General features: G+C 43.7%; 3 protein-coding genes across 8 annotated transcripts; 1 reads left to right on the top strand and 2 right to left on the bottom strand.

Annotated features, from left to right (window-relative positions):
• Positions 1-5,611: 5,611 nt before the first annotated feature.
• Positions 5,612-51,977, bottom strand: LOC115152836 (brefeldin A-inhibited guanine nucleotide-exchange protein 3-like). 6 transcript variants are annotated; one of them, XM_029697699.1, is made up of 34 exons: positions 51,621-51,977; positions 50,151-50,202; positions 40,986-41,067; positions 39,740-39,868; positions 35,196-35,264; positions 31,553-31,666; positions 31,197-31,242; positions 30,258-30,342; positions 29,898-30,002; positions 29,301-29,628; positions 28,841-28,953; positions 27,731-28,665; positions 27,211-27,377; positions 26,859-27,024; positions 25,548-25,655; positions 22,930-23,145; positions 22,407-22,517; positions 22,044-22,194; positions 21,271-21,558; positions 20,237-20,370; positions 19,903-20,048; positions 18,163-18,342; positions 17,937-18,072; positions 17,588-17,719; positions 17,325-17,425; positions 16,875-17,148; positions 16,535-16,711; positions 15,968-16,082; positions 15,789-15,891; positions 9,256-9,387; positions 8,501-8,631; positions 8,172-8,180; positions 6,627-7,863; positions 5,612-6,472 (listed from the first exon to the last, which is right to left on the bottom strand). In XM_029697699.1, the coding sequence occupies exons 1-34, from the start codon at positions 51,703-51,705 to the stop codon at positions 6,281-6,283; spliced, it is 6,549 nt and encodes a 2,182-aa protein (XP_029553559.1). In that variant the 5' UTR covers positions 51,706-51,977; the 3' UTR covers positions 5,612-6,280. The 6 variants fall into 6 exon arrangements, with proteins under 6 accessions (XP_029553559.1, XP_029553561.1, XP_029553560.1 ...); XM_029697701.1 differs by having other exon boundaries at positions 17,597-17,719; positions 39,740-39,871; XM_029697700.1 differs by having other exon boundaries at positions 17,325-17,428; positions 17,597-17,719; positions 39,740-39,871.
• Positions 51,978-68,099: 16,122 nt separating this feature from the next.
• Positions 68,100-80,211, top strand: LOC115152840 (p53 apoptosis effector related to PMP-22). Its single transcript, XM_029697707.1, has 3 exons — positions 68,100-68,450; positions 77,012-77,152; positions 78,297-80,211. The coding sequence occupies exons 1-3, from the start codon at positions 68,246-68,248 to the stop codon at positions 78,506-78,508; spliced, it is 558 nt and encodes a 185-aa protein (XP_029553567.1). The 5' UTR covers positions 68,100-68,245; the 3' UTR covers positions 78,509-80,211.
• Positions 80,212-107,784: 27,573 nt separating this feature from the next.
• On the bottom strand, positions 107,785-129,842 carry LOC115152841 (tumor necrosis factor alpha-induced protein 3). Its single transcript, XM_029697708.1, has 9 exons — positions 129,546-129,842; positions 128,219-128,560; positions 121,172-121,362; positions 113,221-113,362; positions 112,785-112,955; positions 112,407-112,587; positions 111,385-112,172; positions 110,885-111,084; positions 107,785-110,759 (listed from the first exon to the last, which is right to left on the bottom strand). The coding sequence occupies exons 2-9, from the start codon at positions 128,523-128,525 to the stop codon at positions 110,481-110,483; spliced, it is 2,259 nt and encodes a 752-aa protein (XP_029553568.1). The 5' UTR covers positions 128,526-128,560; positions 129,546-129,842; the 3' UTR covers positions 107,785-110,480.
• Positions 129,843-144,179: the final 14,337 nt, after the last annotated feature.

Raw genomic sequence — 144,179 nt, forward strand, 5'->3', positions numbered from 1 at the left:
TGGCTAGAGTCCAGTGTGTGTGTGTGAGTGGCTAGAGTCCAGTGTGTGTGTGTGAGTGGCTAGAGTCCAGTGTGTGTGTGTGAGTGGCTAGAGTCCAGTGTGTGTGTGTGAGTGGCTAGAGTCCAGTGTGAGTGGCAAGAGTCCAGTGTGTGTGAGTGGCTAGAGTCCAGTGTGTGTGAGTGGCTAGAGTCCAGTGTGTGTGAGTGGCTAGAGTCCAGTGTGTGTGAGTGGCTAGAGTCCAGTGTGTGTGAGTGGCTAGAGTCCAGTGTGTGTGAGTGGCTAGAGTCCAGTGTGTGTGAGTGGCTAGAGTCCAGTGTGTGTGAGTGGCTAGAGTCCAGTGTGTGTGAGTGGCTAGAGTCCAGTGTGTGGTGCAGTTGGTGCTAGAGTCCAGTGTGTGTGAGTGGCTAGAGTCCAGTGTGTGTGAGTGGCTAGAGTCCAGTGTGTGAGTGGCTAGAGTCCAGTGTGTGTGAGTGGCTAGAGTCCAGTGTGTGTGAGTGGCTAGAGTCCAGTGTGTGTGAGTGGCTAGAGTCCAGTGTGTGTGAGTGGCTAGAGTCCAGTGTGTGTGAGTGGCTAGTGTCCAGTTTGTGTGTGAGAGTGGGTAGAGTCCAGTGTGTGTGTGAGTGGCTAGAGTCTAGTGTGTGTGTGAGTGGCTAGAGTCTAGTGTGTGTGTGAGTGGCTAGAGTCTAGTGTGTGTGTGAGTGGCTAGAGTCTAGTGTGTGTGTGAGTGGCTAGAGTCCAGTGTGAGTGGCTAGAGTCCAGTGTGTGTGTGTGTGTGTGTGTGTGTGTGTGTGGCTAGAGTCCAGTGTTTGTGTGTGTGTGTGTGAGCGAGTGGGTAGTGTCCTGTGTGTGAGAGAGAGTGGGTAGAGTCCTGTGTGTGTGTGTGAGTGGCTAGAGTCCAGTGTGTGTGTGAGTGGCTAGAGTCCAGTGTGTGTGTGTGAGTGGCTAGAGTCCAGTGTGTGTGTGTGAGTGGCTAGAGTCCAGTGTGTGTGTGAGTGGCTAGAGTCCTGTGTGTGTGTGTGTGTGTGGCTAGAGTCCAGTGTGTGTGTGTGTGTGTGTGTGTGTGTGTGAGAGAGAGTGGGTAGAGTCCTGTGTGTGTGTGTGTGTGTGTGTGTGTGTGTGTGTGTGTGTATGTGTGTGTGGCTAGAGTCCAGTGTGTGTGTGTGTGTGTGTGTGTGTGAGTGGCTAGAGTCCAGTGTGTGTGTGAGAGTGGCTAGTGTCCAGTGTGTGTGTGTGCGTGTGTGTGTGTGTGTGTGTGAGAGTGGCTAGAGTCCAGTGTGTGTGTGAGAGTGGCTAGTGTCCAGTGTGTGTGTGTGAGTGGATAGAGTCCAGTGTGTGTGTGTGTGTGAGTGGATAGAGTCCAGTGTGTGTGTGAGAGTGGCTAGTGTCCAGTTTGTGTGTGAGAGTGGCTAGTGTCCAGTGTGTGTGTGTGAGTGGATAGAGTCCAGTGTGTGTGAGTGGATAGAGTCCAGTGTGTGTGTGTGAGTGGATAGAGTCCAGTGTGTGTGTGAGAGTGGCTAGTGTCCAGTTTGTGTGTGAGAGTGGGTAGAGTCCAGTGTGTGTGTGAGAGTGGCTAGAGTCCAGTGTATGTGTGAGTGGCTAGAGTCCAGTGTGTGTGTGTGTGTGAGAGAGAGTGGGTAGAGTCCTTTGTGTGAGAGAGAGTGGGTAGAGTCGTGTGTGTGTGTGTGTGTGTGTGTGTGTGTGTGTGTGTGTGTGAGAGAGAGAGAGAGAGGTTAGAGTCCAGTGTGAGAGTGGGTGGAGTCCAGTGTGTGAGAGTGGGTGGAGTCCAGTGTGTGTGTGAGAGTGGGTGGAGTCCAGTGTGTGAGAGTGGGTGGAATCCAGTGTGTGTGTGTGAGAGTGGGTGGAGTCCAGTGTGTGTGTGTGAGAGTGGGTGGAGTCCAGTGTGTGTGTGTGTGTGTGTGTGTGTGAGAGTGGTTTGAGTCCAGTGTGTGTGTGTGAAAACAAAACGGGTGAAAAACATGGCCCACCTTGCCTGGCGAGGGTTCAGTCTCCTCACCCCCCGGATGTACTCCAGATTGCAGTGGTCAGTCCAGATGAGAAAAGGGTGTTTAGCCCCCTCAAGCCAATGTCTCCACACCTTCAAAGCCTTGACGACAGCTAACAGCGGTGGCGTACCCAAGTGCTGAGAGAGCACGGCTCCTATCCCAGCCTCGGACGCGTCCACCTCCACTATGAACGCCAAAGAGGGATCCGGATGGGCCAGCACGGGAGCCGAAGTAAACAGAACCCTCAGGTGACCAATAGCCCTGTCCGCCTCAGCCGACCACTGCAAAAGTACCCGTCCCCCCTTCAGCAGTGAGGTAGTGGGAGCCGCTACCTGACCAAAGCCCCGGATAAACCTCCGGTAGTAGTTGGCAAACCCTAGGAACCGCTGCACTTCCTTTACCGTGGTGGGAGTCAGCCAATTACGCACGGCTGAAATGCGGTCACTCTCCATCTCCACCCTGGAGGTGGAAATGCAGTACCCTAGGAAGGAGACTGTTGGAAGAACAGGCATTTCTCAGCCTTGACGTACAGGTCATGCTCCAACAGACGACCAAGCACACATGCTCGGAGCGTGTAGCGGAGTATATCAGAATGTCATCAGGTCCCTGGAAATCTTGTCTACAAAGGCTTGGAAAACTGATGGAGCATTCATCAACCCGTACGGCATGACGAGGTACTCATAATGTCCTGAGGTCGTACTGAATGCTGTCTTCCACTCATCTCCCTCCCGGATACGCACCAGGTTGTAAGCACTCCTGAGATCTAGTTTGGTGAAGAAGCGCGCCCCGTGCATTGACTCAATCGCAGTGGCGATAAGAGGTAGCGGGTAACTGTACCTCACAGTGATCTGATTTAGGCCTCGATAGTCAATACACGGGCGCAGACCTCCCTTCTTCACAAAAAATAAACTTGAGGAGGCGGGTGAAGTGGAGGACCGAATGTACCCCTGACGCAGGGATTCAGAGACATATGTTTCCAAAGCCGCCTTCTCCGCCTGTGACAGGGGATACACGTGACTCCTGGGAAGTGCGGCGTGTACCAGGAGATTTATCGCTCAATCCCCCCGTCGATGGGGTGGTAATTGAGTCGCCTTCTTTTTGGAGAAGGCGAGAACCAAATCGGCATATTCAGGGGGAATGCGCATGGTGGAGACCTGGTCTGGACTTTCCACCGTAGTAGCACCAACGGAAACCCCTAAACACCTCCCTGAGCACTCTCGCGACCACCCCGTGAGAGCCCTCCGTTGCCATGAAACAGTGGGGTCATGACAAGCTAACCAGGGTAGGCCTAGCACCACTGGAAACGCAGGAGAGTCAATGAGGAAGAGACTGATTCTCTCCAGGTGACCCCCCTGCGTCACCATGCCCAGAGGAGCGGTGGCCTCCCTAATCAACCCTGACCCTAATGGTTGACTGTCTAAGGCGTGAACTGGGAAGGGCATAGCCACTGGAACGATGGGGATCCCTAAACGATGGGGGAATGATCTGTCTATAAAAATCCCAGCCGTGCCTGAATTGGCGAACGCCTTATGCTGGGAATGCGGGGAAAACCCAGGAAAAGTAACAAACAAAAACATGTGTGCAACAGAGGGCTCTGGGTGAGAATGGTGCCTTCTCACCTGGGGTGAAGCCAGAGTGCCCTGCCTGTGTCGTGATTGGGTAATCATCATGTTTGGGTGTCACATTATCTAAGGACGTCCGTTTCCAGACAGGCCAGGTCCGAGCAGAGTTCCAGCCCAAACTGTTGTTGAGGTTTGAGATTGTGAACGAAACCTCATCCTGCCAGTTTCCTTTACATTATGTGTTGGGTTGTTTATCAACAGCTCTCAATGAGGATCAGCATGTGTGGATTTACTTTCTGATCCCACTGGACAGTGATGAGTAAGACTCATTAACCTAGTTGATGAGAGCATCTCAGGCGTGCTTAGATACAGTATGATTTTTGGCTGTATTTCTAATGGATGGATTAAGGCAGTGGTATAGTGGAGGGTAAATGCAAGTAAACCACCTTTTGCAGAAAGATCCATTGAAAGCATAGGGAGTAACATTTGTAAAGCTAGCTGTAACCAATCATTTCATATGACACAGTTAATCCAGTCAAATAACAAACATCTAAAAATATATACTCTCAATGTAATTAGCATATTTTCAGTTGTAAAGCATTGATAATATGTAGTTAATAATTGGGGTATACAATAAACAGCTACAGTGCCTTCCAAACGTATTCAAACCCCTTGACTTTTTCCACGTTGTTTTACAGCCTTTCATTTACAATGGATTGAATTGAGATTGTTTCCCTGGCCTACATACAATACCCCATGTCAGTGGACTTATGTTCTTAGACATTTTCACAAAAAGCTGAAATGTCTTGAGTCAGTGAGTTTTCAACCCTTTTGTTATGGCACACTTATATAAGTTCAGGAGTACAAATGTGCTTAACAAGTCACATACTACGTTGAATGGACTCACTTTGTGCAATAACTGCTTAACATTATTTTTTATTGACTACCTCATCTCTGTACACCACATATACAGATTATTGTAAGGTCCCTCAGTCGAGCAATGAATTTCAAACACAGATTCAACCGCACCCATTGGTAGATGGGTAAAAATAAAAACAGACATTGAATATTCCTTTGAGCATGGGGAAGTTATTTTGGATGGTGTATCAAGACACACTGTCAGTACAAAGATACAGGCGTCCAGCATTGTAGTTACTCCACAATACTAACCTAAATGACAGTGAAAAGGAAGCGTGTACAGAAGGCAAATATTTAAAAACATGCATCCTCTTTGCAATAAGGCACTAAAGTAAAACTGCAAAAAATGTGGCAAAGAAACAATCTTTATGTCCTGAATAACAAGTGTTATTCTTGGGGCCAATCCAACACATCACTGAGTACCACTCTCCATATTTTCAAGCATGGTGGTGGCTGCATCCTGTTATGGGTATGCTTGTCATCGGCAAGGACCAGTGAGTTTTTTAGGATGAAAATAAACAGAATAGTGCTAAGCACAGGCAAAATCCTGGAGGAAAACCTGGTTCAGTCTGCTTTCCAACAAACACTGGGTGACAAATCCACCTTTCAGCAGGACATTAACCTAAAACACAAGACCAAATATACACTGGAGTTGCTTTCCAAGACGACATTGAATGTTCCTGACTGGCCTAGTTACAGTTGACTTAAATCACTTGAATCCACGGCAAGACTTAAAAATGGCTGTCTAGCAATGACCGCAATGAGCTTGAAGAATTAAAAAAAAAAATGTGCCAATATTGTACAATCCAGGTTTGGAAAGCTCTTAGAGACTTACCCAGAAATACTCACAGCTGTAATTGCTGCCAAAGGTGATTCTAACATGCATTGTGTGTGAATACTTATGTAAATGAGATTTCTGTACTTAATTTTCAATACATTTGCAAACATTTCTAATAACATGTTTTCACTTCGTCATTATGGGGTGTTGTGTGTTGATGGGTGAGAAAATATATTTAATCAATTTTGAATTCAGGCTGTAACACAACATGTGGACTAAGTCAAGAGGTATGATTACTTTCTGAAGACACTGTACTTCAGCAAATTTAAATACATGACAATTACATTTTGTCAGAAAGTAAAAGTCTAACTTTCATTTCATTCATGAGTGACAGCGTTAAAGTAAACCTAGCAAAGTGTGACACTGTATATTACAATCAAACTCAATGACTTCCCATATATTACAATCAAACTCAATGACTTCCCATATATTACAATCAAACTCAATGACTTCCCATACATTACAATCAAACTGAATGACTTCCCATACATTACAATCAAACTGAATGACTTCCCATACATTACAATCAAACTGAATGACTTCCCATACATTACAATCAAACTGAATGACTTCCCATACATTACAATCAAACTGAATGACTTCCCATACATTACAATCAAACTGAATGACTTCCCATACATTACAATCAAACTCAATGACTTCCCATACATTACAATCAAACTCAATGACTTCCCATACATTACAATCAAACTGAATGACTTCCCATATATTACAATCAAACTGAATGACTTCCCATATATTACAATCAAACTGAATGACTTCCCATACATTACAATCAAACTCAATGACTTGCCATATATTACAATCAAACTGAATGACTTCCCATATATTACAATCAAACTGAATGCGGCTGAAAGTGACAACGCAGATTCTCATTGGCTGAGCCTGAGTAACCCCTATAAAACACTGCCATCTCATCTAAGGCAGGCGGGTAACCCTCACATTGTGATGTCATACATTCTCCCTACACGACTCAGCCACTCTCGCACCGCCTGGCGCACTTGGAGGTCAGTCACGTGACAGGTCAGCTGACTAATGCAGGGGAACATGGCGGGCTGCAGGGCCACGAAGCTAGGGTCTGGGAGGAGCTGGATCTGAGTCAGGATAGTCAGAACCATGTTGGTCCACACCTAGAGAGAGATAATTACTCTTACATTTCAGTGCAACATGTGTTTATTCAATAATGAAAAGAAGAAAACTGGATTAATCAAAAACAAAAAGTATTTTCTGTTATCACCCCCATGACCATAGACTGAGTGATGCTTCTCCTGCATGTGGTCCTACCTGTATCTGAGCCTCTGAGTCTCTGAGGGAGACGTTATGGGAGCTGGCTGTAGAACTGGAACTGGAGCGGGATCTGATGATTTCCTGCCTCAGCACCTCTGGCCCGGCACTGAACGAGTGTCTCATGGGCCCCGGGTTCAACAGCTGCTGGGGCCTCTGTGGGACGGAGGACTCTGGGCCCCTCATGGTCCCTGCCTCGCCCCTCTTCTCTCCCCCCTTGGTCTCCTTCACGAAAGTAGTATGGTGCTGCTGCTGCTTCCTCTTCTTGTACTCCATCATCAGCTTTGTGATGGTCTTGTCGGTGGCGATGGTGTATAGCTTGTTCCCAGCACTCTCCCACCACTCCTTCTTGTGGCCCGCTGGGTCTGTCCTCTCCCCTCTGAGGTGTTGCAGGTTTTCCATGCAGTAGCCAGCAGTAGGGCTGTGGGTGTCCTCCAACGGCGTCTCCACCAGGTGGGAGCGCACGTCGTCGTCTGAGGGTGTTCCCCGGCTGGAAAGGCCTCCCATTGAGGGCGTGGGAGTCTCGGGGGTGGATGGGAAGAGGGGGTCTCCCCGGAGGACAGGCACTGCCTCATCCAACAGGTTCTCCTGGTCCAGGTGAATCTGGATGTAGTTGTTGCAGAGGTCCATGCAGAGCTTGTGCAGCCGCTTGACCAGCCAGGCCCAGTCTGCACTGGGGACCGGCTGGATGCTGAGTGAGGGGATGGTGGCCCTCCACTTACGCTTCTCCTTCCCCCGCGGGGGGCTCACCTGGGCCGTCTCCTCAAAGATGTCCTCGTCCTCAGAAGAGCACTGCTGGGAGGAGTCGGAGCTGCCCTCGTCCTCCTCGTACAGGATCTTCTTCACCAGCTCAGCAGTGATGCTCTCCTGGTTGGTGAGCGTGGCACACAGCAGGGCCTGGAAGTAGATGTTGAAGCTCATGGCAGACTGGCGGTACAGGTTGGCAGCGCCACACACCCCAGACACCTTCATCAGCAGGTACTTGAGGCCCGGGCGTGCGTCGAAGTCCCGGGCTGTGCGGTAGGAGTCCAGCAGCAGGTCGAAGATGATGGCCAGGTTCTGCATGGAGATGTAGCGTAAGAAACCAGCTTGTCTGGGGTCAGATACTGGGGTGGTCTTCTTCTGGGCCTCAGCATTACCAGGGTGCTTCACAAACTCCTCCAGCAGGATGTCATACAGGTTCTGGAGCAGCACTTGGTGGGAGAGTAAGCTAACCACTATAGTTCTGAAAGGAATCCTGTGGGCAGATGGAGAAAAGGGTTGTTAAAGCCATTGATGGAAACAGATGCCTATATTACCAATACCGTAGCTCTGGTTGTCAGAAATACGAACAATGTAATGGGAATTGAGCTTCAACAGTACATTTCTACAACGGAAGTCTTCATCTGTACAGTAGCTATGTCATCCGATAAAAGATGTTGACAGAATATAATTATTTTTACGGTCCATGACATTGAAACATCAGGTAATGAACTCAGAAAGGTGGGTGTAAATGCTGCTCCCAGTAAACCAGAATTATGGCATGGATCATCAAAGTGCTCTTACCCTATTTTTCTGCAGCAAGTCCAGCACAAGAGAGAGATCAGAGGCATGTAAGGAGGGAATGAGTCTGAATATGCTACACTTCAAAATCGACATTCTGAACAGTATGAGTAAAGGCTGTGAACCCAGACATGAAATGTAACAGAACAGTATGAATCGACTAGAATAGAGCAACAGTTTAAAGTTGACGATGTACTGTAAATAACAGGTTGAACACACAATATATCAACTTTACTACGTTTTTGCAGTGCTTGTACCTGGTGTAAATGTTTAGTAAATCTGTCCCACTGACTAAAGCCACCAGACTAGCTATGTGATTAAAAGTTGCCAACCTTTTCTGAGTGTGACCATTGGATTGCTGGTCTGATGGGAGCTCGATGATGAGCACACAGGACTGGGCATGCTCAAAGCCTTCCTTGTTGTTGGGGGTTTTAGGGGAGCACTGGGTGTCCAGCATAAACACCTAAAGACAGTAGGAAGTTAGGAGACAGCAGGAATTCACGTTCAACCGCTATATAGTCATACAGTACAGAAGATTTGAGATATAATACAAGATATTTGAAATGTCTAATAACAGCTATTATAACAGCTATATTGATGAATAGTATGTATTTGACCCAGGTTTGATTGTAGACTGCCACACATTTACATATGTCACATCAACATGCATGTCGCCGGCTGCGTTTAGACAGGCAGCCCAATTCTGATCTTTCTTTCACTAATTGGTATTTTGACCAATCAGATCAGCTCTGAAAAATATCTGATGTGATTGGTCAAAAGACCAATTAGTAGAAAAAATATGAGAATGGGGCTGCCTGTGTCAACGCAGCTGCCTAGGCCTGGATTAAATCTGGACCACGGAAGATCTGCGTAATAGCGTGATTGACATTTAAAAGGTCATTTCCGATTGAGCCGACATATGCAGTCTCTGCAAATAAGGAAACATTGCCTTTAAATAGTGCATAGCCAAAAAGGGGTGAATGAATCTCGCTCCAAGTGTGTAAGTTCCATCACATCTACATGTATATACAGGAGTGTTGCATGTACAGGAGTGTTGCATGTACAGGAGTGTATGGTGGAGGGTCACCTGCTGGGCCATGGCTCTAATTCTCCAGTACTCTGCCTCAGCAGAGGGGGAGTGGGACGGGGCGGCCACCTTAACCTCACAGGCGTCCCCAGAGGAGCTGGCTGAACCACTACGGAAACACACCAGCAGATTCTACACAGACACACAATACAACAAATGTATTCTAGTACTCTGACATGTACAGTCATGGCTAAAATTTTGAGAATGACACAAATATTAATTTTCACAAAGTCTGCTGCCTCAGTTTGTATGATGGCAATTTGCATATACTCCAGAATGTTATGAAGAGTGATCAGATGAATTGCAATTAATTGCAAAGTCCCTCTTTGCCATGCAAATGAACTGAATCCCCCAAAAAACATTTCCACTGCATTTCAGCCCTGCCACAAAAGGACCAGCTGACATCATGTCAGTGATTCTCTCGGTAACACAGGTGTGAGTGTTGACAAGGACAAGGCTGGAGATCACTCTGTCATGCTGATTGAGTTCAAATAACAGACTGGAAGCTTCAAAAGGAGGGTGGTGCTTGGAATCATTGTTCTTCTTCTGTCAATCATGGTTAACTGCAAGGAAACACATGCCGTCATCATTACTTTGCACAAAAAGGGCTTCACAGACAAGGATATTGCTGCCAGTAAGATTGCACCTAAATCAACCATTTATCAGATCATCAAGAACTTCAAGGAGAGCGGTTCAATTGTTGTGAAGAAGGCTTCAGGGTGCCCAAGAAAGTCCAGCAAGCGCCAGGACCATCTCCTAAAGTTGATTCAGCTGCGGGATCGGGGCACCACCAGTATAGAGCTTGCTCAGGAATGGCAGCAGGCAGGTGTGAGTGCATCTGCGCACACACAGTGAGGCGAAGACTTTTGGAGGATGGCCTGGTGTCAAGAAGGGCAGCAAAGAAGCCACTTCTCTCCAGGAAAAACATCAGGGACAGACTGATATTCTGCAAAAGGTACAGGGATTGGACTGCTGAGGACTGGGGTAAAGTCATTTTCTCTGATGAATCCCCTTTCTGATTGTTTGGGGAATCCGGGAAAAAGCTTGTCTGGAGAAGACAAGGTGAGCGCTACCATCAGTCCTGTGTCATGCCAACAGTAAAACATCCTGAGACCATTCATGTGCTTCTCAGTCAAGGGAGTGGGCTCACTCACAATTTTGCCTAAGAACACAGCCATGAATAAAGAATGGTACCAACACATCCTCCGAGAGCAACTTCTCCCAACCATCCAGTAACAGTTTGGTGATGAACAATGCCTTTTCCAGCATGATGGAGCACCTTGCCATAAGGCAAAAGTGATAACTACGTGGCTCGGGGAACAAAACATTGATATTTTGGGTCCATGGCCAGGAAACTCCCCAGACCTTAATCCCATTGAGAACTTGGTCAATCCTCAAGAGGCGGGTGGACAAACAAAAACCCACACATTCTGACAAACTCCAAGCATTGATTATGCAAGAATGGGCTGCAATCAGTCAGAAGTGGCCCAGAAGTTAATTGACAGCATGCCAGGGCAGATAGCAGAGGTCTTGAAAAAGAAGAGTCAACACTGCAAATATTGACTCTTTGCATCAACTTCATGTAATTGTCAATAAAAGCGTTTGACACTTATGAAATGCTTGTAATTATACTTCAGTATTCCATAGTAACATCTGACAAATATATCTAGACACTGAAGCAGCAAACATTGTGGAAATTAATATTTGTGTCATTCTCAAACCTTTTGGCCACGACAGTATGCTGAAGCTGTACAGTCTGGAGCACAAGGTTACATAAAATGTGATCAAGTCAACATGATCTAGAACACACAGCACACTGACGGAACCATGCCTATCAGACACATGGAACTTCATACAGTGGTCCCAGTCATCAACAGCTGAGAGAGTGAAAGTACACACACACACCTAGGATATTTTGTATCTAAAAAGAAAGTAATGAATGACAGTAATCCCAACATACAGTACTGTAACAAAATCTACAAATATAGTAATGCATGACAGTAATCCCAACATACAGTACTGTAAATAAGAATAAAAAATGATAGTAAGTGGACATTTACTTTTACTACACTCTTAAAAATAAATTGGAACCAAATAAGGTTATTGAGTGTGATGCCATAGGGGAACCATTTTAAGGTTTCTGAAGAACCATAAATGGGACGGTTCTTTGAAGAACCATAAAAAAATCTAAACCCAGAAATGTTTCGTCCCTCCAGGACCGGAATTTAAATTGCCCTGTTATACGGTTTTAAGCCTTATTTGCACATTTCACAGGGTGCCTTTCGAGTGAGCTTTAGAGTTACCACCCATGACTGTATTTGCCAGTGACGGAGACATGGTTGTTACATTCATTCATTGTCAGTCATGTGGCCTTCACTAAGTGAATATGTTGTCACTAAAATGTAACTATTTAAGACAATACATTCAGTGCATTTGGAAAGTATCCAGATCCCTTGACTTTCCCACATTTTGTTACGTTATAGCCTTATTCTAAAATGAATTAAATAGTTTGTTTTCCTCATTAATCTACACACAATACCCAATAATGACTAAGCAAAAACTGGTTTTAAGACATTTTTGCAAATGTATAAAAAAAAATCTAAAATAATATACATTTTCATAAGTATTCAGACCCTTTACTCAGTACCTTGTTGAAGCACCATTGGCAGCGATTACAGCCTTGAGTCTTCTTGGGTATGACGCTAGAAGCTTGGCACACCTGTTACTTCTCTGCAGATCCTCTTAAACTCTGTCAGGTTGGATGGGGATTGTCGCTGCACAGCTATTTTCAGGTCTCTCAGAGCTGTTCGATCGGGTTCAAGTCCGGGCTCTGGCTGGGCCTCTCAAGGACATTTAGAGACTTATCCCGAACCCATTCCTGCGCTGTCTTGGCTGTGTGCTTAGGGTTGTTGTCCTGTTGGAAGGGGAACCTTTGCCCTAGTCGGAGGTCCTGAGCGCTCTGGAGCAGGTTTTCATCAAGGATCTCTCTGTACTTTGCTCCGTTCATCTTTCCCTCGACCCTGACTAGTCTTCCAGTCCCTGCCGCCTAAAAACATCCCCACAGTATGATGCTGCCACCACCATGCTTCACCGTAGGGATGGTGCCAGGTTTCCTCCAGATGTGACACTTGGCATTCAGGCCAAAGAGTTCAATCTTGGTTTCATCAGACCAGATAAAGGATTCTCAATGAGAAACAAGATTAAGTGCCTTTTGGCCAACTCCAAGCGGGCTGTCATGTGCCTTTTACTGAGGAGTGGATTCTGTCTGGCCACTCTACCATAAAGGCCTGATGGTGGAGTGCTGCAGAGATGGTTGTCCTTCTGGAAGGTTCTCCCATCTCCACAGAGGAACTTTGGATCTCTGTAAGAGTGATCATCGGGGTCTTGTTCACCTCCCTGACCAAGGCCCTTCTCCCCCAATTGCTCAGTTTGGCTGGGTGGCCAGCTCTAGGAAGAGTCTTGGTGGTTTCAAACTTCTTCCATTTAAGAATGATGGAAGCCACTGTGTTCTTGTCGACCTTCAATGCTTCATAAATGTTTTGGTACCCTTCCCCAGATCTGTGCCTTGACACAATCCTGTCTCGGAGCTCTACGGACAATTCCTTCGACCTCATGGCTTGGTTTTTGCTTTGACAAACTGTCAACTGTGGGACCTTATATAGAAGTGTGTGCCTTTCCAAATCAAATCATGCGCCGAATACAACAGGTGTAGACCTTACTGTGAAATGCTTACTTACAAGCCGTTAACCAACAATGCAGTTCAAGAAATAGAGATTAGTATATTTAATAAATATTTTCTTAAGTAAAAAATAAATAACATAGATAATCAAAAAGTAACAAGAAAATTACATAAGGAGGTACCGGGTCAGTGTGAAGGGGTACAGGTTAGTTGTAAATAGTCTGGGTGGCCATTTGAGTAATTGTTCAGCAGTCTTATGGCTTGGGGGTAGAAGTTGTTAAGGAGCCTTTTGGTCCTAGACTTGGCGCTCCGGTACTGCTTGCCGTGCGGTAGCAGAGAGAACAGTCTATGACTTGGGTGACTGGAGCCTTGACAATGTTTTGGGCCTTCCTCTGACACCGCCTAGTATATAGGTCCTAGATGTCAGGAAGCTTGGCCCCAGTTGCCATACCAGGCGGTGATGCAACTGGTCAGGATGCTCTCGATGGTGCAGCTGTAGAACTTGTAGGATCTGGGGACCCATGCCAAATATTTTTGATCAGTCTCCTGATCTGGAGGTGTTGTCGTGCCCTCTTCACAACTGTCTTGGTGTGTTTGGACCATGATAGTTTGTTGGTGATTTGGACCCGTTTGGCCCTCCTTTTCCTATAGTCCATGATCAGCTCCTTTGTCTTGCTCACATTGAGGGAGATGTTGTTGTCCTGGCATCACACTGCCAGGTCTCTGACCTCCTCCCTATAGGCTGTCTCTCACCTAGGGGCGGCCCGTCAGGAAGTCCAGGATCTAGTTGCAGAGGGAGGTGTTTAGTCCCAGGGTCCTTAGCTTATTGATGAGCTTTGAGGGCACTATGGTGTTGAATGCTAAGCTGTAGTCAATTAATAGCATTCTCACAAAGGTGTTCCTTTTGTCCAGGTAAGAAAGGGCAGTGTGAAGTGCGATTGAGATTGCGTCATCTGTGGATCTGTTGGGGCGGTTTGCGAATTGGGGTTTCTGGCACGATGGTGTTGATGTGAGCAATGTCCAGGCTTTCAAAGCACTTCATGGCTACCGACGTGAGTGCTACGAGGCTGTAATAATTTAGGCAGGTTACCTTAGTGTTCTTGGGCACAGGCACCATTGTGGTCTGTTTGAAACATGTAGGTCTTAGGAGAGGAGAGGTTGAAAATGTCAGTGAAGACACTTGCCAGTTGGTCCGCGCATGCTTTGAGTACATGTCCTGGTATTCCGTCTGGCCCCGCGGCTTCGTGAATGTTTTTGCTCACATCGGCTACGGAACGTGATAACACAGTCGTCTGGAACAGCTGGTGCTCTCATGAATGCTTCAGTGTTGCGTGCCTCGAAGCAAGCATAAAAGGCATTTAGCTCGTCTGGTAGGCTCACGCCACTGGGCAGCTCGTGGCTGGGTTTCCCTTTGTAATCCGTAATAGTTTTCAAGCCCTGCCACATCCGACGAGCTTCAGAGCCGGTGTAGTAGGATTCAATCTTGGTCCTGTATTGACTCTTTGCCTGTTTGATGGTTCGTCTGAGGGATATGTGGTTGGGATATGTACGTACGGTCACTGTGGGGACGACGTCGTCGATGCACTTATTGATGAAGCCGGTGACTGAGGTGGTATACTCCTCAATGCCATTGGAGGAATCCCAGAACATATTCCCGTCTGTGCTAGCAAAATAGTCCTGTAGTGTAGCATCTGCATCATCTGAGTCTCTGTGTGTGGGGTAAAGGTGGTCTAGAGTTTTTTTCCGTCTGGTTGCTCATGTGACATATTGGTAGAAATTAGGTCAAATGGATTTAAGTTTGCCGTCATTAATGTCCCTGGCCACTAAAAGTGTCGCTTCTGGATGAGCATTTTCTTGTTTGCTTATGGCCTTATACAGCTCGTTGAGTGCGGTCTTAGTGCCAGCATCGGTTTGTGGTGGTAAATAGATGGCAATGAATAATATTTATGAGAACTCCTTTGGCAGATAGTGTGGTCTACAGCTTATAATGAGGTATTCTACCTCAAGCGAGCAATACCTCGAGACTTCTTTAATATTAGACTTCGCGCACCAGCAGTTATTGACAAAAAGACACACACCCCCACCCCTCGTCTTACCAGACGTAGCTGCTCTGTCCTGCCGATGCACGGAGAAACCAGCCAGCTCTATATTATCCGTGTCGTTGTTTAGCCATGTCTGGTGAAACATAAGATATTACAGTTTTTAATGTCCTGTTTGGTAGGATATTCTTAAATCGTAGAACGTCCAGTTTGTTTTCCAATGATTACACGTTGGCCAATAATACGGAAGGTAGTGTTCTCACAAGGCACCCGACCTCCTCCCCCCTTTTCTCCGTCTTTTCTTCACGCGGATGACGGGGATTTGGGCCTTGTCTCGACAAAGCAGTATATCCTTCGCGTCAGACTCATTAAGATTTTTTTCTTTATGTTCTGATGTCCAGAAGCTCTTTTCGGTCATAAGAGACGGTATCAGCAACATTACGTACAAAATGAGTTACAAACAATACTAAAAAACAAAACAAATAGCACAGTTGGTTAGGAGCCCGTAAAATGGCAGCCATCCCCTCTGGCGCCATTATCATTCAAAAAAATATTAAATATATTATTATGAGTCTCATAGAAAAGGGTCTAAATACTTATGTAAATAAAGTAATTCTGTTTTTAATACATTTGCAAAAATGTATTCGAAACCTGTTTTCACTTTGTCATTATGGGGGTATTGTGCGAAGCTTGATGAGGAAAACATTTCATTTAATCCATTTTAGAATAAGGCTGTAATGTAACAAAATGTGGAAAAAGGGAAGGGGTCTGAATACTTCCCGAATGCATTGTATATATAGATAACAATATAAGACCTTGACAGGCTCCAGGGTGGCAGAGAAGGCATCCTGCAGGGAACAGCAGGCCAGATGCCACATCTCCTCAGTGAAGACTGGGCCTACCGTCACCAACACATACCTGCCACAGGAAGAGACAAACACACCTGTCACCTACAGCTCAGTCATACACATTATGTGTGTGTCTGTGTGGTCACCTGATGCAGGAGCAGCCCACTCTAGAGATAGTCTCAGCAGGTTCAGCCACACAGGCCACCAGCAGCTTGAAGAGGTCCTTCAGCATCAGGTTGATCAGATTCTCATAGCCAATATCTATAGGATCACAGAGATATGAAGGATATGGACAGAGGCACAACCAGGATCTGGGGCCGTCCCACTGGAGAAAAACTGGTTGAATTGTTTTTCCATGTCATTTCAACAAAAAAATGTAATGTGATGTTGAATCAACGTGGTAACCTGATTGGATTTGCAAAAAGTCATCAACGTAAGGGAATTCCGTCTTTTTTTTCACCCAACTTTTAACCTAAATACAATGACATGGTGAATTTTTTTGTTGATTTCACATAGAATTCACGTTAGTTGACAACTCAACCAAATGTAAATAAAAACTAGATGTTGAACTGACGTCTGAACCCAGTGGGGGATGTATCAAGCATCTCAGAACATGAGTCAGGATCAGGTTTTCCCTGCCCACCTCTTGTCTGTACACCATGTTCGACCACCACTCAGAGGTCATTTCCTTTGTCATTCCATGGCCACTGTACCTGAGTGGATGAAGCTTTGAATGTGCTCCACCACCAGCTCACAGCACAGCCCAATGGCGTGCTTGAAGTTGGTTGCGGCTATGTCCCAGTACGCCTGGTCACCATGGCTACGCTGCAGCCAGAGTGACATCACAGGAAGAAGAAGCTGGATCACGGAGAATATGGCAAAGCCCGGTCCTATGGAGGTGAAGAAAAGAACTGCCGTTTGGTTTTCATGTAGGCTACGTTAATCTAGATTATGTGACTTTTAGAAGATAATCACCCAGACCATGTAAAACCAAACTCCAGCAGATAGTGTAGAATCGGACCTGTCCTGTGGTGTCAAGGTATCTCTTCTCACCTGGTAAGTTGGTGAGCTCTCTGAGAAGTTCAAACAGCAGTTCCAGGGTGGGGGGCTGGTGCTCCCAGGGGCAGTTAGATACCACTCCAGTCAGCTGCTCCAGCAGCAGGATCCACACCTGGATCAGGCCTGTGTCATCATCAAACTCAGCCAGGACACAGTCCATGCCATCCTCACTGCTGACAGACCTTTCCTGGGCCCTCATGGGCAGGCTGGCCAGCCGGGCTCCCAGGAACACTGGCTTAGAAGGCATCTTGTAGATTTTGGCAAGTAACTGCAACAGAAAACATCATTATAAGTAGATGGGAAAAGTCTTCCTGTAGCAGGGTTGTGACCCTTTATTTATCCATTTTAATAGACTTTCTGGAAGCCCGTCTGATAAGAGGACTCATTTTAGTGTGACACACATTGGAAATAGCTAAGGTGGCCCATGGGCCAGTGATTTTCTACCTGGGAGCACTTCCTCAGGTAGTCCAGAGCAGGGAGGCACAGGTCTGTAGAACTGTAGCCAGTGGCACTGACACAGTCCCCAATCTCCTTATAGTCCACTTCTCCTGGGAACAAGGCACCCGTGTTTGATGGCACCCAGAGTAATCATTTCCATTATATCTTACCAAATAACATGAACATTCAATGTCTCCGTCTAGAAATTTGATGATCATGACAATAGTATTACACACCCACAGAGAAAATCATGTAACCATCTCATTTACCTGACTTACCTAAACCTTTGACAAACTTGATAAGGCACATGATGTAGTCAGTTGCTGCGTTGGCGAACACCTGAATGTTGTCTGTGTTGATAAACGCTTCAAAGACATCAAACACAGGTGCCTGAGACTTCCCTGCATTAGAGACGATGCAGAAAACAACCTCAAAGAGACAGGAATCTCCTTAGAGAGAGGAGACAAGGCTCCAACCTAACTCCACAGACAACCCAGAGAAACAGTATGTGACAACAGAAATATGTTACCTGTGCAGTACATTGGGGAATACAATAATACACAGAAACATTGAGATGTAATAAACTCTAAGACTAGGCTGCCTGTCAGACATACATACCCATGGAGTATTCTCCTATCAGGTAGTCTTTCATGTCTGTCCCATGCACGGTCCTCAGGGCACTGAATAGAGGTCTCCAGCCAGACTGGATCTGAGGGGAACACATCTCTACCAGCTCCCCTATGGATGTGACTACCTGACGGACAAACAGTAGGACCTTAACTACCGGGTCAACTAATTATAAGAGGGTATTAAGGAGGCCTTGTGTGTGTAGGAGACAACTAACCTGGTCCTGCACGTCCTCGTCACACAGCTCCAGCTGCATGATGTGTTCGAAGGGTCTGAAGAGCGCCTCGTTAAAGTGGAAGTGAGGAAGCTCTGCCCAGCTGGTCAGCACCTCCATCAGAACATCATGGATGAAGGACACAGCCTTCTGGGATACATGGCGCTCTTTGTGGCAGGCAGCCTCAGAGGAGAGAGAGATAAACAGAACTGAGAACAATATATGCCTAATTTAACCTGCAGAAAGGGTGAACCTGTTAGGCCACGCCAGATCAGTGATCGCGGAGGAGAGGACATAAGCAAAGGAGGCCACACAGTTGAGACGTAGTCCCTGAGCTCCTACCTCCACCAGGTGTATTTCTCCTACCTGTGTGTTTCTCCTACCGAGGTGTGGTGCTCCTACCTCCAGCAGGTGTGCTGCTTCTACCTGTGTGCTGCTCCTACCCAGGTGTGGTGCTGCTACCTGTGTGTTGCTCCTACCCAGGTGTGTTGTTCCTATCTCCACCAGGTGTATTTCTCCTACCTGTGTGTTTCTTCTACCCAGGTGTGGTGCTCCTACCTCCAGCAGGTGTGCTGCTCCTACTTGTGTGTTTCTCCTACCCAGGTGTGGTGCTCCTACCTCCAGCAGGTGTGCTGCTCCTACCTGTGTGTTTCTCCTACCCAGGTGTGGTGCTCCTACCTCCACCAGGTGTGCTGCTTCTACCTGTGTGCTGCTCCTACCCAGGTGTGTTTCTCCTACCTGTATGTTGTTCCTACCTCCACCAGGTGTGTTTCTCCTACCCAGGTGTGTTTCTCCTACCCTGGTGTGTTGCTGCTACCCAGGTGTGTTGCTCCTACCTCCACCAGGTGTGTTGCTCCTACCTCCACCAGGTGTGTTGCTCCTACCTCCACCAGGTGTGTTGCTCCTACCTCCACCAGGTGTGTTGCTCCTACCTCCACCAGGTGTGTTGCTCCTACCCAGGTGTGTTGCTCCTACCTCCACCAGGTGTGTTTCTCCTACCCAGGTGTTGCTCCTACCTCCACCAGGTGTGTTGCTCCTACCCCCACCAGGTGTGTTGCTCCTACCCCCACCAGGTGTGTTGCTCCTACCCCCACCAGGTGTGTTGCTCCTACCCCCACCAGGTGTGTTGCTCCTACCCCCACCAGGTGTGTTGCTCCTACCTCCACCAGGTGTGTTGCTCCTACCTCCACCAGGTGTGTTGCTCCTACCTCCACCAGGTGTGTTGCTCCTACCTCCACCAGGTGTGTTGCTCCTACCTCCACCAGGTGTGTTGCTCCTACCTCCACCAGGTGTGTTGCTCCTACCTCCACCAGGTGTGTTGCTCCTACCCAGGTGTGTTGCTCCTACCCAGGTGTGTAGCTCCTACCCAGGTGTGTTGCTCCTACCTCCACCAGGTGTGTTGCTCCTACCTCCACCAGGTGTGTTGCTCCTACCTCCACCAGGTGTGTTGCTCCTACCTCCACCAGGTGTGTTGCTCCTACCTCCACCAGGTGTGTTGCTCCTACCTCCACCAGGTGTGTTGCTCCTACCTCCACCAGGTGTGTTGCTCCTACCCAGGTGTGTTGCTCCTACCCAGGTGTGTTGCTCCTACCCAGGTGTGTTGCTCCTACCCAGGTGTGTTGCTCCTACCCAGGTGTGTTGCTCCTACCCAGGTGTGTTGCTCCTACCCAGGTGTGTTGCTCCTACCCAGGTGTGTTGCTCCTACCCAGGTGTGTTGCTCCTACCCAGGTGTGTTGCTCCTACCTCCACCAGGTGGGGTGCCACTACGCTCCAGGCCCTCATCATGTGCAGCAGGGGTCTGGTCTTATTCCTCACGATCCGCAGCATGGCCTCCCCCAGGCGGAACAGGTGCAGGGCACTACGCCTGTCCATGGTGGACTTGGCCTCTCCTATAAAGACAAAGGCAACATGATGGTTCATTGCTCCTGTAAAAGGGTATTTTTCCATGAACATTGTGGATCAGACCTGTGTTTAACTTTTGATTACCACTTTTGGGACTGTTCCATTGTACTGGGCTAATTTGACCCAGGGTTTTGACCTGGGTCTGTTGGGAACGACAGTGTGTTGTGTTTGGTACCTGGCATGGCTAAGGAATAGTCTCCTGTCTCAGTGACTGATTCAAAGAGCTGGGACTGAGATGCCTTCCTCAGCTGGTGCAGGAAACCCACCAGGCCAACCAAGTTCAGCTTACAGACGGAGTCCTCAAATAACCTGCAAAAAGGACACACAGTGAAGAGCAAATGATTGTCAATGTATTCTTCAAACAGCAGAAAGGAATCCCCACCAGCCAAATGGAAATCTGTGGGACTATTAGGACAGTGGAACATCTGCTAGATAAAAGGGATTTTATTATTTTCACTAAAAGAAGCCCAGTGCTTATGTAAAGTACCAGTCAAAAGTTTGGACACACCTACTCATTCAAGGGTTTTTCTTTATTTTTTACTATTTACTATAGATGTCAAAACTATGAAATAACACATATGGAATCATGTAGTAACCAAATAATTGTTAAACAAATTAAACTATATTTTATATATTTCAAAGTAGCCACCCTTTGCCTTGATGACAGCTTTGCACACTCTTGGCATTCTCTCAACCATCAGGCTATAGCTCATCCATCATGGCCTATGTCCAGAAGAGAACATGCTGCATGACCATGTGATTCTTTGTACCGTACAATCAATAGCAGCAAATCATAAGCTGCGTTTACACAGGCAGACCAATTCTGATCTTTTGACCAATTAGATCAGCTCTAAAAAAAGATCTGAAGTGAAAAGATCTTATGTGATTGGTCAAGAGACCAATTAGTGGAAAAATATCAGAATTGGCCTGCATGTGTAAATGCAGCAGTACTGGCCTGGGTCAAACTTTCAAGTATTTGAGCTGCGCTTGATCCACACTGCCATCTGGTGGCTACTTTCTTTACAATGATTTGTTACTGACTTAAATTACAACATTTGTTTCAGCCTAGTAGCATTCCGTCAACAGCAACTACATTGTTTTATATTGCTATTCAGACATGAAAGTCAATGAAATTACAATATGAAACCGAGTATGTGATTCAGACACAGTGGACAAAACATTACAGTCCTGCAGCCTATAATGCAGTACCTGTCTGCCTGTGTAGATAGAGTGCAGACGGCCTTGGATGCACTGGTCCCTGTCATCAGGCTGCGGTCCAGGTCTTTCCCCCTGCTGCTCTCCCTCAGCAGCTCCTGGATGGACTGGGGCTGAATGACCAGCTGGCTGCTCAGGGCCAGCTCTCTGTCCGGACTGGCCTCGCCGCACAAATCCAGCCCCAGATCTACGGCCTGCTGGGCTTGGGTGATGGTCATGGTGGCCTGGGAGCTTCCGTCGCTGAAATGGCTGTGCTCCAGAGAGCTGACATATTCACTAACCCTGGGTAGACAGAGACAGGTACGCTACTGTATTGTTCAGTGTCGTTACAGAGATGAGTGTTATTAACCTGTGGCTGCAACTGTACCAAGAATCCACCGTCCTACGCTGTCATGAATGCATCCACCGTCCTACGCTGTCATGAATGCATCCACCGTCCTACGCTGTCATGAATGCATCCACCGTCCTACGCTGTCATGAATGCATCCACCGTCCTACGCTGTCATGAATGCATCCACCGTCCTACGCTGTCATGAATGCATCCACCGTCCTACGCTGTCATGAATGCATCCACCGTCCTACGCTGTCATGAATGCATCCACCGTCCTACGCTGTCATGAATGCATCCACCGTCCTACGCTGTCATGAATGCATCCACCGTCCTACGCTGTCATGAATGCCTGTCTCAGCCTTTTCTGAGTTGTTATGGAGAGGGTTTCTTCTTCTCTCTCTGCATCGCCAGCTCTGCCACAGCTTGGCTGTGTTACCTGAAGACGTGGGGCCAGCAGTCCTGGTTGTGGCTGCCCATTTCCAGGCCGACGTTGAAGATGGCCTCCATGCAGAGCACATGGGCCGTGTGCAGCCGCACCCCCTGAGGACGTCCCATCTGCTCCAGCTTCTGCTCCACACGCTGCTTGACTGGGAACACACACAGGATCAGAACAGATCCCAGCACCACTCCAAAAACAAAATGTGACAATGGGATCTTTTCTGAAATATCCTGTCTTGTGCAATAATGACAAATCCAAAGTAATTGTTTGCGTTTACAGTAGTTTTATAGTACAGTGGGTGTCTTAGTTTGAAACAGTCCATTGAACCGCTATGTACAGACAGCATGGTATGTTATGTACCTTGTGTGATGGCATCTCCAGACCCGCCCACCTGCCTCTCCTCCTTCTCCTCCTGCACACACGAGGCTGCCGCCATCTGGGCCAGAGCACATGCACAATTGGCAGCCACACCTAGAGAATGCATGAATATTCATTAGATATGACGGTAAATAAGACAAGCTGGGCTGGGAGGGACTATCCCACCTGTCACAGAGCGCCTGGCCAATAGCAGCATCTGCAGCCAAATGGAGAATCACAACACTTTATGGTCTTAATTCATACAGGATCATACAGTCTCTATTTTCAATAGCTACACAAATAGGCCTCCTAAGTATTCAGGAATATGATTATCTTAAAACATCTTTCTGGAAACATCTCTATACCAGACCTGTGATCAAATCGTTTTTGTTTTCTTTCAAATACTTTGATCCAGCCTGCCTTGGATGTAAACACACTAGCTAATGGGTTTACTACATCCTTCCTGTTTAGGGATTATCGTCAGTCAGGCATTATCTCCAGTCACCATGGTGTTGGGTCCTGTTACCTAGAGCACAGCTGAGCCTGGCTGCCTTGCGTAGTCCATCCAGGCTGAGACAGACGGTGTCTCTCTCCCTCTGGCTCTGCTCCTTCAGCCCCTCAGCGCCCAGCATGAAGGCCAGGCCCTTGGAGCTGCCCACCATGCGCCCCGTCAGGGGGGTGGACAGGGTGTCCATCAGGTTCTTCCAGCAGCCCGTCAGGATGTAGCGGGCAAACACTATGCCTAAAGGTTGAGTGAGTGAGTCAGAGCCTTATCTGTGCATTGAACCATGTATCAACCCATATGTATGAAACAGGATCAATGGAGGTTGAGTCAGAGCCTTGAAGCTAGAATCCGTAGTTGAAACAATAACAAAGTGGCATCCTGCCTCTGTTTTGGTAAAAAGCTGAGGGATGGTCTAGAGATACAAGGACTTATCATCCATGATATCAAAATTATAGTTTTAACCATGTTTTGAGGCTATACAGTGATTGTTTACATTTACGTAGTTTACAAACATTGGAGTTAAACAAGCTTCTATTTTGGGTGTTGATGGTGTACAACAGTTGAACTAAGCTCATGAGGCATTTATACGTTTTATTGGTCAAGAATACATCGGTATTTACTGAGCATACCAAACATTAGGAACACCTTCGTAATATTGAGTTGCACCACCCTCCCTTTGCCCTCAGAACAGCTTCAATTCGTTGGGCATGGACCCTACAAGCTGTAGAAAGCATTCCACAGGGATGCTGGCTCATGTTGACTTCACAGCAGTGTTGCAGTTCTTGACGTACTCAAACCGGTGCGCCTGGCACCTACTACCATACCCCATTCAAAGGCACTCGCCCATTCACCTTCTGAATGGCACATACACAATCCATGTCTCAAGGCTTAAAAATAATTCTTTAACCTGTCTCCTCCCCTTCATCTACACTGATTAAATGGATTTAACAAGTGACATCAATAAGGGATCATAGCTTTTACCTGGTCAGTCTGTCATGGAAAGAGCATGTTTTGTATACTCAGTGTATATCATTCATTTGTAAGTCAAAAAATGGATGTAGCAAATGCTGATTCTAGCTTTAAATACAGCATACAGTACATTCAACTGTGTACAGTAGACTATTGATCATGAAACATTATGAATGGCTATATCGTAAAAATTCATGAAAACAAACATTTGCTTTTTGGTCTTAACGGTAATTTACAGTTAGGGTTAACCACATACAGTGTGGTTAAGGTTAGATTTAAAATCAGCTTTTTGACTTTGTGGCTGTGCCAGTCTGCAGAGCTGCCTCCAGAGAAAGAGTCATGACAACAAATGCCAATCTGTGGCCTCCCGAGTGGTGCAGTGGTCTCAGACACTGCATAGCCGGGAGACACTGCAACCCGGGAGACCCATTGGGTGGCGCACAATTGGCCCAGCGTCGTCCGGGTTAGGGGAGGGTTTGGCCGGCAGGGATGTTCTTGTCCCATCACGCACTAGCGACTCCTGTGGCGGGCCGGGCGCAGTGCACGCTGACACGGTTGCCAGGTGTACGCCGTTTTCTCCGACACATTGGTGCGACTGGCTTCTGGGTTAAGTGGGAATTGTGTCCAGAAGCAATGCGGTTTGGTTAAGTTTCAGAGGACAGACGGCTCTCTATCTTCGCCTCTCCCAAGTCCTTACGAGAGTTGCAGCGATTAGACCAGACTTTAACTACCAATTGGGGAGAAAAAAAAGGGGGAATTTTTTTATTATTTAAAAAAACAAATGCCAATCTGCAAGTCAGATCCTTTGTATTGACCAAGACCTATGCTACAGCCCAATGGGGTTGAATCAGACCCTTAAAACAGGGTCTGAATCAACCCCATCTATTGACAAAGACCCCTTGCCTGAAAAGGCACCAATGGGAGATCTATCTGTGTATTGACCCAGCAGTTCTATAATGTGCTGTAGGCAGGCAGTAAACAGGCAGGCAGTGAACTAAGTCCAGTTAGAGAGACCTTGAGAGATTTAAGAGCTATAAAGGCACTCTGCATGACAATAACATCTCATACAGGGAAGTAAATAGTAGAACTGACAACGGCCCCTTTTCTCTCCTTTCCACGTTAATATAGTCGTCCCCTATTGATTATGTGTACCTACCTAGCTAATTACATGGAAGCTTTATTGCCTCATGGGCAACACAGCAGCGGTTACTGTGGTAAAGTGGCACGAGTGCTTGACAGTGCGCCTTTTGTTCCCAGTGATAATAAAAGAGGTAGGCAGACACTGGCAGCTCTCCATTCTCTCCCCTGTGAGAGATGCAAGGAGAACAACATATTTCTCTCTCACTACTACCCTGCCTCTAACCACTAGGCTAGAGAGTACAGCATCCAGGCTCATGTATGCAACCGCAGAGACCAGGGTTCAGTCCGTCTCCACCCTTCCCACACTGTCTCCTCCTAATCGGTCTCACCCACTGTTTCTAATTTGTCTGAATAAAGCAAAATGCCCCCAAAATACACAATACAATATCCTTAAATATCTAAGCAAAATATAGCAAAAACCTTCTTGGTGAAGCGACTCAGAAAGTAAAGCTGGAGGTGTCAGTACCTGGGGGTGTCAGTACCTGGGGGTGTCAGTACCTGGGGGTGTCAGTACCTGGGGGTGTCAGTACCTGCCATGAGGGTATCACTGCCACTCTTGTCACAGCTGAAGGGGGACTGAGTGTTGGCCTTACGGATCAGCTGACCTCCGATGGCACTACTGCCCAGCCCATCAATGTCTGACCAGAGAGAGTGCGAGAGAGAGAGAGAGACAGACAACGACAGCGAGAGAGAACGACAGCCAGACAACGACAGCGAGAGAGAACGACAGCCAGACAGCGAGAGAGAGAACGACAGCCAGACAGCGAGAGAGAGAACGACAGCCAGACAGCGAGAGAGAGAACGACAGCCAGACAGCGAGAGAGAGACAGACAGCCAGACAGACAGCGAGAGAGAGACAGACAGCCAGACAGACAGCGAGAGAGAGACAGACAGCCAGACAGACAGCGAGAGAGAGACAGACAGCCAGACAGACAGCGAGAGAGAGACAGACAGCCAGACAGCGAGAGAGAGACAGACAGCCAGACAGCAAGAGAGAGACAGACAGCCAGACAGCGAGAGAGAGACAGACAGCCAGACAGCGAGAGAGAGAGAGACAGCCAGACAGCGAGAGAGAGAGAGACAGCCAGACAGCGAGAGAGAGAGAGAGACAGCCAGACAGCGAGAGAGAGACAGCGAGAGAGAGACAGCCAGACAGCGAGAGAGAGACAGCCAGACAGCGAGAGAGAGACAGCCAGACAGCGAGAGAGAGACAGCCAGACAGCGAGAGAGAGACAGCCAGACAGCGAGAGAGAGACAGCAAAAGAGAGAGAGAGCCAGCAAAAGAGAGACAGACAGCAAGAGAGAGACAGACAGCAAGAGGGCGAGAGAGCAAGACAGAGCGAGAGAGAGATGACACAAAGTGATGAGAGTTGTCAGAAAAACATAGCAGAACATTTGTATTATTTTACCTTTATTTAACTAGGCAAGTCAGTTAAGAACAAATTCTTATTTTCAATGACGGCCTAGGAACAGTGGATTAACTGCCTTGTTCAGGGGCAGAACGACAGATTTTTACCTTGTCAGCTCGGGGATTCGATCTTGCAACCTTCCCGTTACTAGTCCAACGCTCTAACCACTAGGCTGGGCTACCTGCCTCTAACCACTAGGCTAGGCTACCTGCCTCTAACCACTAGGCTACCTGCCTCTAACCACTAGGCTACCTGCCTCTAACCACTAGGCTACCTGCCTCTAACCACTAGGCTACCTGCCTCTAACCACTAGGCTACCTGCTGCCCCGATTTTAAAGACTCAAAGGAGCATTATGTTAATTTCATATCTTTATGTTGACATAAAGAATCCTTGTGAATAAAGCAGTGTGGGAGAACTGTGTCCCCTCCTACCAGTGAGCATGGTGATGAGGGGCAAGGTGTGTTCCTCTGGTGAGCCCCAGTAGCCAGCCTCCCCCAGCAGGTTCCTGTCCAGCACCTTGAGGTAGAGCTCCTCGATCCAGGCCTGAGACAGCACTACCAGCACCCCACTGCTCTGGATGAGACCAACAAATTCTTTCTGCAGCAGATGAGACAATTCAATGGGGAAACCATGAAGCCTGGTGGGATCACTTCAAAATATATCAAGCACAAACAAAAACAACTGGCTACAGAGCATATACTACATGGTATTCAGCAGATCCCTTCAGAGTTCACTTTTATCCTATTATTACGCACTAAGATAGACTCCACCTCCTCCACTCACCAGGCTGACCAGCACGGGCATGGGCCTCCTGCGGTAGTAGTCCTGGCAGCAGAGTTTGAGGCTGAGGAGCAAGGCATAGTAGGAGACCAGGTATAGGCCGTCAGCGTTCATCAGGGCCTGACAGTTCAGGTTCTCACTGCCCTCATAGCCTGGAGAGTGGATGCCACCTAGGAGAGAACATAAGGTCAATATTATCCCCTAGTGTCTCCATCAAACAGTGGTACCTAGAAATATTAGACAGTATCTTATTCTGCTAAGACATCATCATTACTTTAATGGAAGTTTCAATGACATCGGATGTCATCTCACGTCCTCTCTTCATTATGTAATGCTATCTCCCTTCATCTCCTCACTGTATCACAACCGGCCGTGATTGGGAGTCCCATAGGGCAGCGCAAAATTGGTCTAGCATCGTCCAGGTTTGGCCAATGTGGGCTGTCATTGTAAATAACAACTGACTTGCCTAGTTAAATTAAGGTAAAAAAAATATATATAATTTTTTTTTTTTTTTATCTCTTACCCGCCTGTAGGCTGGAGCAGAATGTGGAGGAGAAGTTCTGCAGAGAAGTGTCCACATCTGTTGTGCTGTGCATCCCCAGCAGGCGAGGCAGCAGGCCGGCCAGAGACTGGACAAAGAGCCGGGCGCTCTGCTGGTCAGCCTCCTGGTTCTTCAGTAGCTTCAGGGACAGGGCTGCCGTCCTCAGGGAGCGATGACCGGGACAGTCCCTGGGAGTCTGCTCCTCATCGGCCAGGGAGCAGTTATCAGAGCCCATGTCTGACACATCCGAGCGGCCCGAGTCCTTCTCCGCCGCCATGAAGTACTGGTCACAGGAATCAATGTCAGTGCGCGACATCTCCCCCTCGTCCACGCTAAAGTTACACTCGCTGTAGCGTGAGCAGTGGGAATGTGCCCGGGTATCCACGGACAGGAAGTTGGTGATGTCGGGGTAAACAACGGCGTGGCTGCGCTGCACCACGTCTGGGGGTCTGCCGGGCTTCGCCCCTGGCTCCCTCGTACAGGGGCGTAGTTCAGGGTCGGGGTCAGCGTCCGGCCCACCAGAGGAAGGGAGTCGGGGTTCTTCCCAACACTCCTCCCCCTCTGAAGTGGTCTGTCCCAGCTCCAGAGTGGTCTGGCCCGTATCCGTGGTGATGCTGATGCTGATGTCGGGGCTGTGCTCCGCACCGGAGGGCTCCCAGGGGGCGTGCTCAGAGGAGAGGACGTGGCGCTGCCAGCGGAAGTCCGCCTCGTTGATCTCCATGGACTCCCGTGTGGATTCTGCCCCCTCTTTCAGCTCATCCAATCGGCGCAGGAGCATGCGGGCTTGTTCTGACTGTAGGCCACGCCCATGACTCAGCTCGTCCAGAGCTCCCAGGAGGGCACAGGCACACAACACTGAGGAGTAGCAGGCCTCCATTCCCCCCTTCATACAGGCCTCGGTCGTTCCATCCATCACCCTGTAGGCACACACACACACACACACACACACACAACGTAACTGTTTACAGCAGTACTACTTCCTTCTCACTAGTACATGATGTATGGTTACAGGCTTATACAGATAGGTAGAGGCATATTCTTTTTTTCACAAGGTTATAGTGCTAAATCAAGTAAGAGATTATGGGTCCTCACAGTTTGAGCAGGTCCAGGTGAGACTTCCTCTTGGAGAAGGACCTTTTCCTAGACTCAGGCTCCATTACACATGGACCAGCCAGGTCAAACAAGCACTGAGGGCTCCCCAGAATCTACAATACGCAAACAAACAGACACCCAACTTGATTTTCGCTTATTGTATCCCCTCTGCAACACTGGTACTGTCGATATAGCAGCAACATTCCACGGTCTAATTCATTTACACTGACATTTTAGTCATTTAGTAGATGCTCTAACCCAGAGAGATCTACAGGAACAATTACGGTTAAGTGCCTTGCTTTCAGGGCACATCGTCAGATTTTTCACCTAGTTGGTTCACGGACTTCAACCAGTGACCTTTCGATTAACCACTAGTCTAATTGATTGGTTGATATATAAACATTATGTTAAGGGATTTAAGGTGACTGGTGAACCGTAAGGATTCTGGGGCTCTGACCACCTCCTTCATGATCTTGATGGCCTCCACGCGGTGCTGTGGGGGAGGGTAGAGCAGGATGCGGTGGTACAGCGACTGCAGAACAGGCTTCATGGACTCCACACAGTTCACCAGGCGCACCAGCTCAGCCGCCACGTAGCAGATGGTCCGCAACACCGGGCCGATCATGGTGGGGGTGGTGGAAGAGCAGCCAGATCCCCGGCCCTGGTTAGACACCTCGCCCAGAGAGGGGTCCAGTACCACCGGACACCCACCTCCGTGGCCCGAGGTGATGGTCTTGTCGTTCACAGGGTTTCCCATGATCACCACCAATGACGGGCACAGCTGCTTCCTTGGGGAAGAGGACAAGACATGTCACATGTTTTATGTAGACAGATAATATAGCTAACACTTGAAGGGTACTTATTTTCTGAAGTGCTCAAGTACTGCTTATGAATGTGTTATGAAGACCATATGTAGGTACCCCTTAAGTAAAGTGTTACCAATAATGTATGGTGGTTATCTAATGTTTAAACTGCGAACATACGGAATAGGGAGGCAGGTGATCAGACAGGGAATTGTGACTGTGTATTCTGTATGTCAGCCATGGGCAGGCCTTACCAGATCAGGTCTGTGAAGCCTCTGTTCAGGTGCATGGTGGGAGGACAGTTGCTGAGCATGGACAGGATGCATTCTAGGTAGAGCAGCTGGAGCAGCTGGTTCTCACTGTACAAACAAACAGACCATTAGTCAGTGTCTCAGGCCATCCCAAATGGCACCCTATTCCCTTTCAAAAGCAGTGTACTATGTATGGAATGGGGTGGTGTTTGAGACGCAGCCTCAGTGTCTCACCTTAATAAAAGCCAACCTCTATATAATATTGGTGTAAGACAAGGTGGGAGAAATAATGAGTTCTTCAGATGAGAGAGAAACAAACTAACAGTGCAGGGCTGTTAACTCTGAATAAAGAATCATTCTTACTGGTCAACCCCCTCCAGCATCTCACAGAAGACGGTTAGCACAGTCACGACGTCCTCACACAGGGACTGTGTCGTGGGAGACACATCTAAAAACATACAGGCCAACAACCATTACCGAGACATCTCACTCAGTAGAACAAATGCAACTGATAACATACCTTATGTATAGCCTACCTGTGTGCGATTTCAAGCTTGGAGTTTCAACTTTGGGACTATTCCTTTGGTTCCATTGTCCAGCCCAAACTAAATCAAATGCAGCTCAAATGTTTAGCAAAATGTATTTGACCCAGGTCTGAAGGAACAGTTAAGCCAGCAGACACACTGCATGTCACGTCCTGACCAGTAAGGGGTCAGGTCATTTTGTTATTACAGTTTGGTCAGGGCGTGGCACGGGGTGTTTGTTTTGTGTGTTTTTGGGCTGATCTATGTTATTCTATTTCTATGTTTAAATATCTAGTTTTTCTGTTTCTATGTTGGAATTGTTTGGGGTTGGTCTCTAATTGGAGGCAGCTGGATCTCATTGCCTCTGATTAGAGACCATATTTATGTAGGGGGTTTTCTCATTGTGTTTTGTGGGTGGTTATTTTCTGTTTAGTTCATGTTAACCTGACAGAACTGCTGGCTGTCATTTTCTTGTTTTGTTTATAGTGTGTCAGTATAATAAATACAAATGTGAGCACTCAACATGCTGCGCCTTGGTCTACCTTTAACGACGGCCGTTACACTGCATCGTTCCCTACTACTGGTCTCTCCTCTCCCTCTGTTGGAATTGGACTCTGGAGGTGTGAATCACCCAGCCTTGCAGTAAAATATTTGTGATGTCTAACACCCTGTGCTCATTACCTCATAAAAGGGAAATTATAATCCCTGCGGTGGTATATTCCCCCTGGCATGCGAAGAGCGGTGAAGGCTATTCCTATATAACAGGGCTATAAAGTACCTCTGAGCTGGTGTGTGGCCACTGGTGCATCCTCGCCATCCACTCCCTGCAGGACACACATTATATATTTTCAGACACTGCACGTCGCTTCATATATGATTATGCATTCAGTGCATTCCCCTGCATATTCAAAGATTGTGATCTTGTTAGTGATTATTTTAATCACAGCTGCACTAGTCAGCCAAAATGTATTCAACACAGTATGTCTCTACTCTATGGATGCATTTAATGAGGTGATTACAAGATCGCATATAAGCCCCCCCCCCCCCCCCCCCAGACAATCCCATATGATTTGCTGTTGATCTGTTCTGAGTGGTGGTAATGTGAGAGGTCAAAAGGTGCCTGGGGTAGCTGACCTGTCTGTGTCGGAGCTGCAGGGCAAGGTCCCCCAGGACCTGGCTGAGGGTGGCCCTCACGGCCGTGTTGATGCTGCGCTGGTGACAGCTGGACCTGTATGTCTCGATACACACCTGGAGGACAGCAGAACAGGATAAACACACACACACACACACACACACACACACACACACACACGTTGCAACAGAGCAGGGGTTTACTGTAACACCCAATGACTACACACAAAGGTAAAGCCTCTTTCAAGGCAAAGCTGGCTGGACAGAAGAAAGTCTGACATCGGGAGTGAATGAAAATGTCATCTTTAAAACAGCTATGTGTGATACATCAACCAAAAATCTGAATTGAAGCATAAATAAGATGCCAAGCCCTGAAGAGTCAGTAAGAATTAATTGCTTTACCGTCACCTTAACCTTTTCATTACCTCCCACTCTATATAAATCAGCGTAGCAATCTAGATGATATCCCAGTGGCTAATTGAATTATGACAGGCTCTGAAAGCTTGTCTCTGGGTTCTACGGAGGATGATGCACACAAAGGCCAGCCAAAGAAGCATGACCGGAACATTCTCTTAACCCTCTCCTATAGTACTGGTATGATGAAAGTCACCATTCAGAGAGGTCATCAGGCAGGTGAGATAGAAGACTTCTCCACTCTGTTCGATCTCATCGTTCACACCATATCTGCTGGATCCAATCTAAAATAAGTCTCTCAGTCGCTCTGGTAATTAACATGCAGATTAAAATGTGTAAGGCAACTGCTTTTTTTACCGTTACTGTTCTGTTAACCAAGAGTCACGCTCGTCCATTTATAATCCATCCTGAGCAGTGATTCATGGTATGAATCAGCTACGACTAAAAGCAGATTTGAATAGCTTGGTTGATCCGATTATGAGATGACCAACCAGACCCAAGACTGTATAAATTAAAGGAGAACCAAAGCAGTTCAGCAGGGCTCCAGGGACAAAGATCAGAAGTCAACTTCAGTTGCTCAAATGAGCTTCCAAATATCAACTCTGTAGTTCTCAAAATAGAAATGAAAGGGTTCTCTTTGGGGGACTGCATCATGAAGTGCAGTCATAGTCAACGTCACATCTCAAGGAGTGGGAAAGTGATGATCCACAGACATGCACCTGTTAGTACTGTGAATGACAAATACTGTAACCTGATCCCAGACCAGTAGATCTGATCATAAAGACCCAATTCTCCATCTCTCCCCCTGCCTGGTGCTGACGTAGTGGAAAGACCACTTCAGACATGGCGTCATGTCAGTGACCTTGAATGAGGAGTTTCCATGGTGACCAGACCAACGAGATTAAAGAAAGAGCACCTTGTTTGAGCCGGTTTTGAAATGTTACAGGGAGGAACTAGTTAGGGACTTTCAGTCGGTCTGTACTGACACTCTGGGTCACTGGCTGAAGGGCTCTCTGTACCAGGGATGAGGAAGAGAGGTGCACGGACCATCTCTGTGACACAGCAGCAGGATAGGAAATAGCATCCATTCACTGAACACAACATTCATGAATTTCTGCCATACACGTTTTATCACTGGAATGAAATAATAAAATAACCACAATATCATTTTTACATGTAAAAATGTTGACATTGTAATTTGTTAGAAAAGAGGTATAAGTTATATGGATGTTAACATGCAGGGATAAAGAGGGTAATCTCCATTCAAATTAACTTATGGATAGGGGCAGTATTTTCACGGCCAGATAAAAAACGTACCTGATTTAATCTGGTTATTACTCCTGCCCAGAAACTAGAATATGCATATAATTAGTAGCTTTGGATAGAAAACACTCCAAAGTTTCTAAAACTGTTTGAATGGTGTCTGTGAGTATAACAGAACTCAAAATGGCAGGCCAAAACCTGAGAGGATTCTGTACAGGAAGTACCCTGTCTGACCATTTCTTGGCCTTCTTTGTCATCTCTATCCAAAACAAAGGATCTCTGCTGTAATGTGACATTTTCTAAGGCTCCCATAGGCTCTCAGAAGGCGCCAGAACGTTGAATGATGACTTTGCAGCCCATGGCTGAAAAACAGTAGCGCATTTGGTAAGTGGTCGATCTGAGAACAATGAGACGGGCGTGCGCATGCACGTGAAGAGTCCATTTCAGATGATCAGCCTTTGAACGAAAACAACGACTCCCGGTCGGAATATCATCGCTATTTTATGAGAAAAATCGCATAAAAATTGATTTTAAACAGCGTTTGACATGCTTCGAAGTACGGTAATGGAATATTTAGACATTTTTGTCACGATACGTGTCACCCTTCGTTACCCTTCGGATAGTGTCTTGAACGCACGAATAAAACGCCGCTATTTGGATATAACTATGGATTATTTGGAACCAAACCAACATTTGTTGTTGAAGTAGAAGTCCTGGGAGTGCATTCTGACAAAAAACAGCAAAGGTAATCCAATTTTTCTTATAGTAAATCTGAGTTTGGTGAGTACCAAACTTGGTGGGTGTCAAAATAGCTAGCCCGTGATGGCGAGCTATCTACTCAGAATATTGCAAAATGTGCTTTCCCCAAAAGCTATTTTAAAATCAGACACCGCGATTGAATAAAGGAGTTCTGTATCTATAATTCTTAAAATAATTGTTATGTTTTTGTGAACGTTTATCGTGAGTAATTTAGTAAATTCACCGGAAGTGTTCGGTGGGAATGCTAGTTCTGAACGTCACATGCTAATGTAAAAAGCTGTTTTTTGATATAAATATGAACTTGATTGAACAAAACATGCATGTATTGTATAACATAATGTCCTAGGAGTGTCATCTGATGAAGATCATCAAAGGTTAGTGCTGCATTTAGCTGTGGTTTTGGTTTTTGTGACATTATATGCTAGCTTGAAAAATGGGTGTCTGATTATTTCTGGCTGGGTACTCTCCTGACATAATCTAATGTTTTGCTTTCGTTGTAAAGCCTTTTTGATCGGACAGTGTGGTTAGATAAAGGAGAGTCGTGTCTTTAAAATGCTGTAAAATAGTCATATGTTTGAAAAATTGAAGTTTTCGGATTTTCGAGGAGTTTGTATTTCGCGCCACGCCCATCATTGGATATTGGAGCGGTGTTCCGCTAGCGGAACGTCTAGATGTAAGAGTTAAAACCCCAAAACATGTTTTTACACCTTCTGTTCCCGGTGTCAGATTGATGGAGCATACATTAGGTCCAGGGGTGCATTAAGTCCAGTTATTTATGAGCTGCCGTTGACAGCTCCCTCTCTGTCCAACAGCAGAGTTATGGGATGCTTTTCCTGCCTGCACACAGCAGATGGACCTGCCTAGTGGGACCAGATCCACTTAAAACACAACATTACACATTTTTTGGTCTGTTAATGGATAACCAGGAGCACAGCTAAGAAACACAGGAACCCATGTCCAGAGAGACACACCAAGGACCTACAGACACCCTGTGAGCAGGATATATGGAGAGCTGTACTTTCATATTGATTAATGTAACGAGAATCCCATGTAGTTTTTTTTCAAATTACTGTGAGCATTTGACTGAGCCTGCCTGGAGTGTCAGGGGGCAGGCAGCCTGCCTGGCCTCTCTGGCATGCGTGTCTTCCCCCGGGCTCCCCGTCTTCCCCCGGGCTCCCCGTCATATCAGGATACCTCATGTAAGGCTTACCTCAGCTATCCTCAGGATGGAGTCTCTGTTGATCTCAAAGGTGGAGGAGTACGTGATACAGAGAAGGACCTGTAGGGCAAGGAGACAAAGGCTTGTAAAACACCCATTACAGGTACCATACAGATGTCCTGCCAGGCAATCAGTGTCGTGGACGAATCAGAATTAGTTGGGTAACATAGATAAGATGTTTTATTAGTATAATATGCTTATTTGAGGTACTTGTCATTAGAAAGTGTCCATTGGACTCTGGTGCCTTTTCAGTTGCACGTCTACCTTAGCTGGGGCTCAGACACTTGGGGCCCAGAGAGGGGAGAGGTCAGACTTGTCGTCATGGGAATGTGTCTTTACCTATTTCTTAAACCATGTGAAGGGATGGCGTGATTAATGGGGAACCAATGACTTGTCTCCACAATGTCTGTGAGCAAGTCACTCCCTCCTTTTCCTTATTGTGGGGAGGTTTATGGCAGTGTCTGGGACCATGGTCTCTTAGATCTCACACTTATCCTGTGATAATATATGGCCTAGAGGCTCACTCCCTCCAGTGAGCCTGTCCAGGAGTGGGGTCAAGAGGGGGTTTGCTTGAGATGGGAGTATCTAGAGTTGACAATTGATATATGCCATTGGATGAAATAGTTCTGTTCAATACCGTACCAGGGAGGGACGGTTCTAAGGAGACCAGATACTGGGCTATACCATTAATCCTGTTGACATAGCAGTTGCTGTCTGCTGTGTTTTATTGATATCTGTCATACAAAACGTAACCTTTGTGAACTGTTACTAAGTATCTGTGGTTTGTCAATGTACGTTGAAGGGGGTGTATCGTTGCTATAAAAGATCCCTGTAGCCATTCTGTAATCACCTTGTTCAATGGTTAATTCGAGAATGCATTATTGAAGGTCAAGTACTTTTGCAAAAGTATCTTAAGTATTAAAGATGTAGTTTAACTCGGACTGGTGTGTTTGTAACTCCTCATTTGGTAATGCGGAAATTAGCCACCACATCAGCCAGGGAACAGAAACCATCTGCATAAAACAAACCCAATGCTTTGTGTGACTGCTGTCAAAACAGACCACATAACTTCAAACACTCAGCAAAGCACTTTGAGTTGGAAATAAATGGAGCTAGAAGTATATTTACTGTCCTTTGAGAACAGTGCTATTTTCATTTTGTCATATATGTGGCCAGTGCCTCTGAGGGTGAAGGAGCAACAGGGTCTCAGGGTAGTATGGAACAGAAGAAGAATGACACCCCATTGATCTTACAGTAATAACTCTTTGGAGACTAGATACATGCGAGGTACAGCCACTTACAGCTACTAGTAAAGTAGGCTGTAAAACAATCTGCAGTTTAAAAAAGTACCATGTACAAAAGGTGGCATGCTCACGAAAGCCACAAAAGCAATCTGCCACAAATCTACACAGTACTGTGAATTGGCATGCACATGGCAAGGACGACCTTTCACAGTTCTCACATTTTGTCCAACTTCAGATTTTCTACAACTACATGATTTACATCAGTTCAAAACAGCCCCCAAATGAACCTGTTGAAGTCCAGTTAAGTCTAGCTGTGTGGCATGGTTTACAGGATGCCCCATTCTAAGGTATGCCCAGTACTGTACGATGCAGTGATTTGTGGCAAACTGAGACAGCATGTACTGTATCAATTCAAATCTTAATTGTCACATGTAAATAACAGGTGTAGACCAACAGTGAAATGCTTACATACCTGCCCTTCCCAACAATGCAGAATAATATATACATAGTTGTTTTTCACAATTCCTGATATATAATCCTAGTACAAATCCCCAGTCTTATGTCAGTTAGGAATACTACTTTATTTTAAGAATGTGAAATGTCAGAATAATAGTAGAGAGAATTATTTATTTATTTAATCACATTCCCAGTGGGTCAGAAGTTTACATACACTCAATTAGTATTTGGTAGCATTGCCTTTAAATTGTTTAACTTGGGTCAAACATTTTGGGTAGCCTTTCACAAGCTTCCCACAATAAGTTGGGTGAATTTTGGCCCATTCCTCCTGACAGAGCTGGTGTAACTGAGTCAGGTTTGTAGGCCTCCTTGCTCTCACATGTTTTTTCAGTTCTGTCTACAAATGTTCTATAGAATTAAGATCAGGGCTTTGTGATGGCCATGCCAATACCTTGACTTTGTTGTCCTTAAGCCATTTTGCCACAACTTTTGAAGTATGCTTGGGGTCATTGTCCATTTGGAAGACCCATTTGCAACCAAGCTTTAACTTCCTGACTGATGTCTTGAGATGATGCTTCAATATATCCACATAATTTTCCTCCTCATGATGCCATCTATTTTATGAAGTGCACCAGTCCCTCATGCAGCAAAGCACCCCCACATGATGCTGCCACCCCCGTGCTTCACAGTTGGGATGGTGTTCTTCGGCTTGCAAGCCTCCCCCTTTTCCTCCTAACATAACGATGGTCATTATGGCCAACAACATAACCTACATTTCCTCAGTTCTTGTTTCATCAGACCAGATGACATTTCTCCAAAAAGTATGATCTTTGTCCCCATGTGCAGTTGCAAACCGTAGTCTGGCTGTTTTATGGCGGTTTTGGAGCAGTGGCTTCTTCCTTGCTGAGTGGCCTTTCAGGTTATGTCGATATAGGACTCGTTTTACTGTGGATATAGATACTTTTGTACCCGTTTCCTCCAGCATCTTCACAAGGTCCTTTGCTGTTGTTCTAGGATTGAGTTGCACTTTTCGCACCAAAGTGCGTTCATCTCTAGGAGATTGAACGCGTCTCCTTCCTGAGCGGTATGACGGCTGTGTGGTCCCATGGTGTTTATACTTGCGTACTATTGTTTGTACAAATGAACGTGGTACCTTCAGGCGTTTGGAAATTGCTCCCAAGGATGAACCAGACTTTTTTTCTGGGGTCTTGGCTGATTTCTTTTCATTTTCCCATGATGTCAAGCAAAGAGGCACTGAGTTCGAAGATAGGCCTTGAAATATATCCACAGGTACACCTCCAATTGACTCAAATAATGTAAATTAGCTTATCAGAAGCTTCTAAAGCCATGACATCCTTTTCTGGAATTTTCCAAGCTGTTTAAAGGCACAGTGAAATAATCTGTCTGTAAACAACTGTTGGAAAAATGACTTGTGTCATGCACAAAGTAGATGTCCTAACCAACTTGCCAAAACTATAGTTTGTAAACAAGACATTTGTGGAGTGGTTCAAAAACGAGTTTTAATGACTCCAACCTAAGTGTATGTAAACTTCTGACTTCAACAGTATACACACACACACAAACCAACACATTTTTTTAAAGGAAAGAGGAATAAATACACAGTGAGCAATGACAGCTTTGCTATATACACGCGGGGTACCAGTACTGAGTCAATGATAGCTTTGCTATATACACACAGGGTATCATAACTGAGTCAATGATAGCCTGGCTATATACACATGTGGGGTACCAGTACTGAGTCAATGATAGCTTGGCTATATACACGCGGGGTACCAGTACTGAGTCAATGATAGCTTGGCTATATACACGCGGGGTACCAGTACTGAGTCAATGATAGCCTGGCTATATACATGTGGGGTACCAGTACCTAGTCAATGATAGCTTGGCTATATATATGTTTTATTTTATGTAACCTTTATTTTAACAGGCTGCTAGTAGTGAGTCGATGTGCAGGGGTACGAGGTCATTGAGGTAGCTATGTACATATAGGTAGGGGTAAAGTGACTAGGCAACAGGATAGATAATAAACAGTAGCATTAGCGTATGTGATGAGCGTGAATGTGTGTGTGGTAATTGTGTGTGTGTGTGTGTGTTGGAGTGTCAGTATGTGTGAGTGTGTGGGTAAAGTCCAGTGTGGGTGCATAGAGCCAAAAATAGTTTGTGCAAAAAGGGTCAATGCAGATAGTCCGGGTAGCTATTTGGAGAGAACAGTCTATGACTTGGGTAGCTGGAGTCTGACAATTTTTAGGGCCTTCCTCTGACACCGCCTGGTATAGAGGTCCTGGATGGCAGGGAGTTCGACCCCAGTGGTGTACTGGGCCGTACTCACCACCCTCTGTAGCGCCTTGTGGACAGAGGCCTTGCAGTTGCCGTACCAAGTGGTGATGCAGCCAGTCAAGACGCAGCTGTAGAACATTTTGAGGATCGGAGGGTCCATGACAAATCTTTTCAGCCTCCTGAGGGTGCCCTCTTCACGACGGTGTTAGTGTGTGTAGACCATGTTAATTCCTTAGTGATGTGGACACCGAGGAACTTGAGATCTTGACCCGGTCCACTACAGCCCCGTCCATGTGGATGAGTACAACTGACTGGCAACAAGCCAGGGGCTGGTCCCAGATTTATTTCTACCTGGGGAGTAGGGACCCTTAGTGCAATACACTACAACAGCAGTCTTCACACATCGGCGTCAACAGAGGTAAAACAGTCAAACTCTTCACTGGATTATAAAGTATACTTCTTTAATCAATGTTTAGACTGGGTCAATTACTATAACAGTGATTGCTTTAATAATCCCTATGTACAGAAAGGACGGACCTTCATGACCTCGACCTGCTGGTCCTCGTGGAGCATGGGGGTCACCCTCACTGCGTCCAGCATCTGACTCAACAGCTGCCTCTCCAGAGCCTCCGTCTCCACGCTCACAAACCTGTCCTCTGACAGCATCTTCTACAGTCAAACCAGGAGGAGTGGGATGGAGAACAGTACAAAATGGAGGAAAGAGAGCGACAGACACAGGGAGAGTGGGACAATTCAATACACAGTCCAAAAAGTAGAACATCAGAATCCAGGCCAACAAAGAATAATTCACGTCAAGACTCACTGAAGGGTAATGGGTTGCGTCTGCAGCAATGCTTGTAATTAACCTACATTTCCTCTTACACCGAACAAAAATATAAACGCAACATGTTGGTCACATGTTTCATGAGCCGAAATAAAAGATCCCAGAAATGTTCTATATGCACAAAAAGCTTATTTCTCTCAAATTTTGTGCACACATTTGTTTACATCCCTGTTAATGAACATTTCTCCTTTGCCAAGATAATCCATCCACCTGACAGGTGTGGCATGTCAAGAAGCTGATTAAACAGCTTGATCATTACACAGGTGCACTTTGTGCTGGGGACAATTGAAAATGTGCAGTTCTGTCACACAACGCCACAGATGTCTCACGTTTTGAGAGAGCGTACAAAAGGCATGCTGACTGCAGGAATGTCCAACCGAGCTGTTTCCAGAGAATTGAATGTTCATTTCTCTACCAAAAGCTGCCTCCAACGTTGTTTTAGAGAATTTGGCAGTACGCCCAACTGGCCTCACAACCGTATGGCTTTGTGCGGGCGAGCGGTTTGCTGATGTCAGTGTTGTGAACATAACCCCACTGCCACCATGGGGCAAGGGTATGGGCAGGCATAAGTATGGGCAACGAACACAATTTCATTTTATTGATGGCAATTTAAATGCACAGAGATACTATGAGATCCTGAGGCCTATTTTGAGGACATTTTCTTTTAAGGTATCTGTGACCAACAGATACATATCTGTATTCCCTGTCATTTGAAATCCATAGATTATGGCCTAATGAATTTATTTCAATTGACTGATTATATGAACTGTAACTCAGTAAAATCTTTGAAATTGTTGCGTCTACATTTTTGTTCAGTATAGAATGTAATGTACATTCACAAATGCATGGCTAGTCAAAGCAATGACCTTTTCCTGGTTCAACCACATCTGCTGTTTTGTACAGGTCATTGTTACTGCATGCATGGCTGCTGGACTGTACCTGCATTCCTGTGAGGGCAGTCTGGGCCAGCTTCCTGTTCTTGGACTCCAGTGCCAGCTGAAGAAGGAGAAGGCATCTTTCTCTGCAGAGACATAAACATATAATTAAGCTACAGAGAGAAAATAAAAAAACAAAATGGGTCAAAGCTTTCATATTTAAACTGGACAAGGTTGGTTTGATGGCACTCTGACAATGATTTCCTGTGGGGCTTTCCAAAAAGAGATTACAGCTAACATGTTCACATCCCATGAAAACAAAGCAGGAGCAAAAGCAAGCATGATAGTTTCACATACACCCATGTTTCAGGGGACAGGCTATGAATATAATATTATACATAATGATATAATCACAACAGCCTACAACACATCTCATCTCGATCTGTCTGAAATCAAGGCCACAAATCCACAACACAACCCCTAGTATTAATTGCATTTTAAATCCTACGTGTTGGGAGAATTCTTGTTTCTGGATGCCCTCAAAATTATATGGCTGATCTTCCTGCCATGTTTTTTCCCCAAAAACATTGCAGGAAGGAAGAAAGATTTCCTGAGAAGGAAGGAAAAACAGGAATTGAGGACGCCAGCCTTGCCCTTTTTAACCAACTTGAATGACATTTAGAAATGGCTACAGGGAGCGTGTTAAACAGAACGTGAAGCGTAAGAAAGTTCTCTATAGTCCACAGTATCAATCTCATGCGTCATGCTGAGCCTAACAACACTCCCCGTCTCATCGAATCAAATAAAGGTTTATTGGTCACATTTACAGGACAGGGGGTAAACGGTAAAGTGAAATGCCTACACAAGCTCTCTTCAACAGTGCAATACACATTTATCAAAACAATTCACAATAAGTATCCTGCCATGTATAAAGGAACTTATTAGCATTGCATATCTAACTTCATCCCAACCTTTTCATTAGTCAACATATTGAACATTAATATGACAAATGCAGCATTAACTATATAACTAACGAGATAAAGAGTATGAGACTGTATTACTGGATGCACTTCAATTCATCATAACCACATAAAAACACCATTATCAGTCATCTACAATGCCAATGTATTTCCAAGTATGCACTAAGCCTATCTGAGAAGGTCCAACTCCATGGGTTACTGGTATCAGGGATGGAAATATATTTCCCTCCGAGGCAGCTCACGGCCTGTCATGGCTATACTGTGTCAATGTGAATATCTAATGTTGATGCAGTGTAGGAGTTGTGTAACCACTGGTCAGTGTGCAGGTCACTGAGCCTGAAAACCCACTGTATATCACTATATCATTAATGCCTGAGGCTGAGACTAATCATACCTGCTGTTAACTATTCATGTGATTGATGTTAGGGAAGGAAGTTTCACCCCTTGATTCAATGGCATGACAGTTTAAGATGAGTGTTTCAAAGAGGGCATAGTCAGATCATTGATAGAAGCTAACTGAGCTGACCGACTGAACAGGCTATTTGTGAATTAAAAGGGATGAGGTTAAACCTAAAAAAATAAATCAATGGGGTCCAGCAATTGGACTCTTATAAAAGTCATGTAATAGGCTACAACTGTCAGTCTAACATCACAGGACAAGGCAATGAAAAGGTCTAAATAACCAGATAGCATTCCAAATAACAGGACAGCAGGCGGAATATGATTAAATGGAGACAGACTGAGGTGATGTATCACCAGCCTACAGATCCAGCACCAACACCAGCTCCACATCCAACACCAGCCTCCAGCTCCAACACCACATCCAACACCAGCCTCCAGCTGCACATCCAACACCAGCCTCCATCCCCAACACCAGCTGCACATCCAACACCAGCCTCCAGCTCCAACCTCCATGAGACCGCTCATTTAGCCGGAGGGAATAACTGATACCGCAGAGAAAGAGAGGCTAACTCAGTGTAGCGCGGATTAATTCAGTCCCAGCATGTTTTGCTGCCAGAAATGTCACTGAGGGAAGAAAGGGGAGGACATGCAGAGGTGTGGGTCTTTGCAGTTGCTGAGCTGGCAGAAAGGGAGGGAATTTGTGGGTCCTGGGTAGAGAATGTTTGAAGAATTCAACTGTGGAATAAGTCATTTGGAATAAACTAACAATTGTCGAAACAAGAGCAAGAGTGAAAAAAGAAAACCTCTAACATAAGTAGTTACTGTTATTGGCAAAACTATAATACGCAGACTAAGCCAACACAGGCTAAATCATTAACTCTGGAATTTTATCAGCTTTGAAGAAAGGTGAATATTGCAAATATTTAACTAATTTAGAGCACTATCATTCTCACAGTTTTTCCAATGATAAATCATGTTCTTCACACTGCCTTCTTGCCAGCACAGCAAGTGTTGTTGGGTGCGTGTGTGCTTTATGTGTGTGCACGTGTCCCCATGGCTGTGTGTGCGCACATGTGTGGGTGAGGAAGTGGTAGGACTGTGGAGAGTGAAACATCACAACAATCACGCTGATTCATAATGAAGAAGAACCTCAACACACACAAACACGCCTGGAAGTCAAATGTGACCCGTTTCAGGAAACTAGGCCCATGTCGCAAGAAACGACTTCACAGGAGAGCCATTTGAACGTTATGTTTTGGCAGAAATGCCTTCTGGAACATTTTAACTTTCATGTGCCTTAACGAACTTGTATGCCATCTGTAAATACGAATACATTTGTTACATTACGAGCCTAGTTGGTTTAGCCACATAACAAGACAGGAACCTTCCCGCTAGCCATGATTGGCTGGGATAATGAGTGGGCTGGACATGCCGAGAGATGAGTTTCAGATTGGTCTGCGGTGTAGCATCTTCTGTCTTACTCTGAAAACGAATCAGACAATGAGGAAATCCCTGATTTAGGTAAAAAAATATTTAATTGAAGACATTGTAGGAGTCTTCTGATGACAGTGATGAGGAAGAAACAAACAGAGTTGTCGTGGAAGAAGTTGACCAAGTTTTGAAATCAGTGGAATGTCTGGTAGAAGCAGAGTATGATAAGGAGATTAATATAATTCTGACGTTTGATTGCAAATGCAGAGGGAGTCGAAAAGAGAACACAGAAGGCTGTCGTATAAAACACCTGTCTCTGGATTACATCTTCAAACTAAGGGCAACCATTGCATCCGTGACAGAGAGGGAGAAAGATATGATGATTCTTATGGCATTGCACATGGTCAGTGTGAACCAGAGTGACTTGACACAACGAGCCAAGAAAGCTATACAAACAAAAACGGAAATGACACAGGACATCTTATTTAATGAAAGTGGTTGCAGTCTGCCATGAAGCATTCATCCATATATACAGGTAAGAGTCTAGGTACAGTTTCAGATATTATACATTTCAAATTTTTTCAGAAAGTTGTTTTCATTGCAAGTTAAAGCTTACTGTTAGCTAGCTAGCTGACATTAGATGGCTGGTTTTCTAGCTAACATTGTGTATGATCTGTGTGTATCTCAGAATGCCATTTCGCATTGCTAGTTATAACCTAATGTTAGCTCGCTAACATTGAACCTATTTGGTTAACTTTAGCTAGCTATGACAATCGGTTTGTATTGCTAGTACTCTATGGATTGGGATTATGGTTGTTTAGCTAGCATATCTACGCAAAAAACCTCCACTTCGCCAAATGATTACATGACCCATCGAGTTAGCCAGGTGTGTCTGAAGGTGATTATGGCTATCTATTGTATAATAATGCTAAAATATTTGTATCTGGAATTTGTCTTTCAGCATCAGTAAAACTCACCTGACCTCCACCAGTCATACAAGGAGAACGGTCTAATGACTCCCATCAAAAAGAGAGCTGGCCCAAGCAAGCACAGATTACACCTGAAGCATGAGGACTTGCAGCGAGTTGTGAACTTCATCAACAACTACGCAAAGGACAATGCAATAGTATTACCAGGGCACAAACACTTGTGGAAAGCTGCTGCCATCCCATGCGACAAAAACAGCGTTGTGGCGTCTCTACAAGGAATCGATGACAACACTTGGTATGTAAAGCATAAACAACACATGATTATTTATTGACCTCCAACATGATTGCGACTACTTTTATTGATCTCACATTATTTCTGTATTTTCCAGAGGCTCCACCACAGTCTGGACCTTCACTTCCTGATCACAGACCACACCAACTTTGCCCCTGACTGGTGCTTCGGCCTCATCAAGCAGCGCTTCAGAAAGACCAGAGTGAACACTGAGATTGCTGGTGTTGTGAAGAACAGCACTGTGACAGGGGTCAACATCCCACAGCTGGTTGGACTGAAGGATGGTGCTGGTGGAAAGCTATGGCTGGCAACAACACCTGACTCTGTACTTCAGGGCACTACCACAGATCAAGCAGTACCAGCACTTCAGGTGAATATAATTTTCATTGCATTGTATGAGGTTATACTTCTTATCTAAACTTGGGAGGTGAATTGATGTTGTGCAAGGTTGTAATGTCTTCAATTTTTTTTGTTATTTCCTGTTTTACAGTGTTGATGCTCTGGAGCCTGGTGTTGTTGTCACAAGGAGCGTTCGGACTCAGTCGGGACCAAGTTTTAGCTGCTAGGCAACACTGACATCCTTCCTCCCATAGATGGTCTGTCTGTACAAGCAACACCTGGACTGGACACAGCTAGACAAACATATATTTTTGAGAAGATCAGGGAGTTTTGCGACGAAGAGGCTAAGGACATAACATGCCCAGCACCAAAGTCAAGGGCAGGGCAGAAACTGGCTCTCCGAATATAGATTCACTTGTTCATGCGTGGTTTGGACGGACCAGTCATCAGCACTATCTGCAGTTCCTCTATTCACATGACTCTCTCCTAACACACGCAATACGTTGCTGTAGATGGCGCCGAAGAACATGGCTGACATTTTACATTCTCCCATCCAATTGTGCAATTTTTTAAAAATTGTTTTACTTGTGTAAGTTATTTGTTTTACTTATTGTGTACATAAGAGACAGTAGGCGCAACATTATGACCGAAAATAACTTCTGGACATCAGAAAAGCGATTACTCACCGCAGACTGGAAGAAACTTTTTCCTTTAACGAGTTTGACAAGAAGGATATCCTGCTTTCACTGGAACAGGCCCAGATCCACGCCTTTTGCGTGAAGAAAAGACGCCGAAAAAGTGGACGCAGATCGGGGATCCTTCTGAGAATCTGGAGGCGAGCGAGCAAACTCCCAATGCCTTCCAGTCTTCTTGCTAACGTGCAATCGTTGGGAAGAAATGTATGACCTACTATTGAGATTATCCTACCAACGGGACATTAAACTGTAACATCTTATGTTTCACCAAGACGTGGCTGAACGAATAAACAGACAATATAGAGCTGGTGGGATTTTCCATGTATCGGCAGAACAGAGACACTACCTCTGGTAAGACGAGGGGTGGGGGTGTGTCTTTTTGTCAATAACAGCTGGTGCACGATGTCTAATATTAAAGAAGTCTCGAGGTATTGCTCACCTGAGGTAGAGTACCTTAAGATAAGCGGTCGACCACACTATCTACCAAGAGAGTTCTCATCTGTATTATTCGTAGCCGTCTATTCACCACCACAAAGTGAAGCTGGCACTAAGACCGCTCTCAACCAACTTTATAAGGCCATAAGCAAAGAAGAAAATGCTCACCCGGAAGCGGTGCTCTTAGTGGCCGGGGACTTTAATGCAGGCAAATTTAAATCAGTTTTACCAAATTTATACCAGCATACAACCAGGTGGAAACAAATCCTAGACCACCTTTACTCCACACACAGAGATGCAGACAAAGCTCTCCCTGCCCTCCATTTGGCAAATCAGACCATAATTCTATTCCTGCTTACAAGCAAAAACTAAAGCAGGAAGTACCAGTGACTCGTTCAATAAGACTTTTGCTAGCACAGACTGAAATATGTTCCGGGATTCATCCAATGGAATTGAGGAATACACCACCACAGTCATCGGCTTCATCAATAAGTGCATCGATGACACGTCGTCCCCACAGTGACTGTACGTACATATCCCAACCAGAAGCCATGGATTACAGGCAACATCCGCATTGAGCTAAAGGCTAGAGCTGCCGCTTTCAAGGAGCGGGAGACTAATCCAGACGCTTATAAGAAATCCTGCTATGCCCTCAGATGAAAAATCCAACGAGCAAAACATCAACACAAGATTAAGATTGAATCCTACTACACCGGCTCTGACGCTCGTCAGATGTGGCAGGGCTTGAAAACTATTACGGACTACAAAGGGAAACCCAGATGTGAGCTGCCCATTGACGCGAGCTTACTAAACGAGCTAAATTATTTTATGCTCGCGTCGAGGCAAGTAACGCTGAAGCATGCACGCGAGCACCAGCTGGTCTGGATGACTGTGTGATAACGCTCTCGGCAGCCGATGTGAACAAAATCTTTAAAACAGGTCAAAATTCACAAAGCCGCTGGACCAGACGGATTACCAGGACATGTACTCAGAGCATGCGCTGACCAACTGCCAAATGTCTTCACTGACATTTCCAACCTCTCCCTGACCGAATCTGTAATACCAACATGTTTCAAGCAGACCACCATAGTCCCTGTGCCCAAGGAAGCGAAGGTAACCTGCCTAAATGATTACCGCCCTGTTGCACTCACGTTGGTAGCCATGAAGTGCTTTGAAAGGCTGGTCATGGCTCACATCATCAGCATCCTCCCGGACACCCTCGTCCCACTCCAACTTGCATAGCATACCAACAGATCCACAGATGACGCAATCTCAATCGCACTCCACACTGCCCTTTCTCACCTGGACAAAAGGAACACCTATGTGAGAATGCTGTTCATTGACTACAGCTCAGTGTTCAACACCATAGTGCCCACGAAGCTCATCACTAAGCTAAGGACTCTGTGACTAAACACCTCCCTCTGTAACTGGATCCTGAACTTCCTGACGGGCCGCCCCCAGGTGGCAAGAGTAGGCAACAACACGTCTGCCAAGCTGATCCTTAACACTGGGGAACCACAGGGTTGTGTACTTAGTCCCCTCCTGTACTCCCTGTTCACCCATGACTGCGAGGTCAAACACGACTCCAACCCTATCATTAAGTTTGCTGACGACACAACAGTGGTAGGCCTGATCACCGACAATGATGAGACAGCCTATAGGGAGGAGGTCAGAGAACTGGCAGTGTTGTGCCAGGACAACAACCTCTCCCTCTATGTGAAAAAGACAAAGGAGCTGATCATGGACTACAGGAAAAGGCGGGCCGAACAGGCCCCCGTTAACATTGACGGGGCTGTAGTGGAGCGAGTCGAGAGTTAAGTTCCTTGGTGTCACCAACAAACTATCATGGTCCAAACATACCAAGACAGTCGTAAAGAGGGCACGGCAAAACCTTTTCCCCCTCAGGAGACTGAAAAGATTTGGCATGGGTCCCCAGATCCACAAAAGGTTCTTCAGCGGCACCATCAAGAGCATCCTGACCGGTTGCATCACCGCCTGGTATGACAACTGCTCAGCATCTGACGGTAAGGCGCTAGAGGGTAGTGCGAAAAGCCCATTACATCACTGGGGCCAAGCTTCCTGCCATCCAGGCCCTATATAATAGGCCGTGTCAGAGGAAAGCCAATATATTTGTCAGGGAATCCAGTCACCCAAGTTATAGACTGTTTTCTCTGCTACCGCACGGTACAAGTCATAAAAATCGGCACCTGACAATTTACATTGATACCCCCCTGTACACTGCTGCTACGCGCTGTTCGTTTGTTAGTTACCTATGCATAGTCACTTCGCCCCCACCTATACAGATTGGCCTCAACTAGCCTGTACCCCTGCACTCTGACTCAGTACCGGTGCCCCCTGTATATAGCCTCGTTATTGTGTTACTTTTTATTTTAGCCTACTTGGTAAATATTTTCATCTTCTTGAACTGCACTTTTGGTTAAGGGCTTATAAGTAAGCATTTCACTGTAAAGTCTACACTTGTTGTATTTGGTGCATGTGGAAAATAAAGTTTGATTTGCTACTATTTTTTTATCCTGCTGCTCAGCCACTTTACCCCTGATTGTATACATATAACTACCTAATCTATCACTGATATCGTTATTGATATTGTTCTTGTACATACTGTATATTATTTTCTTTATTTTAACACTATTTCTGATATTGCTACTATGCAAGTAACCATTTGGTTGTACCATTTACACCTTCTATAGAGATCCATCCACTTAGCTAGACGTGGCTGTACCATTTACACCTTCTATAGAGATCCATCCACTTAGCTAGACGTGGCTGTACCATTTACACCTTCTATAGAGATCCATCCACTTAGCTAGACGTGGCTGTACCATTTACACCTTCTATAGAGATCCATCCACTTAGCTAGACGTGGCTGTACCATTTACACCTTCCATAGAGATCCATCCACTTAGCTAGACGTGGCTGTACCATTTACACCTTCCATAGAGATCCATCCACTTAGCTAGACGTGGCTGTACCATTTACACCTTCCATAGAGATCCATCCACTTAGCTAGACGTGGCTGTACCATTTACACCTTCCATAGAGATCCATCCACTTAGCTAGACGTGGCTGTACCATTTACACCTTCTATAGAGATCCATCCACTTAGCTAGACGTGGCTGTACCATTTACACCTTCCATAGAGATCCATCCACTTAGCTAGACGTGGCTGTACCATTTACACCTTCCATAGAGATCCATCCACTTAGCTAGACGTGGCTGGGGGTTATAGCATTTCTTTCTCATGACCCTTCAATTTAGACAAGTGTGTCTGGGTAAGCGTCATCTAATATTTATAAAATCATTACCTTGAGGATTACCTTGAATTTTTCCTTATTGTAGGTTACTACTTTTAGTCTTAATCTTTACTACACTACTCACTGTTTAGCACATGACCTCATGTGAATTCTTAAAGAGATGGCTGGGGCTGGCTTAAGAGGGTGTGAACAATGCTGAATTGGTGTAGACAAAGGAGAGCTTTCCAGTAGATACCAAAACATTCAAAGGCCATTTTCTCAAAAGTGTATCAACTTTCAAAGCAGAATTAGTTTCCCAATGTTCCAAAAATGCAGTGTATGATATACCATTTTGTAGCCATGTGTCTCTGTATTTATCCAATGTAAAAAACACAATTTCAAATTTTGCTACATAAGACCGAATCAAGGCGGTCAGTCATAAATACACTCTTGATGATGTTTACTAACTTACCTGAGCCGAGATGGGGGAACCTTGGCTGATCCATTTTGTTTCTGAAGTGTTTCTGTAATAATTTACAACACAAAAGAAACAGATTACAGGTAAGACAGCAAATCACAAAGGACTGGACTGGCCCCATGGTTCTCCGTCTGTCTGTAGAATAACATAGGACTGGACAGCAATATGGTTCTGTCTTTGTTGTGGTACAGTATCAGAAACATAGGTCAGTTTGGTCGAGGTTTTCTAGAAAAACAGGAAGTTCATAAAAAGCCATCACCATAGGATGATATTCACATTGAAATGGCAGCATGAATAACGTAGTATGTGTGTGGTAGTGGATAAGTTCTCCATGCCCTTTCCTTTATCCTTGTGCCCTATGTGCAATATTGCATTAATCTCGCACCAGCGTACCTGCTGTCCATTGGTATTCAGCTGCAGGAAGGAGGGCAGCTGTCTGCCAGGCAGCCCTGTGCTATCGTGTCACTAATTCCTCACAGAGGTGACAGGAGCCTTGCAACGAGCAGGTTCCACCGTGGAGTGGACAACTACAGTACTCAGTAATGTCTTTCACAACAACCTGCCATTTTGGTGTTGCATGAAAGAAAATGTGGCTGTCAGTGATAGAGCTTGGCCTGAAATTCAAATGTGAATATGCAAATGTGCTCTGTACTAATGGGAAAACTGCTGTGCCATTATTGAATAGGCCTACCTGTCATATTCTGTGGGAGTCAATAATATGGCTCTGTGTAGGGCTTAAACAATGTGCCCAGTGGGGTCAATAATATGGCTCTGTGTAGGGCCTAAACAATGTGCTCAGGGGTCAATAATATGGCTCTGTGTAGGGCCTAAAGAATGTGCCCAGTGGGGTCAATAATATGGCTCTGTGTAGGGCCTAAAGAATGTGCCCAGGGGTCATGGAAAGTGCATTATATATATTATTATCTCATACAACAATATTCATAAACATTATGATTGTTGCAGCAGCTATTGCCCACCTGTCATTCATAAACATTATGATTGACGCAACAGCTATTGCCCATCTGTCATTCATAAACATTATGATTGACGCAACAGCTATTGCCCATCTGTCATTCATAAACATTATGATTGACGCAACAGCTATTGCCCACCTGTCAATTGCATTCGGGACAACAGAAGTGCCCACAAGTAATGTCGCAAAGTAGGGGACAGAATGCTTTAATAATTGCACTGATCTGGGTGCTGTCAAATTGCCATGGCACATAATGCTACGTTCGTTTTCCACTCTCCAGTAGCCTGATAAGAATATTTCCGGAAAGTCAGCCGCAGGCATACTAAAATAGTTGACCATATGAATGGCCAAACTATTACACGAGGGCTTTTCAGGAAGCCTGAAACACAGAATATTTGTCATCTTTAGCCCATCTTTGGTCAGTTTTCGAATCTATGACAGGTGCAACATTGGCTGGTGTCTGTGGCAGCCTGTTATTATAGGCTACTCACCACAGGCGAAGAGGCACGCATTCCGAATTGCTTTGTACTTATTTCCAGATGCGTCCTTTTGTAGCTTACTTAGTATTTCGTCCATGATGAAAGATGACAAAATTAGCAATTTTAAAATAAGTGCGATGGTCCAGTTCACGGGCACAGCATCCCTATTCTCTTATCGTTCACTCCCAGGCCATTGATGTTAAACCGAACGTCAAAGTGGAGATGAGACGAAGCGTTTATTTACAGCAGTTCCAGGGTTTTCAACCTGTTTTATATTGATGCAACCTGATCATTCTCATAATGAAACACCTGCATTCATCGAAAAATTACATGCCTATCTTCCTACTGAGCTGTCTTTATTCGAGTATGTATTGCCCATATTCGTTCTTGGAAACTGGGAAACTGTGGCCATGGGACTACCTTCTGGAACGACTTTGACGGAGCAAGCGGTTGGCACTGTGGCTGCAAAATAATTATGGCCGATTGTGTTTTAGGCCATTTATTTTTACGTTATAGGCCTATAAGTACAAATATTGTTGGGATGAATATAGTAGTATTTCAGAATAAACAATCTAGCTCCGAGCCTGAGGTCAATGTAGACATGTAAAACACGTCATTCTCCAGCCGATAGACTCCATGGAATCTGACTCCATGCATTATATTTATTCTCACTCTCCAGGAAACCACACGGGCTTCTCTTGTCACTAGTTACCACAGCCAAAAAGTAATATATATTTTAATTGTATTAATTAAAAGTTAGGATTAGGCATAAGGTTAGCAGTGAGGTTAAGGTTAGCGGTTAAGGTATGTTTCGAATGGGATTTTAAGAAGATATATTGTAGAAATGGTCGGGGTTTAGTCTTTTGTGGCTGTGGTAACTAGTGATGGCCCCTAACACAGCGTGTTGCAACATAGCAGCCACAGTAGCTGCGCGTGTCCAAAAACACTATTAAGAGGTAAGTCGACCTTATTTGATTTTGGATACAATGGTGCGTGTGCCAAATACATTTATTAACGCAACATTTGTATAAGGTTGAGAAAGGCCTACAATATAATAATAAATCAAATTGTATTAGTCACATGCGCCGAATACAACAGGTGTAGACCTTGAAGTGAAAGGCTTACTTACGAGCCCCGAACCAACCGTGTAGTTTCAAAAAATACGGATAAGAATAAGAGATAAAAGTAACAAGTAATTAAAGAGCAGCAGTAAAAATAACAATATATACAGGGGGTGCCGGGGGTGCCGGGGGGAATGCAAATAGTCTTGGTAGCCATTTGACTAGACGTTCAGGAGCCTTATGGCTTGGGGGTAGAAGCTGTTTTGAAGCCTCTTGGACCTAGACTTGGTGCTCCGGTACCGCTTGCCGTGTGGTAGCAGAGAGAAAAGTCTATGACTACGGTGGCTGGAGTCTTTGACAATTTTTAGGGCTTTCCTCTGACACCGCCTGGTATAGAGGTCCTGGATGGCAGGAAGCTTGGCCCCAGTGATGTACTGGGCTGTTCGCACTACCCTCTGTAGTACCTTGCGGTCGGAGGCCGAGCAGTTGCCATACCAGGCAGTGATGCAACCAGTCAGGATGCTCTCGATGGTGCAGCTGTAGAACCTTTTGAGGATCTGAGGACCCATGCCAAATCTTTTCAGTCTCCTGAGGGGGAATAGGTTTTGTCGTGCCCGCTTCAACTGTCATGGTGTGCTTGGACCATGTTAGTTTGTTGGTGATGTGGACACCAAGGAACTTGAAGCTCTCAACCTGCTCCACTGCAGCCCCGTCTATGAGAATGGGGGTGTGCTCGGTCCTCTTTTTCCTGAAGTCCACAATCATCTCCTTTGCCTTGATCACATTGTGGGAGAGGTTGTTGTCCTGGCATCAGCCAGTTCTCTGACCTCCTCCCTATAGGCTGTCTCGTTGTTATTGGTGATCAGGCCTATCACTGTTTTTATTTTATTTTACCTTTATTTAACTAGGCAAGTCAGTTAAGAACAAATTCTTATTTTCAATGATGGCCTAGGAACAGTGGGTTAACTGACTTGTTCAGGGGCAGAATGACATTTGTACCTTGTCAGCTTGGGGATTCGAACTTGCAACCTTTCAGTTACTAGCCCAATGCTCTAACCACTAGGCTACTCTGTTGTGTCATCGGGTAAATTTAATGATGGTGTTGGAGTTGTGCCTGGCCGTGTAGTCATGAGTGAACAGGGAGTACAGGAGGGGGATGAGCACGCACCGCTGAGGGGCCTCTGTGTTGAGGATCAGCGTGGCAGATCTGTTTTTACCTACCCTTACCATCTGGGGCGGCCCGTCAGGAAGTCCAGGATCCAGTTGCAGAGGGAGGTGTTTAGTCCCAGGGTCCTTAGCTTATTGATGAGCTTCGTGGGCACTATGGTGTTGAACGCTGAGCTGTAGTTAATGAATAGCATTCTCACATAGGTGTTCCTTTTGTCCAGGTGGGAAAGGGCAGTGTGGAGCGCAATATCGACTGCATCATCTGTGGATCTGTTGGGGCGGTATGCAAATTGGAGTGGGTCTAGGGTTTCTAGGAAGATGGTGTTGATATGAGCGATGACCAGCCTTTCAAAGCACTTAATGGCTACAGACGTGAGTGCTACGGGTCGGTAGTCATTTAGGCAGGTTACCATAGTGTTCTTGGGCACAGGCACTATGGTGGTCTGCTTAAAACATGTTGGTATTACAGACTCGGACAGAGAGAGGTTGAAAATGTCAGTGAAGACACTTGCTAGTTGGTCAGCGCATGCTTGCAGTACATGTCCTGGTAATCCGTCTGGCCCTGCGGCCATGTGAATGTTGTCCTGTCTAAAGGTCTTAATCACATCGGCTGCAGAGAGCGTGATCACACAGTCTTCCGGTACAGCTGGTGATCTCATGCATGTTTCAGTGTTATTTGCCTCGAAGCGAGCATAGAGGTAGTTTAGCTCGTCTGGTAGGCTCGTGTCACTGGGCAGCTCTCGGCTGTGCTTCCCTTTGTAGTCTGTAATGATTTGCAGGCCCTGCCACATCTGACAAGCACAGAGCCGGTGTAGTACGACTCGATCTTAGTCCTGTATTGACGCTTTGCCTGTTTGATGGTTCGTCGGAGGGCATAGCGGGATTTCTTATCAGCTTCCGGGTTAGAGTCCCGCTCCTTGAAAGCAGCAGCTCTAACCTTTTGCTCAGTGCGGATGCTGCCTGTAATCCATGGCTTCTGGTTGGTGTATGTATGTACGGTCACTGTGGGGACGACGTCATCGATGCTGTTATTGATGAAGCCAAAGACAGATGTGGCGTACTCCTCAGTGCCATTGGAGGTATCCCGGAACATATTCCAGTCTGTGCTAGCAAAACAGTCCTGTAGCTTAGCGTCTGCTTCATCTGACCACTTTTTTATTGACCGAGTCACTGGTGCTTCCTGCTTTAATTTTTGCTTGTAAGCAGGAATCAGGAGGATGGAATTATGGTCAGATTTGCCAAATGGAGTGCGAGAGAGAGCTTTGCATGTGTTGGGGTTCGTTCCTTGTTCCTTGTCAATCATTGGCTCATTGGTGAAATTAGCATTCAGACTGTCTTTAATTAAATCATTCAAAAACCTTTATTAATGCATTTGCAGACAGAAGTTGACAACTGCAAAATAGAAAAGGGTCTGAATTGGTTTATGATTCCTACAGTCATATCTTAGTGATGTCACTGCCTACGTCATTACCTTCTACTCGTGAAACCAAAATCATGCCTACACAGCTATATAAAACAAGAGTTTTAGTGTTATCTAAAAGCTCAGCAGTAAATGTCCAAGTTGATTTATAGTGGAATGTCTGACTAGTCTCTTATCTCTTACAGTCCCCTGCAGAGTTCTGTCTCAGTCACACATTTCTCAGACAGTTTATTTATAGGAGGCAGAGATTAGAAAAGACTGTGGAACAATATTAAACTTTTAGAATGAATATATATATTGTTAATCTGTAGTCTAGGACCCTATAAATGTAAGGAGGGAGGGGTCTTATAACCCCTCCCCTTCTATTAATACAACATAAGCATAATCAATTATTATAATACATCAAACATTTGGTACAGCCCCTATCATGACCCCAAGGTGAACCCCTGACATATGCATCTCTGTGTGTGGAGTATAGGTGGTCCAGAGTTCTTTTCCCTCTGGTTGGACAGTTAACATGCTGATAGAAATTTGGTAAAACTGATTTAAGTTTCCCTGCATTAAAGTCCCCGGCTACTAGGAGGGCCGGCTCTGGCTGAGTGTTTTCTTGTTTGCTTATGGCGGAATACAGCTCATTCAACGCTATCTTAGTGCCAGCCTCTGTCTGTGGTGGTATTTAAACAGCTACAAAGAATATAGATGAAAACTCTCTCGGTAGGTAGTGTGGTCTGCAGCTTATCATGAGAACATAAAATTATAGTTTAATAGCCTATCTTGTAGGACATTTGCTTGTCAATAACCCTTAGAGACGATGGCAACATGGGTAATTTATTCAAAAGAAAAACATATTTCTTAAAGGTCTCTCTGGGGCACTATTACTTTATTACGCTAGATGTAGCCATCACGCTTCTACAAACTACAACCTTTTAGTTGTACTACTGTAACACTAACTGATCTTTATTATTCGAATAAAAAATAATGTTTTAAGTGAGAATAGGCATCAGTCTGAATCCGAAAAAGGAAATTCACATGAGCACCACAAAACCTGTTCCACCCATGCTCTACCAAGGTTTTCCAGCACACAGCTTTGACCTACTACAGTAGTTATGTTGGTATTGTACTTCAAACTATGTGTAGGAAGGTTGCTTAGGATTCAAACCTGGTCGGATTTACCAAATGGAGTGCGAGGGAGAGCTTTGTACGCGTCTCTGCGTGTGGAGTACAGGTGATCTAGAAAATGTTTTCCCTCTGGTTGCACATTTAACATGTTGATGGACATTTTGGTAGAACTGATTTAAGTTTCCCTGCATTAAAGTCTCCGGCCACTAGGAGCGCCGCCTCTGGGTGAGTGGTTTCCTGTTTGCTTATTTCCTTATACCCCTGACTGAGTGCGGTCTTAGTGCCAGCATCTGTTTGTGGTGGTAAATAAACAGCCACGAAAAGTATAGCTGAAAACTCTCTAGGCAAGTAGTGTGGCCTGCAATTTATCACAATATACTCTACTTCAGGTGAGCAAAATCTAGACCCCACATACATACCCAGTAATAATACAATCATCATTGTTACCTACAATATGGAAACTTAAATCTTTGCAAAAGGGAAATGATTTATTTTGCTTATGTTATGCAGGGATGCACACATAATCACGTGCGTGTACCCACACACACCAACATATGCATGCTCACAAACACACCTGAAGAGTCCTGCTGGGGAGAACTGGAAGCAAATGGGTCTTCATCCTCAGACAACATTTGTGAAGACACCTGTGTGGCTGAGGAGTTAGATGGCTCCTCATCCTAAGGCTACAAGATCATTTCTGAAGAGGCCTGTGTGGCTGAGGAGTTAGATGGCTCCTCATCCTAAGGCTACAAGATCATTTCTGAAGAGGCCTGTGTGGCTGAGGAGTTAGATGGCTCCTCATCCTAAGGCTACAAGATCATTTCTGAAGAGGCCTGTGTGGCTGAGGAGTTAGATGGCTCCTCATCCTAAGGCTACAAGATCATTTCTGAAGAGGCCTGTGTGGCTGAGGAGTTAGATGGCTCCTCATCCTAAGGCTACAAGATCATTTCTGAAGAGGCCTGTGTGGCTGAGGAGTTAGATGGCTCCTCATCCTGACCAGTGCCAGAGGGTGCTCCAAAATATTTCAGAAGTGCCCCTGAATTTGCATTGAAATACAGTATATGAGTCTGACACCCCAAATACATTTGTTGCACGTTTAAATATACATGTCATTATGCACAATTTATCAAACTTTCAGAATAGGAACCAAATTAACCATACAACCTCCTTGGCTAATACTAGTCATAAGACACCCCAAAAGACTCAATATATCACAAAAGATACAAAATATCAGCATAATATAGATGTCTTTTAAGTTAGCCTACAGCATTGGAAATTCCCCTTACGGAGCTCAGGACCTAGTCAATACAATCACAGAAAACCTCAATGAAAGTTAACCAAATCAATCATGTGCTAGTTAGGTTGTAATGGTTTTGCTGCAGGCTGCACACATTATCATGACGAAACTGTGAAATGATATCCAATGTTAAGTAAGCTAGTTGGACAGAAAACGGAATATTGTCGCTCTGTGTGTAATAGCATAGCAAGCAACATAGCTACATAGGCTAGTATAACACTTATTTGTTAGCCTATTTCATTACATGCATAATATTATACTCATAAAGAGATGACATAGCTGCATACCTTTTATCTTTTGCGTTTTTCTCCTCCTTGGCTTAGTCTCGTAGTGAGGAGCCTATAAAAAGTTGCTAGATTCATAAACATTTTTGGCAATTCTGAAATGTATTGGAATAAATTACCAAACTATAAAACTAGCTAGCCAGCTATGGGTAACTGTAGCTAGCTACATGGCAGGAGGGTTACCTAGCTATGTTAGCTTACAAGGTACTTACACGCAAAAATTAAAGCATGAAGCACCATTGACTCGGCCTATAAAAAAGTGGTCAGATGAAGCAGATGCTAAACTACAGGACTGTTTTGCTATCACAGACTGGAACATGTTCCGGGATTCTTCCGATGGCATTGAGGAGTACACCATATCAGTCACTGGCTTTATCAATAAGTGCATCGAGGACGTCGTCCCCACTGTGACTGTACGTACATACCCCAACCAGAAGCCATGGATTACAGGCAACATTTGCACTGAGCAAAAGGGTAGAGCTGCCGCTTTCAAGGTGCAGGACTCTAACCCGGAAGCTTACAAGAAATCCTGCTATGCCCTGCGACGAACCATCAAACAGGCAAAGCGTCAATACAGGGCTAAGATTGAATCATACTACACAGGCTCCGATGCTCGTCTTATGTGGCAGGGCTTGCAAACTATTACAGACTACAAAGGGATGCACAGCCGCGAGCTGCCCAGTGACATGAGCCTACCGGACGAGCTAAATCACTTCTATGCTCGCTTCGAGGCAAGCAACACTGAGGCATGGATGAGAGCATCAGCTGTTCCGGACGACTGTGTGATCACGCTCTCCGTAGCCGACGTGAGTAAGACCTTTAAACAGGTCAACATACACAAGGCTGTGGGGCCAGACGGATTACCAGGACGTGTGCTCTGGGCATGTGCTGACCAACTGGCAGGTGTCTTCACTGACATTTTCAACATGTCCCTGATTGAGTCTGTAATACCAACATGTTTCAAGCAGACCACCATAGTCCCTGTGCCCAAGAACACAAAGGCAACCTGCCTAAATGACTACAGACCCGTAGCACTCACGTCCGTAGCCATGAAGTGCTTTGAAAGGTTGGTAATGGCTCACAACACCATTATCCCAGAAACCCTAGACCCACTCCAATTTGCATACCGCCCAAACAGATCCACAGATGATGCAATCTATTGCACTCCACACTGCCCTTTCCCACCTGGACAAAAGGAACACTTGTGAGAATGCTATTCATTGACTACAGCTCAGCATTCAACACCATAGTCCCCTCAAAGCTCATCACTAAGCTAATGATCCTGGGACTAAACACCTCCCTCTGCAACTGGATCCTGGACTTCCTGACAGGCCGCCCCCAGATGGTGAGGGTAGGTAGCAACACATCTGCCACGCTGATCCTCAACACTGGAGCTCCCCAGGGGTGTGTGCTCAGTCCCCTCCTGTACTCCCTGTTCACCCACGACTGCATGGCCTGGCACGACTCCAACACCATCATTAAGTTTGCAGACGACACAACAGTGGTAGGCCTGATCACCGACAACAACGAGACAGCCTATAGGGAGGAGGTCAGAGACCTGGCCAGGTGGTGCCAGAATAACAACCTATCCCTCAACGTAACCAAGAGTAAGGAGATGATTGTGGACTACAGGAAAAGGAGAACCACATCAATAACAAACTAGAATGGTCCAAACACGCCAAGACAGTCGTGAAGAGGGCACGACAAAGCCTATTCCCCCTCAGGAAACTAAAAAGATTTGGCAAGGTTCCTGAAATCCTAAAAAGGTTCTACAGCTGCAACATCGAGAGCATCCTGTCATGACGTTGGCCTGTTGGGGGGAGGTTTATGACCCCCATAAATACCTTTCCCCTTTTTCCTCTCCCTACTCTACTGATGTGACTATTGAAAATCCCTTTGTTAACATAGAGAGTCTGGGAACATCAAAAGGTGGGAAACGCAACCATATTTCGGTAATGGAACCAGTTGAAAATATGCGTTGGTACTTAATGAATATGATGTCAGTTCGGTTGTCATCTGAGACATTATTACTGATGACAGGATGACATAAACTGTATCTGGGAAAGTCTACACATTCTAGTTATCAGATTCACATGGAATTGTTGTGCAATTTAAATGTTTAAATATTAAACTATTTGTGAAAAGATTAAATGTAATTTTAGCTTCTAAATAAGAGAATTGGTTTTCATGAGTGAACTATGCTCAACTCAGTGGCCCCGCCCATGTGAACAGACATTGGTTGTAAAACTATGAAACACGGCCCTCTCTACCAACCCTATCTAAGCCCCTTTACGAAAATGTAACTTCCTGTTACGAGGACGTGAGGACGACGGTCCTACGTTAAAAGGGCTTAAATAATAACGAAATTAGCATCTTGTTCAATGTGAAGGTGACGATCGACATGCCGAAAGGATGAATTTCGACTATACCAGCCAGAATATAGCAAGAGCTTAAAAGTATGGCAACTTGGTATGAACTTGGAACTCCTATTCACCCCAGAAGTGATACCTCCTAGCCGTTGAGTTAGCAGCAGCCGCTGTAAACGTGGGCTAGGAAAGGACGCACGACGTACCCAGTCTAACACACACAACGATACTACAACATATCCAGTTTACCACCAGAGACATTCTTCAGAGGACAGAGATACATGCTGGACAACCCGGCCTTCTATCTACGACCAATCTACCGAAGCGCAGCTCAGAGTAAATATTTATTGCATTTTCCTTTTTCAAATGGGCGGTTATTTAGAATGCATAAGATATTGTATTTACGATAGCATAGCTGCCTACGGACCGATTGAGGAACAAAAAGATTTTGTGTCTCTGTCTTCCCGCACTTTCATTCAAAACCCAACTCCCTTTCTTTGTGTAACCAGCCGTCATATCTGTTCCGTCAGCTAGGGACGTTTTCCTTTATGACATAATTTGTAATCAATGTATGATACATTCTGTGTAGATGTAATTCTGTGTGATTATTTAGTAAATAATTAATTAAACCAAATTTTGTATTGCTGATTTAACTTGTTAGCCAGGGTTCGTGAAGATAACCAACAACTTTCAGATGAGTGAATAAAGTGACGATTAAATATTGACTTCTACTGATGTAAAAGATAACTAGGTCTTTAAGAGTTTATTCGGAAGATAACAGCTCTATAAAACATTATTTCATGGTGCCCTGACTTTCTAGTTAATTTCATTTATCTGATTAGCTTAACCAGGTAATATTAATTACAGAGAGATGATTTTATAGAATAGCATGTTATATCACTTAATCCGGCATAGCCAAAGACACGACAATCCTGACTTGTTGCATCACTGCCTGGTACGGCAATTGCTCGGCCTCTGACCGCAAGGCACTACAGAGGGTAGTGCGTACGGCCCAGTAAATCACTGGGGCTAAGCTGCCTGCCATCCAGGACCTCTACACCAGGCGGTGTCAGAGAAAGGCCCTAAAAATTGTCAAAGACCCCAGCCACCCCAATCATAGACTGTTCTCTCTACTACCGCATGGCAAGCGGTACCGGAGTGCCAAGTCTAGGATAAAAAGACTCCTGAACAGGTAATCAAATGGCTACCCGGACTATTTAAATTGTGTGCCCCCCTCCCCCCAAACCCTCTTTTTACGCTGCTGCTACTCTCTGTTTATCTTATATGCATAGTCACTTTAACTATACATTCATGTACATACTACCTCAATTGGGCCGACCAACCAGTGCTCCCGCACATTGGCTAACCGGGCTATCTGCATTGTGTCCCGCCACCCACCACCCGCCAACCCCCCTTTTACGCTACTGCTACTCTCTGTTCATCATATATGCATAGTCACATTAACCATATCTACATGTACATAGTACCTCAATCAGCCTGACTAACCGGTGTCTGTATGTAGCCTCACTACTTTTATAGCCTCACTACTGTATATTGCCTGTCTTTTTACTGTTGTTTTATTTCTTTACTTACCTATTGTTCACCTAACACCTTTTTTGCACTATTGGTTAGAGCCTGTAAGTAAGCATTTCACTGTAAGGTCTACACCTGTTGTATTCGGCGCACGTGACAAATAAACTTTGATTTGATGTTCCACCGCTATAAATGCTGTGAATAACATTTAAACTAATGCCCATATGCTCTCCATTAGAAATGCCTGTAACAGCATCCCCACCAAATCCTGCTGCTGAGGATGAACCACTGTCTACAGACCCTGCTGCTGAGGATAAACCACTGTCTACAGACCCTGCTGACTGGCATTCAGTTCTGACTGACAGAATTCGGACACAACTAGTTTGCAGAGGACCAAGTGAGGTACCACCTGACTTTGTTTTCCCAAGGAATGAGAGTGATGGAAGAAGTTGCCACCACCAGTATTTCAGGAAGACCTTGGTGAGTGATGAAAAAAAAATCCCTAGAAGTTGGTTGGTGTATTCTGAAAGAAACAACAGCCTCTTCTGCTGCAAATTCTCTTCTAAGAAGAAAATGTATTTAGCAAACTCAGGACTGACAGACTGGAAACATGCAAGTTCTTTGCTGACCACACGACAGCAGTCCAGAACACCAAAACTGCATGAAAACAATGAAAGAACTGGCAATGAGGATCAAAAAAGGGGAAACAATTGATAAGCATGAGATGGCACTTATGGAGGCTGAGAGGATAAGATGGAGAGAGGTGTTGACACGTCTGACTGCTAGTCTGCAGTCTCTGGCAATTAGAAATCTGGCACTAAGGGGACACACAGAAACACTGTCCTCTCCATCAAATGGAAATATCCTCAGAGTTTGAACTGATGGCACAATCTGATCAGTCATGAAAGAGCACCTTAACCGTGTCCAAAAAGGGAGTCACACCACCAGCTACCTTGGCCACCAAATACAGAATGAACTCATTGATTTGTTGAGCAGCAAGGTCATTTCAATAATAGTGAGTGACATCAAGCTGGCAAAAATGATTCTCTATCATTCTAGATTGCACCTCAAATGTCAGCCACACTGAACAGTTGTCAGTTGTGATTAAAATTGTGTCACTGTAGGAGGAGCCCCACAAAGGAACATTTTATGGGGGTTTTGGAGGTAGAGTCCACAGGTCAACATTTGGCATCCCTGATTCTCAAAAGATTAGAGGAGGTAAAAATTCAGAGGACAATCTTATGATAATGGGGCCAACATGAGAGGCAAAAACAAAGGTGTCCAAGCCAGACTCCTGGAAATGAATCCAAGAGCTCTATTTGTGTCATGTGGGGCTCACACATTGAACCTGGTTGTGGCTGATACTGCTAAAAGTTCTGTCGATGCCACACTTTACTTTGACATCTTACACAAACTATATACCTTGTTCTCAGCCTCCACACAGCGATGGACCATCCTGAAAAAACACATGGACATCCCTTTGAAGATGTGGACTGAGACAGGGTGGGAGAGTAAAGATAAGAGTGTCGAGCCACTGAGGTAGCAGGCAGCAGCGGTGAGAGAGGCACTGATTGAGGTGAGGGATCAAACCAAAGACCCTGTGATAAAGACTGAGGCCCAGTCCTTGTCAGAGGTGGGATCATACCGCTTCAGCATCTGTACAGTGGTGTGGTATGACATCTTGAGCCAGATCCAACATGTGAGCAAGCTGATGCAGTCTCCCAGTATGCATGTGGATGTTGCAGTCAGTCTTCTCAGAAAGACAGAGGTCTCAGCAACTACATGGCAACAGGCTTTATGACTGCACAAACGTCAGTCAAGGATATTTGCGAGGGTATGAATGTAGAGGAAGTTCTACAACAAAAAAGGCTGAGGTCCACAAAGCGCCACTTTTCATACAAATCATTTGATGAGCATTTGAGTGATGCACTGAAGAAGCTGGAGGTGACATTTTTCAATGTCGTTGTTGATGCTGCCACCTCAGCCCTACAGGAAAGATTTTCCACATTGGAAAATGTGAGAGAGAAGTTTGGAGTGCTGTCAACCTTCCAAAGTCTCTCGAATGAGGAGTTGACAGAACAATGTGAGGCCCTTATTATGACACTGCACTATAAAGAACACTCAGACTTGGATGGCAGAGAGCTTGCACAGGAACTGAAGAACTTGCCTGACTTGCCATCAAAAACCATGACCCTGCGTGAGCTGCAGTAATTTATACACGAAAGGGAGCTCTCAGAAATATATCCAAATTTGTGGACTGCTCTCAGAATTTGTCTTACTCTTCCAGTGACCGAAGCTGAAGCAGAGGAGCTATTCAGAGCTGAAGCTCATCAAATCCTACCTGAGGTCCACCAGGTCACAGGAACGTCTTAGTGGCCTTGCTGTCATCAGTATTAACCATGCAATTGCTAGGTAGATTTCTTATGATGATGGAATTGATGACTTTGCATCAAGGAAGGCAAGAAAGGTTTAGGGTTTAGATGGCAGTTGTGCAATTTAGTTTGTGTTTGAAAAAAAAAAGTGCAATAGTGTAATAATCAGGTTCTTTTCTCTATAAGTGTGTTACTCTATTTGTGTGCAATTTAGTTTTATCTGTGTTTTCTGTTAGCAATAGGATAATAATTTGATTATCTTATTTGTATTTTTATACTACAATTTGTTTCCATTTGTCTTTGTTACTTCTTTTTGATATTTATGAGTTATTTTTGTATATATTTATATCGTTTTAAATGTTTTGATTATTTATGTGTTGGGGGGTTCATACAAGCTAGAACCGCCAGGTGTCACTCAGAGCCCATCCAGTGAGAAGGTCTATTCACTTTATGGCCTCTGTGTGAGTGATGGAGACAGTGCGCTGCGTAATATGTAACAGAAAAAAACAGAATGTCTACGGTCCAAACACTTTAAAGACACACCCTCGTCCACTTACCCTCGCCTTATGCCCTTGGGGATATCCCAGTCACCATTAAAGGCCGTCCAAATTATTAGCCACGCAAGGGAAGTTTGCAACGTAAGCCCCTCAGCACTCGTTTTTAGTCGAACGTTATTTAGCTAATTAATTTGCTAGCTATCATACAGTAGGCGTATATTAATAATTGTATATTTAATGTAAGTAGAAATGCAATCATAATTGACTGTAGCGCATATAAAGCACCCTCAAATTACCGGTGGCTGAAAACACAATCATCGCGGGATGAACGAGTGACGGATTTCCGACCAAGGGCGGTCCATTTAAAAATCATTACTTCCTCGCGCTGCAAGTGTTTACTCGTCATGAGGGGGCGCTCAAGATAGGGGCATGAGAGGTCGTAGCATTTCTAGCTGAGGAACAATTTTGGGGTTTTCTTACAAAGTTTATACATTTTAGGCTGTAGTTGCAAAAAAGAAAAAAGATTTAGCCATACAATGCAGCTATTTTGAATTGTTTTGTAATTAATCAAGCCATTGAAATTGATTTTTTTTGACGATTTCCAACCAACAAGCTAGCTATGAAAGTTTCAGCGTGTTTAGCTAACATTAGCTAGCTAACATCTTCATATAGCTAGCAGCATGGAGTCAGGACATAACAAAACTGTTGCTGAGATAATGGATGTTGAGATGTCCAAGGAGAAAGAGGAATTGCAGAAACCTATTCATATGCTTGCAGTGTAGAAAAGCGGGGTGAATGTGATTCATATCCGAATACACCAACCAAGGAGCAACTGCCAAAAAGGCTGAGAAGCGAACCATCACTGAGCCAATTACAGGACAACATCGTGCGGGAGATGGATTATGCTGTTGGTAGATGTCAACCACATTCAATTCATTGTTGTGAATACTTATGCTACCAATATCAAGTCAAGTAACTATTTATTTAGATACATTAAGAGCAAAAGAAGTAAAATTAGGTATAATTTTCCATTAGCCAAAGTAATGTGGGGTGGAGATTGTAATACAGTATTACATGATCATCTAGATAGATGGCCTCCTAAGGATAGCAATTCTGATTGTGAGATAAGGAATATATGTCTAAGGTTAGGTGTTCTAGAAATTTGGAGACATAAGATTATGTTTACATGGAGTACCAAAGATATCTATACAATCCGGAATTGATTTCTGGCTGATATGTGAAGATATGGCTGACAAAGTTGATACAGTCTCAATTGAACCAAAGATTTTTAACAGACCACAAAGGGATTTCAATAAAGATAAATATGCTTGGTTTGTCAACAAAAAAAGTTAGTAAAGGTTACTGGAAATTTAACAAGACTTTACTAGACAATTAAGTATTTAAGAAGGAATTATTGATAAATATTGGAACCTTGCGTGTGTTATGAATACATTTGGAACTTACTGGGAACTAATGAAATGTGATATAAGGGTGTTGGCTATTTCAATGGGGAAAGAAATTGCTCGTGCCGCGAGAGAAAGAATATAACATCATAAAGGGAATAAGTGATTATACAACAAAAAAACTGATCGAACTATAAGGAATTACTGGAGCTATCATCACTGCAAATGCAGTTAGTATATCTACGAGGAAAAGGCCCAGGGAGTGTTTGTAGAACCAGAACAGTATTTGGAATCTCTTCCCTAAGTATTTATTTGACTCTGTTGGTGGTTTAGAATTTCTGCTTCGATGGAATTTTGATGTTGATAAAATCCCAGTAAAATTGGCCAAATTCCATAAGCAGGCACCTTTATACATTTACATGTTAGTCATTTAGCAGACACTCTTATCCAGAGTGACTTACAGTAGTGAATGCATACATTTCATACTTATTTTTTTTTTCTGTGCTGGCCCCCCGTGGGAATCGAACCCACAACCCTGGTGTTGCAAACACCATGCTCTACCAACTGAGCTACAGGGAAGGCTGTTTATCTTGGATGTTAGCCTATAAAAATACTTTCTATGGAACAACAAAGATATGCGATTTAAAAATAAGTCTTTTTTTTTTTCATTACTGGTTTAAGAATACAATTATTTTGGTTGGTCAGTTACTGAATGAGGATGGATATCAACTCTCATATGGGGAATTTCTTGCTCATTTTAGAATTCCAATAACCCCAAAAGAATATGCAATTTGGGTGCAGGTAGCCTAGTGGTTAGAGCATTGGACTAGTAACTGGAAGGTTGCAAGATCGAATCCCCGAGCTGACAAGGTACAAATCTGTCGTTCTGCCCCTGAACAAGGCAGTTAACCCACTGTTCCTAGGCCGTCATTGAAAATATGATTTTGTTCTTATCTGACTTGCCTAGTAAAATAAAAAATAGTTTTTGATGCGATTCCAAAGGGGATTATATTTCTTTTAAATTCCTCTGTGGTTGATGTAAGTAACATATATTTTAAATGAAAATATATTCATTGGCAATATTAACATCCTCAAAGATAAACGTAGTAATTAATAAACAGATTAGAAATATTGTTTGTGATACTACATTTCCCTCAGCAAGATGTTTTGGGTCAAATATCTATGGTGATATACAATGGGGGAAAGCTAGGAAAATTCCTAACAAATATTGTCAGTAACAAGGTAAAGGAAGTTTCATTTAAAATGTTACATATAATTTATCCTGTGAAACATGTTTTGCAAAGATTCAAGCTGAAAATTGACTATAATTGGGATTTCTGTGTTTTTTTTTTTTTACCTGTAGTTATAGTAGATTTTTGGGGGATTGACATACAGAACTTTGTTACAAAGAAAATGGGACAGGTTGTACATTAATGGTTTTGATATAATGATTTATTTCAGAAATTCTGACAATGACATATGTAGTATATTTAATTCAACTGCTAGTAATATTAGGTAAAGTTCAAATTGAGAAATGCAAATGGTCTAATTCAAAACCTATTTTTTTCCCTTTTATAAATGAATTTAAACAATATGGCACTACTTTAACAAAAATGAAAAACAAAAGGCAATTAAAACTTGTATTATTAATGATTATGATTTGTTTCTTTAGGATTCCTGGCAATGTAAATAGTTTATGTATGCTTGTTTGCATGTGACTATTCCTTTTATCTGATGATAATTGTAAATAAAATACAAAGAATTAATTAAAAACAGTGTATACTCGTCAGACGTAATGACACGTCATCAGAAGTGTCCACTTAAGGGCTGAGGGGATAGGGTGTGTCTTTTAAGTGTTTGGATTGCGGCCACTGACAATGGGTTGGGCTTGAGATGCTGGTTGGGTTGACTCGCCCATCCGCCAAGCCTGACGAGAATGAGCCTGCAGGCCTTTCCAAGTCATTTAAACAGGTTTAGGCTACTGTGCGCGGATTACGTTTCAAACTAGGGTGGGGCTTTCGGATTTGATCAGTAAAAAAGGTGTCGCCTACAAACCCATAACGGTATTTGGACGCCTGACCGCTTCTATCCGCACTGTCTGGTCTTTCTTTGTCGAACATGTTTCGCTGTGGACTTGCGTATCCAAGATGCAGGTGGATCGTACCACTTCTTTTGCTTTTTGCGATTATATTTGACATTATTGCAATTGCTGCTACTTCGGGATGGGTTGAGGACAAGGACGCAATGTCCCACTACGCAAGTATGTGGAGTCAATGCCGAGGTCGGAATGACATCTGGGAATGCAAATCTCTCATGGAATTCTGTAAGTATCATATTGAAAGAAAATCTATAAAGATTCACATAACAGCCCTAATCATAGTGACAAGGAAAATGACACTATATATTAATTATTTGGCAATATAGCCTACTGTACTATAGTGTATTTATTCAGAATTTGATTTGGAGACTGCTATTTGTGGAACGTTCCAACAGGAATCTGTTCCAAAGTACAAGGTTTGCCAACAAACAACGCATACAAAGTAGCATGATCAGTTCAACTAGCTGCCGAAAAACGTAATTAAATAACCCACTCCCTACAACGTTGTATGCGTTTGTTGGCAACCTTGTTATTTCTGAAGTTTTTGGAACAGATTCCTGTTGGAACGTTCCACAAATTATACCCACCCCCTGATCAAGATCATAATAACTAATATTCAGCCTACACAGTACAAAAGGTATTCTGCAGAGACATTTCATTAGTTGTATATTGTTTGTTGGGCAAGTGCATGGGCCTACTTCATGAACAACCTATTTCTTTACTTCGGTCCACAATTCCTTTTACTTAAGTCAGCCCTCAACAAGCAAAGGAATGCTCTCCTGGGAGTTTTTCAATGGCAAAGTGGCAGCCAGTCATAGTAAACTTCGATCAACACTTTATTTTCCCTGTTTCCCATTGTCTTTACCCCCTGTTTGTTGGTGTTTTCCTGCACATTTTACAGCTACTATAACATCTCAACTCATGGTAATCAGAAAACATTTCTGATCAAGTACATATCCACTCAGATCCTTTCTCATACTAAATTAAAATGTTGGCTGCTTTAGATATATTGTAAGAATAGAAATCAAACGTCAGAGGCTGCGTCAACTTTTTAACATGCAACCAATGTTCCAATTCCTAACAATAGTATATAATAGAACAAAATATAATAGAGAATTGCCTTTGAATATTGGTATTAACAGGCAGGATGGATTCATATCAAGTTGCTTTCTCAGTCATGTTCTCAGGGCTATTTTTAGACGTGTGATGAGTGCCCCTACCAAGCTGGAGAGGTCCTGCTACAAACCGCTGCCTGACAATCTGTGGCGAGAAAAGATTGAGAAAATACCTCTGTCTTCACAGGACGCTGGTGAAAAATATCCATGTCTGGTACATTCGGAACATATGCTATTACTCAGAACTCAGGATGTACTGCTGCAGTCAGTCAGTCAGTTAGGACAGCTGTGTTGCTCTCAGTAAACAACATTGTTGATGTTATAAGGAGAGGAAAAGACAGTTACACTTATCCCAGTGTCCTTGCTCAGTCAGTGGGTTACTTATCCCAGTGTCCTTGCTCAGTCAGTGGGTTACTTATCCCAGTGTCCTTGCTCAGTCAGTGGGTTACTTATCCCAGTGTCCTTGCTCAGTCAGTGGGTTACTTACCCCAGTGTCCTTGCTCAGTCAGTGGGTTACTTACCCCAGTGTCCTTGCTCAGTCAGTGGGTTACTTACCCCAGTGTCCTTGCTCAGTCAGTGGGTTACTTACCCCAGTGTCCTTGCTCAGTCAGTGGGTTACTTACCCCAGTGTCCTTGCTCAGTCAGTGGGTTACTTACCCCAGTGTCCTTGCTCAGTCAGTGGGTTACTTACCCCAGTGTCCTTGCTCAGTCAGTGGGTTACTTACCCCAGTGTCCTTGCTCAGTCAGTGGGTTACTTACCCCAGTGTCCTTGCTCAGTCAGTGGGTTACTTACCCCAGTGTCCTTGCTCAGTCAGTGGGTTACTTACCCCAGTGTCCTTGCTCAGTCAGTGGGTTACTTACCCCAGTGTCCTTGCTCAGTCAGTGGGTTACTTACCCCAGTGTCCTTGCTCAGTCAGTGGGTTACTTACCCCAGTGTCCTTGCTCAGTCAGTGGGTTACTTACCCCAGTGTCCTTGCTCAGTCAGTGGGTTACTTACCCCAGTGTCCTTGCTCAGTCAGTGGGTTACTTACCCCAGTGTCCTTGCTCAGTCAGTGGGTTACTTACACAAATGCAACAATTCATTTACCCTAAACTGTGGGATTGCATAGCCCAGTAGTGAACAAAGCAGGCAGGTGGAATTGGTTAGTTTATAACTAGTCAGATAATACAAATCAAGGAGAATGATATATTCTGTTTTATTATGCGGTGTATGTGGAGTCAGTGCTGCTGGTCCAAGGTTAACAATGTTTGGGTGAGTGCAGTTGGCTGTAATGTCGCTATCTGACTGGTGCCATCAAGATGAACTAGTATTGACGTATTACCACTGGAATCAAATCAAATCAAATTTATTATGGAACACAACTTTGTTGTGATTAATCAACCTCAGCCGGATGTTGTCCATTCCAAGGGCCACTTCCTGTCCCTTCCTGGGTGGGAAGATGGCATGGATGGATTCTCTGCAATTAGTGGTGTCATGTTGCATGGATGATGTTATGGGATTTGTTTTTCACAATCAAACCCGTGTGAACATTTTACATTTTCTCTGTATATTGTGTAATAACACAGTAATTACTCTTGTATCAACATTGTTTTAATATTGTCAGACTAATTTATTAATCACTCAATAATAGGAATTGCTTAATGGGGTTGAGCGTTTTTGTGTGATTATTAGGCTATGTAAAGTTTTTTTTGCCAAATCAATGTGATAGAGCCTACCTAAAACTGCAAGCATACCTCTTAGCTTGGAGTCACATAATGAACTTGCTCATTTAAAATGCACAGTGCATGAATGAAATCAACAATACTCAAACGTGTACCTGACCAAAACAGTGCCAAAATCAATGATAGAATCAGTAATTAATCGCTGTAGACGACGACTCAACTGATTCAATCGATTTAAGTTCAGACCCATACTTTTTCAAATTAACAACATTGGTTTGCCATTGGTTGTTTATTTTGAACTTGATTAGGAAAGACACAAGACAGATATTCCCCTTCTGGAGAGTATTTAGACTCAGGCGTATTTGTGAGCTATCTTCGGCCCTGTGAGCTGTCCACATCACACTGTTTGAATTAGATTAAAGTACTCACACTAGCATTTTAAAGAGATCCTTCACTAGCATTTTAAAGAGATCCTTCACTAGCATTTTAAAGAGATCCTTTGCAACAGTCAAACAACTAACAGTCGGTTACTAATACACTAAAACTGTTCTCGACCATGGACTTGAGATCCAGAGAAGCACATCATTTTGAGTGTGAGAATATCTACATTTTCTGAACACAAGGGACATTATCTTTTCTAACGCCACCTCTCTGTACATCTGTTTAATGTTTAAGTGATACTCTACTGTATGGTTTAGTACACACAAAGTTAAACTTGTTAGACGAGGATCCCGTTGTCTGTTAGAGGCAAGTGAAGGCATGACTGCAGTGCCTGAAGCTCAGGCGTAGGCTGCCTGCCATTTAATCCTGATGGTAGACAGAGAGTGAATAATTTAAGGTGTGAGCTCTGCATTTGTGTGCAACAGATGTCAGTTAATAACCTACCACCAGTAATGTGTGTTGAAATACGATGCCGTTGTGATAGTGTAGAACAAAGGTTTGCTCCGCATTGCTTTGTGTTGCGGCATGACAATGTACTACCTTCCTTACCTAATACAGGTGTAAATATTAGACTATAAATTGGGCCTTCCTCTATTATACTTATGCTAAATAGTTTATTCTATTCTACTGACATTTGCTTTTTGTTCATGTTCTTATATTTTCTTATTTGTTATTGTTGCTTTGTCCAGCATGAACCTGCCAGTAACCATGTGTTTCATGTACATACGACTCTAATAAAACTTGGAACTTGAAACTACTGCAAGCGAGGGTACTTCCTGCAACATTGTGCAAGCACATTGCTGGTTTCTTTAACATTCAAGAGAAGGAGATCAAACCAGACCCCTAAATAGCTATCAGTCTCTCATTCACAACCTAATCTGATTGGGGGACAAATCTTTCATTTGTGAGAATTTCTTATTGCAGAATTCCATGGACAATGTGTTTTAAACGTAGTGGATGCATAATTACAACTTTTCTTTAAATCAGTTCTTGTTTTTTGGTGACCTCCTGGCCCTGTAATTGTTATTGTTGGGTGTGGTAGGATGTTTATTTTTTTTAATTGTTTTTGTTAAATACATATCTAATTTACATAAATATTCACACCCCTGAGTCAATACATGTTAGAATCACATTTATTCAAGTTAAGTTTCAATGTTATAAGTACAGTGAAATGCATTTCTTACAAACTCAAAACCCAACCAGTAATTAGTAATCAATAACAATGTATTACTAGATGAAAAAAAGAAAAGAGAAATAATAATAAAAAATATGAAATACACTAAGAATAGCATACTATAAACAGGAAATATTTAACAAGTTAGTTCCAATACCATATTTACATGTGCAGGGATACTGGAGTGATATGTATAAGGGTAAGGTGACTAGGCAACAGAATATAAGATAAATAGTAGCACAGTTTGTATGTGAGTGGGCGTGCGGGTATGTAGAGTCACTATAAATGTGTGTGAGTGATCAGGTGATGGATGGAGTGAGTGTGTGTGTGTTGGAGTGACAGTGTCTGTGCATAGAGAGCAAATACTGAAATAAAAGGTCAATAAACATACAAGGTAAACTCGGTCCGTGCAGCTATTTTGTTAGCTATTTATCAGTCTTATTGCTTGGGGATAGATGCTGTTCAAGCGCCTGTTGGTGTCAGATTTCTGGGTAAGTCTCTAAGAATGCAAATGCATGCTTTTCAACCGCTCGCTGCCCGCACCCGCCCGCCCGACTAGCATCCCTACTCTGGACGGTTCTGACTTAGAATATGTGGACAACTACAAATCCTAGGTGTCTGGTTAGACTGTAAACTCTCCTTCCAGACTCATATTAAACATCTTCAATCCAAAATTAAATCTAGAATCGGCTTCCTATTTCGCAACAAAGCCTCTTTCACTCATGCTGCCAAACATACCCTCGTAAAACTGACTATCCTACCGATCCTCGACTTCGGCCATGTCATTTACAAAATAGCCTTCAACACTCTACTCAGCAAATTGGATGCGGTCTATCACAGTGCCATCTGTTTTGTCACCAAAGCCCCATATACTACCCACCACTGCGACCTGTACGCTCTCGTTGGCTGGCCCTCGCTTCCTATTCTTTGCCAAACCCACTCGCTCCAGGTCATCTACAAGTCATTGCTAGGTAAAGCCCCGCCTTATCTCAGCTCACTGATCACCATAGCAACACCCACCCGTAGCATGCGCACCAGCAGGTATATTTCACTGGTCACCCCCAAAGCCAATTCCTCTTTTGGCTGCCTTTCCTTCCAGTTCTCTGCTGCCAATGACTGTAACGAATTGCAAAAATCACTGAAGCTGGAGACTCATATCTCCCTCACTAACTTTAAGCATCAGCTGACAGAGCAGCTTACCGATCACTGTACCTGTACACAGCCCATCTGTAAATAGCCCACCCAACTACCTTATCCACATATAATTTATTTTTGCTCTTTTGCACCCCAGTATCTCTACTTGCACATCATCATCTGCATGTCTATCACTCCAGTGTTAATAGTAACTTGTAATTATTTTGCCACTATTGCCTATTTATTGCCTTACCTCCCTAATCTTACTACATTTGCACACACTGCACATGGATTTTTCTATTGTGTTATTGACTGTACATTTGTTTATTTCATGTGTAACTCTGTTGTTTTTGTCGCACTGCTTTGCTTTAACTTGGCCAGGTCGCAGTTGTAAATGAGAACTTGTTCATAACTGGCCTACTTGGTTAGATAATGGTGAAATAAAACCATTTAAAAAATTTAATTTTTTTAAAAAAAGAACTTTACACACCTGGATTGCACATTATTCTTTTTAATATTCTTCAAGTTCTGTCAAGTTGGTTGTTGATCTTTGCTAGACAGACATTTTTCAAGTCTTGCCATGTATCTTCAGGATGATTTCATGTCAAAACTCTATCTAGGCCACTCAGGAACATTCAATGTCATCTTGGAAAGCAACTCCAGTGAATATTTGGCCTTGTGTTTTAGGTTATTGTCCTGCTGAAAGGTGAATTTGACACACAGTGTACAGTCGTGGCCAAAAGTTTTGAGAATGACACTTATTCATTTTCACAAAGTCTGCTGCCTCAGTGTCTTTAGAAATTTTTGTCAGATGTTACTATGGAATACTGAAGTATAATTACAAGCATTTCATAAGTGTCAAACGCTTTTATTAACAGTTACATGAAGTTGATGCAAAGAGTCAATATTTGCAGTGTTGACTCTTCTTTTTCAAGACCTCTGCTATCTTCCCTGGCATGCTGTCAATTTAACTTCTGGGCCACTTCTGACTGATTGCAGCCCATTCTTGCATAATCAATGCTTGGAGTTTGTCAGAATGTGTGGGTTTATGTTTGTCCACCCGCCTCTTGAGGATTGACCACAAGTTCTCAATGGGATTAAGGTCTGGGGAGTTTCCTGGCCATGGACCCAAAATATTAATGTTTTGTTCTCCGAGCCACGTAGTTATCACTTTTGCCTTATGGCAAGGTGCTCCATCATGCTGGAAAAGGCATTGTTCGTCACCAAACTGTTCCTGGATGGTTGGGCGAAGTTGCTCTCGGAGGATGTGTTGGTACCATTCTTTATTCATGGCTGTGTTCTTAGGCAAAATTGTGAGTGAGCCCACTCCCTTGACTGAGAAGCACATGAATGGTCTCAGGATGCTTTACTGTTGGCATGACACAGGACTAATGGTAGTACTCACCTTGTCTTCTCCGGACAAGCTTTTTTCCGGATGCCCCAAACAATCAGAAAGGGGATTCATCAGAGAAAATGACTTCACCCCAGTCCTCAGCAGTCCAATCCCTGTACCTTTTGCAGAATATCAGTCTGTCCCTGATGTTTTTCCTGGAGAGAAGTGGCTTCTTTGCTGTCCTTCTTGACACCAGGCCATCCTCCAAAATTCTTTGCCTCACTGTGCGTGCAGATGCACTCACACCTGCCTGCTGCCATTCCTGAGCAAGCTCTGTACTGGTGGTGCCCCGATCCCGCAGCTGAATCAACTTTAGGAGACGGTCCTGGCGCTTGCTTGATGATCCGATAAATGGTTGATTTAGGTGCAATCTTACTGGCAGCAATATCCTTGCCTGTGAAGCCCTTTTTGTGCAAAGCAATGATGACGGCATGTGTTTCCTTGCAGGTAACCATGGTTGAAAGAGGAAGAACAATGATTCCAACCACCACCCTCCTTTTGAAGCTTCCAGTCTGTTATTTGAACTCAATCAGCATGACAGAGTGATCTCCAGCCTTGTCCTTGTCAACACTCACACCTGTGTTAATGAGAGAATCACTGACATGATGTCAGCTGGTCCTTTTGTGGCAGGGCTGAAATGCAGTGGAAGTGTTTTTTGGGATTCAGTTCATTTGCATGGCAAAGAGGGACTTTGCAATTAATTGCAATTCATCTGATCACTCTTCATAACATTCTGGCGTATATGCAAATTGCCATCATACAAACTGAGGCAGCAGACTTTGTGAAAATTATTATTTGTGTCATTTTCAAAACTTTTGGCCACGACTGTATGTTGGAAGGCAGACTAAACCAGGTTTTCCTCTAGGATTTTGCCTGTGCTTAGCACTATTCCATTTCTTTTTATCCGTAAAAACACTCCCTGGTCCTTGCAGATTACAAGCATACCCATAACATGATGCAGCGACCACCATGCTTGAAAATATAAAGTGGTACTCCGTGATGTGTTGGATTTGCCCCAAAACGTAACGCTTTGTATTCAGGACATAAAGTTAATTTGTTTGGCACTTTTTTTTTTTTTTTTACAGTTTACAGTAGTGCCTTATTGCAAACAGGATGCATGTTTTGGAATATTTGTGTTCTGTACAGGCTTCCTTGTTTTCACTTTGTCATTTAGGTTAGTTTGTGGAATAATAACAATGTTGTTGATCCATCAGTTTTCTCTTATCACAACGATTGAACTCTGTAATTGTTTAAAAGTCACCATTGGCCTCACGGTAAAATCCCTGAGCGGTTTCCTCCCTCTCCGGCAACTGAGTTAGGAAGGACACCTTGTTCTTTGTAGTGACTTGGTGTATTGATACACCATCCAAAGTGTAAGTAATAACTTCACCATGCTCCAAGGGATATTCAATGTCTGCTTTTTACATTTTTACCCATCTCCCTGTTCTTTGTGGTTGAATCTGTGTTTGAAATTCACTGCTCGACTGAGGGACCTTACAATTATCTGTATGTGTGGTGTACAGAGATGAGGTAGTCATTCAAAAACACTATTATTGCCATTCAACTTATTATGTGACTTGTTAAGCACACTTTTACTCCTGAACTTATTTAGACTTGCCATAACAAAGGGGTTGAATACTTATTGACTCAAGACATTTAAACCTTTCATTTGTAATGAATTTGTGAAAATGTCTTAACAGAATTCCACTTTGACAAAATGGGGTATTGTGTGTAGGCCAGTGACACAAAATCTCAATTTAAATTCATTTTAAATTCATGCTGTAAAACAACTATGTGAAAAAAGTCAAGGGGTGTGACTACTTTCTGAAGGCACTGTACTAAACATTGCTTGTTGATGTGTTTTCAGCTTGGGCCCAGGCTGTGGCAGCTCTTATGATCATCGGCCTCATCATCCTCATCATCGCCTTCATCATCTCCTGTATCGCTCTCTGCTGCACCCTCAACATCAGCCTTCTGCCTGTCATCGGGGCCCTGCTCTTCATCACTGGTAAGAAACACAACACCTTTCTGTTCTTCTTGGGGCGGTTTCCTGGATTAATTTTACTCCTGGACTAAAAAGCAATCTCCATTGAAAATGCTTTTTAGCCCAATATTAGGCGTAATCTGTGTCAGGGAAACCACTCCCTTATGTTTTTGTACTTCCAGTGTCTGAGCTAATGGAGGAGAAGTTAGTTAGTGAAGACATAGTGAAATATTAACAACAGGATTTCCTTTTTTGTTAATTTGGCCTGCCTCAAAATGTATTGCTCCAAAACGCAAACTACAATTACTCTCATACTTTAGTGCTTCCTATGCTCCTCCACGTTCCGAGGGGGCTCAAGTAGCATGGCAGCCATAGCTACTGTGGAGTCGGCGAGTCCTAAAGCTAGTCTTCTTATTTGAACCGTTGCCAACGAGGAGAGGGAGTGGGAGTTGTTTGTGTCCCTACTCTGCTCTGAGGTTCAAGGAAGGGCTGAGAGAATGTTCTGCATCTGGCTGAATCACAGCACTGATAGTGAGATCATAGGAACACTCCCCCTCCTTGCAACTGCCCATGCCCCCCCCTTCTGCAGCTGCCACCCTAGTGTGAAACCTGATAGCCCAGCCCAGCCCGGCCTATGCCTAGGGGAAAAGAGAGGCTACACAGTCACTCAGAATTACCCTGAAACTGTGTCAGACATAGCTGAGTCATAGAGGTGTCTGACTATAAAGCTGCCATCTTCTCATGGGAATGTTTTCCCAGTGTTTAGAGTGTAGTAAATAAGTATTAGTATTTAGTACTAGTTCTGCCGGTATCACCAGTATGTATGGATGTAAAGTAGTAACAGTAGTAATCATCACTATGTGATCCATTGTTTGATCCCACTTTGTGATTCGCCATCCATACAGTGAATGTGTAAAATATCAACTTTACCTCACAGTACATCCACTTTATTATCCACTTTCTAATCTAGTTATCCACCTTCTAATCTAAATGACACATGCTCTAACTTGTTGTTATGTCTAAGCCCTAGAGATTTAAGTTCACACACCCTCACGCTAGTTTTGGTAGACTCTCACTTATGTGTCACTGTTCCACAGAGTCAGCCTCCTCCCCTGTTTGGAATGATCCAGCACTGACAAATCTCTGTTCTGCCTGTTTCTCACCACAGTGGTCATTCAGTTCATCGCCCTCATCATCTACCCAGTCAAGTTCAATGACCTGATCTTCGAGGGCCACTACAACTACACCTGGGCCTACGGCTTCGGCTGGGGGGCCACCATCCTCTGCATCGGCTGTGGGATCCTCTTCTGCTGCCTACCTCGCTACGAGGACGAGCTCACGGGCCTCGCCAAGACCAAATACATCTATACCTTAGCTTAGAGGAACCACGGACACCCCCAGGCTACATCTCAATAGTCTGAAATGACTTCCCTTCTCATCTCCTTCCCTCCTCATCTCCTTTCCTTCCCTTTATCTTCTCCTTCCCTTCTCCTCATTTCCTCTTCTCTTCATCTCCTTCCCTTCATCTGCACTGAGGAAAACAACACAGGACAGTGAAAGCAATATAGTAGTCACCTACCAGGAATTTACTTTCACCTGCTCAGGTTCTTTCAAATCAGCCAGATGAAGGAAAGGAAGCCCACTTTAGACTATTAAGATGCAGCCCCAGGCGGACAGAAGCACCTCTGCCACCACAGAGGACACTGACACTTAGACATATCATTGGAGGTCACTTTTGTCATTTCTAACAACGCTGAATGCCCTCTCCGTTGGAAGGATCCCATAGATGTGCCCTATTTCCGACCCTATACTGATCCCTATATTGATTTGAGTGGTCCACATGTTACCAAGGGAGGTTGCCAGGTATGGCTATTCCAGAGGCTTTTTTCTATCACCTTTGATGTTTTTCCACATTTGATGTTTGTGTAGAGTAGTTGAAATGACTCAGATGCAATATTGCAGATTATACATAAAATTTGCATAAACCGCCATAACCTTATCCTTAAATTAGTTCAATGCAAAATCACAGAAGTGCACTTAATATCAACAGTAAGGACTCCATCCAAGAGTTGATGGATAATGTCAAGTGTTCTAACCAGCTGAGTTAGAGGGCGTATGCCCCACACACAAAGCTAATGTATTTGACTGCAGGATTGTTGGATGTTTTAAGATTTTCAAAAATCTATTCACTTTAATCCAAATTTGAATGGTTCAGGTCATTTACTGGCTAAACTGAATTGTAAGTACAGTAGAGAAAATGTAAACATGAATGTATGGTGCAAGGAAAGAGGCAAATGTTGATTTTGCTTTTATTCAATTAGTTTAAGAATTCTGTTTCTAGTCATTGTATTATGCTGTCCTTTTTTTACATTTAAGTTTTCTTACTCCAACAAGGACAATGTTCTTGATTGGCTATGATTGGGTATGACAATGGGTATTGCTGGACAGTGTTCTTGATTGGGTATGACAATGGGTATTGCTGGATTGTTGTGAAAACTAAAACACAAATAAAGGAGAAATACACATTTGGGCTGGATTCAATCTGTAGTGCCGAAGTGTTATAGCGTGATTGAACTTTAAAAGCAATGTTTCCGTGTTCGCGGAGACTGCATTCACGGAAAAAGTAGCATATCATATGTCGGCTCAATCAAAAATCACTTAAATTTCAACCGCGCTACAACGCTGATATTTGGCACTGCAGATTGAATGTCCATTCCATGTGCTGATAATGGTAGCCAACATGAAGCACCCAACCACAAACTTTTACATATACAGTTCATTCAGCATTTGACTTATAAATGTTTGCAAGACAATGTAGCATCTTTCAACAGCATCAGGTGATGAGTCTGCTACAGAAGACTAGTAGTGTCATGTCATACTCGGATGTGCCTTCATTTTTCATAATTGCAAAATGTGTGGTTGACATTGAATGGGACTTTCTATGGACTCAATTCCATTTCAACTGAAATATGACAAGGTCAAATCGATATTCTGGTGATAATCTTTTGGGTTTATTTAGTCCTTTAAATACACAACTTTCAGCAGTGTCTTTTTATGCAATAAAGAGTTTTTTTTTCCATCAAGTTATATCTTCAGACCGTGTTTGCGTGTGTCTCCATGGCTGTGTGTGTGCATGTGTTGGTGAGGGAACTCTGTAGTCTTACTGTTAAGTAACAATAGTAGAACACACAATTGCAACACAGGTAATATTTTCTAAATGTAGTTGTACATCAGCAGTTTTTCTCTTATGTCAGTCACTGACAGTCACTTAATTAGCATGTCGGCTAACAATTTAGTATTTAGTATCTAAACTTGTTTAGTATCTAAACTTGCAAGGCACGTGCCCGGGATCAGGGGCCCTGACCTTCAGGTGGCCTCCATTGATTTAAAAAAAAAAAAAAATTATAGTCACTCTCACTCAGATATCATTAACATGGCATAATTCATGACAAACTGTGTAGAATTGTGTGGAATTTGTTATAAAACTGCAAAATGTTCTCTCCACCCCATGGCAAAATGTGTAGAATTCCAGAAAACTTGCTTTAAATCTTCAAATACTTTCCACCCCATGGCAAAATGGGTAGAAATGTACTTTTAAATATACTTAAACAATTCTCTCCACCATCAACAGGGGGGCAACTAAAATGTTTTGCCCACAAGGTGTGCGGCCCCCCAACCAAATCTCACTTGGGGCCCAAAAAAGGCCCTGTGTGTGTGTGTGTGTGTGTGTGTGTGTGTTAATAAAAAAAAAAATAGCACAATTGAATGTTTTGCACAGGTAGGTCACTCAAGACTGACTTTAAAATTAGATGTCATTCCGTGTCCTGAGGATGTCGGGAAACGCATTCAAAACCAGCCACTAGGGTCAACATTGAGCGCTATTACCATCAAGTAGGCTTAATTTTTAAGGCTTTATCTCACCAACTGTGTTGTGCTCTTTTTGTCCAAATTCTAAAAAAATACAGATACCAATTTTGATGCACTAAACCGTTCACACCAAGTCCAATGCACTTTTCCCAAAAATGTGCATAATGTCATCAATGCTGCTGCAACCATTCTTACAGGCTATATATTGTTCAAAGTGGCTAGAGAGGATGCAGTTTAATTTTTTTTATTTCACCTTTATTTAACCAGGTAGGCTAGTTGAGAACAAGTCCTCATTTACAACTACGACCTGGCCAAGAATAGAGCAAAGCATTTCGACACATACAACAACACAGAGTTACACATGGAATAAACAACCATACAGTCAATAATACAGTACAAAAAGTCTATATACAGTGTGTGCAAATGAGGTAAGATAAGGGAGGTAAGGCAATAAATAGGCCATGGTGGCGAAGTAATTACAATATACCAATTAAACATTGGAGTGATTGATGTGCAGAAGATGAATGTGCAAGTAGAGATACTGGGGTGCAAAGGAGCAAGATAAATAAATACAGTATGGGGATGAGGTAGTTGGATGGGCTATTTACAGATGGGCTATGTACAGGTGCAGTGATCTGTGAGCTGCTCTGACAGCTGGTGCTTAAAGTTAGTGAGGGAGATATGAGTCTCCAGCTTCAGTGATTTTTGCAGTTCATTCCAGTCATTGGCAGCAGAGAACTGGAAGGAAAGGCGGCCAAAGTAGGAATTGGCTTTGGGGGTAACTAGTGAGATATACCTGCTGGAGCGCGTGCTACGGGTGGGTGCTGCTATGGTGACCAGTGAGCTGAGATAAGGCGGGGCTTTACCTAGCAGAGACTTGTAGATGACCTGCATCCAGTGGGTTTGGTGACGAGTATGACGCGAGGGCCAGCCAACGAGAGCGTACAGGTCGCAGTGGTGGGTAGTATATGGGGCTTTGGTGACAAAACAGATGGCATTGTGATAGACTGCATCCAATTTGTTGAGTAGAGTATTGGAGGCTATTTTGTAAATGACATCGCTGAAGTCGAGGATCTGTAGGATGGTCAGTTTTATGAGGGTATGTTTGGCAGCATGAGTGAAAGAGTCTTTGTTGCGAAATAGGTAGCCGATTCTAGATTTAATTTTGGATTGGAGATGCTTAATGTGAGTCTGGAAGGAGAGTTTACAGTCTAACCAGACACCTAGGTATTTGTAGTTGTATGGGAAAGTTGTATGACATTGAAGCTCGTCTGGAGGTTAGTTAACACAGTGTCTAAAGAAGAGCCAGAATTATACAGAATTGTGTCTTCTGCATAGAGGTGGATCAGAGAATCACCAGCAGCAAGAGCGACATCATTGATGTATACAGAGAAGAGAGTCAGACCGAGAATTGAACCCTGTGGCACCCCCATAGAGACTGCCAGAGGTCCGGACAACAGGCCCTTCGATTTGACACACTGAACTCTATCAGAGAAGTAGTTGGTGAACCAGGCTAGGCAGTCATTTGAGAAACCAAGGCTGTTTACTCTGCCGATAAGAATGTGATGATTGACAGAGTCGAAAGCCTTGGCTAGGTCGATGAATACGGCTGCACAGTAATGTCTCTTATCGATGGCGGTTATGATATCGTTTAGGACCTTGAGCGTGGCTGAGGTGCATCCATGACCAGCTCTGAAACCAGATTGCATTGCGGAGAAGGTACGGTGGGATTCGAAATGGTTGGTAATCTGTTTGTTAACTTGGCTTTCGAAGACCTTAGAAAGACAGGGTAGGATAGATATAGATATGTAGCAGTTTGGGTCTAGAGTGTCTCCCCCTTTGAAGAGGGGAATGATCGCGGCAGCTTTCCAATCTTTGGGAATCTCAGACAATACGAAAGAGAGGTTGAACAGGCTAGTAATAGGGGTTGCAACAATTTCGACAGATAATTTTAAAAAGAGAGGGTCCAGATTGTCTAGCCCGGCTGATTTGTAGGGGTCCAGATTTTACAGCTCTTTCAGAACGTCATCTATCTGGATTTGGGTAAAGGAGAAAAGGGGGAGGCTTGGGTGAGTTGCTGTGGGGGGAGTCGGGCAGTTGACCGGGGCAGGGGTAGCCAGGTGGAAAGCATGGCCAGCCGTAGAAAAATGCTTATTGAAATTCTCAATTATAGTGGATTTATCGGTGGGGACAGTGTTTCCTAGCTTCAGTGCAGTGGGCAGCTGGGAGGAGGTGCTCTTATTTTCCATTGACTTTACAGTGTCCCAGAACTGTTTTGAGTTTGTGCTACAGGATGCACATTTCTGTTTGAAAAAGCTAGCCTTTGCTTTCCTAACTGCCTGTGTATATTGGTTCCTAACTGCCCTGAAAAGTTGCATATCACGGGGCTATTCGATGCTAATGCAGTACGCCACAGGATGCTTTTGTGCTGGTCAAGGGCAGTCAGGTCTGGAGTGGACCAAGGGCTATATCTGTTCCTGGTTCTACATTTTTGAATGGAGCATGCTTATTTAAGATGGTGAGGAAGGAACTTTTAAAGAATAACCAGGCATCCTCTACTGACGGGATGAGGTCAGTATCATTCCAGGATACCCCGGCCAGGTCCATTAGAAAGGCCTGCTCGCTGAAATGTTTTAGGGAGCGTTTTACAGTGATGAGGGGTGGTCGTTTGACCGCAGACCTATTACGAATGCAGGCAATGAGGCAGTGATCGCTGAGATCTTGGTTGAAAACAGCAGAGGTGTATTTAGAGGGCAAGTTAGTTAGGATGACATCTATGAGGGTGCCCATGTTCACGGATTTGGGGTTGTACCTGGTAGGCTCATTGATAATTTGTGTGAGATTGAGGGCATCAGGCTTAGATTGTAGGATGTTAAGCATGTTCCAGTTTAGGTCACCTAGCAGCAAGAGCTCTTAAGATAGATGGTGGGCAATCAATTCACATATGGTGTCCAGGGCACAGCTGGGGGAAGAGGGTGCTCTATAGCAAGCGGCAACGGTGAGAGACTTGTTTCTGGAAAGGTGGATTTTTAAAAGTAGAAGCTCGAATTGTTTGGGTACAGACCTGGATAGTAAGACAGAGCTCTGCAGGCTAACTCTGCAGTAGATTGCAACTCCGCCCCCTTTGGCAGTTCTATCTTGTCAAAAAATGTTATAGTTAGGGATGGAAATTTCAGGGTTTTTGGTGGTCTTCCTATGCCAGGATTCAGACACGGCTAGGACATCCAGGTTGGCAGAGTGTGCTAAAGCAGTGAATGAAACAAATTTAGGGAGGAGGCTTCTAATGTTAACATGCATGAAACCAAGGCTTTTACGGTTACAGAAGTCAACAAATGAGAGCATCTGCGGAATAGGAGAGATAATCATATACTACTGGAAAAATAATATGCTACTTAAAATATTAGGATATAGGCTATTCATTCTATAGGATGAATCATGAAAGGAGCTTGGCTACATTTAATTCAGTTGCACCCCATTTAATAAGAGAGGAAACTCAAAACTGTCTCCTGTCCTCATTCCTCCTGTCCGCACATACGCTGACCCTACAACAAGACAAGGTTTTCTTTCTATCTGATTTAAGAGATGAAGTCCAGACAGGCTTATTTTAGGAGACTTTCTGAATGGACATAGAGAATTAGTGAACTCGTACCCGCCCACCCACCTGAAAGGACCCATCAATCAAAGCTGCACTCAACGCATCTCACTCAGACACAGAAGCAAATGACATTTCTCCTTCCCGAAAATGTTTTAAAAACCTTGCCTTTTTCTGTAGGATATCAAAAACGAGTCTACATCATAGGATAATGCTGAATCAATGTAGCCTATCATAAAAGGATGAGGAAAGTTTTAAGGGGGAGATATAGCCTAGAGACAGGTGTGATATAGGCTATGAAGATGAAATGAGAAAATATAAACACATGCATGTAACCTGTCCATAGCCTAATGAGTGAACAATGGGTGGTTATGTGCACACTACATTTTATCGCACAGGTGGTCTAGGCCTAGATTCACTTTAGCAGGCCTATAATATGTAGCCTAGTGGTTAGAGTGTTGGGCCATTAACCAAAAAGTTGCTGGATTGAATCTTCTAGCTGATGAGGTGAAAATCTGTTCCCCTGGCACCGAAGATGTGGATGTCTATTAAGGCAGCCCACCGCACCGCTCTGATTCAGAGGGGTTGGGTTAAATGCAGAAGACATGTTTCAGTTGAAGGCATTCAGTTATACAATTGACTAGGTATCCCCCTTTCCCCTAATATATAGGCCGTATGAATGATGCATCAATATATTAACTTCTAACTCACAAATCTCTCTGTCTTCTTCACTGTTCCCTTCTTGCACAATTCACGCATCTCCACTGGAATCTCCATTGACATGTCTCTTCCCCCTCTCTCTAGCTCTTGAATGCGTAGCCTGTATAGACAATGAACAGCAATATAGTTTGAAACTTATTTCAATACATTTTTACAAACTAATAAGCCTAGTCCTTTTAGAGCAGAGAAGAATCAATCCTCTTGCTTGCTGAATGATTATAAAATATGCAACTTCGAAATTTGACGTTTGGAGACACGTGGATAAACATGTAATTCTGCTGTGAGACTGTGAGAGCCTGTTGGTTTTGCATGTACAGTATATTATTCACTAGGACAGAGTCCATCGGGGTGCTATAGCTAGAAGATGTTGAATATTTTAACCACTTTACAGTAACACAGTACAGTATTCCAACTTCAATGATAACACAATTAAATCCGTTATCTTCTTGCTGATCTGACAGGCCAAAGGACAGGGATTGGACTAGATAAGTAACTGAGTCCTCTTATCTAATTGTGTGTTTTAATCAGTGAATCAACCATGTGCTTTAGATTAGTGCAAATGATGATGCCTCTGCAGTTTGGTCTCGCAAAAACTCAGAAGAGAACAGTCAACCAGTAAAATAAAGCTGGACGCATTTGTAATGGTCCTATCATGGATTGACCGTGTGGTCAAAATAATTCCCTTGCCTCTGCTATGAGAATCCCATTGAGGACAAAGGAGAAAGCATTTGATACACAATAGCAAGCTACATTACATAAACAAAAGTATGTGGACACCTGCTCGTTGAACATCTCATTCCAAAACCATGGGCATTAATATGGAGTTGGTCCTCCCTTTACTGCTATAACATCCTCCACTCTTCTGGGAATTGATATTGGAACATTGCTGCGTGGACTTCCTTCCATTCAACCACAAGAGCATTAGCGTGGTCGGGCACTGATGTTGGGCGATTAGGCCTGGCTCACAGTCGGCATTCCAATTCATCCCAAAGGTGTTCGATGGGGTTGAGGCCAGGGCTCTGTGCAGGCCAGTCAAGTTCTTCCACACCGATCTTGACAAACCATTTCTGTATGGACCTCGCTTTGTGCACAGAGGCATTGTCATGCTGAAACAGGAAAGGGCCTTCCCCAAACTGTTACCACAAAGTTGGAACCACAGAATCATCTAGAATGTCATTGCATGCTGTGACGTTAAGATTCCCTTCACTGGAACTAATGGGCCTAGCACGAACCACGAAAAACAGCCCCAGACCATTATTCCTCCTCCAGCAAACTTTACAGTTGGCACTATGCATTGGGGCAGGTAGCGTTCTCCTGGCATCCACCAAACCCAGATTTGTACATCGGATAGCCAGATGGTGAAGCGTAATTCATCACTCCAGAGAACGCGTTTCCACTGCTCCAGAGTCCAATGGCGGCGAGCTTTACACCACTCCAGCCGGCGCTTGGCATTGCGCATGGTGATCTTACTGTAGGTGTGCAGCTGCTCGGCCATGGAAACCCATTTCATGAAGCTCCTGACAAACAGTTCTTGTGCTGACTTTGCTTCCAGAGGCAGTTTGGAACTTGGTTGTGAGTGTTGCATCTGATTTTTACACGCTACGCGCTTCAGCACTCAGTGGTCCCGTTCTGTTAGTTTATGTGACCTACCACTTCACGGCTTAGCGGTTGTTGCTACTAGATGTTGCCACTTCACAATAACAGCACTTACAATTGACCGGGGCAGCTCTAGCAGGGCAGAAATTTGACGAACTGACTTGTTGGAAAGGTGGCATCCTATGAAGATGCCATGTTAAAAACCACTGAGCTCTTCAGTAAGGCCATTCTACTACAAATTTTTGTCTATGGAGATTGCATGGCTTTGTGCTCGATTTTATACATCTGTCAGCAACAGGTGTGACTAAAATTGCTGAATCCACTAATTTGAAGGGGTGACCACATACTGTTGTATATATAGTGTAGCTAGAGAGCATTCCGTGAGGAAAAGACATTTGGATAATACAAAGACCGTTAAAGCAACATTTGGCTGTTGAGAGGGGACTCTCCTCTCTAGAAAAACACAGTTGTACTTTATACAGTGGAGGGTAGATAGCCAATTATCAGTTATTTTCACATTCAATCTTTTTCAGATCTGATCTGATTCATTAAAAGACCAAAAATGTGAGAGAAAAAAAGATCAGAATTGTGCTGTCCCGTGTGGCTCAGTTGGCAGAGCATGGCAGAGCATGGCACTTGCAAAGCCAGGGTTGTGGGTTGATATCCCATGGGGGAATCACACGAGTCCATCTGACCTTTGTGTAAACACACACGAGTAATGGATGATCATTGAATACACACCCAGTACGCCACACCTTGGGAGTTCTTGTCAGTGTGACTGACACATTTTTTGAGACAGTGAGAACTGTTTTCTATTCAGCATGCCCTGACAGGAGCTTCATCAGGCAGACAAAGACATCTGGTGCAAGATCATCTGAACTCTGATGACTGTTTAGTGTTTATGATCTCACATTGCACACACAAATCCAGGGAATTGGCACACCCTCTTTGTGTACACTGTACATGTCTGGATTTCAATACTCCCAATGCTTCAGCATTTTGCCTTTGAAATAACTATTTAAGCCGTATGATGTCTAACATTTAAAAAAGCATGCAGGACAAGACCTGGTCTGGGTGAACCGGCTACATTCACACAAGCAGCCCAATTCTGATTGTTAAAAAAAAGCATGCAGGACAAGACCTGGGTCTGGGTGAACCAGCTACATTCACACAGGCAGCCCTGTTCTGATATTTGTTCCACTAATTGGTCTTTTGACCAATCACATCAGTTATTTTCACATTCAAACTTTTTCAGATCTGATCTGATTGATCAAAAGACCAAAGATGTGAAAAAAAGATCAGAATTGAGCTGTGTCCTGTGTTGCGTAGTTGGCAGAGCATGGCACTTGCAATGCCAAGGTTGTGGGTTGGATTCCCATGTGGGACCAGCACAAATGAAAAGGTATGTACTCACTACTGTAAGTTGCTCTCAATAATAGTGTCTGCTAAATGTGAAAAGAATATCAGAATTGAGCTGCCTGTGTAAATGTAGTCTCTGATTGGTCGAAAGACCAAAGATGAGAATAAAAGATCAGAAATGAGCTGCCTGTGTAAACACAGCCTCTAAACAGTATAGCATGACTGGTTAAAAATGGCGCTGGAGAAGAAGGCAGTGTCCCCAACTGATTGTGTTTGTTTTAAACTTATTTTTTTACTTATTTTGTACATAATGTTGCCGCTACCGTCTCTTATGACCGAAAATAACTTTTGGACATCAGGACTGTGATTACTCACCACGGACTGGCAGAATCCTTTTTTTCCTTTAACGAGTCTGATGAGCCCGACGTGAACGATATACAACTCTCTCGGGAACAAGCCCAGATCCCTGTGATTTGCGTGAAGAGGAGGCGGAGAAAAAGGGGCCAGAGGGCGGGCTGCCTTCTGAGAATTCGTAGGCGATCGAATAAACCCCCACTTCCTTCCATTCTACTAGCAAATGTGCAATCTTTGGGGAATAAAATTGATGACCTACGCGCAAGATTAAACTACCAACGGGATATTCAAAACTGTAATATCTTATGCTTCACGGAGTCGTGGCTGAACGAGGACAATATCAACATACAGCTGGCTGGTTATACGCTGTACCGACAGGATAGAACAGCGGCGTCTGGTAAGACAAGGGGCGGCGGACTATGTATTTTTGTAAATAACAGCTGATGCACGATATCTAAGGAAGTCTCCAGCTATTACTCCCCTGAGACAGAGTCTCATGATAAGCTGTAGACCACACTATCTACCTAGAGAGTTTTCATCTGTATTTTTTGTAGCTGTTTACATACCACCATGGACTGAGGCTGACACTAAGACAGCATTGAATGAGTTGTATTCCGCCATAAGCAAACAAGAATGCTCATCCAGAGGCGGCCCTCTTAATAGCCGTGGACTTTAATGCAGGGAAACTTAAATCCGTTTTACCAAATTTCTATCAGCATGTTAAATGTGCAACCAGAGGAATAAAAACTCTGGACCACCTTTACTCCACACATAGAGACGTATACAGAGCTCTCCCTCGCCCTCCAATTGGCAAATCTGACCACAAGTCTATCTTCCTGATTCCTGCTTACAAGCAAAAATTAAATCAGGAAGCACCAATGACTAGATCAATAAAAAAGTGGTCAGATGAAGCAGATGCTAAGCAACAGGACTGTTTTGCGGGCACAGACTGGAATATGTTCCGGGATTCCTCCGATGGCATTGAGGAGTACACCACCTCAGTCATTGGCTTCATCAATAAGTGCATCTATGACGTCGTCCCCACAGTGACCGTATGTACATACCCCAACCAGAAGCCATGGATTACAGGCAACATCCGCACTGAGCTAAAGGCTAGACCTGCCGCTTTCAAGGAGAGGGACTCTAACCCGGAAGCTTACAAAAAATCCCTCTATGCCCCCCGACGAAACATCAAACAGTCAAAGCGTCAATACAGGACTAAGATCGAATCGTACTACATCGGCTCTGACTCTCGTCAGATGTGGCAGGGCTTGCAAACCATTACAGACCGCAATGGGAAGCACACCCGAGAGCTACCCAGTGACACGAGCCTACCAGACGACCTAAACTACTTCTATGCTTGCTTCGAGGCAAATAACACTGAAACATGCATGATGAGTAAGTGAGTAAGAGCTTTAAACAGGTCAAATTCACAAGGCCACAGGGCCAGACGGATTACCAGGAGGTGTACTGCGAGCATGCGCTGACCAACTGGCAAGTGTCTTCACTGACATTTTAAACCTCTCCCTGTCTGAGTCTGTAATACCAACATGTTTTAAGCAGACCACCATAGTGCCTGTGCTCAAGAACATTATGGTAACCTGCCTAAATGACTACTGACCCGTAGCACTCACGTCTGTAGCTATGAAGTGCTATGAAAGGCTGGTCATAGCTCACATCAACATCATCATCCCAGAAACCATGAGGTCTAGCATTGTCTTGCATTAGGAGGAACCCAGGGCCAACCGCACCAGCATATGGTCTCACAAGGGGTCTGAGGATCTCATCTCGGTACCTAATGGCAGTCAGGCTACCTCTGGCGAGCACATGGAGGGCTGTGCGGCCCCCCAAAGAAATGCCACCCCACACCATGACTGACCCACCGCCAAACCGGTCATGCTGGAGGATGTTGCAGGCAGCAGAACGTTCTCCACGGCGTCTCCAGACTCTGTCACGTCTTTCACGTGCTCAGTGTGAACCTGCTTTCATCTGTGAAGAGCACAGGGCGCCAGTGGCGAATTTGCCAATCTTGGTGTTCTCTGGCAAATGCCAAATGTCCTGCACGGTGTTGGGCTGTAAGCACAACCCCCACCTGTAGATGTCGGGCCCTCATACCACCTTCATGGAGTCTGTTTCTGACCGTTTGAGCAGACACATGCACATTTGTGGCCTGCTGGAGGTCATTTTGCAGGGCTCTGGCAGTGCTCCTCCTGCTCCTCCTTGCACAAAGGCGGAGGTAGCGGTCCTGCTGCTGGGTTGTTGCCCTCCTACGGCCTCCTCCACGTCTCCTGATGTACTGGCCTGTCTCCTGGTAGCGCCTCCATGCTCTGGACACTACGCTGACAGACACAGCAAACCTTCTTGCCACAGCTCGCATTGATGTGCCATCCTGGATGAGCTGCACTACCTGAGCCACTTGTGTGGGTTGTAGACTCCGTCTCATGCTACCACTAGAGTGAAAGCACCGCCAGCATTCAAAAGTGACCAAAACATCAGCCAGGAAGCATAGGAACTGAGAAGTGGTCTGTGGTCCCCACCTGCAGAACAACTCCTTTACTGGGGGTGTCTTGCTAATTGCCTATAATTTCCACCTGTTGTCTATTCCATTTGCACAACAGCATGTGAAATGTATTGTCAATCAGTGTTGCTTCCTAAGTGGACAGTTTGATTTCACAGAAGTGTGGTTGACTTGGAGTTACATTGTGTTGTTTAAGTGTTCACTTTATTTTTTTGAGCAGTATATAAAAAATAAAAATCATTCTCTCTACTGTTATTCAGACATTTCCCATGTATTAAAATAAAGTGGTGATCCTAACTGACCCAAGACAGGGAATTTTTACTAAGATTAAATGTCAGGAGTTGTGAAAAACTGAGTTTCAATTCATTTGGCCAAGGTGTATGTAAACTTTCGACTTTCGACAACTGTATTCCCCCTTAGGAGACTGAAAATATTTGGCATGGGTCCTCAAAATAAAATAAAATCAAATCAAATGTATTTATATAGCCCTTCGTACATCAGCTGATATCTCAAAGTGCTGTACAGAAACCCAGCCTAAAACCCCAAACAGCAAGCAATGCATGTGAAAGAAGCGCGGTGGCTAGGAAAAATTCCCTAGGAAAAACTCCCTAGATCCTCAAAAGGTTCCTCAAAAGGTTCTACAGCTGCACCATCGAGAGCATCCTGACTGGTTGCATCACTGCCTGGTACAACAACTGCTCGGCCTCCGACCGCAAGGCACTACAGAGGGTAGTGCAAATGGCCCAGTTCATCACTGGGGCCAAGCATCCTGCCATCCAGGACCTCTATACCAGGCGGTGTCAGAGGAAGGCCCTAAAAATTGTCAAAGACTCCAGCCACCCTAGTCATAGACTGTTCTCTCTGCTATCGCATGGCAAGCGGTACCGGAGTGCCAAGTCTAAGTCCAAGAGGCTTCTAAACAGCTTCTACCCCCAAGCCATAAGACTCCTGAACACCTAATCAAATGGCTACCCAGACTACTTGCATTACCCCCCCCCCCCGCTACTCTCTTGTCATCTATGCCTAGTCACTTTAATAACCCTACCTACATGTACATATTACCTCAACTAACCGGTGCTCCTGCACATTGACTCTGTACCGGTACCCCCTTGTATATAGTCTCACTACTGTTATTTTACTGCTGCTCTTTAATTACTTGTTACTTTTATTTCTTATTCTTATCCGTATTTTTTTTAACTGCATTGTTGGTTAGGGGCTTGTAAGTAAGCATTTCACTGTAAGGTGAAACACCTGTTGTACTCGGCACATTTGACTAGCAACATTTGATTTGATTTGAAGTATAATTCTTCCACCTTTTTAAATGTGACTCTGAACAATAACCCCTAGAGGTCAGTATTTATTGGGAAATAATATTGTTTTGTACGTCCTCACTGACGCTGAGGACGTGATACCTCTGTTTTGTACCTCTGTTTTGTATTGCTCCTCACAATATATTTAGTGAAACCAGTAGTGCGTATATAAGATGTCACAGATATTACCAAAAGGTAAAGTAAGAATAATGCCCCTCTCCCCACCGGTGTGATTACTACCTCTGAGAGTTTAGAGCTCAAGTACTTGGGTACACTGTCCTTCTCTCAGCACATATCAAAGCTGCAGGCTAAGGTTAAATCTATACCTGGTTTCCTCTATCGTAATCGCTCCTCTTTCACCCCAGCTGCCAAACTAACCCTGATTCAGATGACCATGCTAAATTATTTATAGATTGGCGGTAAGGGTGCTCTCGAGCGACTAGATGTTCTTTCCTATTCGGCATTCAGATCTGCCACCAATGCTCATCACTGCACTCTATACTCCTCTGTAAACTGGTCATCTCTGTATACTGTACCCGTCACAAGACCCACTGGTTGATGCTTATTTATAAAACCTTCTTAGGCCTCACTCCCCCCTATCTGAGATACCTACTGCAGCCCTCATCCTCCACATACAACACCCGTTCTGCCAGTCACATTCTGTTAAAGGTCCCCAAAGCACACATATCCCTGGGTCGCTCCTTTTTTCAGTTCGCTGCATCTAGCAACTAGAACAAGCTGCAAAAAACACTCAAACTGGACAGTTTTATCTCCATTTCTTCATTCAATTTAGGGCTCCCGAGTGGCACAGCGGTCTAATGCACTGCATCTTAGTGCTGGAGGCGTCACTACAGACCCTGGTTTGATTCCAGGCTGAATCACAACTGGCTGTGATTTGGAGTCCCATTGGGCGGAACACAATTGGCCCATCGCTGTCCTGGTTTGGCCGGGGTAGGCTGTCATTGTAAATGAGAATTTGTTCTTAACTGACTTGCCTCGTTAAATAAATAAAATTGAAATACTCAATCATGGACACTCTTACTGACAGTTGTGGCTGCTTCGTGTGATGTATTGTTGTCTCTACCTTCTTGCCTTTGTGCTGTTGTCTGTGCCCAATAATGTTTGTACCATGTTTTGTGCTTCTACCATGTTGTGCTGCTGCCATGTTGTGTTGCTCCCATGTTGTCATGTGGTGTTTTTACAATGCTGTGTTGTCATGTGTTGCTGCCATACTATGCTGTTGTCTTAGGTCTCTCTTTATGTAGTTTTGTGGTGTCTCTCTTGTCGTGATGTGTGTTTTCTCCTATATTTTTATTCTTAATCCCAGACCCCGTCCCCGCAGGAGGCCTTTTGCCTCTTGGTAGGCCGTCATTGTAAATAAGAATTTGTTCTTAACTGATGTGGCTAGTTAAATAAAGGTTAAATAAAAAAAGATATTCTAGATCGGATTGACAGAACGAGCCACACGATGGCAGCATCACCGACTTGGTAAAGTATGGTATGTCTACACAAGGAAAATCTCTCAGAAGCATTTATTTAGTTTCTTCCTTCAAAGGGTTTATCAGTTGGGTTGTGATGCTCTTTTACTGTCTAGACATAATGTCTAGACTTGAATTCCATATAAAAATATATTATTGAAAAGTAATTCACTCTGGAACCAAACAGAATAATGGATTATTTGATGTAACATACTTGTGTAAATCATATGCAATGGATATCACATAATGCTTTCATGTCATGTCTGTAAACTCCCCAGATGAGACACTTAAACTGGGAAATAAATTAACTTCCTTTTGCATCCCTTTGATATTTTAAATAGTAATTGTGCTCCAAATATGTAACGTTTTAAAGCCTGTTATATTAAATGAAGTGCCCTTTAATATAGGCCACATGGAAAATGCTATAAATCTGCTTTTTAATATGAATACAAATTTGCTGAAGTACCAAAATTCTGCATTTTGATAACACACTTAACCTTAACATTTTCACCATCATTGTTTTCACCATCATTGTAAAGCCCTAGCTATTTTGTGTTAATATGGTTAAAGTATTCATTTTTTTAAAATATTTTTTTCGAAAGAAACATTGAACAACTAATAGTCAAATCCTGGTGTAAAAGCAGGTGAGCTGGTTCTACTCTTTTAAGCCATTTTCTGGTGTTTTGTGGCGGAAAACTGAGTGGGTCGAGCATACAGTACCACGACAAACTTGCATTTAATAGAGACTTAATATAGCTTTTTTTAATTTAACCTCTTGAGATGGGAAAACATGTTTTTATTAAGTTGAACATCTGCTCTTTGTGACAGAATATTAAAATGAGGTGAATCAAAAGTTTTTACACTACTCAAAATGTACCTAATTGGTGGAACTACCCAGAACAATCAAAATAATCCCAGGTGGGTAAATCCCTAGACTTCAGTTTGACATAATCTATACGAAGAGACAAAGTGGAATTTCATCTAGAAAGGAAGTTGAAGAGGCCTCATAAAGGAAGTTGAAGAGGCCTCATAAAGATTGCTAGTTGTGATTATGTGACCCCATAATAAAACATTGATTTGGCACAATGCCTGGTTTTCCTTTCACTTGTGAAGTTGAAATTCCTACCAGATTGAACATATCTAACATCTATAAATGAGTAGTCTCAACTCACAGCTGCTGTGTATTAAATGAGCTCAAAAGGTGATAGATACTGTAGGTGATAACATGACAGTCCCGTCTAATCTGCATTGTAGCCATTTCTTTGTGTTGAATAGTGACATAAAAACAGATTGATTTTATATTTGGACAAATAACTAACAGTGAACAAAATCTGATATAGGCCTTTACCCCAACCTCCTCCAGGCCAGCCTCCCACCCATGTCTATAATCTCTTCTCAGGGACTTAGGCAGACTCAGAGGCATGGTGCACTTTGAGTGTCTTCAAAGGGACTGGGTCTGGTTCTACAGAGGCCTATTCAGAAACATTCTTTCACTGGGGACAACCCCCTGAGGTTAAGATGCATATGTTTAGCTGAGAGAGTTAGATCAGATTTACGGGATCCATCCAGCAGTTCATGTGCAGAGAATTAGTCAGCTAACTGTTTTAATCTGTAGATGGACTCACATTTAAACCAACATGCAAATCACACCTGTTCCCCACTTATTTTCTCGTGCCTCGTTTACATATGAGCAGCTTTCGATTTGGCTCTTTGAAAATGTCAGCTCCGATAAGAATCAACGGGCCGACCCACATATGTTAATTGTTATATTTTTTACTGAAGTGTTTAAGTATTGTCTTTAGGATGCAACTAAAACTATTGCCAATGGGCATGATGCTCCTGTGACCCAATAACCCAATGACATGTGACCTAATTTCTTAGACCCCTATTTTAGGGATTCATGTTTTTCTCTTGTTAAAGCTTTATCATGGAAGACATCAGTTACAGTTTTTTTCAATCATTCATACATTTTTGGGAACAATGTTGTCGATTTTCAAAACAGTGCACACAAAACACTGAACTCTGTGGCCTTCTGCAAAACAGTAAATGCATTTTCAAAATGTAGTTGCCTTCTAAAAACAATGCATTTATCAAAACTATACAATACTGTCAAAATTGCAAATATAAATTGAATTTTATCAAAAGAACATGACTGTCTGCAAAAAGCTGACTAAAAAGGGCCAAACATAATCCAAAACACAACCAAAACAAAGTGCAAATGCATCCAACAAGTTTGTAGAGTCACAATCTTGATGTAGTCATTGTGTGCAAGGAATATGGGACCAAATACTAAGGTTTGGACTACTTTAATACACCATAAGTGAAATTGTCCAAATATTTATGATTTCTTCAAATGGGGGACTAAATACATAAAGAGCTTTCATTTCTAAACTGTAAAACAGATATGTATGAAAATCCCCACAAATAAAAGGTGACATTCTGTACTGTCACCTAATATGAAACAGTGATCTCAAATCCAAAATGCTGGAGTATAAATACATAAATGTATATGGTGTGGACTGTAGGTTCCTAACAATTTATTCTGATGATAGGTTCCTTTATAATGTTCCCCAGTCAACACCTACTCTGGACCCTTATTAAAGTATATTTCTGGACTAAAGGAGAGACAGGCCCTTAAAAACAACTGTCCAACTGTCCAGATGTCTATAAAGCCATTGTAATGATGACCTAATTACAATATGAGTGAAATAGTTTTCATTCCAAAAAAGGGTAATTGACCTTTCACTAAGCCTCGCCCCCATTGGTTAGTGTTGCAACCTCAGACAACATTTTCCCAGGAAGCCCATTTCGAAATTCAACCACTGGTGAAATCTCCCCCCAATGATCTCAAACAGTGTTTCTAATACACAATGAAATAAACACAGACTACCCCTTGCTAATCAGGAAACTTTTGGGTATGTTTTGGTGGACTGTTATTACAATCGCTTCATGGGAACCTGGTAAAATGATGTTTGTAGTGTGGCTAGCCACTGAATGGCTTTGAATTTACTGTCAACATGCAGTCAAAGCTATAACCACTTTTGGGGCTAACGAGTACTCTCATATCCAGCCTGGTCTCATAGACTATACGTAGCATAGTAAATGTACATCTGCGACACTCAAATTAGTATATGTTACATTTGATATGGTTACATAAAACAGATGGTTACTCAAGGCAAAAATGAAAGTAGGGTGGTTGGGTGGGCATATATCGCAAACATCTAGCAACCCAAAGGTTATGAGTTAAAATCTCATCAAGGACAACATAAGTGTTTTAGCTACTTTGCAACTACTGTACTTAGCATGTTGGGTAACTCTTCCCCTAACCTTAACCCTTTAATCTAACTCCTGAACTTAAACCTAACCTTAACCCCTAGCCTAGCTAACATTAGCCACCTAGCTAGAATTTGTAACATATTGTACGTTTAGCAAATTTGTAACATATAATACAAATTGAAATTCGTAGCATATCATACTTAGTCCTTAGTTTCCAAGATGGCGTAGCAGTCAGGCGTCTTTTGTCTTTGTCTTGTCGTGTCCCGTGTATATATCTTTTTATATCTTTTTTCTTCGCATATATTTTTTATATTTTTCTTAACCCCAACTTCAACATACTCTCCTGCAACCCGCCTCACCCAATGTGGTATGGATCTGCTATTTTCTTTACTTCAGAACTGGAACCCCCAACAGAAGCTAGCCAACTAACTAGCTAGTAGTCAGCTAGCCACTGCTAGCGGTCTTCAGCTAACCTTTAGCCCGGACAACTCCTGCCAGTCTGCACAACACGATTCAACCGAGAGCGTATCGGACTTCTTACTCTCCATACCCCGGATTCCTACCACAAGCTCTGAACCTCTTCACCTGGATCATCGCAGCTAGCTAGTTGCTATCCGATTGGTTTCTCATGGCTAACGTCTCTGTCCCGAAGCAAGCACCAATTAGCCTGGAGCTAGCCTATGCTAGGCCCATCTCCCAGCTAGCTGAAGAGGTCCATCAGCCACTCCTTGGGCTACAATACCTATTTTGCCAATTGGCCTGGACCCCTTTTATTGCCAATACGGAGCCCCGCCGATCCATCACGACTGGACTACCGACGTAATCCGCCCGAGGGTTTTTTTCAACTGGCTCCCCCGTTGTGATGTCCCCTGAATGCCCATCTGCTAGCCTGCTAGCCGTGGCCCACTAGCTGTCTAGAGCACACCGGACTGTTAGCTGAAGAAGTCCATCAGCCAATTTTTTTGGGCTACTATACCTATTTTGCCAATTGGCCTGGACCCTTTTACTACACGGAGCCCTGCTGATCCATCACGACTGATCTTCCAATGTAACCGCACTATGGGGCTACAACTGACTTCTTCCGTCGCGACGTCCCTCTAAGGCCCTTCTGCTAGCCTGCTAGCCCCGGCCCACTAGCTGTCTGAATCGCCATGTCTCCAGCTCGTCCAGCTACTCACTGGACCCAATGATCACTCGGCTACGCATGCCTCTCCCTAATATCAATATGCCTTGTCCATTTCTGTTTTGGTTAGTTATTATTGCCTTATATCACTGTAGAGCCTCTAGCCCAGCTCAATACGCATTATCTAACCCTTTAGTTCCACCTCCCACACATGCAGTGACCTCACCTGATTTAAATGATGTTTCTAGAGACAATATCTCTCTCATCGTCACTCAATTCATAGGTTTACCTCCACTGTATTCACATCCTAACATACCCTTGTCTGTACATTATGTCTTGAATCTATTCTACCGTGCCCAGAAACCTGCTCCTTTTACTCTCTGTTCCGAACACACTGGACGACCAGTTCTTATAGTCCTTAGCCGTACCCTTATCCTACTCCTCCTCTGTTCTTCTGGTGATGTAGAGGTTAATCCAGGCCCTGCAGTGCCTAGATCCACTCCCAAACTCTCCAGGCACTCCCATGTTGACTACTGTAACCGTAAAAGCCTTGGTTTCATGCATGTTAACATTAGAAGCCTCCTCCCTAAGTTTGTTTTATTCACTGCTTTAGCACACTCTGCCAACCCGGATGTCCTAGCTGTGTCTGAATCCTGGCTTAGGAAGACCACCAAAAACCCTCAAATTTACATCCCTAACTATAACATTTTCTGACAAGATAGAACTGCCAAAGGGGGCGGAGTTGCAATCTACTGCAGAGATAGCCTGCAGAGGTCTGTCACCTCCTCCCAGCTGCCCACTGCGGCTGAGAGGCTAGATCCCTACCCCGTTCAACAGCCCTGCACCCCCCACAGCAACTTCCCCAAGCCTCCCCATTTCTCCTTCACCCAAATCCAGATAGCTGATGTTCTGAGAGAGCTGCAAAATCTGGACTCCTACAAATCAGTCGGGCTAGACAATCTGGACCCTCTCTTTCTAAAATTATCTGCCGAAATTGTTGCAACCCCTATTACTAGCCTGTTCAACCTCTCTTTCGTATTGTCTGAGATCCCCAAAGATTGGAAAGCGACCGCGGTCATCCCCCTCTTCAAAGGGGGAGACACTCTAGACCCAAACTACTACAGACCTATATCGATTCTACCCTGCCTTTCTAAGGTCTTCGAAAGCCAAGTTAACAAACAGATCACCAACCATTTCTAATCCCACCGTACCTTCTCCGCTATGCAATCTGGTTTCTAAGCTGGTCATGGGTGCACCTCAGCCAAGCTCAAGGTCTTAAACGATATCATAACCGCCATCGATAAGAGACAATACTGTGCAGCTGTAATCATCGACCTGGCCAAGGCTTTCGACTCTGTCAATCACCGCTTTCTTATCGGCAGACTCAACAGCCTTGGTTTCTTAAATGACTGCCTCGCCTGGTTCACCAACTACTTCTCTGATAGAGTTCAGTGTGTCAAATCGGAGGGCCTGTTGTCCGGACCTCTGGCAGTCTCTATGGGGGTGCCACAGGATTCAATCCTCGGGCCGACTCTTCTCTGTATACATCAATGATGCTCTTGCTGCTGGTAATTCTCTGATCCACCTCTATGCAGACGACACCATTTTGTATTCTTCTGGCCCTTCTTTGGACACTGTGTTAACTAACCTCCAGCGAGCTTCAATGCCATACAACTCTCCTTCCGTGGCCTCCAACTGGTCTTAAATGCAAGTAAAACTAAATGCATGCTCTTCAACCGATCGCTGCCCGCACCTGCCCGCCCGTCCAGCATCACTACTCTGGACGGTTCTGACTTAAAATATGTGGACAACTACAAATACCTAGGTGTCTGGTTAGACTGTAAACTCTCCTTTCAGACTCACATTAAGCATCTCCAATCCTAAGTTATATCTAGAATCGGCTTCCTATTTCACAACAAAGACTCTTTCACTCATGCTGCCAAACATACCCTCGTAAAACTGACTATCCTACCTACCGATCCTCGACTTCGGCGATGTCATTTACAAAATAGCCTCTAACACCCTACTCAGCAAATTGGATGCAGTCTATCACAGTGCCATCCGTTTTGTCACCAAAGCCCCATATACTACCCACCACTGCGACTTGTATGCTCTCGTTGGCTGGCCCTCGCTTCATATTCGTCGCCAGACCCACTGGCTCCAGGTCATCTATAAGTCTTTGCTAGGTAAGCCCCGCCTTATCTCAGCTCACTGGTTTTCCATAGCAGCACCCACCCGTAGCATGCGCTCCAGCAGGTATATCTCACTGCTCACCCCCAAAGCCAATTCCTACTTTGTCCGCCTTTCCTTCCAGTTCTCTGCTGCCAATGACTGGAATGAACTGCAAAAATCACTGAAGCTGGAGACTCATATCTCCCTCACTAACTTTAAGCACCAGCTGTCAGAGCAGCTCACAGATCACTGCACCTGTACAAAGCCCATCTGTAAATAGCCTATCCAACTACCTCATCCCCCATACTGTTATATATTTTGCTCTTTTGCACCCCAGCATCTCTACTTGCACACTGATCTTCTGCACATCTATCACTCCAGTGTTTAATTGCTATATTGTAATTATTTTGCCACTATGGCCTATTTATTGCCTTACCTCCCTTATCCTACCTCATTTGCACACACTGTATATATACTTTTTCTATTGTATTATTGACTGCATGTTTGTTTATTCCATGTGTAACTGCGTTGTTGTTTGTGTCACACTGCTTTGCTTTATCTTGGCCAGATCGCAGTTGTAAATGAGAACTTGTTCTCAACTAGCCTACCTGGTTAAATAAAGGTACATAAATAAGATATTCATTAGACGGTTATTTTAAGTAGCCTGACTGCTGAATTTCTTGCTCTTTGGGATTTATGTAAAACACACATAAATTAGTTTTTTATTTATAAGGAGCGTCAAATCTTTCTGTGATTTTACTGTGAAATCGGTGATATAAGCGTAACTTTTTGCTTTTGTCAGCCCAACCCAAACACTATATGCAGAACATACAAACATTACAGCAAGACCACATTCAAGCACACAGGATCTGGTTTGTTTTTCATTCTTTACAATCAGTCTGTTCCATTTTCGTTGGACACCGCCTTAGTTAGCTTTAGTTTATCATCAGCCTTTATGTAACTAAGTACGTCTCTGATAACTGCTGACTTACTTTAAACTGTCTGGTCTACCAGAGGGGTGTCATCTGGTCTGCTAGCAGACACCTTATGACTCATCTTGTACCTCAGACTCATGCATGATCATGATGCAAAATGAAACTCTGTGTCTCATTTGCAGCAGGTACTTACGGTTATTCACCCCATAGGCAAGGTGTACATAGCCTGTGTCGGTTAATCACCCCATAGGCAAGGTGTACATAGCCTGTGTCAGTTAATCACCCCATAGGCAAGGTGTACATAGCCTGTGTCGGTTAATCACCCCATAGGCTAGGTGTACATAGCCTGTGTCGGTTAATCACCCCATAGGCAAGGTGTACATAGCCTGTGTCAGTTAATCACCCCATAGGCAAGGTGTACATAGCCTGTGTCGGTTAATCACCCCATAGGCAAGGTGTACATAGCCTGTGTCAGTTAATCACCCCATATGCAAGGTGTACATAGCCTGTGTCAGTTAATCCCCCCATAGGCAAGGTGTACATAGCCTGTGTCAGTTAATCACCCCATAGGCAAGGTGCGCATAGCCTGTGTCGGTTAATCACCCCATAGGCAAGGTGTACATAGCCTGTGTCGGTTAATCACCCCATAGGCAAGGTGCACATAGCCTGTGTCAGTTAATCACCCCATAGGCAAGGTGTACATAGCCTGTGTCGGTTAATCACCCCATAGGCTAGGTGTACATAGCCTGTGTCGGTTAATCACCCCATAGGCAAGGTGTACATAGCCTGTGTCGGTTAATCACCCCATAGGCAAGGTGTACATAGCCTGTGTCGGTTATTCACCCCATAGGCAAGGTGTACATAGCCTGTGTCGGTTAATCACCCCATAGGCAAGGTGCACATAGCCTGTGTCGGTTAATCACCCCATAGGCAAGGTGTACATAGCCTGTGTCAGTTAATCCCCCCATAGGCAAGGTGTACATAGCCTGTGTCAGTTAATCCCCCCATAGGCAAGGTGTACATAGCCTGTGTCGGTTAATCACCCCATAGGCAAGGTGTACATAGCCTGTGTCGGTTAATCACCCCATAGGCTAGGTGTACATAGCCTGTGCAGTTAATCCCCCCATAGGCAAGGTGTACATAGCCTGTGTCAGTTAATCCCCCCATAGGCAAGGTGTACATAGCCTGTGTCGGTTAATCACCCCATAGGCAAGGTGTACATAGCCTGTGTCGGTTAATCACCCCATAGGCAAGGTGTACATAGCCTGTGTCAGTTAATCCCCCCATAGGCAAGGTGTACGTAGCCTGTGTCGGTTAATCACCCCATAGGCAAGGTGTACATAGCCTGTGTCGGTTAATCACCCCATAGGCAAGGTGTACATAGCCTGTGTCAGTTAATCACCCCATAGGCAAGGTGTACATAGCCGGTGTCAGTTAATCACCCCATAGGCTAGGTGTACATAGCCGGTGTCTAAATGAATAGTTGTGAAATGATCTGTTGGGTGTTGTTACCATGATCAACTTGTTTTTCTTGCTTTTAGATAACAGGATCAGCATTGGTTACTAACACGGATACACCCACTTCCTATTGCAAAACAGAGCTTGCAGCTCAACTTCCTGAATTGAAACTGAACACAAGTTCTGAGCTACAACAATTTCACATAGGCTTAACAAAAACATATGTTTTAACCCTTGACCATGTGCAACAACATGGTAACTGCCAGGTGATAACACAGCCACCCACTTTGAATGCAAAGTTATTTTCAGATCACATGTTAATGGTGGTAGGCTGACCCACGCTAACGCTTTTCCTCCCTCCCACTCACTCCTGAAATGTCACCTCTGCCCAACAACAAATATCCCTTCCCTCAGCAGCATTAGCTTCTTATGAAGACTTTCCTTTCTGCTGTGACTCAACTGTGAGAATTCTGAGTAAGGGAGTTGCCTCTTTTTTTAGCACTATGAACCAAGGCCTTAAGAGGTACAGAGGTGTGGGTTTACTTTCAGAATTACATTGTTAGAAAGAGTGAAAAAAACTACCTGATGAAGTGAAATATATACAGTACCAGTCAAAAGTTTGGACACACCTACTCATTCAAGGGGTTTTCCTTATTTTTGCTATTTTCTACATTGTATAATAATAGTGAAGACATCAAAACTATGAAATAACACATATGGAATCATGTAGTAACCAAAAAAGTGTTAAACAAATCAAAATATATTTTATATTTGAGATTCTTCCAAGTAGCCACCCTTTGCCTTGATGACGTCTTTGCACATTCTTGCCCTTCTCTCAACCAGCTTCATGAGGTAGTCACCTGGAATGCATTTCAATTAACAGGCGCACATTGTTAAAAGTTAATTTGTGTAATTTCCTTCCTTCTTAATGCATTTGAGCCAATCAGTTGTGTTGTGACAAGGTAGGGGTGGTATACAGAAGATTGCCCTATTTGGTAAAAGATCAAGTCCATGTTATGGCAAGAACAGCTCAAATAAGCAAAGAGAAACGACAGTCCATCGTTACTTTAAGACATGAAGGTCAGTCAATCTGGAACATTTCCAGCACTTTGGAAGTTTCTTCAAGTGCAGTCGCAAAAAACCATCAATCGCTATGATGAAACTGGCTCTCATGAGGACCGCCACAGGAAAGGAAGACCCAGAGTTACCTCTGCTGCAGAGGATAAGTTCATTAGAGTTACCAGCCTCAGAAATTACAGCCCTAATAAATGTTTCAGAGTTCAAGTAACAGACACATCTCAACATCAACCGTTCAGAGTACAGTCGTGGCCAAATGTTTTGAGAATGACACAAATATTAATTTCCACAAAGTTTGCTGCTTCAGTGCCTTTAGATATTTTTGTCAGATGTTACTATGGAATACTAAAGTATAATTACAAGCATTTCATAAGTGTTGAAGGCTTTTATTGACAATTACATGAAGTTGATGCAAAGAGTAAATATTTGCAGTGTTGACCCTTCCTTTTCAAGACCTCTGCAATCCGCCCTGGCATGCTGTAAATTAACTTCTGGGCCACATCCTGACTGATGGCAGCCCATTCTTGCATAATCAATGCTTGGAGTTTGTCAGAATTTGTGGGTTTTTGTTTGTCCATCCGCCTCTTGAGGATTGACCACAAGTTCTCAATGGGATTAAGGTCTGGGGAGTTTCCTGGCCATGGACCCAAAATATTAATGTTTTGTTCTCCGAGCCACATAGTTATCACTTTTGCCTTATGGCAAGTTGCTCCATCATGCTGGAAAAGGCATTGTTCATCACCAAACTGTTCCTGGATGGTTGGGAGAAGTTGCTCTCGGAGGATGTGTTGGTACCATTCTTTATTCATGGCTGTGTTCTTAGGAAAAATTGTGAGTGAGCCCACTCCCTTGGCTGAGAAGCAAACCCACACATGAATGGTCTCAGGATGCTTTACTGTTGGCATGACACAGTAAAGTAGCGCTCACCTTGTCTTCTCCGGACAAGCTTTTTTCCAGATGTCCCAAACAATCGGAAAGGGGATTCATCAGAGAAAACGACTTTACCCCAGTCCTCAGCAGTCCAATTCCTGTACCTTTTGCAGAATATCAGTCTGTCCCTGATGTTTTTCCTGGAGAGAAGTGGCTTCTTTGCTGCCCTTCTTGACACCAGGCCATCCTCCAAAAGTATTCGCCTCAATGTGCAGTGCAGATGCACTCACACCTGCCTGCTGCCATTCCTGAGCAAGCTCTGTACTGGTGGTGCCCCGATCCCGCAGCTGAATCAACTTTAGGATACAGTCCTGGCGCTTGCTGGACTTTCTTGGGCGCCCTGAAGCCTTCTTCACAACAATTGAACTGCTCTCCTTGAAGTTCTTGATGATCCGATAAATTGTGGATTTAGGTGCAATCTTACTGGCAGCAATATCCTTGCCTGAGAAGCCCTTTTTGTGCAAAGCAATGATGACGGCACGTGTTTCCTTGCAGGCAACCATGGTTGACAGAGGAAGAACAATGATTCCAAGCACTACCCACCTTTTGAAGCTTCCAGTCTGTTATTCGAACTCAATCAGCATGACAGAGTGATCTCCAGCCTTGTCCTTGTCAACACTCACACCTGTGTTAATGAGAGAATCACTGACATGATGTCAGCTGGTCCTTTTGTGGCAGGGCTGAAATGCAGTGGAATTTTTAGGAGGGGATTCAGTTCATTTGCATGGCAAAGAGGGACTTTGCAATTAATTGGAATACATCTGATCACTCTTCACAACATTCTGGAGTATATGCAAATTGCCATAATACAAACTGAGGCAGCAGACTTTGTGAAAATTAATATTTGTGTCATCCTCAAAACTTTTGGTCACGACTGTAGACTGTGTGAATTAGGCCTTCATGGTTCGAATTGCTGCAAAGAAACCACTACTAAAAGGACACCAATAAGAAGAAGAGACTTGCTTGGGCCAAGAAACACCAGAAATGGACATTTGACTGGTGGAAATCTGTCCTTTGGTATGATGAGTCCAAATTTGAGATGTTTGGTTCTTTGTGAGACACAGAGTAGGTGAACAGATGATCTCCGCATGTGTGGTTCCCACCGCGAAGCATGGAGGAGGAGTTGTGAAGGTGTGGGGGTGCTTTGCTGGTGACACTGTCAGTGATTTATTTAGAATTCAAAGGCACACTTAACCAGCATGGCTACCACAGCATTCTGCAGCGATACGCCTTCCCATCTGGTTTGCGCTTTGTGAGTCTATCATTTGTTTTTCAACAGGACAATGACCCAACACACATCCAGGCTGTGTAGGGGCTATTTGACCAAGAAGAAGAGTGATGGAGTGCTGCATCAGATGACCTGGCCTCCAGTCATCCGACCTCAACCCAATTGAGATGTGCTCAGCATATGTGAGAACTCCTTCAAGACTGTTGGAAAAGCATTCCTCATGAAGCTGGTAGAAATGCCAAGAGTGTGCAAAGCTGTCATCAAGGCAAACTTTGAAGAATCTAAAATCAAAAATATATTTTGATTTGTTTAACACTTTTTTGGTTATGACATGCTATTTCATAGTTTTGCTGTCTTCACTATTATTCTACAATGTAGAAAATAGTAAAAATAAAGAAAAACCCTTGAATGAGTAGGTGTGTCCAAACTTTTGACTGGTACTGTATGTGTGAGAGAGAACCAAGATGCTTTGGAAATGTAATGTGGATGGTTTAACTAAATTAAGAGAGTCAGTGTGGTAGTGTTCAACTTCACTTCGGCACACATCTAGTGATAAAATCACTGTACAAACAGAAAACACAGTGTGAAATGTGGTGATATGTAGAAATACACTATATATAAACACAATCGTATGTGGACACCCCTCCCTTCAAATTAGTGGATTTGGCCATTTCAGCCACACCCGTTGCTGAGAGGTGTATAAAATGCTAGAGATGTTATTGGGAAGTGGAAACGTCTAGGAGCAACAATGGCTCAGCCGCGAAGTGGTAGGCCACACAAGCTCACAGAACAAGACCGCCGAGTGCTGAAGCACGAGGTGCGTAAAAATCGTCTGTCCTCGGTTGCAACACTCACTACCGAGTTCCAAATCGCCTCTAGAAGCAACGTCAGCACAACAACTGTTCGTCGGGAGCTTAATGAAATGGGTGTCCATGGCCGAGTAGCCGCACACAAGCCTAAGATCCCCATGCACAATGCCAAGCTTCGGCTTGTGTGGTGTAAAGCTCACCACTATTGGACTTTGGAGCAGTGTAAACATGTTCTCTGGTGGACGTATCTGGGTTTGGCGGATGCCAGGAGAACACTACCTGCCCCAATGCATAGTGCCAACTGTACATTTTGGTGGAGGAGGAATAATGGTGTCGGACTGTTTTTCATGGTTCGGGCTAGGCCCCTTAGTTCCAGTGAAGGGAAATCTTGACGACACAGCATACAATGACATTCTAGACAATTCTGTGCTTCCAACTTTGTGGTAACAGTTTAGGGAAGGCCCTTTCCTGTTTCAGCATGACAATGCCCCTGTGCACAAAGCGAGGTCCATACAGAAATGGTTTGTCGAGATCAGTGTGGAAGAACTTGACTGGCCTGCACAGAGCCCTGACTTCAACCCCATAGAACAGCTTTGGGATGAATTGGAACGCAGACTAGACTGCGAGCCAGCCCTAATCGCCCGACATCCATTGCCCAACCTCACTAATGCTCTTGTGGAAAGCCTTCCCAGAAGAGTGGAGGCTGTTATAGCAGCAAATGGGGGGGATCAACTTAGATGTACCACGAGTAGGTGTCCACATACTTTTGGTCATGTAGTGTATGTACTATAGAATTTGACTCGCCTACGTGCAAACACACACACAGTTGAAATAAGCAACAAGACAATGTCAGGTTTTCTTAATAAAAATAATTCATTTCAGGACAACATATAAATAAGTATTGAAACGCACAGTACAGATAATATTTGATATTAATAAATACTTAAACAAAACAAAGCTTTTCATACAATACCTTATTATTGACAGGTTACACAAAAATGTCTCACAACTTTTGCATGTTTTGTTACAACTTTGCATGTTTATGTATGTCAAGGAAAGTACCAGAGCAGCTTATTAAGTATTGTGCCGTGTGTAGTGGTCTGAATGGGGTTCAGACCCATAACCAAAGAGCATGTACTGACAACTAATTACCCTTGTATTATATTATATTATGCGTATCATCTGCTTAGAGCACAGATCTATATCTAGTCTGCCATAAGTTTAATCAACAAAATACATTTTTTGCAGGCGTCAGATATGCATATTGAACAGATGTCGGATATGCATATTGAACAGATGTCGGATATGCATATTGAACAGATGTCGGATATGCATATTGAACAGATGTCGGATATGCATATTGAACAGATGTCGGATATGCATATTGAACAGATGTCAGATATGCATATTGAACAGATGTCAGATATGCATATTGAACAGACTTCATCGATGCCTTAGTTAAGAGGTCAAATCAATGCTTTCTAGACGATGGCACGTTTTTTGGCAGAAAGGAAATGTCAGTTCAAATATATAGGTTTAAAAGAAGAAAACACAGGAATGTCAGTTTTATATCAAACAGAGTAGTAGAGTGAGGCATCGTGTGAGCAGAGCAGATTTCAGCAGAGCCCCTACGATAAAGAGGTACTATACTGCAGGCCAGGTTCTATGGGTGGTGAGGTATTTTACTGCAGGCTTGTATTTGTATTTATTATGGATCCCCATTGGCTGCAGCCAAAGCAGCAGCTACTCTTCCTGGGGTCCAGCCATGCCACAGCTACAAGGTATGAACTAAGCTAAGAGCTGTGTTGCTGTTTTTCCCCACAGGTGTTTGTTAACATTCTCCCTCCCTTCCTCCTCTGAATGAGGTGTTGAGCTCTACGGGGATTTCTCCTGCCTTTATGTTCTCCTTCCTTACCTCCAAACACACACTCCTTTCCTCACTGGCAATCCCCTTGGACGAGATCAACTGAACTCTGCTCTCATCTATAAGTAACTCATTAACTAGGAGTCTGTGTGAAGGTAATTGCCCAGCATTAACACATATAGAACATACTGTAACGTGGTACAACTCTCAGGGCAAGCGCTAACTTGGACTTTTACAGTAGAGATACAAAAAGTGGTCGACAGCGAACAAGAACACAACGACATATGTACTGCCAGCAGACATCTATGTGGCAGTGGGAGAGGTTGAAAACAAGAACACAACGACATATGTACTGCCAGCAGACATCTATGTGGCAGTGGGAGAGGTTGAAAACAAGAACACAACGACATATGTACTGCCAGCAGACATCTATGTGGCAGTGGGAGAGGTTGAAAACAAGAACACAACGACATATGTACTGCCAGCAGACATCTATGTGGCAGTGGGAGAGGTTGAAAACAAGAACACAACGACATATGTACTGCCAGCAGACATCTATGTGGCAGTGGGAGAGGTTGAAAACAAGAACACAACGACATATGTACTGCCAGCAGACATCTATGTGGCAGTGGGAGAGGTTGAAAACAAGAACACAACGACATATGTACTGCCAGCAGACATCTATGTGGCAGTGGGAGAGGTTGAAAACAAGAACACAACGACATATGTACTGCCAGCAGACATCTATGTGGCAGTGGGAGAGGTTGAAAACAAGAACACAACGACATATGTACTGCCAGCAGACATCTATGTGGCAGTGGGAGAGGTTGAAAACAAGAACACAACGACATATGTACTGCCAGCAGACATCTATGTGGCAGTGGGAGAGGTTGAAAACAAGAACACAACGACATATGTACTGCCAGCAGACATCTATGTGGCAGTGGGAGAGGTTGAAAACAAGAACACAACGACATATGTACTGCCAGCAGACATCTATGTGGCAGTGGGAGAGGTTGAAAACAAGAACACAACAGCATCTGTACTGAGGTTGAATATTATTGAGTTTTAACTACTGTTTTCTCTGTCATGTAACATAACCTCTACGTTTGACTTCTGATCAAGCAGCACCATTCCGTTCTTAAGGGTCCTGCCCACTCGCTCAGATACTGTACATTAGCTGTCTTGGTAGGTACAGTTTTGACTGTACCTAATCCTGTTTAAACCACATTTCTACTGACCAAACTCTCATTTTGGTAGTGGTCGTGATGGCTTTGGCACAACTTTACAGTTGTCAGAATTTTGGTCGATGAGGTTCTTAAACAAAAGCTGCAGTTTATCACATTATTGTGTCGGTAACGAGCTGCTTGATAGATAATTCCTTGGCCGTATTATTAAGCAGCTTACGTATTGCGCTTTTTTCAAGATACAATCAGTAGTCCAGCATGATACATACTGTACACGTTGTCCGTTGTCTTGACACATATACCTCACCTTTCATCTTGTACACGTGGGATAATAATAACTGCACTAAGAGGTATTCTGCCGGCCATTTCTACTGCCCCTGCTCTTTTCTCTTCATGAGCACATGTTAAAACGGGCTTCTGGCCTTAGGGTCACTAGTTTCAGAGATGCATTGACTAGCATGGTGGCACGACCATTTTAATCTTCCCCAAACCTTTGGGCTCACCCCCTGTAGACCTGCTTAAAGTGGTCACATTCATTACAGAAGCCTTGCTTCTCTATGTTGGCATAGTGGTCACAGCCTTGGGCTTTACAGCTCTGCTTCATCGTCTCTTTAGGTGCCCCTGCCCTCTCCCTGCGGCTCTCTCTCTGCCCCCGCGTGGCCCGGCACTCTGGACACAGGTCTGTGCAGCCAGGGAAGAAGTTACTGCAGCCATTCCACCTGCACGTGGCCTGGGTCTGGGTCTGTCTGGGTCTGTCTGGTTCTGGTTTAGCAGTTCGCTGCAGATAGAGAAAAACAAAGAGGAAACAAATCATTCTACACTCTGAAACTGTAAAAGTGATTTGCAATTCAAGATGTAGTGTACATCCACTGGGCCCTGTGTGAGAGGGAGGGAGACACTCACCATGACCAGTGGAGGGGAGTGGGCACCGGGAGCCCTGCTAGCATTCTGGTTCAGCCTGGAGCTCTGCTCGTTAAAGAAGCACTCCAGCATGGTATTGCCCTCAGCCCCACACCCCGGGCCCTGACAGCGCGAAGCATTTTGGAAGCCTGCCTCCGACGCGTGGCGAGTCTGGATTGGAGCAGGAGGAGGAAGGGTCGCTACTGGAGGAGATAAACCCAGAGAAAACACATGTCAAACTCACATATGACCACACACAATATCAACTATTCTTGAGATTCAGGTAAATTTGCAGCTTTTCCAGTTCTGTCTGGTGTAAACATCGAGTTAGTTTCATGTTGTTTCTAAGTATACTGACATAAGTAGACCAAGATAAGACATGACAGCTGTGGCTTTTGATGTGGCCTGATTCCTTTAGATTAAATCTATATATTTTGCTGGGACTTGAAAAGAAAAGCATTTCTTGTTAAAATGACTAAGAACAAGCATCTGGTTAGACTTACGGTGGTTGGTCTGATAGTCCAAATAGCAGATGGTGCAGAATCCACGCTTCTGTTGAGTTCCAAAGAACTGGCATCCCGACCTCTTACAGGGCCGGCCCGAGTACTCAGATTCCCTGGGCGGGGGCTGGGTCCATAACGACCCAGAAGAGGCCGCTGCTGCCGACGGCTGGGGCTCCTCGCCCCGCACTGTGCCAGTACTCTGGAAACACGGGGGGCACAGTCCGTTAAATATCCTGAAGGCCTCCTGGTGGCACATGCTGCACCTCCCTGGTGCATTCTGCCGGCTGTTAAAGCAGCGTTCACACAGACCATTGTGCTCCTTGCTGCGGGTGAAAACGCAGCCAGGCATCTTGCACTTCATGGCGTGGGTTTCGCTGTAACGGCAGGACGCCGAGCACGGCGGAGCGACGGAGAGCGGGCTGGATAACACCGCCAGACGGCCAGGGGGGCTGGGCCGTACTCTACTACTACACCCCGGCTCACAAGCCTGACCACCGCCTTTCGTAGGGGCAGCCTCTGTCCTCCCGTTGGGCTGGCCCTGGCGTTTCTCAAAGCACTCGTGGCAGTGTGGCTGGGTGTCCACGGAGACGTAGAAGGTGCACCGTGGTGTGGCACATCGGATCTCGATGAGGGACAATTGAGACACGGAGAAGGGGGGTGGTCTATGGGGGTGGGGGGCGGCCCACAGTTGGTCCTTGTCCTCCTGCCAGCGCTTGTACTCGTGGTTGACCAACTGGAGGTAGTCCTCCATCAGGTTCATGTCCTCAGGCAGGTTCCCTTCATCCAGCCTGGGAAAGGCAGCACGCAACACACTCAATACTACTGATAGGATAATTATACACCTCTTGGCCAGACTGCCAGGTCGACAATAATGACAACTGGTTCTCAACTTGACCCACCCCAATAAATAAAGTACTATTATGCCACAAAGACTTTTTAAAAACAGATTTGTATTGTGCTTTTTAAACAGTGTTTTACATCCTGTTCTCTATCGTTCTCCATGCCTCTAGCGTCCCACCCACCTCGCAGCATTGATGATGCGTGTGGTATCGTAGCCCAGTCCAATGACAGGGATCTCCATCAGCATTAGGTAGTCCTTCAGAAGCCTCTCCTTCTGAGTTTGCTCCTTCTCCATCAAGAAGTGCACGTGGAGCTCCTCGAAGCCCCCGCGGCCCGGGTTGATCAGCGGTACTGCTCGGATCTCTGGGGCACACAGTCATAATGATGATAAACAGGAAGTAGTATATAGCTAGCACCTTTCTGGGACACAATGACACTGAACACCAAAACAGCACAATAAATGACCCAATATAGTAAGTTGTGGAAGATGGGTCACATTCCCCTCATCCTACAAGCACCTCTCAACACAGTAATCTATCAACGACGGTTACTGTTCACACCTGGGCCACTGTCTTTGATGGTGATGAGGGGAGCAAAGTGCTGGGAGTCGTAGCCGAGCACTATGGGGTACTTGTAGCATTCCCTTGGAGGCCAGTGCAGAGGAAGGTAGATGCCCCCCACGTTGAGGGGAGAGAAGGAGGAGCAGGACCTCATGCTGCGCAGCACCTGGTCTGTAAGGATACAGCCATGAGTTAGTCACTGAACACAATACAGCACACTGACTGCTTCTACTGCTGTAATAGACAAACCTACAGATACAGCACACTGACTACTTCTACTGCTATAGTAGACAGACCAACAAAAAGACAGCACACTGACTGATTCTACTGCTGTAGTAGACACATCTACAGAAAGAACTACAGAAACTGCATATACATCTGGGTTTGAACTTCTGATGAACTGAGTGATAAGAGGCTCCATTGAGAAAGGCTGTACCTGCGATGACGATGATGGGCCTGCGGAGGATGTTGGAGAGGATAAAGATGTGCATGTCCTCCAGGGAGTCAAACTGCAGCCCGTTGCTGCTGGACACAGGCGACGCCATCTTGATGATTTTCTCCCATTCCTCCTCCCAATTCTGACAGAAGAATAATCAATTACAACCCCTTTAGCTGCTTTAAACATCATGATCCTAATAACAGGTGATACTACTAACAGACCTGGGTGATACTACCAACAAGTGATACTACTAACAGACCTGGGTGATACTACCAACAAGTGATACTACTAACAGACCTGGGTGATACTACCAACAAGTGATACTACTAACAGACCTGGGTGATACTACCAACAAGTGATACTACTAACAGACCTGGGTGATACTACCAACAGGTGATACTACTAACAGACCTGGGTGATACTACCAACAAGTGATACTACTAACAGACCTGGGTGATACTACCAACAAGTGATACTACTAACAGACCTGGGTGATACTACCAACAAGTGATACTACTAACAGACCTGGGTGATACTACCAACAGGTGATACTACTAACAGACCTGGGTGATACTACCAACAGGTGATACTACTAACAGACCTGGGTGATACTACTAACAGACCTGGGTGATACTACTAACAGACCTGGGTGATACAACCAACAGGTGATACTACTAACAGACCTGGGTGATACTACCAACAAGTGATACTACTAACAGACCTGGGTGATACTACCAACAAGTGATACTACTAACAGACCTGGGTGATACTACCAACAGGTGATACTACTAACAGACCTGGGTGATACTACCAACAAGTGATACTACTAACAGACCTGGGTGATACTACCAACAGGTGATACTACTAACAGACCTGGGTGATACTAATAACAGACCTGGGTGATACTACTAACAGACCTGGGTGATACTAATAACATACCTGGGTGATACTAGTAACAGACCTGGGTGATACTACTAACAGACCTGGGTGATACAACTAACAGACCTGGATGAAACTACCAACAGGTGATACTACTAACAGACCTGGGTGATACTAATAACAGACCTGGGTGATACTACTAACAGATCTGGGTGATACAACCAACAGGTGATACTACTAACAGACTTGGGTGATACTAGTAACAGACCTGGGTGATACTACTAACGGACCTGGGTGATACTACTAACAGACCTGGGTGATACTACTAACAGACCTGGGTGATACAACCAACAGGTGATACTACTAACAGACCTGGGTGATACTACCAACAGGTGATACTACTAACAGACCTGGGTGATACTAATAACAGACCTGGGTGATACTACCAACAGGTGATACTACTAACAGACCTGGGTGATACAACCAACAGGTGATACTACCAACAGACCTGTGTGATACTACTAACAGACCTGGGTGATACTACCAACAGGTGATACTACTAACAGACCTGGGTGATACTACCAACAGGTGATACTACTAACAGACCTGGGTGATACTACCAACAAGTGATACTACTAACAGACCTGGGTGATACTACCAACAGGTGATACTACTAACAGACCTGGGTGATACTACCAACAGGTGATACTACTAACAGACCTGGGTGATACAACCAACAGGTGATACTACCAACAGACCTGTGTGATACTACTAACAGACCTGGGTGATACTACCAACAGGTGATACTACTAACAGACCTGGGTGATACTACCAACAGGTGATACTACCAACAGACCTGTGTGATACTACTAACAGACCTGGGTGATACTACCAACAGGTGATACTACTAACATTTACATTTTTACATGTTAGTCATTTAACAGACGCTCTTATTCAGAGCGACTTACAGTAGTGAATGCATACATTTCATGCATTTTATTTATTTTTATTTTTTTGTACTGGCCCCCCGTGGGAATCGAACCCACAACCCTGGCGTTGCACACACCATGCTCTACCAACTGAGCCACAGGGATGACCACTACGACCTGGGTGACACTACTAGCAGACCTGGGTGACACTACTAGCAGACCTGGGTGATACTACTAACAGACCTGGTTGATACTAATAATAGGTGGGGTGATACTACTAACAGATGATACTACTAATAGACCTGGGTGATACTACTAAAAGGTGATACTAGTAACAGATGACGCTACTAATAGACCTGGGTGATACTACTAACAGGTGATACTACTAACAGGTGATACTAATAACAGGTGATACTACTAACAGACCTGGGTGATACTACAAACAGACCTGGGCGATACTACAAACAGACCTGGGCGATACTACTAACAGACCTGGGCGATACTACTAACAGACCTGGGCAATACTACTAACAGACCTGGGCAATACTACTAACAGACCTGGGCGATACTACTAACAGACCTGGGCAATACTACTAACAGGTGATACTACCAACAGACCTGTGTGATACTACTAACAGACCTGGGTGATACTACCAACAGGTGATACTACTAACAGACCTGGGTGATACTACCAACAAGTGATACTACTAACAGACCTGGGTGATACTACCAACAAGTGATACTACTAACAGACCTGGGTGATACTACCAACAAGTGATACTACTAACAGACCTGGGTGATACTACCAACAGGTGATACTACTAACAGACCTGGGTGATACTACCAACAAGTGATACTACTAACAGACCTGGGTGATACTACCAACAAGTGATACTACTAACAGACCTGGGTGATACTACCAACAAGTGATACTACTAACAGACCTGGGTGATACTACCAACAGGTGATACTACTAACAGACCTGGGTGATACTACCAACAGGTGATACTACTAACAGACCTGGGTGATACTACTAACAGACCTGGGTGATACTACTAACAGACCTGGGTGATACAACCAACAGGTGATACTACTAACAGACCTGGGTGATACTACCAACAAGTGATACTACTAACAGACCTGGGTGATACTACCAACAAGTGATACTACTAACAGACCTGGGTGATACTACCAACAGGTGATACTACTAACAGACCTGGGTGATACTACCAACAAGTGATACTACTAACAGACCTGGGTGATACTACCAACAGGTGATACTACTAACAGACCTGGGTGATACTAATAACAGACCTGGGTGATACTACTAACAGACCTGGGTGATACTAATAACATACCTGGGTGATACTAGTAACAGACCTGGGTGATACTACTAACAGACCTGGGTGATACAACTAACAGACCTGGATGAAACTACCAACAGGTGATACTACTAACAGACCTGGGTGATACTAATAACAGACCTGGGTGATACTACTAACAGATCTGGGTGATACAACCAACAGGTGATACTACTAACAGACTTGGGTGATACTAGTAACAGACCTGGGTGATACTACTAACGGACCTGGGTGATACTACTAACAGACCTGGGTGATACTACTAACAGACCTGGGTGATACAACCAACAGGTGATACTACTAACAGACCTGGGTGATACTACCAACAGGTGATACTACTAACAGACCTGGGTGATACTAATAACAGACCTGGGTGATACTACCAACAGGTGATACTACTAACAGACCTGGGTGATACAACCAACAGGTGATACTACCAACAGACCTGTGTGATACTACTAACAGACCTGGGTGATACTACCAACAGGTGATACTACTAACAGACCTGGGTGATACTACCAACAGGTGATACTACTAACAGACCTGGGTGATACTACCAACAAGTGATACTACTAACAGACCTGGGTGATACTACCAACAGGTGATACTACTAACAGACCTGGGTGATACTACCAACAGGTGATACTACTAACAGACCTGGGTGATACAACCAACAGGTGATACTACCAACAGACCTGTGTGATACTACTAACAGACCTGGGTGATACTACCAACAGGTGATACTACTAACAGACCTGGGTGATACTACCAACAGGTGATACTACCAACAGACCTGTGTGATACTACTAACAGACCTGGGTGATACTACCAACAGGTGATACTACTAACATTTACATTTTTACATGTTAGTCATTTAACAGACGCTCTTATTCAGAGCGACTTACAGTAGTGAATGCATACATTTCATGCATTTTATTTATTTTTATTTTTTTGTACTGGCCCCCCGTGGGAATCGAACCCACAACCCTGGCGTTGCACACACCATGCTCTACCAACTGAGCCACAGGGATGACCACTACGACCTGGGTGACACTACTAGCAGACCTGGGTGACACTACTAGCAGACCTGGGTGATACTACTAACAGACCTGGTTGATACTAATAATAGGTGGGGTGATACTACTAACAGATGATACTACTAATAGACCTGGGTGATACTACTAAAAGGTGATACTAGTAACAGATGACGCTACTAATAGACCTGGGTGATACTACTAACAGGTGATACTACTAACAGGTGATACTAATAACAGGTGATACTACTAACAGACCTGGGTGATACTACAAACAGACCTGGGCGATACTACAAACAGACCTGGGCGATACTACTAACAGACCTGGGCGATACTACTAACAGACCTGGGCAATACTACTAACAGACCTGGGCAATACTACTAACAGACCTGGGCGATACTACTAACAGACCTGGGCAATACTACTAACAGGTGATACTACCAACAGACCTGTGTGATACTACTAACAGACCTGGGTGATACTACCAACAGGTGATACTACTAACAGACCTGGGTGATACTACCAACAAGTGATACTACTAACAGACCTGGGTGATACTACCAACAAGTGATACTACTAACAGACCTGGGTGATACTACCAACAAGTGATACTACTAACAGACCTGGGTGATACTACCAACAGGTGATACTACTAACAGACCTGGGTGATACTACCAACAAGTGATACTACTAACAGACCTGGGTGATACTACCAACAAGTGATACTACTAACAGACCTGGGTGATACTACCAACAAGTGATACTACTAACAGACCTGGGTGATACTACCAACAGGTGATACTACTAACAGACCTGGGTGATACTACCAACAGGTGATACTACTAACAGACCTGGGTGATACTACTAACAGACCTGGGTGATACTACTAACAGACCTGGGTGATACAACCAACAGGTGATACTACTAACAGACCTGGGTGATACTACCAACAAGTGATACTACTAACAGACCTGGGTGATACTACCAACAAGTGATACTACTAACAGACCTGGGTGATACTACCAACAGGTGATACTACTAACAGACCTGGGTGATACTACCAACAAGTGATACTACTAACAGACCTGGGTGATACTACCAACAGGTGATACTACTAACAGACCTGGGTGATACTAATAACAGACCTGGGTGATACTACTAACAGACCTGGGTGATACTAATAACATACCTGGGTGATACTAGTAACAGACCTGGGTGATACTACTAACAGACCTGGGTGATACAACTAACAGACCTGGATGAAACTACCAACAGGTGATACTACTAACAGACCTGGGTGATACTAATAACAGACCTGGGTGATACTACTAACAGATCTGGGTGATACAACCAACAGGTGATACTACTAACAGACTTGGGTGATACTAGTAACAGACCTGGGTGATACTACTAACGGACCTGGGTGATACTACTAACAGACCTGGGTGATACTACTAACAGACCTGGGTGATACAACCAACAGGTGATACTACTAACAGACCTGGGTGATACTACCAACAGGTGATACTACTAACAGACCTGGGTGATACTAATAACAGACCTGGGTGATACTACCAACAGGTGATACTACTAACAGACCTGGGTGATACAACCAACAGGTGATACTACCAACAGACCTGTGTGATACTACTAACAGACCTGGGTGATACTACCAACAGGTGATACTACTAACAGACCTGGGTGATACTACCAACAGGTGATACTACTAACAGACCTGGGTGATACTACCAACAAGTGATACTACTAACAGACCTGGGTGATACTACCAACAGGTGATACTACTAACAGACCTGGGTGATACTACCAACAGGTGATACTACTAACAGACCTGGGTGATACAACCAACAGGTGATACTACCAACAGACCTGTGTGATACTACTAACAGACCTGGGTGATACTACCAACAGGTGATACTACTAACAGACCTGGGTGATACTACCAACAGGTGATACTACCAACAGACCTGTGTGATACTACTAACAGACCTGGGTGATACTACCAACAGGTGATACTACTAACATTTACATTTTTACATGTTAGTCATTTAACAGACGCTCTTATTCAGAGCGACTTACAGTAGTGAATGCATACATTTCATGCATTTTATTTATTTTTATTTTTTTGTACTGGCCCCCCGTGGGAATCGAACCCACAACCCTGGCGTTGCACACACCATGCTCTACCAACTGAGCCACAGGGATGACCACTACGACCTGGGTGACACTACTAGCAGACCTGGGTGACACTACTAGCAGACCTGGGTGATACTACTAACAGACCTGGTTGATACTAATAATAGGTGGGGTGATACTACTAACAGATGATACTACTAATAGACCTGGGTGATACTACTAAAAGGTGATACTAGTAACAGATGACGCTACTAATAGACCTGGGTGATACTACTAACAGGTGATACTACTAACAGGTGATACTAATAACAGGTGATACTACTAACAGACCTGGGTGATACTACAAACAGACCTGGGCGATACTACAAACAGACCTGGGCGATACTACTAACAGACCTGGGCGATACTACTAACAGACCTGGGCAATACTACTAACAGACCTGGGCAATACTACTAACAGACCTGGGCGATACTACTAACAGACCTGGGCAATACTACTAACAGGTGATACTACTAACAGACCTGGGTAATACTACTAATAGACCTGGGTGATACTACTAACAGATGATACTACTAATATACCCGGGCGATACTACTAACAGACCTGGGTGATACTACTAACAGGTGATACTACTAACAGACCTGGGTGATACTACTAATAGACCTGGGTGATACTACTAACAGATGATACTACTAATATACCTGGGTGATACTACTAACAGACAATACTACTAAAAGCTGATACCTGGGTCAGAATATGTCAAACACTTTCAAATACTTGGTTTGCACTTGATTTAGTTTGCCTGGTCCCTAAAGTGCTAACTCCAAACTAAATCAAGCACACATCTTACTACACTTTTCAAGTATTTGACGTTATGTACTTTGGCCCAGGTCTGCTATAGTAACACCATCCTGGTCGTAGAGGACGTCTGCTATAGTAACACCATCCTGGTCGTAGAGGAGGTCTGCTATAGTAACACCATCCTGGTCGTAGAGGAGGTCTGCTATAGTAACACCATCCTGGTTGTAGAGGAGGTCTGCTATAGTAACACCATCCTGGTTGTTGAGGAGGTCTGCTGTAGTAACACCATCCTGGTCGTAGAGGAGGTCTGCTATAGTAACACCATCCTGGTTGTAGAGGAGGTCTGCTATAGTAACACCATCCTGGACGTAGAGGAGGTCTGCTATAGTAACACCATCCTGGTTGTTGAGGAGGTCTGCTATAGTAACACCATCCTGGACGTAGAGGAGGTCTGCTATAGTAACACCATCCTGGACGTAGAGGAGGTCTGCTATAGTAACACCATCCTGGACGTAGAGGAGGTCTGCTATAGTAACACCATCCTGGTCGTAGAGGAGGTCTGCTATAGTAACACCATCCTGGACGTAGAGGAGGTCTGCTATAGTAACACCATCCTGGACGTAGAGGAGGTCTGCTATAGTAACACCATCCTGGTCATAGAGGAGGTCTGCTATAGTAACACCATCCTGGTCGTAGAGGAGGTCTGCTATAGTAACACCATCCTGGTCGTAGAGGAGGTCTGCTATTCTAACACAATCCTGGTCATAGAGGGGGCCTCCGTTCCTCACCATGGTGCTGTAACGCAGGCCAGTCTGGGTGAACTCCTGAGACTGCAGTAGCTCTGTCTGGAAACGGGCTCTAAAGTTGCCTGTTTCGGTCTCCTTGAGCACACTGTGTAGGGCCTTCCTCAGGACCAGGTCTGTGTCCTGCACCCCCAGCATGTACTGAGAGGCAGCATGGAGAAGACAGTTCCCATCTCCTGCAACACACACAAAGCCATGACATATGGGGGTAGATATTACATACAGGTGTAGGCTCTTAATTTGATCACTCTTTTGTTGCTGAGAACTGATTATGTTCATGCATTCAAACTTTGTAGAGTTCCATCTGGTTTGATCCAGGTAGAGTGGAGGGTAAGTTTATCTACAGTGCCGTTACTAACACAACTCTTTACTATGAACTTCCCATCTTCACAACACCACAGGTAAGACTGCGAGTTATTAACAGCAAAACTATCCATCGCCGACAAAGACCTGTATCGCTCTGCAAAAAAGGAGGAAAATGAGAGAGGGAATTTCCAGAGCAGCTCTCGCAGCGCTCTTTAGGCATCCGTTATATCTGACCACCATTCATCACCTTACAGAGGAAATATAAAACAGCCTGAGAAAGTTTGACATCACAGACTATCAGCACTGTTGGTTTGTTATATCTGACCACCATTCATCACCTTACAGTGGAAATGATGTCACAGACTATCAGCACTGTTGGTTTGTGGTGTACTTTCATCGCTTTCCATGTGTTGTCTTCTATGGTTGTCATCATGCCATACAACATGGCTAAAACAGACTGGACCACTAGGCCAATGACACATACAGTATTGGTTTAAACTTTAACTGTAGAATGGTGGTCAGATATGCTCCCTTGGCACATTAACACTAAAACAACCTAAACTAAATAAGAGAATGAAAAAACAGCCTTCAGTGATGACTGGAGAGGGTGACAGATGGGCTAAATGAGTAAATCAGGTAAAGTTGCGTTTGCAGGTTTTAATCCAAGTTTAAGAAATCAATGATAAACCATCTGGCAGACAAACCGTCTGACTCTTACTGCAGGGCGGTGGGTCTTTTTGTCATTGTAACAAAATGGGCCTAAAGCATTTGAAATACCCTGCTGCCTGCCACACCAAAGAGAGGAATTTCCCTGATTGTGGTTCTCTGTGACTAAGTGCTGTGAAGCTGCCATTTGACTCTTTCTTCCCCTTGTCAGCTACTCCAGAGACATCCGAGACATGTGGCCCTGGACTTTCCAGAGGGGCGGTGCGTGGCTCGGCTGGAATGTTTTCTATTCACGAGCTTCACCAACAACCAATAGAGATCTCATTTTGTGTGGGATGATATATTTTTATATTTTACACCCGCATATTTCTTAACCTAAAAGAAGACGTTCTGAGTTCTGACACTGAATACCTTCTGCCTTCCTCTTTTTGTCTTCCGCCATGTTGAATACAGCAGTCTGGGTCTATAGAGGTGGACAGCGTGTCGAAAACACCAGTAGAGGTGGACAGCGTGTCGAAAACAACAGAAGAGGTGGACAGCGTACTGAAAACACCAGTAGAGGTGGACAGCGTGCTGAAAACACCAGTAGAGGTGGACAGCGTGTCGAAAACACCAGTAGAGGTGGACAGCGTGTCGAATACACCAGTAGAGGTGGACAGCGTGTCGAATACACCAGTAGAGGTGGACAGCGTGTCGAATACACCAGTAGAGGTGGACAGCGTGTCGAATACACCAGTAGAGGTGGACAGCGTGCTGAAAACACCAGTAGAGGTGGACAGCGTGCTGAAAACACCAGTAGAGGTGGACAGCGTGTCGAATACACCAGTAGAGGTGGACAGCGTGTCGAATACACCAGTAGAGGTGGACAGCGTGCTGAAAACACCAGTAGAGGTGGACAGCGTGCTGAAAACACCAGTAGAGGTGGACAGCGTGTCGAATACACCAGTAGAGGTGGACAGCGTGTCGAATACACCAGTGGAGGTGGACAGCGTGTCGAATACACCAGTGGAGGTGGACAGCATGTCGAATACACCAGTAGAGGTGGACAGCTTGCTGAAAACACCAGCAGAGGTGGAGACACTGTGTTGCGATAAGTGCAACACTGTTTTTGCATACTGTATGCTCTCAAATATTATACCTTTGTAATGTGTATCACTATCATAACCTTGTAATATGTGCATTACTATTATAACTATGTAATATGTATTATAAACTGGTTGTTTTGAGCCCTGAATGTTGATTGGCTGAAAGCCATGGTATATCAGACCGTATACCATGGGTATGACAAAAAAGTACAATTTACTGGTCTAATTACGTTGGTAACCAGTTTATAATAGTAATAAGGCAATAAGGTATTTGTGGTATATGGCCATTATACCACGGCTAAGGGCTGTATCCAGGCACTCTGTGTTGCCTCTTGCATAAGAACAGTCCTTAGCCATGGTATATTGGCCATATACCACACCTCCTCGGGCCTTACTGCTTAATTATAACTATGTAATATGCATTATAACTATGTACATTATTAAAACTATGTAATATGTATTATAACTACGTACATTATTATAACTGTGATATGTACATTACTATTATAACTCTGTAAAATGTACGATAACTATGTACATTATTATAACTATGTAATATGTATTATAACTATGTACATTATTATAACTATGTAATATGTATTATAACTATGTACATTATTATAACTGTGATATGTACATTACTATTATAACTCTGCAAAATGTATTATAACTATGTAATATGTATTATAACTATGTACATTATTATAACTATGTAATATGTATTATAACTATGTACATTATTATAACTGTGATATGTACATTACTATTATAACTCTGTAAAATGTACGATAACTATGTACATTATTATAACTATGTAATATGTATTATAACTATGTACATTATTATAACTATGTAATATGTATTATAACTATGTACATTATTATAACTGTGATATGTACATTACTATTATAACTCTGCAAAATGTATTATAACTATGTAATATGTACATTACTATTATAACTATGTAATAGGTATTATAACTATGTAATATGCACATTATTATAACTATGTAATAGGCATTATAACTATGTAATGTGTACATTACTATTACAACTATGTTATCTGTATATTACTATTATAACTATGTAATAGGTATTATAACTATGTAATATGTATATTACTATTATAACTGTAATGTGTACATTACTATTACAACTATGTTATATGTATATTACTATTATAACTATGCAATAGGTATTATAACTAATATGTACATTACTATTAACCCTGTAATAGGTAATATAACTGTAATATGTACATTACTATCATAACTATTTAATAGGTATTACAACTATGTATTATGTACATTACTATTATAACTATGTAATATGTATTATAACTATGTAATATGTATTATAACTATGTAATATGCACATTATTATAACTATGTAATAGGTATTATAACTATGTAATATGCACATTATTCTAACTATGTAATAGGTATTATAACTATGTAATATGCACATTATTATAACTATGTAATAGGTATTATAACTATGTAATATGCACATTATTATAACTATGTAATAGGTATTATAACTATGTAATATGTACATTACTATCATAACTATGTAATATGTATTATAACTACGTAATATGTATATTACAACTATAACTATGTAATTTGTACATTACTATTATAAGTATAATATGTACATTACTATTATAACTATGTAATACAATTTGAAAAAGTAAAAATTACGTTTTTGGATTACTATTCTTTCAACAATTTGAGGTATGATTGGAGCAATAGCTTTCTTCTGTCAGTAAAGGGAACATTCCAACCGAGCAACAACAAACTTCCGCTCAGCTCACCTTGATCATGTTCCATCTGGAGGTTGAATCATACTGTACAAAACACACATTTCTGGTAAAAACACACTATGCTTGTTGTGTTGTCAGAATCCTCATATGTATACTGAACAAAAATATAAACGCACCATGCAACAATTTCAAAGATTTTACTGAGTTATAAGGAAATCAGTCAATTGAAATAAATGCACTAGGCCCTAATCTATGGTTTCGCCATGACTGGGAATACAGATATGTATCTGTTGGTCACAGATACCTTTAAAAAAAAGGTAGGGGTGTGGATCAGAAAACCAGTCAGTATCTGGTGTGACCACCATATGCCTCATGCAGCATGACACATCTCCTTCGCATAGAGTTGATCAGGCTGTTGATTGTGGCCTGTGGAATGTTGTCCCACTCCTCTTCAATGGCTGTGTGAAGTTGCTGGATATTGGCAGAAACTGGAACACGCTGTCATACACGTTGATCCAGAGCATCCCAAACATGCTCAACGTGTGACATATCTGGTGAGTATGCAGGCCATGGAAAAACTGGGATATTTTCAGCTTCATGGAGCCGTGGATTATCATGCTGAAACATGAGGTGATGTTCGCACAACAATGGGCTTCAGGATCTCGTCATGGTATCACGATAAAATGAAATCGTTTTCGTTTACTGTAGCTTATGCCTGCCCATACCATAACCCCACCGCCACTATGGGGCACTCTGTTGACAACGTTGACATCAGCAAACTGCTCGCCCACACAACGCCATACACGTGGTCTGCGGTTGTTTTGAGTCCGGTTGGAAGTACTGCCAAATCCTCTAAAACAACTTTGGAGGTGGGTTATGACAGAGAAATGAACATTTAATTATCTGACAACAGCTCTGGTGGACATTCCTGCAGTCAACATGCTAATTGCACACTCAAAACTTAAGACATCTGTGGCATTGCGTTGTGTGACAAAACTGCATATTTTATTGTCCCCAGCACAAGGTTCCCGTCCTCTACCTCTCCTGTCCTCCTCTACCTCTCCTGTCCTCCTCTACCTCTCCTGTCCCCCTCTACCTCTCCTGTCCCCCTCTACCTCTCCTGTCCTCCTCTACCTCTCCTGTCCTCCTCTACCTCTCCGGTACGGTCCTCCTCTACCTCTCCGGTACGGTCCTCCTCTACCTCTCCTGTCCTCCTCTACCTCTCCTGTCCTTCTCTACCTCTCCGGTACGGTCCTCCTCTACCTCTCCTGTCCTCCTCTACCTCTCCTGTCCTTCTCTACCTCTCCTGTCCTCCTCTACCTCTCCGGTACGGTCCTCCTCTACCTCTCCGGTACGGTCCTCCTCTACCTCTCCTGTACGGTCCTCCTCTACCTCTCCTGTACGGTCCTCCTCTACCTCTCCTGTACGGTCCTCCTCTACCTCTCCTGTCCTCCTCTACCTCTCCGGTACGGTCCTCCTCTACCTCTCCGGTACGGTCCTCCTCTACCTCTCCGGTACGGTCCTCCTCTACCTCTCCTGTACGGTCCTCCTCTACCTCTCCTGTACGGTCCTCCTCTACCTCTCCGGTACGGTCCTCCTCTACCTCTCCTGTCCTTCTCTACCTCTCCTGTCCTTCTCTACCTCTCCTGTCCTCCTCTACCTCTCCGGTACGGTCCTCCTCTACCTCTCCGGTACGGTCCTCCTCTACCTCTCCTGTACGGTCCTCCTCTACCTCTCCTGTACGGTCCTCCTCTACCTCTCCTGTACGGTCCTCCTCTAGTCCTCTACCTCTGGTGTCCTGTCCTTATTCACCAGTCACCTTACGCAATGGATTCATTCCAGTGAGTCAGCAGCCAGCCAGCAACAGACAGAGTGGTCCTCCTTAGTCTTAAAGTCATGGCTGCTATGTCATTCATAGGAAAAGCTACTCTATACCATTATTTCCCAAATCAAGGTCTGGCTGGGCCCTCCAGAGACTTCTATATTTTCTAAATCAAGGTCTGGCTGGGCCCTCCAGAGACTTCTATATTTTCTAAATCAAGGTCTGGCTGGGCCCTCCAGAGACTTCTATATTTTCTAAATCAAGGTCTGGCTGGGCCCTCCAGAGACTTCTGTAGCTCAGTTGGTAGAGCATGGTGTTTGCAACACCAGGGTTGTGGGTTTGATTCCCATGGGGGGCCAGCACAGAAAAAAAAAGTATGATATGTATGAAATTGTATGAAATGTATGAATTCGCTACTGTAAGTCGCTCTGGATAAGAGCATCTGCTAAATGACTAAAATGTAAAATGTATATTTTCTAAATCAAGGCCTGGCTCGGCCCTCCAAAGGCTTCTATATTTTCCAAATTAAGGCATGGGTGGGCCCTCCAGAGACTTAGATGAGGAAATTCCACTCACTCAATAGAAAGGAAATATGTATCATGTCAAGGCTCTTTCTGGATTGGATTTACAGGAAGACAAACTTCTCTTAACCCTATAATTTTACTGGAAATACTGTAGTTTCAACATATAGGGAAAAGACAATAGCCTTTGATTCCCATTTCATGTACTGTTACTATGGTGTGACAGCATTAAAATGGCAAAGGTTCAAGATGCCAGGTGATAAGATATTGCCCTCGATAAGACAATAAATCTAATAACCTGGTTATATATCCACCTGACAATAACATTCCATCTTTGCAATGGTTCAATGAAATGACATGATTGACATGGTAACTAACCCACGTGTGAGTCAAGACAAGTGGGGTTGTTTGCTGTATGATTTGTGAATAAAGGTCCAACTCACTTAGCTACTTATTGAGAGAAGGGTTATACCCAAACCTCCACTGCAAAGCAGACAGAAACAAATCATTACAGAGTTTGAATGTGTCAACAGAATTCACTTGGTCAACATGGTCTTTAGAACAATGGATGGGAAATGATCAGTATGACAGCATAGAATTTCTGCTTTGGGATGTCCCACATAATTACCCTAGACGTTATGATCTACAAATACTGTACTGGAAATCTGCAGAGTCATGTTAGGTACCAGTCAAATCAAGAGCTGATAATGGTCATTCTAAAAGTGACACAAATCCCCCAACCCTCTCTCTGCTGAAAAAATGATCTTCAGTGTCAGGGTCTTTTAAACTCTTTTGACAAATACCTCCTACCTTCCTACTAGAATGACCAACAAGGGGAACAGAAACCCAAACCAAACTAATACATTACCATTGGTCCTCAGTGGTACCATTTTCTTGACCTCGCGGCACCAGTTGAGCTTCTTCTCCTGCTCTAGGGAGCTCTGCATGGCCCTGTCCAAGATGGCTGCCTGGATGACCTGTTGGAAGGCCTGAGGGAACTGGCTCATGCTGATCATCTCCAGGGTGTAGCGGTGCATGCCCCGCAGGTGGTGCATCAGGCTTTCCCTGCCCGCCGGCTTCACCACATCGTTGGGCACCCGCTCCCGGATCTTGACCGCTTTCAGCAGGTTACTCACAAAGAGGAACTTGGGCAGGAAATTCTGTCCCTGGGACATGGTGTTCACCAGATGTAACGTGTACCAACGCAGAACTGAAGGGGAGGAAAACAGTTGTTGGTTGGTGTCATTGGCAGCACGTGGTTCTGATCACTGGACTATATGGGCACTTCTAATACTAGACAAAGCGGGGGTCATGACTAAAGACAAACAAGACAGCTTTTGTGTTCTTTTCCAAGTTAGAATTCCCCCACAACCTCTGTTGCCCCAATGGGATGAGGCACATGGCGCCCTCTACAAGCTGATGGTGATTTGTCAGACCCTAAGCCAAAGGACAGCTCTAGGCAGGGGCTAGTTAAAAAACAAATAAGGCCCACTCACAACCACCATCACAGAAAAGTCATGCTTTGATAATACTGGCAATGATTGTTGCATAAAAGTTGCACAGAATGAAACTATTAAAAACCCTTACAGTTCTTTCCATTTGTCAAAATGGAGGACCATTGAAACAGGAACTTGTCAGTCAGACATTACTTATAACATAACAATAGGCTCTTATGATATTATTGAAGAGGCACCTAACTACAATGTGATAAAATAAGATGTATGCACCGCGTACAGTGACAACAAAACTATTCAAGCATCCTTCATCAAATACAGTATAGCCTACCTTGAAGGCGCATAATGTAATTGTAGAATAACCTCTAAATATCTATGTAATAAGGAGAGTGTTGCTCTTTCGATATTGGCAGACTTTGGTCAGAGCACCAGAATGGTGAGCGCTGCGGTTGACACAAAAGACAGTAACGGGAGCCTGCTGACAGCAACGTTTGACACATTGTAACATTGCATCGCGAGTATTGTCATAAACATAGTTACAATGTAACATTAACTATTAATTCCATATTTAATTGCTTGAGGGTGACGTCTTCGTAAACAATGGCGCCCACCGACGTGCGCAACCTGTCTCCCCAGAAACACAACAACGCAACGACTTATAGTATATAGATTTGAAACGCTAAAACGAAAGTGAGTTCCAATTATTGATAGAGAAACATATAGAATATGAATGAATATTACCTGTACAATAAGACCACCAACAAAGCCCTAAGGATGCTCCAGGTAGTCCTCGGCCACTTCAATCAAGGTAACCGCAGCAGTCCAAACAACGCCATTCAGCCTTCTTCACAATCAATTATATGTTGGTATGTTTACTCTATAGGCTGTCAAAGCATAGATCACGTCCTCCAACTTAATGTAGTTCATGTAGACTGCGGAAAAGCCAAGGCAGACAAAGGGGATTTCCAGTGTTAGGGACTTTCCACTTATCTCTCACAACCTTCAGACGCAGTTACATCTCACACACATAGGGGGTGTCTGAGCAAAGCGCCATTAGGCTACGTTCTCTGGGTCGTGTTGGTGACGAATAGCGCACTGAAATGCATGGTCCCACCTACTGTGCACAATGGAGGCGCGTCGGTGAGCACAAAGAGGGAGCGTCATTTTTTTTAAGAGACAGCGAGCCCTAGAATAAATAGTTACATTGGAATGAGATAAGTCATACATCTGACCTAAATCCTGACTCAGATTCACGATTAAAATGTAGACGTTGGCTTTCCACAATCCTATGCATTACCATGAATAGAAGAGAATGTAATATAATGAAATGGAATGGAATTTAATTTAATTTAATGAAATGGATTAGAATGGAATGGAATTTATTGTCCATTTGGTTAGAATGGCTGCTGGTCCGCCTCTCTAACCTCTCAAAAATACCTACATGTTTGTTACATGTGAGTAGGCCTACAGTAATTAAGATGAAGATTTAAATAACTTTATTGGTCAATTGCACACAAGGTCCAACCGAAATTTGACTTCCGTTTTTAACCCAACACTCCGAAAGACACACATACTTTCATATCCAGGTTTTTGGAGAGGTGCGGGGTAATTACAGTGTAGGAAGGCGAAGCATACTGTAGTTACATAATTACACCTATACAGCATGCACTTAAACGATTTGCAAGCAAACTTACATGGAGATTACTGATTAATCTAAAATAATACTTCTAGGGTGATGGGGCTTACCCACAATTCATTTGAGTTTATTAACACATCGAATCCATATAAAGGATATGTGTAATTACCCATAAGCCCATGTCTACTCTATATAGACAGCTATTTGCAGCAGCATAACCCTCAGCTACACAGAGCATCATACTTTAGCTGCATTGTATATAAAGACTATTTAGGGGCTCCCCCTGTGGGGTAATGCAGTCTGATGAAGGTCATTTGCAGCCACTGTAGAGGAAGTCAGGAAAGAGCTGGTCCTCTACCAGATAGCAACTCCCTCTGTGCAGTGTAGAACATTGAGCTGACAAGGTAAACATCTGTCGTTCTGCCCCTGAACAAGGCAGTTAACCCACTGTTCCCTGGTAGGCTGTCATTGTGAATAAGAATTTGTTCTTAACTGACTTGCCAAGTTAAATGAAGGAGAAAAAAAAGCTTGAGTCATCGTAGTCTAGCTAGCTGGTTCATTGTCTTTAGTTATCAAGCAGCAGTGCCATCTATTGGATAAAGCTGTACAAATCATTCAGGAAAAAGCAACACGAGGGGGCAGGCATGTTCCATGATAAGAATGTCACAGAACTGAAGGTGTCCTATCATCCAAAAAGCAGAGGCTCCATACTCTGCAATGGTTTAAATACTCCATAAAAGTGCAAAACACAAATGGTGCCAACATACCTCACTCAAAACCAGTTCTCAACATCATCAACTAGAATTAGTTGTACATTACATTACATTTAAGTCATTTAGCAGACGCTCTTATCCAGAGCGACTTACAAATTGGTGCATTCACCTTATGATATCCAGTGGAACAACCACTTTACAATAGTGCATCTAAATATTTTAAGGGGGGGGGGGGGGGTTAGAAGGATTACTTTATCCTATCCCAGGTATTCCTTAAAGAGGTGGGGTTTCAGGTGTCTCCGGAAGGTGGTGATTGACTCCGCTGTCCTGGCGTCGTGAGGGAGTTTGTTCCACCATTGGGGTGCCAGAGCAGCGAACAGTTTTGACTGGGCTGAGCGGGAACTGTACTTCCTCAGAGGTAGGGAGGCGAGCAGGCCAGAGGTGGATGAACGCAGTGCCCTTGTTTGGGTGTAGGGCCACACTATCATGTGGTTGCCTTCATTCCACATATAGCTGCTTAATAACTACAATCTTATTGTTAAGGTTGGTTACTGCTGTGTTTTAATCCATGGCTTATTCACGCCAAGACAAAAAGAGGAGATAATATGGATTAATACACAGTAAACAATGGGGGCTTGTTCCATAGAATAAGTCAAACATTCTAATTGTATGGTTTGGTCAATGGACCTTTAATGTGGAGATAGGGTGCCCACAAAAAATATACAACTTTGTTCTTGCCAAGTGTTTTACATTTATTGTATTCAATATTTAGCCAGCCCTGACATTTCAGCTGCTGCCTTTCTCAAGGGATGCTGCTAATGGTCAATGGACTTTACCAATGAGAAATGTAACCACAGTCATACACAGCAAATGTTTGACTTTATTGGATCACCTGCTACAGTGAACAGGACCAAAGTAACACTCAGCTCTCTATCATGCTAAATAGCAGTCCCAGTATTTCTGAACTTCATCAAACAAGTTGAAAGTGCCTTTTGTCTACTGTGAGCAATGGGAAGGAAAAAGTGTTGTATCATAAACATAAACCGAATGGCCGGGTGTGCTCTTATGATCACATCGTTTGACATTTTGAGTTTTAAAGTGCAGTAAATGCATTTTGCGCACACAAATAACATAACCATAAAATGATATTTATGAACATCCTACAGCCTATTGTATTTTCTTGCCTGGCTCTTTATCATGTGCTGTAGCACCTGCTAAACTGACAGTTGTATTAGCATGAGAAACCATGGAGGTTGTGAGATGTACTGATTCCCTGTTGAATCTGCACCTGAGGGGTTAGAACCTAACTGCCAAGCATGGAAATTACAGGGCAAATCATTGCCATACCATTGGCCCCATTGCCATCTTGAGTCCGAAAGGAGGTGGGCAGATTGGTCCCTTCCTTTTCACCAAAACGCAAAGGCGTGCTCTTTATGTAAGTAGGGGAAGTCTATAAAAATCAGCCTCTGCTCTCCTCACCAGCAGTTTACCACTAAAACATTTTTATAATCAGCCTTTATTGTTCATTCCCTCCTTGTGGGAGATGCGCCCATGTTCATTTTTTAAAAGGGCAAATCAACCATAAATCAGTTTATAAACTGCTGCGGCGGGTGAGAATGCCTGGATGAATATTCATTAGACTTCCTCAAGCTGCCACGCACTGTGATTCATTAGGCATATGTAAATATCACTCACTTTAATTGCCCCTAAACTGACTCAACATAATGTTGTCATTAGCAAATGATTACATATTTGTGAAACTAATGGTACAGTAGGGTGTGCATGTTAAAACCCCCCGTATATGATTCCAATTCTAATCCCCATTGTCAGGGTGTTGAGGAGTCTGGTGTATTATGGACAGAGTTGGTGTGATGGTAATGAGTGAGTTAGGGAGGAAGGTGGATGCTCTCGTCTGCATGGTTGATGTGCCAACAATTAAACAAACTGGCACTTTGATAGGTTTAGGACACCGTTGATCTTCCTCTCCCTCCCTGCCCTCCCATCACACACATGGCAGCAGCGCTCCTTCGCCATCCCATCTATCCCTCTCATTTGCAGTGATTACCAGGTTTAGTATCGCTGACTGGGAGCATTAGCAGAGACGTGCTGTAGAGGTGAGGCAGGGGCTGTACACTGTAGTGTGTGACTGTAGTGTAGTTTGCCTCTCGCAACGGTCTCCATTTGCTGTAACCTATATGAAAAACACAACATTTTCATATTTTTTTTATTTTTTTGACAAGTGCATCAAGACTGGAAGTGTTGCAAACCATCTTTTGTTACCCCCACTTTGTCATAAAAAATTATCACATTTTTTGTTCTCTTTAAAAGTGGAATTTATAGAAAATTATAAATACAAACAAATGTTCACTGATAATAGATTCTGTGCTCTTTCTTTTCTTCATTTGCCCCTATAAGAATAAAATACACATTTTTATTTCAGGTGTTGATAAATGCTTCTAATGTTTTCAAAACATTCGTGTTTGATATGCTGCTTAAAAATATCAACAGTGCCTCTATAAAGTGCCACATTAGCTACATAAAAAAACGATGACATCATTTTTATGTATATAATTTTTTAATAAATGTGGCTTTTTCAGCTTTGTTAGTTATTGCTAATGAGATCAGAATTCTTTAATTCAGTTAATTGATTTACTCAAATGAACAACTTTAACTTCAATTTCAGTCTTTCTTCTTCTTTTATGCTCCAATTCAACATTCTCAAAATGCTATCTGAACAGAGAAAACTATTTCCTTGAATTACATTTTGAACCAATAGGGGTTTCCTTTGTCAATATACTTACTGTTATAAACAAATTATCCTAAGCTATTTATTTGATCAGTCCTTAACACAGAAATTCTGCTTTTTTCAGCTAGGGATTTCATGATAATGAGAGTATTCATGATTAGTGTTTGTTGTTTTCGGTTGTTGTTATGAAGACTGGTCTGAAAATGAGACTGTTCAGTAGTCCAGGCACGTATCACAAGGTGACAAAGCCATGTTCGACCTTAACAGATCCTTAACCTGAAACAGGTCCAGGTTTTTCTTATTCAGTTGGGAATATATTCAGGGGGAAATAGTGTAAATGTGCTTGATGCCACATTATTTTAACACTAACCCCAAACTCTTGGCTGTCACATGTTTTACAACCCAGCAATTAAGCTGTTTGTAGTTTTTAAGGGGACAGTTACGATTGGCACAATAACCATGACAAAACAGGCAAACAAACAAAAAAGAACAGGGAAAGAGAGGGAGGAGAGGGGGAGGGAGAAGGAGGGAGAGGGAGGGAGAGGGAGAAGGTGGAGAAGGAGGAGAGAGAATGGGAGGAGTGGGAGGAGAGGTAGAAGGAGAGAGAGAAGGAGTGGGAGAAGGAGAGGGATAAGGAGAGGGAGAAGGAGAGGGAGAAGGAGAGGGAGAAGGAGAGGGAGAAAAGCTAATAAAGTAATATGATGGATTATCTTCTCTTCACAAATGGTCCAACGCCATGTAACACCATGTAACACCATGTAACACCAGGTAACACCAGGTAACACACCATGTAACACCATATAACACCATGTAAATTGGCCCAGACAATGCATTATGGATAAGGCAGTTGAGATTATAGCTTGTTAATGTGTCCCACCCTCCCAACCCACACACAGCATCCTTCCTTCCTCATCAGCCCCTTTGCTTCTGTGCTGGCGGTGACTCGGTCACCTCATTGTCGGGGCATGCATGTCTTTAGGTGCAGATGGAGAGGGATGTCTCTGCTGCAATCTTCCAGGCGTTGTCACGGTGCGGTAGTGAGTGTGACTGGGAGAGGGACAGGCTAAGGCAGAGCAGAGACTTACCCAGAGACAAGCAGTCGGTAGGGGACAGGGCTGTGGCCATATGCCTCTGCTCAACCACTACCCCCTCCTTCCTCTGGCAACCCAGTGTGGTTCACACCGCTAGGTGCCCAGTCCAGGGAGACGGACGTCAGGCCATCTGTTAAAGGAATTTGGGGAGTGAGGTGCTTCCTTGGTTAGCCTAATACTGACAGTAGACTGAGGATGATTAGGCTAACTAGGGCTTCCATGACCATGAGTGGTGCCCTGATCCCTTATACAGGGTCATCCCCATAATTTGGTAATTCATGGTTATGGATTAGGGTAAGAATAGATGTCCCTGGATCAGTGCATCCATACTCTCTCAACAGGTCAAAATCTAAACGTGTTCTATACATGTAGTATGTGCAGGGATGATATTCTGCATGCAGTCAATGTTGTAACAAAAAGGGAAACATATCTAACAAAATCGCATTGTTTGAGTCATTTATGGTTTATTTTTTTATTTAACCTTTATTTTAGAAGGGGGAAACATTTTGAGACCTAGGTCTATTTTACAAATGTGCCCTGTATATACAATACAAATATACACAATTATACCTAAACATATACACATAAAAATACAGAAATACAGGCATGGGAAGCACAAATAAAACATCACAAATAACCCAGAAAACAGCTACATTCCTACACAAATAAGTCCCCAATCAATACTTTAATTACGGATCGGACCATTTTTGTCAAATTTTAGCCTAAAAAGAAATATTCAAATCTATCTGCCTGTAGCTCAGGACATGCATATTCTTGATAGCATTTGAAAGGAAACACTTTGACGTTTGTGGAAATGTGAAATTAATGTAGGAGTATAAAACACATTAGATTTTTTTATTTTATACCATCATCTTTGAAATGCAAGAGAAAGGCCATAATGTATTATCCCAGCCCAGGCGAAATTTAGATTTTGGCCACGAAATGGCAGCAGTGTATGTGCAAGATTTTAGACTGTTCAAAATTTGGTGTCAAGATTGCCCAAATGTACCTAATTGGTTTATTAATACGCTTTCAAGTTCATAATTGTTCACTCTCCTCAAACAATAGCATGGTATTCTTTCACTGTAATAGCTACTGTAAATTGGACAGTGCAGTTAGATTAACAAGAATTTAAGATTTCTGACCATATCAGAAACAGTTGAAGTCGAAAGTTTACATACACCTAGGTTGGAGTCATTAAAACTAGTTTTTCAACCATTCCACAAATTTCTTGTTAACAAACTATAGTTTTGGGAAGTCGGATAGGACATCAACTTTGTGCATGACACAAGTAATTCTTTCAACAATTGTTTACAGACAGATTATTTCACTTGTAATTCACTGTATCACAATTCCAGTGGGTCAGACGTTTACATACACTAAGCTGAATGTGCCTTTAAACAGCTTGGAAAATTCCAGAAAATGATGTCATGGCTTTAGAAGCTTCTGACAGGCTAATTGATATCATTTGAGTCAATTGGAGGTGTACCTGTGGATATATTTCAAGGCCTACCTTCAAACCTTCTTTGCTTGACATCCTGGGAAAATCAAAAGAAATCAGCCAAAACTTTAGAAAATAAATTGTAGACCTCCACAAGTCTGGTTCATCCTTGGGAGCAATTTCCAAATGCCTGAAGGTACCACGATCATCTGTACAAACAATAGTACGCAAGTATAAACACCATGGGACCACGCAGCCGTCATACCGCTCAGGAAGGATACGCGTTCTGTCTCCTAGAGATGAACGTACTTTGGTGTGAAAAGTGCAAATCAATCTCAGAACAACAGCAAAGGACCTTGTGAAGATGCTGGAGGAAACGGGTACAAAAGTATCTATATCCACAGTCAAACGAGTCCTATATCAACATAACCTGAAAGGCCGCTCAGCAAGGAAGAAGCCACTGCTCCAAAACCGCCATAAAAAAGCCAGACTACGGTTTGCAACTGCACATGGGGACAAAGATCATACTTTTTGGAGAAATGTCCTCTGTTCTGATGAAACAAAATAGAACTGTTTGGCCATAATGACCATTGTTATGTTTGGAGGAAAAAGTGGGAGGCTGGCAAGCCGAAGAACACCAACCCAACCATGAAGCACAGGGGTGGCAGCATCATGTTGTGGGGGTGCTTTGCTGCAGGAGGGACTGGTGCACTTCACAAAATAGATGGCATCCTGAGGAAGGAAAATTATGTGGATATATTGAAGCAACATCTCAAGACATCAGTCAGGAAGTTGAAGCTTGGTTGCAAATGGGTCTTCCAAATGGACAATGACCCCAAGCATACTTCCAAAGTTGTGACAAAATGGCTGAAGGACAACAAAGTCAAGGTATTGGAGTGGCCATCACAAAGCCCTGACCTCAATCCTATAGAAAATGTGTGGGCAGAACTGAAAAACCATGTGCGAGCAAGGAGGCCTACCAACCTGACTCAGTTACACCAGCTGTCAGGAGGAATGGGCCAAAATTCACGCAACTTATTGTGGGAAGCTTGTGGAAGGCTACCTGAAACGTTTGATCCAAATGAAACAATTTAAAGGCAATGCTACCAAATGCTAATTGAGTGTATGTAAACTTCTGACCAGCTGGGAATGTGATGAAAGAAATTAAAGCTGAAATAAATCATTCTCTCGACTATTATTCTGACATTTCACATCCTTAAAATAAAGTGGTGATCCTAACTGACCTAAAACAGTGTATTTTTACTAGAATTAAATGTCAGGAATTGAGAAAAACGTAGTTTAAATGTATTTGGCTAAGGTGTATGTAAACTTCCGACTTCAACTGTGGCCCTTTTGTTCCACCCCCCACACATGCAGTGACCTCACCTGGCTTAACAAACAGATCACCGACCATTTCGAATCCCACCGTACCTTCTCCACTATGCAATCTGGTTTCTGAGCTGGTCATGGGTGCACCTCAGCCACGCTCAAGGTCCTAAACGATATCATAACCGCCATCGATAAAAGACAGTACTGGGCAGCCGTCTTCATCGACCAGGCCAAGGCTTTCGACTCTGTCAATCACCGCATTCTTATTGGCAGACTCAATAGCCTTGGTTTCTCAAATGACTGCCTCGCCTGGTTCACCAACTACTTCTCAGATAGTGTTCAGTGTGTCAAATCGGAGGGCCTGTTGTCCGGATCTGGCTGTCTCTATGGGGGTGCCAAAGGGTTCAATTCTCAGGCTGACTCTCTTCTCTGTGTATATCAATGATGTCGCTCTTGCAGCTGGTGATCCTCTGATCCACCTCTAGGCAGATGACACCATTCTGTATACATCTGGCCCTTCTTTGGACACTGTGTTAATAAACCAAATGAGCTTCAATGCCATACAACACTCCTTCCGTTGCCTTCAACTGCTTTTAAATGCTAGTAAAACTAAATGCATGCTCTTCAACCGATTGTTGCTCACACCCGCCCGCCCGACTAGACGGTTCTGACCTAGAATATGTGGACAACTACAAATACCTAGGTGTCTGGTTAGACTGTAAACTCTCCTTCCAGACTCACATTAAGCATCTCCAATCCAAAATTAAATCTAGAATCGGCTTCCTATTTCGCAACAAAGCCTCCTTCACTCATGCTGCCAAACATACCCTTGTAAAACTGACTATCCTACCGATCCTCAACTTCTGCGATGTCATTTACAAAATAGCGTTCAACACTCTACTCAGCAAACTGGATGTAGTCTATCACAGTGCCATCTGTTTTGTCACCAAAGCCCCATATACTACCCACCACTGCGACCTGTATGCTCTCATTGGTTGGCCCTCACTACATATTCGTCGCCAAACCCACTGGCTCCAGGTCATCTATAAGTCTTTGCTAGGTAAAGCCCCGCCTTATCTCAGCTCACTGGTCACCATAGCAACACCCACCCGTAGCACATGCTCCAGCAAGTATATTTCACTGGTCATCCCCAAATCCAACACTTCCTTTGGCCGCCTTTCCTTCCAGTTCTCTGCTGCCAATGACTGGAACGAATTGCGAAAATCACTGAAGCTGGAGTCTTTAACTTTAAGCATCGGCTGTCAGAGCAGCTTACCGATCACTGTACCTGTACACAGCCAATCTGTAAATAGCACACCCAACTACCTCATCCCCATATTGTTATTTTTTCTCTTGCTCTTTTGCACCCCAGTATCTCTACTTGCACATCATCACCTGCACATCTATCACACCAGTTTTAATGCTAAATTGTAATTATTTCGCCGCTATGGCCTATTTATTGCCTTACCTCCCTGCTCTTCTACATTTGCACACATTGTACATAGATTTTTCTATTGGGTTATTGACTGTGCGTTTGTTTATGTGTAACTCTGTGTTGTTTTATTTGTCGCACTGCTTTGCTTAATCTCGGCCATGTCGCAGTTGTAAATAAGAACGTGTTCTCAACTGGCCTACCTGGTTAAATAAAGGTGAAATAAAATAAATGAATAAATATTGTTTTTTCACATTCAGGTCAACCCAAGCTGTACTGTGCAAGTAGGCTGATAGTAGACCTACTGTTGAAATAGATAAATGAGGCCGTCAACTGAGTCAGAAAAAACATTTTCTTCAGATTTTCACTCTCAAAGTAACACTTTTTTAATAGAAAAATAACTAAAAAAGGATGTTGTGAGTCCACAACAACACTTAAATCAAATCAGGAGACCACTTTTGAGGTCTGGGAAAAATATAAATCAAAATCAAAATCAAATCAAATTTATTTATATAGCCCTTCGTACATCAGCTGAAATCTCAAAGTGCTGTACAGAAACCCAGCCTAAAACCCCAAAACAGCAAGCAATGCATGTGAAAGAAGCACGGTGGCTGGGAAAAACTCCCTAGGAAAAACTCCTGAGAAAGGCCAAAAACCTAGGAAGAAACCTAGAGAGGAACCAGGCTATGAGGGGTGGCCAGTCCTCTTCTGGCTGTACCGGGTGGATATTATAACAGAACATGGTCAAGATGTTAAAATGTTCGTAAATGACCAGCATGGTCAAATAATAATAATCATAGTAATTGTCGAGGGTGCAACAAGCACGTCCGGTGAACAGGTCAGGGTACCGTAGCCGCAGGCAGAACAGTTGAAACTGGAGCAGCAGCATGGCCAGGTGGACTGGGGACAGCAAGGAGTCATCATGCCAGGTAGTCCTGAGGCATGGTCCTAGGGCTCAGGTCCTCCGAGAGAAAGAAAGAAAGAGAGAAAGAGAGAATTAGAGAGAGCATATTTACATTCACACAGGACACCGGATAAGACAAGAGAATACTCCAGATGTAACAGACTGACCCTAACCCCCGACACATAAACTACTGCAGCATAAATACTGGAGGCTGAGACAGGAGGGATCAGAAGACACTGTGGCCCCATCCGATGGAAAAATATAAGAAATATACATTTTTGAGTGTAGTTACCTTTTAATTCAACTGGCAGCACTGTTGTTTGATTAGCTGTGTTTCTATAGCAAACATGAGATGGAGTTTGCAAAACAAATGGCTACTGGATTAATGCAAATAATCATATAATTCTGCCAGGTAGGCATAAGCTACTTGGTAGCAAGTTAACATTTAATTGAGAAGATTATAGGGAAAGCCTTTCTATCTCCCAGAAGATGGTTAGGCCTATCATTAGAGTCGCTATATTTTTTGCTGTTCCTCAATTGTTTGCAACCTAGGCGTTTTACTTCATATTATGAGGCATGTCTTACTTTGCTTCAAAGTAGCCTATAGTCAAAATCCCACCATAGAAATGTGGAGGTAATTATTTTATAAAGACTTCCTCATATTTGCTCTCCTGTTCTATTGGTTTTCAAATAAATGTTCTTTGATTGTCTATCAGCCAAAGGAATTATCCTACTGATGTTAGCAACCCATGATAGTTGTTGCATCTTTATATCTCCCCTCTTTCTAATTTTATAACAGATATTTCCATTCCTGTCACCACTTGCATGTGTGGTGCACATTTTTCCGCAAATTGAATTTGGAACATTTGTGTGTAGGCCTACGGCCGTGTGCATGTTGTTGCGGTTAACATTGTAAAGAAATAATTGTTAAACATTCTGATCTGTTCCATCAGCCTTATTAAGGGATATATACCTTAAGGGCCAAACACTGCTTTGTGTTTGCCTGTTTTCCTGTCAAGCTTGTCATCAGATTGCGCAGCTGAACACTGTATGCTGGAAAAACACTTGGTTTGTTAGTTTTGATTAAAACGAAACCGTTAATAAGTAAATATGAATACCAAACGTGTTTTTGTGTGGATTCCGCGAGTGCTAGCTGGCTGTACTACAGACACCTGTCGTCGTCCTGGGAAAGACTCATTGTTATACTTGTAAAGCAGACTACCTTGTCTAATTTATTGTCCAGTGATTGCACGTTGGCGAGTAATATTGACGGTAATGGCAGCTTTCCCACACACCTTCTGCAGGTCCTCACGAGGCATCCTGCTCTGTGTCCTCTGTACCGGCGTCTCTTCCTCTTGCAAATAACGGGAATGTTGGCCCTGTCGTGTGTTTGGAGAATGTCCAGTGCGTCCTGCTTGTTGAAGAAAAAATCTTTGTCTAATCCGAGGTGAGTGATCGCTGTCCTGATATCCAGAAGCTCTTTTCTGCCGTAAGATACGGTTGCAGAAATGTTATGTACAAAATAATTTACAAATATAGTGAAAAAACACACATAATAGCACAATTGGTTGGGCGCCCGTAAAACTGCTGCCATTTCTTCCGGCGCCATTTGTGTGGTCTCAGGTTCAGGAATGGCTGAAAATGCTATGCATTGATCTAAAATTGACCCTAGAAATAGTACTGTTAGGAGATCTGTAGAGACCGGGTCAGTCAATTACTAATATACTAATACTCTTAGTAAAATTATTTATCTTCAACTCGCAATCTGTGGATTCTATTCGATTAGATAGATTGAAATTGTAAGTTAAACATCACAGAACAGTTGAAAAATATGTGTTGCGTAGAAATCCGAAGAGGGTGGCCAGCAGAGATAGATGGGATAGGCTGAGGGAAGCTGAGGGTTGGGATGTGGAATTGGAGACAGGTGGGAGTGGAGTTGCTGTGTGAGAGATAGAATGATGGTCAAAGATTAAAGTAAAAAATGAAGTCTAAATAAAACATAATAAAAAGTCCATTTGAATGACACTGAGTGGCAGTGTTTTTACAGCTAATACTGGTTTGCCTGAGGCTGGTGCCGTGCAGGTGTTTGTACACATGCATATACACACACTCTCATTCAAATAAACGCATACAAGAACACACACATAGATGTAATAGTGCCAGACATGCACACAAACATATACAGTTGGCATTGCTGTTGTGATTTTAGTTGTTTTTCATTTTTTTATATGCAGTTGAAGTCAGAAGTTTACATACACCTTAGCCAAATAAATTTGAACTCAAGTTTTCACAATTCCTGACATTTAATCCTAATAAAAATTCCCTGTCTTCGGTCAGTTAGGATTACCACTTTATTTTAAGGATGTGAAATGTTAGAATAATAGTAGAGAGAATGATTTATTTCAGCTTTTATTTCTTTCATCACATTCCCAGCGGGTCAGAAGTTTACATACACTCAATTAGTATTTGATAGCATTGCCTTTAAATTGTTTAACTTGGGTCAAATGTTTCTGGTAGCCTTCCACAAGCTTCCCACAATAAGTTGGGTGAATTTTGGCCCATTCCTGGTGTAACTGAGTCAGGTTTGTAGGGCTCCTTGCTCGCACACAGTTTTTCAGTTCTGCCCACACATTTTCTATAGGATTGAGGTCAGGGCTTTGTGATGGCCACTCCAATACCTTGACTTTGTTGTCCTTAAGCCATTTTGTCACAACTTTGGAAGTATGCTTGGGGTCATTGTCCATTTGGAAGACCCATTTGCAACCAAGCTTCAACTTCCTGACTGATATCTTGAGATGTTGCTTCAATATATCCACATCATTTTCCTTCCTCATGGTGCCATCTATTTTGTGAAGCGCACCAGTCCCTCCTGCAGCAAAGCACCCCCACAACATGATGCTGCCACCCCTGTGCTTCACGGTTGGGATGGTGTTCTTTGGCTTGCCAGCCTCCCACTTTTTCCTCCAAACATAACGATGGTCATTATGGCCAAACAGTTCTATTTTGTTTCATCAGAACAGAGGACATTTCTCCAAAAAGTATGATCTTTGTCCCCATGTGCAGTTGCAAACCGTAGTCTGGCTTTTTTTATGGCGGTTTTGGAGCAGTGGCTTCTTCCTTGCTGAGCGGCCTTTCAGGTTATGTCGACATAGGACTCATTTTACTGTGGATATAGATACTTTTGTACCTGTTTCCTCCAGCATCTTCACAAGGTCCTTTGCTGTTGTTCTGGGATTGAGTTGCACTTTTCGCACCAAAGTACGTTCATCTCTAGGAGACAGAATGCGTCTCCTTCCTGAGAGGTATGACGGCTGTGTGGTCCCATGGTGTTTATACTTGCGTACTATTGTTTGTACAGATTAACATGGTACCTTCAGGCGTTTGGAAATTGCCCCGAAGGATGAACCAGACTTGTGGAGGTCTACCATTTTTTTTCTGAGGTCTTGGCTGATTTCTTTTGAGTTTCCCATGATGTCAAGCAAAGAGACAATGAGTTTGAAGGTAGGCCTTGAAATACATCCACAGGTACACCTCCAATTGACTCAAATTATGTAAATTAGCCTATCAGAAGCTTCTAAAGCCATGACATCATTTTCTGGAACTTTCCAAGCTGTTTAAAGACACAGTCAACTTAGTGTATGTAAACTTCTGACCAACTGGAATTGTGATACAATGAATTATAAGTGAAATAATCTGTCTGTTGGAAAAATGACTTGTGTCATCCACAAAGTTGATGTCCTAACCAACTTGCCAAAATTATAGTTTGTCAACAAGAAATGTGTGGAGTGGTTGATAAACGAGTCTTAATGACTCCAACATAAGTGTATGTAAACTTTTTTTGCATTGTTGTTTGCTGTTTTCTTCTGTCATTTTCTTTTTTCTCTTTAGTTCATTTTCTTGGTTGTTGGTGCATTGTGGGGTTCTTGGGGGTGGGGAATGGAATTAAGTGTATTTTGTGTTTACATTTTTTCTTCTGGGGTGGTGGACTTTGGAAGATGTCTCGAATGGTTGAGGGACAGCTATTGGGGAACTGTGGGGGGGATCTTGGAGGGTTCGGGTTCACGTTTTTTGGCCTGGTGGTTC

This window comes from Salmo trutta, chromosome 18 (genome assembly GCF_901001165.1).
Source record: "Salmo trutta chromosome 18, fSalTru1.1, whole genome shotgun sequence".
In the NCBI taxonomy this organism is placed as follows: Eukaryota; Metazoa; Chordata; class Actinopteri; order Salmoniformes; family Salmonidae; genus Salmo; species Salmo trutta.

Coding starts and splice junctions, on each gene's coding strand:
- LOC115152840 (XM_029697707.1), top strand. CDS start 68,246: ATGTTTCGCTGTGGACTTGCGTATCCAAGATGCAGGTGGATCGTACCA. Junction 68,451..77,011: donor CAAATCTCTCATGGAATTCT/GTAAGTATCATA, acceptor ATGTGTTTTCAG/CTTGGGCCCAGGCTGTGGCA. Junction 77,153..78,296: donor GGCCCTGCTCTTCATCACTG/GTAAGAAACACA, acceptor TTCTCACCACAG/TGGTCATTCAGTTCATCGCC.
- LOC115152841 (XM_029697708.1), bottom strand. CDS start 128,525: ATGTCCCAGGGACAGAATTTCCTGCCCAAGTTCCTCTTTGTGAGTAAC. Junction 112,588..112,784: donor CATCAAAGACAGTGGCCCAG/GTGTGAACAGTA, acceptor TGTGTGCCCCAG/AGATCCGAGCAGTACCGCTG. Junction 111,085..111,384: donor GGACTATCAGACCAACCACC/GTAAGTCTAACC, acceptor TATCTCCTCCAG/TAGCGACCCTTCCTCCTCCT.
- LOC115152836 (XM_029697698.1), bottom strand. CDS start 51,705: ATGGACGAAATACTAAGTAAGCTACAAAAGGACGCATCTGGAAATAAG. Junction 31,243..31,552: donor TGCAGCTCCGACACAGACAG/GTCAGCTACCCC, acceptor TGTGTCCTGCAG/GGAGTGGATGGCGAGGATGC. Junction 18,073..18,162: donor ACGAGGACGTGCAGGACCAG/GTTAGTTGTCTC, acceptor TTTGTCCGTCAG/GTAGTCACATCCATAGGGGA.